Source organism: Gorilla gorilla, chromosome 23, assembly GCF_029281585.2.
Source record: "Gorilla gorilla gorilla isolate KB3781 chromosome 23, NHGRI_mGorGor1-v2.1_pri, whole genome shotgun sequence".
NCBI classification, from domain to species: Eukaryota; Metazoa; Chordata; class Mammalia; order Primates; family Hominidae; genus Gorilla; species Gorilla gorilla.
The window spans coordinates 43,511,070-43,652,648 of NC_086018.1; the positions used below are offsets into that span (position 1 = coordinate 43,511,070).

Sequence of the window (141,579 nt, forward strand, 5' to 3'; positions counted from 1 at the left end):
CCGGGTGAGCCCAGCACACGTTGGGATTTTGGTTGGTTGTTGGCCTGGCCCGACTGTCCCTGTCTCTGAGGGCAGAGTCGGGTCCCATCCCGGGACACGCCTGGGGGCAGCCACCGACCTGCAGCCTCCCGGCCGAGGGTGCGGGGTGGGCGGTAAGGCCTGCCCCAGTCCCCCCCAGCAGCCGGGCCTCAGACTGCAGGCCCGGGTACCCGCTCCTCCGCGCGGAGTCGGGCGGGGATAACCTTTGATCCTGAGCCCTCCCCTCGAGAGGGGGTGGGGGAGGAGGGGATCGGGTTTCACGGAGTGTTGGGGGATAGGACCGGGGGCATCCGGCCCGAAGGCGCCCCCTCTGTGCCCCCTCCGGGGAAGTCTGGGATCCAGGCCCTCGCCCCCAGCCGTGGGCGCGCGCCCCTCGCAGCCGGGGTCCGGGGAGGGAGGGTCCCGGCAGGGGGCGCCGGGGAGGGAGGACCAGGAGACCCGCGGCCCCGCCTCCGCCGCGCCCTCCTCCCGGGCGGGATAATTGAACGGCGCGGCCCTGGCCCAGCGTTGGCTGCCGAGGCTCGGCCGGAGCGTGGAGCCCGCGCCGCTGCCCCAGGACCGCGCCCGCGCCTTTGTCCGCCGCCGCCCACCGCCCGTCGCCCGCCGCCCATGGAGCGCGCCGCGCCGTCGCGCCGGGTCCCGCTTCCGCTGCTGCTGCTCGGCGGCCTTGCGCTGCTGGCGGCCGGAGGTAGGGGCGTCCCGGGTCCGCCGCCCCAGCTTAGGGTCCCGACCCCCTCGGCCTCGCGCTCCCTGCGAGTTTCGGAACCACGGGGACTCGGAGTCCGTGCGTTGCCCTGCGCGGCGCCCCCGGACTGTCACCGCCGAGGCCCCGGAGACGCCCCCCTCCCCCACGGCCCACTCCGGTCCTCAACTCCTCCCAGGCCTGGGGACTTGTTTCAAAACCGGATTCCCCCACCCCTCAAACACAGCGTCCTACCCCAGTCCTAGCAAATCCAGCCGGCTCCGGGGGCCGCATCCCGGGCCCTGAGGGTTCAGGGGCGCTGGCTGGGCTGGGGGACGCTGGCTGGGGGTTACCGAGCCCAGGGCGCCTTGCACTTGACGCTGGAAGCGCCCTCGGCTATCTTTCCTCACCGCTTCCCGCCTCCACCCCCAGGTAGGGGCTGTTGTACCCAGCTTGCGGATGTGAAACTTGAGCCTGGAGGGTGGGAAGCAGTCTTTTCCCCAGGAGACACTAGCGGTCCTGGGATAGGGGCTGGAGAGGAAGAAATGAGAAAGCCAGGGAGCAGCCTGGAGGTTTTTGGGGCGTAGCTGGGAGGATGGAGGGGATGTGGACCTGGCCACCTCCTCCCTGCCTCCCTCCCGGGACAGAGAGCCCAAGGCAGTGGTTCTGCCGGCCTCGGTGCTCAGCGGGGACTGGGGACTGGTCACTTCCACCAATGGCAAGGGGGATGGAGTTTTCCAATAGCAGATCTGATCGATGGCCCAGACCTTAGGCCCCAACTCTGGGACTGACAGCTCCGGGACAGTGCCCACCCAGCCTGCGCTTTTCTCCCCCCCTAACCCTCAAGGCCTGGTCCCTGGGGGGACTACCACGAGGTCCTCTGATCAGAGCAGCTGCTGGGCGGCAGAGCTATGACCTGTGACCTCTCTGCTGACCCGTGGCTTCTCAGAGCCAATAGCCAGGCCCGGCACTCCTGGCGTCTTTGTTTCTCCAGTGGCCCAGGTTCAGGGGAGTGCCCTAGGCCACCCTCAGAATCCGAGTCTTAATCCCTGGTTTAGTTGAGTTCCTTTTAACCTCTGGTGACCGCCTTTGTTAGTCAAAAGGTCACTTGTCCCAACTAATGCTCACTGGGGGATTCCAGGAAGGGGGCTGGAGGGGGAGGGGAGGCTGGGAGCTGAGCTCTACAGAGCTTTCTTGACTGGCTCGCTGCAGCAGAGCCCTGTGGAGCTCTGATTGTTCAGGCGGTGCTGGGCACGGCCTGGGCACCTCCTGGGGTTGGAGACGGTGTGGGGAGGCGCAGAGCTCAGTGTTGGCACCAGGAGCCTTCGCAGCCCCTGGGGGCTCCCTGGAGGCTCTTTAGAAGAGATGGAGCTTGACGTAAGGGGAGCGCGGGAAGAGGGCATTCCAGCAAGCAGCAGGCGGCCGGGTGGCTGCCAGCTGGAGGGAGAACCCAGAGGGGCCCTGGGTGATGGGTGGGTGGGACATCCGAGACTCCTGTTAGAAAAGGAAGGAGCCTCAGAGGCCCCGACTGTGTCGATGAGGAAGCTGAGGGCCTGAGAGAAGGCGTGGTAAAACTCTCCCTGGCCCGGGAGTCTCTGCGTTCCCTCTCACTGTTCTTTTCTGTCTACGGTTTGCGAACAATTTCTCCCTATGTGTGTGTGACTGAATGAACACCCCAGGACTTGCGGGCCCAGTGTGGCTCACTACTGAGCCACAGAGAAGTTTGTAATTGGAAGGGTTTAAAAAAGCCTCCTAATTGCACACTTCGATAAAAGCAGCTGGATGTCCTGTGGGCCTTTTGTTTCTTTTGGGGAGAAGTCTCTTTGAGTTTCAACAGGTTTAATTTGGTACAGTTTGGGAAGGGGCTTTTGAAGACTGCCTGGCCCCTATCTGCAGCTGTGAGGCCCCCGAAGCCCTGTATGTAAGGCCACAAGTGGCACCGCCCCTGCTCTCAGAGGGCTGTGGGGCCACAGATGGTGAGCCTGTTAGCTGATCTGCAGAAACTCGTTTGGCGACGGCCACTTAAATGGAGAAGGGCGCTGATCTTTCTTGCTAAACGGCCGAGAGGAGCCGCCTGTCTGTCCTGTGTCTGTCCGTCCCGTTGGGCTTTACTGAGAGCTGGGTGGGAGGGAGTGGAGAGGAGGAGGTGTTAGGAAAAGACGATTGTGTTTTCTCCAAGGCTTTCTTGGCCTCTGGCTGCAGCCGGGCAGCGTTTCCGACTGATTAAAAGAAAGTTGGGAGGGAGAACAAAGGCCAGGGAGGACTTGGCTTGAAAACATGTGGTCTGTGCCGCCACTCCTGGAAGTTTCCCAGTCAGGAGGTGGGGGCCAGGGCACTGAATGCATGAAGATGAGACTCTGTGCCATGGGGGTCAGGGCTGGGGCCTCTCCTGCAGCACCCACAGCTCTGGCTCACGCCCCGCTCCTGGCCCTGCTGAGGGCCCCCCAACTCAGGGCTGCATTTGCCACCCTTGTTAGGTGTGTAGGGCAGGAGTAGGGGCACGCGGCTGACTCATCTTCAGGTCCTGGAGGGCTCCACGGGCCTCGTGAGACTAGAAATCAGTTTGCATCAGAAAAAGCCATGAGATGGTTTGGTGGTTTTCTCATTTATAAAATGAAGGGAACAAAAACCTACTTAGGTTGTCTTGAGGATTAAGAGAGAGAACATAGGATAGTGTCTACCATGGCAGCTATATTATTATTATTATTTTAGTTTATTTTTGAGACGGAGTTTCGCTCTTGTCGCCCAGGCTGGAGTGCAATGGCATGATCTCGACTCACTGCAACCTCCGCCTCCTGAGTTGAAGCGATTCTCCTGCTTCAGCCTCCCCAGCAGCTGGGATTGCAGGCGCCCACCACGCCCAGCTAATTTTTGTATTTTTAGTAGAGATGGGGTTTCACCATCTTGGCCAGGCTAGTCTCGAACTCCTGACCTCAGGTGATCCACCTATCTCGGCCTCCCAAAGTGCTGGGATTACAGGTGTGAGCCACCGCGCCGGCTGGCAGCTCTGTTATTAATGTTAGCTATTATTCCTGTTGTCCCCTTCTCTAGGAAGTGTTGGCACCAGGAGCCTTCACAGCCCTTGGGGGCTCCCTGGCGGCTCCTTGGAGGAGATGGGGCTTGATGTGAGGGGAGCGCGGGAAGAGCGCAATTCTGCCAATACCCCAGAATCGTTTTCCCCAAGATGCCTCTGAACATTCTACTACTACTGAATTTCCCAGCCAGGCGCTGAGCAGAAGGCCCCATGGGGCTATAGGACTGGTAGTCGTCAGTGCCAAACCCGTGTCAGGAAAGGTGGTGTTCTTAGCCATTCAGTCATTCATTCACTAAGGGACAGCTCAGTGCCAGACACTGCTCTATAACTTGTGGATGTGGCAGGAAAGGAGAGAGACCCAGTTTTTCCCCCTCATGCAACTAGGAGATCCAGAAAAATGAACTGAGCCCTACTGGCAGAGTCAGGGAAGACTTCCCGGAGGAAGCGGCATGCAAACTGGGAACCTAAGGAGGAAGAGGCAGTGGCTAAGTCTGTGGGTAGGGCTGGGAGGATGGGGGAAAGGGTGTTCCTGGCAGGGGAAATGGCGGGGCCAAATACCTGGAAGGAAGAGAAAACACGAGACTTCCAGGGAAACCCCCTCCTTCTACCCACTTCCAGTTCCTTCCAGTTCCACCCCCTCCTCACTACTGGGGGAGACTGTGCTGTCTAGAGACTTCTCCAGCAGCTTCCCTGACCTGGTGACACTTTAAGCCCGGGCTCTGAGCACTGGGCACCTGGTCAGGGCCGCCTTCCAGGTGAAGTTTATTAGAACAGTTCTAAGAGGGCATGTAGTTATTTTGCCAGCATATTTTATACAACAAGATTTTCCTTTTGCAGAATAGCAAATCATAACAATTTGATGAATGAATCCTTTCGTAGGCCCCATATGGTTCCAGTTTCCTTGTGATGATCTCACATGTGGCCCTATAACTAAACAGGGTGGGAGGGGGGAACCACTGTGTCAACTTCCCTGGGATAGGAGACCCCCTGAGGCTGGAGGGGAGCTCAGGGCAGGCTAAGTCATCTGCCACAAGTCACCCAGCGAGGAGCGGGGCTGGGGCTGGGCCTAGAGCTGGGCTGGGCCCCACCTCCTTTAACCCCACAGTGGTCCTAACTAGAGGCTGGGGTGGGAGGGAGTGAGGCACCAGTCGCCATAGCTTCCTGCAGGTTATTTGCGGGTTACTACACTGTGCGGAGCCAACATGAGAAGGGGGTTAGGAAGCTGTGTGTTGGTCCCAATTCTGAAAGTGTCTGGAGAGATCTTGATGACACCCACAAACTCTCTGCCTCTGTTTCCTTCACTATAAGATGTGAGTGTCCTCTGGGTAATTATTATAGGTGAAATGCTTTACATTTAGTAACGAATGTCATCTTCTCAGCAGCCCTACGAAATAAGTGATCCAGTGTTGTTTTGAACCTATTTTTATTTTTTATTATTATTTTTGAGACGGGGTCTCACTCTGCCGGCCAGGCTGGAGGGCAGTAGTGCGATCTCGGCTCGCTGTAACCTCCACCTCCTGGATTCAAACCATTCTCCTGCCTCAGTCTCCTGAGTAGCTGGGACTACAGGCATGCGCCACCACACGTGGCTAATTTTTGTATTTTTAGTAGAGATGTAGTTTCACCATGTTGGCCAGACTGGTCTTGAACTCCTGACCTCAAGTGATCCACCCGTCTCGGCCTCCCAAAGTGTTGGGATTGCAGGCGTGAGCCACTGCGCCTGGCCCTATTTTTCATTTTGGATCCTGTTACCCACTGGAGTGAAAAGGTCCTGTGAGTTTTGCTGCCTAGGTATGAAGCCTGGCTTCTTGTTTTGGCCTAGAACTCCTCTGTGGACCTGCACAGTGCCATTTCTGAGAGTCACTGATGCGTGTGGTAGGTTGAGGATGGAAATCCAACACCTGTTTACCCAGCATGGTCTCCCCACAGCACGGGGACTCGAGCACCTTCCTGCCCCACCCCTGCCCCAGTTCACCTGTGTTACCTAGCTATACCCTCACCCTAGCCCTGCAAAGGAGGTGCTGTCATTGTCCCCCTCATCAATGAGGGGACATGGAGGCCCAGGGAGTCCAGGTAGCAAGACTGTGGTTGCATAGCTGCTAAGTGACAGCAGCAGGACTTGAGCTTGGGCAGCTTGGCCCTGACGTCATACCCCTCACCAGCACACTGGACAGCCTCACGTATCTTTTTTGTTTTTTTTTTTTTTTTTTTTTTTGAGATGGAGTCTCGCACTGTCACGGGCGTGATCTTGGCTCACTGCAACCTCTGCCTCCCAGGTTCAAGCAATCCTCCTGCCTCAGCCTCCCAAGTAGCTGGGATTACAGGTGCCCGCCACCACGCCTGGCTAATTTTTTGTATTTTTAGTAGAGACGGGGTTTCACTATGTTGGCCAGAGTGGTCTCTAACTCCTGACCTCGTGATCTGCTCACCTTGGCCTCCCAAAGTGCTGGAATTACAGGCGTGAGCCACCGCGCCCAGCCAGCCTCACGCACCTTTAGAAGACTTAAATCTTTAAGTCTAGTTCAGGGGGGATGCCTGTTTCCTTTGGAGTGTGATGGTGGGGTGTGTATGAGCTTTACAGTCAGAGCTGGATCTGAAGCCTGCCTCTGCAGAGGCTGCGTGGCCTCGGGCAACTTGGTGATTCTCTCTTTGCCCCCACTTCATAGAATACCTAGGATCATGTGAGATCATTTGTGCATTCATTCATTCACGGACATTTATTGAATAACTGCTTAGGGCAGGCATGGGGGCAGGAGGCAGAATGAGACAGTGTCTGGCTCAGACTCATGGCACTAAGTACAGAGTTAATTATTTGTGCTAAGTGCTGGGAAGCTCAGGGTACAAAGAGACCATGCAAGAAAGAAAACATATTTGTCCCGTGTGCATGCGAGTGTATGTGCATATGTGTGTGCATTGGCAGTAGTTTGTGAGGACTTCCTGGAGGAAGGGACCTTTGAGCTGGTGTGGCATGAACAAGCTGGCCTGAGGAGAGCAAGCGTCCTGGGACCCTCCAGCCTTTGAAGCTCCAGGTTCCAAATGCCAGGTGCAGAAGATGCATGACAGGTGGCCAGAGGGGTGAGAGGAACACCAGGGGAGATGCATCCTGGAAGCCCAGGAGGCCCTTGGAGCAGGGTGGGATGTTGCAGAAGGATGAGGATGCCCCTCTGTGCACTGGGCTGATGTAGGAAGTTGCTGCCGGGGCCAGAGCTGCCTGGAGGGAACTGTGGGGAGAATGCTTCTCGCCTTCCCAGAGAGGTACCTTCTGCTCCTTCTCTCCTGCTGCCTCCTCCCGGCTGGTTCACCATCCAAGACACCCGTCATGTCCATGACAGATGCTGGGAACAGGCTCAGCAGTGGACACAGTCAGGTCTTGTGTTGGGGATGGGGCCAGGAACCCTAAGAGCAGGCTCCAGTTCGCCCTGCTTCCTCCTGCAGAGGCCAGGTGGTCTTGAAGAGGGGACACGCGTCTGTCCTCATCCTGGAACTGTAAGGGATGCAGGGACATAGGCCAATCTGGCTGGACCCCTGGTGGTTTCCCAGACAACATAGTAAAACTCCGTCTCTACTAAAAATACAAAAAATTAGCCGGGCGTGGTGGTGGGTGCCTGTAATCCCAGCTACTCGGGAGGGGCAGGGTGCAGGTGGGGGTTGGGTGGAGTTGCCCAGTCCTGTTTGGTTGGAACTTTCCATCAGGGTCTCTGTGGTTGACATCTTGTTGCATTTCAGGCTTTTCGGTTCCTTGGTTCTGGACACCACGGAGGCCACTCCAACTCTTTGCTGTAGCTTTAGACAATGCTATGGGGCAGGTGGGGCGGGGGCATGATTCTTTTGTGTGGTGAGTCCGGGAGGCACACAGGATGAAGCCTCAAGCTCCCATTCACTTTTCAAAACTCCTGACGCCCTCAGCTGCCTCTGAGTTTTTGAGCTTGAGCAGAGGAAATCAAGGAAATTGAGGCTGGCTTCAGATCACATGCCTTTACTTCATCCCCAGCTATTCACGGAGCTTTGCCAACTTAAAATATCCTCATTTGCCCGATGAGGATATTAAAATAAAAAACAGACACCCAATCAACCACCATCTCATATCGTCACCACTTCACAGAGGTAGGGGACATTTTAATGCCCCGGATTTTGGAAGGACACAGTCTCACAATAAAAGACAGTATTGTAGATGGAATCGGGCCGGCTTTGTAGAGGTCCCTGGATCCTGCTTTGCTTTCACCCTATTTTGTTGCAACCCAGTGGAAATTTTGCCAGAGCAATGCCCTTACACAGGGTGGGATTTGGGAAGCCTGCTCTTAACTGCAGGCCAAATCCTCCATTCAGTTTATAAATGAAAAAACTGAGGCCCGGACTTGCTCCAGGTGGGAAAACTCTCAACCATGAGATCAGAAGCAGACTCCAGGCCTCCCGGTTCCCAGCCCCCAGTCTCCCCTCTGTGACAGTCTGCTTGATCAGCAACCTGGGAATTAAGATCCTCGTGGCTCACAGGCTGCTGGGAATGGGATCAGGCATTGCCCAAAGCTTCTGCGATGTTTACAGCTAGCAGGCTGACATTCTGGAAGCTTCCACCCAAGGAGTGGTACAGAATCTCTCTGAGCATCTGTAGTCTTAGAAAGAGCACGTGGCCATATCCTTCCCGGGTGTCCAGGGCATGGTCCCCGCAGGCCATGTGACCTGTGTTTCTCTGCATGCCTTGGAACATGGGGCATGCCGCTGATCTACACCATAATCTTTATGGAGGTTTAACTCACCTGGAAAAAATTTAGTTTTAGTAGCTGTCCCAGGCAACAAACGGTATCTGAGGCCTGTGAACTGAGCCAGCTCCATCCATCTGCACCAGTTACTCCGGCAGGCATGCCTCTCTCCTGAAGAGAGGTGGTGGAGGTGGTGGCGTGTTGGCCATCGGGCACCATGTCATCCTGGTGTGGTTCCTTTGAAAAAGAATGTTCTCCCAATCCTGGTGTGATAACTTTTCCTTTTGTTTAATTTTGAAGCTTCTGTTTTTTCCTGTGGTCAGTGTGCTAATGTAAGCACTTTTCCTGGATTATCTCATCAATCTTCCCCCATGTTTTTTTTTTTTTTTTTTTTTTTGAGATACAGTTTCGCTCTTGTTGCCCAGGCTAGAGTGCAATGGCATGATCTCAGCTCACTGCAACCTCTGCCTCCTGGGTTCAAGTGATTCTCCTGCCTCAGCCTCCCGAGTAGCTGGGATTACAGGCATACGTCACCATGCCTGGTTAATTTTGTATTTTTAGTAGAGACGGGGTTTCTCCATGTTGCTCAGGCTGGTCTCAAACTCCCAACCTCAGGTGATCCACCTGCCTCGGCCTCTCAAAGTGCCGGGATTACAGGCATGAGCCACCATGCCTGGCTTTTTTTTTTTTTTTTTTTTTTAGACAGTCTCACTCTGTCACCCAGGATGGAGTACAGTGGCGCGATCTTGGCTCACTGCAACCTCTGCCTCCCAGGTTCAAGTGATTCTCACCTCAGCCTCCTGAGTAGCTGGGATTTCAGGTGCCCGCTGCCATGCCCAGCTAATTTTCGTATTTTTAGTGGAGACTGGGTTTTACCATGTTGGCCAGGCTGGTCTCGAACTCCTGGCCTGAAGTGATGTCTGCCCACTTCAGCCTCCCAAAGTGCTGGGATTACACACATGAGCCACTGCTCCCGGCCTCTTCCCCCATTTTTACAGATGAAGGAAGTGAGCCTCCGTGAGTCTTAGGGAGGGAGCTGGATTCAAGGCTGAGCAGTTTTAACCTGCAGCGTTGCCTTCCCTGGGAACATTCGAGTTGAAGGTGAACGAGATTTTGCGAGAGTGTGCTCTTGGTTTATGTCTAATATTATGCTTTGGATCTGACTCACATGATCAGATGCAGGGGTCAGATTGAGACTGGTTGATTGAAACTCCTCCGAAACAACAGGAAATGGTCTGGGAGAGAAGATTCCAGGTCCCCTGAGGCCCTGCTTCTCTCTTGATCCCCCACAGCCCAGTGTCGAGTTACCAGCGAGTGCCTGTTCTACTTGGGTGGGTGTCCAGTGTGGGACTGGTCAGAGGTAATTTTTGGATCTCAGAGCTGCTCACAGCTGTTGGTGGTCTGGGATGGAAGAAGCAGGCGTGGCTTCGGTTGGCCCACATTACCCTCCTGACTCACAGTGTTCCAGGGCTGCTCAGCTGCCCTAGGGTTTGTGTACAAATGGCCTTGATTTGACACCCTTCTGAAGGTGGGGGGCCTGACTGATCAGGCAGTTGGTTGGATGCTGTCGACCCCTGCAGAACTCTTGGTACCCATGAGGCGTGAAGTTGGCGTGGGGGATCTATTAGCCCCAGTCCCCTTTTTGCCCCCACCCCAGCCTGGCCGAGAGTCCTGGGCAGGCACTGAGAAGGCACCACATGGGGTAGGACTTGATGAGCAGGTGGATAGGAGAGTGAGGTGGGAGGTGCCTCTGTGGGCCTCAGATGGTCCCCAGCCTGTGTGATGGGGCAGCAAAGCTCGGGACACCCGGTGTTTGGATATCCACAGGTGACCTGATCCCCAGGCAAATGAGCAGCTGCAAGTCCCTGCAGGGATGCGGGAGGCACAGCCAGGGTGGGGCTGGACCCCAGGCCCTTCCCCACCCCCATCGCCCTACCCTCACAGGACACACAGGGGAGCTGTGATCCTCAGGGTGTTCTTTTGTTTTTAGTTTTTTTGTTTGTTTTGAGACAGGGTCTCCCCCTGTACCCCAGGCTGGAGTGTAGTGGTGCATTCGTGGCCCACTGCAACCTTGAACTCCTAGGCTCAAGCGATCCTCCCACCTCTGCCTTCTAAAGTGCTGGGATCATAGGCTTGAGCCACCATGCCTGGCCTTTTTTTTGTTGTTGTTCTTTTAAAGTTGTTAAGTCATCTTTATTTTGGTTGCAAAGTTGCAATGTATTTTTTACTGAACATTTTAAGTCTCATTGGAAGTTTCATAGCTTGCCATGTAAACCATTGCATACACTGTCAAACTGCTGTACAGAACATTCTGAAATACAATCTACTAAATTAATTCGCTTGACACTGTTCAGATTACTGCATGAAAACAACATTGATTGAAGAAGGCAAGTAAGTCAACGGGCAAAACATCGATTGCTTTCCTAATGTAGGATGTTATAAGATGACCAACAAACACTAAATTGTTTTGCTTAAAAGATGTACTTTTTATTGTGGTAAAATATGCGTCACATGGGATCTGCCATTTTAACCATTTCCTTTTTTTTTTTTTTTTGAGATGTAGTCTCACTCTGTCGCCCAGGCTGGAGTGCAGTGGCATAATCCCTGCTCACTACAACCTTTACCTCCCAGGTTCTAGTGATCCTCCTGCCTCTCAGCCTCCTGAGTAGCTGGGATTGCAAGCTCACCCCACCAAACCCGGCTAATTGTAGCTGGGATTACAGGCATGAGCCGCTGCGCCCGGCCCATTTTAACCATTTCTAAGTGTACGGTCCAATGGTATTAAATACAGTCACATTATTGTACAATCATCACCACCCTCCATCTCCAGAACTTTTCATATTCCCAAACTGTTAAATACTAACTCCCCGTCCTCTCCCCCCCAGCCTGTGGCACCCACCCATCCTTTTACTTCCTGTCTCTGACAAATTCCCTACAAATTTAACTCCTCTAGGGACCTCATAGGTACTCTTGTCCTGAGTCACCATACGTGCCTTACTGGCCTTTCTTTTCATAACCAGAGTAAAGCTTGTTTATTTTATTTTGAGACGGAGTCTTGCTCTGTCGCCCAGGCTGGAGTGCAGTGGCGTGATCTTGGCTCACTGCAACCTCTGCCTCCCAGGTTCAAGCGATTCTTCTGCCTCAGCCTCCTGAGTAGCTGGGATTACAGGCGTGCACCACATGCCTGGCTAATTTTTGTATTTTTAGTAGAGACGGGGTTTTACCATGTTGGTCAGGCTGGTCTCGAACTCCTGACCTCATGATCCACCCACCTTGACCTGCTGGGATTACAGGCATGAGCCACCGCACCTGGCCAAGCTTGTTTATTTAAAAGGGGACAGAGACAACTTTTTTTCGTTTCTAATCGGAATGTGTCTTGGAAAGGATATGTCTGAGGGGTGGGAGCGGAGTTGGTTTTGTGCTTCAGGGAACCTGTTCCTGCCCTGTCCCAAGGTAAGCTTGTAAAGAGGTCGGTGCCCTTGTTTTGGAACCCAAGTTAATGACACACCTTTTCTTGTGTGGGCTACACACATGTTTAACCTGCTGCAGATAGTACTTTTGTTGGCATCTGGAGCCATGATGCCAGGCCCCTCTTCTCCCTGAAGCTCAGTTTTCCTCTAATGGGTGGGAGGTAAGCAGTGCTGAGTCCACTAGGAAGATCGAGGCACATCTCCAAGGCTAAGAAACTGGCAGTTCTGTAGCCTCAGCCACTCCCCCACCCCTAGCTCATCCCTGGCTTTTGCCGAAATTCTAACCAGCCCTGTATTTTGTGTGGATGGGCTCCAGCCCCTCGGGATTTTCCTGGGGGTCACTGCCTCCACCCCCTGGGACGATGGAGGAGGAGGAGGCTTGTTTGTGGGGGCAGAGGATCTTGCCCCAGCAGCCTTTGCATGTCAAGAGTGGTCTTGCAGATCGGGCCCCTTGCCCTGGCTCTGTTTAACTGGTGCTTACTGAGCCGTGACGTTTGTGCTGGGCATGGGCAGGTGCGACATGGACAGTGAGAGGAGGAAGACACCATCCCTGGCCCCGAAGGAGGTTTTAATTCAGGAGGAGCAAGAAAGAACAGTGTTGGAGGCTGCCAGGACTGAGCCTGATGCCAGAACTCAGGGCCCAGGAGCCGTGGGTGAGAGCAGTGGGCAGGAGGGCGTGGGGGCCTCCAGTGTCCACTGAGCCCTGTGAGGAGCTGGTCACACAGTGGTTTGCTGTGGGTGCAGCATAGGCTGGGTGGGAGCAGGGACACCTTAACATGTATGTTCATGTCACTGGTGACTTGACGCTTTTCAGCTTCCTCTGTTCTTAATTCCATTTGGAGCCCAGGCAGGATGATAGCAGAATGAATGGAAGGGGTTGAGGAGTGAGAGCCGGTGAATGAGAGGGGCCTTGTCTGTAGGCCTTTGTGGGTCAGGGCCCGGCAATTGATTGGTGAGTGTTACAGTGAGGATGATCGTCCACTTCTTGGGTCCCCTCCCCATGCCTCTGCCTCGTTGCCATCCAGCCTGGCCATGGTCCCTGCTCGGCTCTTTGTGGACTCCCTGATGGGGCTGTGCAGGAGCTCTCCCTTGGCTAATGACGGGGTGAGCTCAGCTCCCCTCGGGCACAGCCCCCAGACAGCCCTGCTTTGCAGAGTTCAGCTCTGGGGCTGCTCAGAACATGGGAGCTGCCTTTTGAGTTTCCGGAAGACCAAAGGACTTCACATTTGATTGTCCTGCTGAGAGTGAGGTTCACAGTACCCAGACTCCCCAGCAGGAAGCATTTCCAAACCGTTTCTGCAGCTCTGGGTGCAAAATTCCCAGGGCTACGGGAGCCTGCCCTTCCCTGTGTTTTCCTTTCTCAGAGTCCGAAGGAGGCTCTGGGGCCACAGCTCACCTGCGGGGGATTCTGCACACCAGCACCCGGCTGTGTCTCCCCCATTTCTTATGAGCAGCGATAAGTCAATCCCCTTCGAAGGTTTAATCCTCCAGCCACTGTTTAGAGAGAACTTTCTGTGTGCTTGGAACTTTATAAAGTGCATCCCTCTTCTCAGCAACCCTGGGAAGACAGTGCAAGCCCCGTTTTCCCACTGGGGAAGCTGTGATTCAGAGAGGCGATGCTGCCTGCCCAGGGTTAGAGAGCAAGAAAGTGCTGGAGCTGGGATTGGAACCAAAAGCTGTTTGGCTCCAAAGCTTACACTGTTTCTACTCAACTCTGTAGCTGCCACATGCTGGCATGGATGCCGGGGGTATACAAGGACAGGAGACAGAGCCTGCCCTCAAGACATTTGTGGCTATGAGGGTAAGGCAGGCAGGCAGGGCTCTGGAGGATGGGGAGACATGCGCCAGGCACGGGGTGATATGGGAGCAGAGGGGCACCCGAGCTATGCAGGGTGGGCAGGCAGGCGGCCAGGAGAGGGTGACAGGACATGGGAGGTGGGCTAGGACAGGAGACGGGCTGCGGAAGACACGAGGGTGAAACTGCAGGTGGGGGCTGAGTGGGCCTGGCCAGAGAAGGGGTGAAGGGAGTCTGGGGACAGACATGGGAACTGGGGTTGGCTGCAGAAGGGGTGAAGGGGGTATGGGGACAGATGGGAACTGGGCTTGGCTGCACAGGGGAGAGCAGCCTCGCTGTCAGGCCACATGGCTGGATCACATCGTGTTCATCCAGGAGTGCACCACGGCCTGTCTCGTCTGTAACAGATAAGGTCCTTGGATTAGTGAGTGCTTTTGCTTTTCTTAATGAGTTAGAGCAAGAATGAATGAATGAGTGAATGGGAACATTCAAGGTTATCCCCATGATAACATGGTTGTCACTCCTGATGACTTTTCCTCTGGTGCTGGGAGGCAACTCCAGACAACTTGACATTAGCTCTGCCTCCTGGTGAATCTCACGTTCACCGAACAGCATCGTTGGAGAGGGGACACCTGAGGTGGGAGAGGGGCTGAGTGGTCAGGCTGCTGGAAACTGTTGGGCTTTGCTGAGGCACGAACCTTCACCCTTACCCACGCCACTGCAGGACTCCTCCTGCCAGCCTCGGGGAGCCGGGTGAGAGTCAGAAGGGTGGGTCTACCTTGCACTGCAGAAAGCAGCTCTGAGTTTCCTGGAAGCCCTGGGGAAAAGGGAAAGCCCAGAAGTTGTCACTGGGGGACATGGTTCTAGGTGAGACCCCCCTCCTCCTGGCCTTGTGGAATGGCCTGGCTGAGCCCTAGCTCATTCGTGCACTGACGTTATCCATTCTGGAATGTTTCTGCAAGTTTCTCCTCCTCCCCTGCTGAGAACGGGATGGAGCATCTGAAGGCCGCATAGTCTAGAAGTGCTTACAGTGGCTGATGACCGATAGGGTGGTTTAGCAAGGTGCTGCCTCACCCAGCAGACAGCAGCCGCCCTCTGGGCCACCCCGAGGGCCCAGCCTGGAAGAAGAATGCATTCAGGCAGAGCACCCACAGTGGTGTGTGTGGAAACGCTGCCAAGCCCAGTGGGATTTACCCTCTAGGGGCTGGAAAGCCATTAGGAAGGAAAAGTGGTGCTTCTTAAAGCCCAGTTTTGTAACATCCTGCCGAGAGGTGACCTTCTGCCCAGCAGCTGGGGCTGTCGTGCTAATGCTTTCTGGCATTTGAGTCCTTTAGAATGAGGGCCAAGTATGTGGGCACCTGGCACCCGGCCGCTCCTCCCTCAGGGCACAATGGGGTCTTCTCCCTTCCGTGAGCTGAGGGGCTGGGAGGGTGCCCACTGGGGCTGTAGCCTGGGCTGGGGCATGGGGCACAAGGGCCTGTGTGCCCAGCTCATTTGGGCTGTGGCCTGGCTCTGAGGGTGTGGGCCGGCTGCTTGGAGTGTGATCCTTTCATCTGCCCTTTTTGCGAGTGGGAGATAAGATGGCCAGGCTGCGGTTACTCCTGAACCTGTGCTTTCTGCTTTGCCAGTCCTATCCTCACCAGACTTCTCACAGGTCCCCGTTTCTGTGGAAGAGGGGATCTTGTGGTAAGTCAAGGGCAGAAACCATCACCAGCCTCGGTTTCCTCAATCTGTAGCTTGAGGCTTGTGTCCCCCCTCCTGCCCCTTTGCTCCCAAGATTAAAGGAGAAAACACGGATGTGGGTCACAGAAGCTGGTCTAGAAATGGTGGTTTTTAGGCTGGGTGCGGTGGCTCACGCCTGTAATCCCAGCACTTTGGGAGGCCATGGCTGGCCAATCACGCAAGTTCAGGAGTTGCAGACCAGCCTGGCCAACATGGTGAAACCCCATCTCTACTAAAAATACAAAAAACTAGCCGGGCGTGGTGGTGGGCACCTGTAATCCCAGCTACTCAGGAGGCTGAGGCAGGAGAATCACTCGAACCTGGGAGGTGGAGGTTGCAGTGAGCTCAGATGGCGCCATTGCACTCCAGCCTGGGCGACAGAGACTCTGTCTCAAAAAAAAAAAAAAAAAAAAAAAAAAAAAGAAAATTTTTTTTTCCTTCTTACTTGACTCAGCTCGTTGCATTTTGAACCCCCTCCCTGTTTGCAGTCTCTCCTCTGGAAAGAGTCATGTCGGCTGTTCCCTGACCTGCTGGGCTGGGCTGGCCGGCAGCGTGGCCGTGCCTCTGTCATCAGGGACTGTCTCTCTTGCCTACTGGACTGTGAAGGCAGAGACCCTGTCTGGACAGGGACCGCATCAGCATCTCCAGCATGTGGCTGTAGCAGGGATCCATGTGTGCTTGGATCTCAGGGGCTGAGCCGCAGCCCTGTCCAAGTTGGATTCAGATGGGGGAGGATTCAGGTCTTTCTTCTAGGAAGGAGTGGGGTGTGGACTCGCAGCTGGGGTCTGGTGGGGTTTTCAGTACTGGTTTGCAGAGTGACTAAGGGATGTGCCCCCAGCCTGATGCTGTCGTCAAGATAGAAGGACGTGCGTGTCCTGGTGGTGCATCTGGGAGGGCCCTCCGCCCGCTGAGTGGGGAGCCACCTCTCAGCTTGTTCTCTTCCCTGCACAGTGGACGCGGATGCCCTCCTGGAGGCCTGCTGTGCGGACGGACACCGGATGGCCACTCATCAGAAGGACTGCTCGCTGCCATATGCTACGGAATCCAAAGAATGCAGGTACGTTTGCCAGTGGCCACTGTTTCACTGGAACAATGTTCCTTTAGAGAAAAGTGGGGGAGGAAGGGACAGTGTGTGCCAGACCTCTCGGGAGAGGCTGGACACCCAGGCCCGGATCCATCCAGGCTGCGGGTGCTGCAGTGGGTGACTCCTGCCTCCCTCCTGGCACCGGCCTGGCACCGGGCCTTGGCTCACCCTTCCTGTGCCACTCTGTGATTGTCGGGGTATGTGTCTCTTTCACTGGGCTGGGAACAAGAAGATCTGGGCTTGCAGCTGCTCTGCCACAGCTGGGCAGCTGTGGGCAAGTCAGTTTTCTCTTTTAAAAAAGGGGGGACAGTTGTGGGGGAGCAAAGGAGATGATGTGACTAAAGAGCTTTGCGAGTGGAAACACGGACCACCTACAGACCCCAAAAATGCCAATGAGCCGGCCCAGAGTGAAGCGTTTCACCAGCCGGTTTTTCAGCTTCTGCAGTAGCCAACATCTGGATCGACCGTTTTTATTCTTCTCTCCCTACATTGACTCCAGCTCTCTGAAAATTCTGAGACCGTGTAAGCTTAGAATAAATAATGAGAAGCCGAGCGCGGTGGCTCACGCCTGTAATCCCAGCACTTTGGGAGGCCGAGGTGGGTGGATCACCTGAGATCAGGAGTTTGAGACCAGCCTGGCCAACACGGTGAAACCCCGTCTCTACTAAAAATACAAAAGAAATTAGCTGGGCGTGGTGGCACGCGCCTGTAATCCCAGCTACTTGGGAGGCTGAGGCCAGAGAATCGCTTGAACCTGGGAAGCGGAGGCTGCAGTCAGCTGAGATCGCGCCACTGCATTTCAGTCTGGGCAACAACAGCGAAACTCTAACTCAAAAAAAAAAAAGGAATAAATGATGAGATTAGGTCATGCTGATCATCATCATAAAAATAGTAGTGAAAACCCCAGAAAGCCCATGTGGAGCACCTACTTTCTGTGTACCGTCTGCACAGACAGCAGCCAGCCTGGCCCCAGGAAGGACAAGGGCTGGGGAGGTGGACCAACTGGTTGAGTTTCTGGCTGGGTGACCTGAGCCAGCTCAAAGGCACCATGATACCTCCTTTTTGGGGTTGTTATAATGATCAGAGATCACCCGGGCGCGGTGGCTCACCCGTGTAATCCCAGCACTTTGGGAGACCAAGGCGGGTGGATCACCTGATGTCAGGAGTTCCAGACCAGCCTGACCAACGTGGTGAAACCCCATCTCTACTAAAAATATAAAAATTAGCTGGTTGTGGTGGCGGGCGTCTGTAATCCCAGCTACTCGGGAGGCTGAGACAGGAGAATCGCTTGAACCCGGGAAGCAGAGGTTGCAGTGAGCTGAGACCGTTCATTGTACTCCAGCCTAGGTGACAGAGTGAGACTCCGTGCCCCCACCATCAAAAGAAAAAAATCAGAGATCACCTATGAAATCAGCACCACAAAGCCAGACTGTGGCAACGTATCGGTTTTCTAGGACTGCCAGAGCAGTGTATAAGGGGCAGGGTGGCTCAACCACCGGTTCCTCATAGTTCCGGAGGCCAGAAGTCTGAGACCGAGGTGTCAGCAGGGTGGGCTCCTTCTGAGGCTCCTCTCCTGGGCCTGTAGATGCCCTCTTCTCCCTGTGTCCTCACACGGCCCTCCCTCTGTATGTGTCTGTGTCCTGCTCACCGCTTCCTCGAAGGACACCAGTCCTTTGGATTACAGCCTGCCCTAACAACCTCATTGAACTGTGTCACCCATTTAAAGTGACTGTCTCCAAATAGAGTACCATTCTGAGATACTGGGGGTTAGGACTTCACCAGATAGATTTTGGGAAGACACAATTTAGCCCATAATAGGGAGCCACTACTATTAATACTTACTGAAATAAAAGTGAGGCATCAGCCCGTGTAACCCCTCAATGTGCAGGCAGAGGAACTGAGGCCGCAGATTCAGCAGCACTCTGGGCCTTGCTTGTGAATGGGGATTTTAGTCACTATTAAATGTATGACTGACTTCTACTCACTAATGTCTTTGATACATTTTGGAGTTATCTTTTTTCTTTATTTTTTGAAACTGAGTCTTGCTCTGTTGCCCAGGCTGGAGTGCAGTATGTTGATCTTGGCTCACTGCAACCTCCGCCTCCTAGATTCAAGCGATTCTCCTGCCTCAGCCTCTCGAGTACCTGAGATTACAGGCACGCACTACCACACCAGGCTAATTTCTGTATTTTTAGTAGAGACAGAGTTTCACCGTGTTGGCCAGGCTGATCTCGAACTCCTGACCTCAGGTGATCCTCCTGCCTTGGCCTCCTAAAGTGCTGGGATTATGGGCATGAGCCACTGTGCCCGGCCAATTTTGGGTTTATCTTTAATCTCCATTGAGTCCCAGAGGACAAACAGATTGCCTTCTTAGAAATTTCAGACATACATTAGATTTCCTGGAATGTAAGAAATACCATCAGAATGGCTGAGAGGGCATTCCTTCTCTCTTTAAGTGCGGGTGCAAGTCCACACTCCTGGGTATCGTGAGTTTCCATATGACAGTGTCCCTGAAACATGTGGCTCAATGCCCAGGACACCACTCCAGGGTCACCAGATGCAAGTGACTGGCCCATTGTGTCACTTGGGCCCCAGGAGGCCCATTGACTCATCCCAGTGGACACACAGGCCAGGGGCCACATACCTGTCCTAGGCTGCCTCTCAAGTGAGCTACTGAGCTGCCCGGCTCTGCCTGCGTCACTGCCCTGTGGCCCCAGGTGCTGTCCGCTGCCCTCCAGCCCTTCCTGTGTGCTTCCCCTTTACCCTGTTCTCATTGGGGTCCAAACCCCACGCAGCCTGTGCCAATCAGAGGCCAAGCCTGGGCTCCAGGTCACAGTGAGACGGAGCCCACATAAGGGTTCAGGAGGCAGTCACTGATGCGGCTGTGGGGGTCCTCGGGTGAGCAGGACCCCGCCCCAGCCTCCCCAACCTGGGGAGGTCAGAGCTCCTGTCTGGTTGAGGCAAGGGCTGTGGATGCGGGGTGTGGCCAGCAGTGCAGTGATACTAATGAGGGGATTTTCTAATGAGTTTTGTACAGATTTTCATTTTTAATGAAGGCAGGGAAGGGATAGGGCAGATCAGAAATCAAATCTTATTTACAAGAATCCTCTTAATAGTGATATTTAAAAGATGCAAAAAACAGGGATCACTGACCACCTGGTTTGTCTGTTGTGTTAGCCGGCTCTTTTTTTTTTTCTTTTTGAGATGGAGTCTGGCCCTGTCGCCCAGGCTGGAGTGCAATGGCGCAGTCTCAGCTTGCTGCAACCTCCGCTTCCTGGGTTCAAGCGATTCTCCTGCCTCAGCCTCCTGAGTAGCTAGGAGTACAGGTGCCTGTCACCATGCCTGGCTAATTTTGGTATTTTTAGTACAGACGGGAGTTTCACCATGTTGGCCAGGCTGGTCTCGAACTCCTGGCTTCAAGTGATCAGACGCCTCAGCCTCCCAACGTGCTGAGATTACAGGCATGGGCCACTGCACCCAGCCAAATTCTCTTCTTTTGAAGTGGCTTTCTGTGAGGCTCACCAGCTGAAGTAAAATCAGTTTTTGTTCATTCAACAAATCTTTATTGGTTCTTGATGCTCAGGAAGAGGCAGGATGAAAGCCATGAGCAGGCAGGCAAGCCCAGGCCAGCCCTCCTGGCAGCAGTCGAGGGTGTGAGGCCCTGAGGGTCCATAGGGCCCAAAGGAGGGGGTGTCAGCTCCCTGAGTGGGTGAGAGGCTCAGAGAGGACTGCAGGGAGAGGCCGACCCCTCCGCAACCATGGGCTGTAGCCAAGCAGGGGTTAAGCAGCCTGCAGCTTCAACAAGGACGTGTTTGGGGTGGTCAGAAGATGGCAGCTTTGATGTTTTCCCATCATGAATCATCTTGACTCTAGGTCTCCACCAAGGCCTGACATTCCTTGGGATCCAGATCTAAATCCACCTAAAACCTTGGATTAGATTAAACCCACATGTCCTTCAGCGTCTTTTGGAGGAATTTGGACACATCCAGTGAAACCTAAAGCAAGTCCCAAGCTGACATTTTCCAGCCCAGCATTTCTCTAACCCCTTCTTTATTTTGCAAATCTCACTGAGGGCCTGCTAGGTGCCAGGCTCCGTTCTGGTGAGTGGGGATCAATCGGTGAACGAAATATGCAAGTCCCCTGGCCTCGTGGAGGTGGCATTCTACAGGGGATGCAGAACGCAAAGAAAGTAATAAGTCCGTCTGATGGTTTGTAGGAAGGCAGGATGTGCTGTGGGGGAAACAGGGAGGCATAGGGGCTTCTGCTCATGGTGGGTTTATAATTTTGGAGCCGTGGGGTTGGCCTCACTGTGCCAGGACCTGAATGGGGCGTGGGCAGTATGGAAAGTGGGAAGAGCATCCCAGGCCGAGGGAACAGCCAGCGCAAGAGCCCAGAGGAGAGGGTGTGTACAGCAAGGCGGCCAGGGTGGCTGGAGTGGAGCCAGCAATGGCCAGTCCCAGGGAGGAAGCACCAGATACAAGGGTAACCAGGTGGCTGAGGGGGCCGTGAGATAGAGGCTGGGGTGTTGGGGGTGAGCCTGAGGCAGCTGGACACCCTGAGGTGCCTGGGACACTTGATTGCTTCCACCTTTTGGATGTTGTAAATAATATTGCTGTGAGGCTGGGCGCAGTGGCTCACGCCTATAATCCCACCACTTTGGGAGGCTGAGGCGGGCAGATCACTTGAGGTCAGGCGTTTGAGACCATCCTGGCCAACATGGCAAGATCTCATCTCTCCTAAAAATATAAAAAATTAGCTGGGCATGGTGGCAGGTGCCTGTAATCCCAGCTACTCGTGAGGCTGAGGCAGGAGAATCACTTGAACCCAGGAAGCGGAGGTTGCAATGAGCCCAGATGGCAACATTGCACTCCAGCCTGGGCGACAGAGCAAGACTCCATCTCAGAAACAAAACAAAACAAAACAAAAAACAACAACAAACTGCTGTGAACATGGGTGTGCAAGTATCTGTTTGAAACCGTGCTTCAGTTCTTTGGATATTTACCCAGAAGTGGAATTGCTGGGTCCTATGATTATTCTATTTTTAATTTTGTGAGGAACTGTGCTCCACGGCAGCTGCACCCTTTTCCATTCCCACCAGCAATGCACACGGGTTCCAGCATCTCCACATCCTCACCAACACTTGTGATTTTCTGGCTAGCCAATAGTTTTTGAATGGATGCACGCATGTCTGGTGGCTCACTCTGGCAGTTTAGTGAAACGCCTGTTATTTGCAAATCCACCGAAAGCATGAGTGAAATGTGTGCTAGCTCAGCTCGGTAATTCCATCCTGGAGCCTGAAGGCAGTTTTGAGACACATGGGCAGCCGGGTCCAGACCTCCAGTCCCCCAGGGAAGGTTGGGGGAAGGTGCCCTGGCAGCTGCCATTTTTGTGCAGAAGTGGCCTGGCTGGCAGTGCAGGGAAGCTGGAGAGGCCCCCACCCTCTCTCCTGGAGGCACGGGTTGGGTGGCTCTTCCTGCCCTTGCTGGCTTTGGCTGGAGCTGGGGTTATTTTGGGTCTGGTCGGGGGCCACCCGTGACACACTCCTCTCCTGCTCATTGCCTTTGGAGCCCGCCCACGCCAGCCCCTAGCTGTCACAGCCTCATGGTTGTGTTGGAGGAGCTGATTTTGGCAGGTCGAGGACCTCTCCCCAGAGCCCCGGCAGGGCTGGGAGGCGTGGGCTCTGCAGCTAGGTGCCACTGCAGCCACCATCCCTCCCTCTGAGGCCTTGGGCAGGCTACCCAACAGGACTCTCAGAAGCTGTTTGCTCTGAGCCTGGAAGATGGAACGAGCACTGAGAAGAGCTCGACCTGATAAAGGGGTGGAAGGTTGGGCCCAGAGTCAGCCCCCCGCCGCTTTTTGGTTTTCAAATCAGCAGGAACATTGTGCGGGTGAAGCCTAGTGCTCAGAGGAGTGACGCGGCCACTCTGGTGACAAAACTGGGCCTCCTGACTCTGACTCCAGACACCATACTACATTCTGTCTTTCTTTTTTTTAAAAAAGAGGCCGGGCACGGTAGCTCACGCCTGTAATCCCAGCACTTCGGGAGGCTGAGGCGGGGGGATCACCTGAGCTCAGGAGTTCCAGACCAGCCTGGCCAACACAGTGAAACCCCGTCTCTACAAAAATACAAAAGTTAGCCAGGTGTGGTGGCGCATGCCTGTAGTCCCAGCTACTGGGGAGGCTGAGGCAGGAGAATCGCTTGAACCCGAGACGCAGAGGCTGCAGTGAGCTGAGATCACACTACTGCACTCCAGCCTGACTCCATCTCAAAGAAAGAAAGAAAGAGAGAAAGAAAGAGAAACAGAGAGAAAGAGAAAGAAAGAAAGAGGAAGAGAAGGAAAGAGAGAGAGAAAGGGAGAAAGAGAGAGAGAGAGAAAGAGAAAGAGAGAAAGAAAGAAAGAAAGAGGGTCTTACCATGTTGCCCAGACTGGTCTCGAATTCCTGGGCTCAACTGGTCTTCCCACCTCATCCTCTCAATGTGCTGGCATTACAGGTGTGAACCACTGTGCCCAGCCAAGCCTTTCTAACTAAATGCTAATTGAGCTCCTTCTGTATACCACTGGGGCACTGTGTGTTTGTCTCTCTGTGTCTGTGGGAGCAGGGAAGGGGAGGCTCAAAGGCGAAAGCACCCCCACCCCCGAGGATCTCGTGTCCTGGGCCCCCTGCACACAGAGCCTTGGCCCAGCCCACCCCTCACCCACAGGATGGTGCAGGAGCAGTGCTGCCACAGCCAGCTGGAGGAGCTGCACTGTGCCACGGGCATCAGCCTGGCCAACGAGCAGAACCACTGTGCCACGCCCCACGGTGACAACACCAGCCTGGAGGCCACATTTGTGAAGGTGAGAGCCAAAGACCATGTGGGGTCACTGCCCGTCCCCACTAGTCGGCAGACCCAGGCCCTCCCAGCCAAGCGGCACTGTCTGTCAGCGCTCCCTGCCTCTGGCCACCTTTCTTTGTGAGCAGCTGGGGGTTCCTGGGCCAGGAAGGAGGTGGAAAACCCCACTGTTTCTCCCCCTCCACTGTAGCCGTAAACCCCGGAGGACACCTGGGGCCGAGTCTCCCACGAGGCCAGGGGGTGAAGTGAGCTGGCCTTGCCCTGAGAACCGCCTGTCTCCAGGCATTGGGCAGATGCAGAAGTCAAAGCAGGGCTCCTCCTGGGCTCCAGAATCTTCTTCTCAATTCAGGGTCGGCACCCTCACCCTACCCAGGAGGCTCTCAGGCTTCTCTACCCACAGACTCGTCAGGGTCCAGAGGTAAAAATGGGCCCTCACTAAGACCTCTGATAAGATCTGACCTCTATAACGACCCTAAAAGAGGAAACTGAGGTTCAGAGAGGCCCACCCTCCAAAATGGCCTCTCTGCAGTCCTGTCAGGGACCCAGACGGGATCCTGCCCTGAAGGTAAGCTGTGAATAAATGGCATAGTCCTCTTCCCTGAGTGCTCCTAGGACCCTACGTGCTAGCAGGTCACTCAGGACCGCTATGGCCGTGGAAGGGCTGTGTCTTTGCAAGAGGTGGAAAGGTGCCTGACAGCATTGCCTACAGGCAGTAAACCCAAGGTGTCCAGGCCATCCCTCCCTTACCACCCAGCCAGCAAGGAAAACAAGCCCGGCCAGGAGGAACTTGGGCCTGGAGGAGCTCGGGTTTGGAAGCTGGGCTTCTGTTGGAGGTGCCAGATGACGAAAATGCATTCCCTGGAAGAAGCTTCCCGTTCCTAGTTAGGAAGGTGACGGAATAATTTTAAGAAGCAAGAATCTGAATGAAGTCTGGATTCCAGGAGAGGGTGTGGGAGCTCCTTTGTGGGGATTCTCCACATAGATTGGGCTGTGGAGGGACTCCGTGTGGAGGAGTTGGGGGTCCCGAGTCCCCTGCCCACCTTGGCCTGTGTGGGCTTTCACAGGGCAGGGCTCTGGCCCAGGAGAGAGCTGGGTGGGGTGATGGTGGGGATGCCTGGGAACCAGGACTTTGGGCGTTTCATGACTGCCCCCGCGCCCTCCCACCCAACACCCAATGCAGGGCTGGGCCTTGCAGATGCCGTCGGTCCGGCACACAGCTGTGCCCATGTCCCCAGACTTGAGAGGTGTGGAAAAAGCACAGAACATTCTAGCAGGAGTGGGAACAGATCGCTTTGGCAGATGAGCGACTTGTGTTTCCGGGAAGGATTACTCACACCCCAAAAGATGGATGAGGTGACTGATGCTCCCTGCACTTTCTGGCAGCGGAGGGCGTAGAATAAGCAGCCTGGAAGACCCATCAGTGCCACATAACTGAGGCAAAGCCACACCTCCTGGCTCCTGCTGGGGACTGTTTAGAAAGTTCTGTGCTCCTCTTAGGATAACCACTTAATAAAGACTGAAGCAGGGCTTTTCGTGTGTCAGGGCAAATGTTGCTTCTGGGACTCAGGTGTGAGGCCACAGGGACTTGGAAGTAACTATTGGGACCTGGGCCCAGGTGGCAGACAGCCACCCTGTCCTTTGACCTTGCTTGATGACTCGTCTTGAAGTTCCTGTGCTTTCAAGTGCACGGTGCAGTTCCTGCTGCCCGAACCCCTCTAACTCAAAAACGGAGAGGCAGCATGCATGTGTGTCATTTTTCCGGGCATGGTAGAGAAATCTCAGACCATGCAAAAGGAACAGAACTTTGGAGCTGGTGCATGATGCTATAAGAAGCTCCCTCTTCCTGGAGGTGTGCGAGCAGAGCCGGGTGGTCGCTGGGCGGGGCAGGGATGTTGAGGGGTGCAATTGCATGTTGGGGTGGGGAGGGGAGGTGGATGCCAGGCCCTTTAAGCTTCCTTTCAAAACTGGGACCTAGATGATTTGGAGTAGGGGGATGGCCTTGCTTTGCTATTTGTTGCTGACATTTAGAAGTGGTATCTAAGCCAGATTTGAGTCATCACTCTACAGGTTGTGTGGACAGGGGGCTCAGAGAGGCATCCCCTGAGGCCTCTCGTGGACCCCGCTGGGCTGTCTGCCCGCTCCTCCATCTGGGATCTCCACCTGTGTTTGCAGAGGTGCTGCCATTGCTGTCTGCTGGGGAGGGCGGCCCAGGCCCAGGGCCAGAGCTGCGAGTACAGCCTCATGGTCGGCTACCAGTGTGGACAGGTCTTCCGGGCATGCTGTGTCAAGAGCCAGGAGACTGGAGATTTGGATGTCGGGGGCCTCCAAGAAACGGGTAACTTTCCCCCTTCCTTCCCTAATGGGCAGTGTATTAAGGTTCTCCGGGATGTGTATATAGAGCGAGAGTGGAGAGAGAGAGATTTTAAGGACTTGGCTCATGTGATCGTGGGGGCTGGCAAGTCCAAAATCTGCAGGGCAGGCCTTCAGGCTGGAGCCCCAGGGAAGGAGGGGCATTGCAGCTGGAGTTCAAAGGCAGTGTGCTGGCAGAACGCCTCCTTCCCCGGGGAGGCCAGTCTTTTTTCTCTGAAGGCCTTCTGCTGATTGAGTGAGGCCCACCCACGGTATGAAGATGATCTGCTTTTCTCAGCATCAGCAGACTTACATGTTAATCTCTTTTTTTTTTTTTGAGACAGAGTCTCGCTCTGTCACCCAGGCTGGAGTGCAGTGCAGTGGTGTGATCTTGGCTCACGGCAACCTCCGCCTCCCAGGTTCAAGTGATTCTTGTGCCTCAGCCTCCCAAGTAGCTGGGATTACAGGTGTGCACTACCACACCTGGCTAATTTTTGTATTTTTAGTAGGGGTGGGGTTTCACCATGTTGGCCAGGCTGATCTGGAACTCCTGACCTCAGGTAATCCACCTGCCTCGGCCTCCCAAAGTGCTAGGATTACAGGTGTGAGCCATTGTGCCTGGCCAATATTAATCTCTAAAATATAGCTTCACAGCAACATCCAGGCTAGTGTTTGACTAAATATTTGAGTACCATACCCCAGCCAAATTGACACTTAAAATGAACCATTACAGGTAACATGTGCATCCGTGTCACCATTGCCTTAACTCAGCACGGACTGACTCCGGTTGTCGGAGCCATTCATGTTTGTGACCTTATCTGAAAGCCGCTGTCCTGGAGTGACACTGAGTGCTTGGAGTCTGGGATCGGACAAATCTGTGCTCCCATCCGGGTCCTAATGTGTACCTTGGTCCCCTCATCTGGGAAGTGGGGATAGTTGCAGTCCTACTTCATCAGGTGCTGGGAGGATGGAGTGTGAGATTGGGTATCAAGGGTTGGGTAGAGCACCTGGCCCCATAATTGTCTGCCCTCACCATCTCCCCTTGTCCCTTCAGCTGCCCGGGGCAGCATGGGTGGCTGGCCTTGCTCTCACTTCTTGGGTGAGGTCTGATGCTCAAGATCGCACGGCGACACGTGGAGGAGGGAGACGCTGGCCTTCCACCTCCTGGCCAGTGCCCTCTCCATCTGGAGCTGATGGTGTATGGGCGAGCAGCTGGGGGCCATCGCTGGCTAATAGCTGGCTATGCTCTGTCAAATCATAGACACTTACTCAGCAAAGGGGCATGTGACCCCAAGAGCAGCTTCAAGAGCGCTCTCAGCTGTGTGCCCCCCATTTCTGTGTCTTCGCCCTGCATTTCTGTGTGGTTCAGTTACAGGGTTCAGGAGACTTCATGGCTGTCCAGTAGCCTCTTACACTTAGGCCATGGTTTCTTGTGCTGTAACAGAATTAACCTGGAAGAAGGCAGGACTCCGCCTGGGCCAAGCTTGCTGTGTAGTTTTCGGCCTGTTCCCTCCTTTCTCTGAGCTTTGTCCCCACTCCCTTAAAAAATAAAAGAGGCGTGAGCTGGGCACGGTGGCTCATGCCTGTAATCCCAGCACTTTGGGAGGCCGAGGCAGGTGGATCACCTGAGGTCAGGAGTTCGAGACTAGCCTGGCCAACATGGGGAAACCCTGTCTCTACTAAAAATACAAAAATTAGCTGGGTGTGGTGGCGGGCGCCTGTAATCCCAGCTACTTGGGAGGCTGAGGCAGGGAGAGTCGCCTGAACCCGGGAGGCGGAGGTTGCAGTGAGCCGAGATGGCGCCATTGCATTCCAGCCTGGATGACAGAATGAGACTCAGTCTCAAAGAAAATAATAAAATAAATAAAGAGGTGGGGAGGTGCCGGAAGGGGCGAAAGGGAAGAACCCTCAGACCTGTAGTCTCTAAGTCAAGCTGATGGCTGTAGGGTCCTGGGTGACACGGAACCTTTCACTTCTTGTTCTTAGGTTTTCAAGTCCAGGCTGTAGGGTCCCTGGTTACAGAGGACCCGGGTCACCCGGGACTCATCTTTCACTTATTGTTCTTAGTTTTTCAAGTCCAGGGCCCCATGGATGCCACTGAGATGATTTCAGATGTTACAGTCATCAAGAGGGATTGGGGCCACATTCTGCCTCATTCCTTGGCTTTTGAAATCAGAGATGACATTTTCACTTTAAACAAACCCAAACCATTCCTGCTGGTGGAGGATTTCTCCTGCGTCTCGGGGGTGGATTTTCACTGATTTATGTCTGCAGCGTGAGCAGTCTCTGGGCTTTTCTGCAGCTCCAGATGTTAGATGTTTTATCTCTCCGTCTTTTATCTGCTTCAGTCCTTGCCCCAGACTATCCTCGCATGTTCCCTTCTCTGGGAGGGCTTCCTGTCTTCACAGCCGCACCTTCCTCCCACTGCTACCAGTGCCGTGGACCCACTGTGTGCTTCCTGGGGGCCATGCAGAAGGTCCCCAGACCAGTGCTGGCCTGCGACAAATAAGTACAGAAATGGAGAGTAACCCTTTTCAAACACATAATAGCATTTGATAGAATCAATCAGGAGACTCAAGTTTTTACTGCGTGCATCGCTTTAGACTTGGAGGGCATGTGTTGGTTGTTAGCAAGGCTGTGACTGCATTTGCTGAGATGGTCAAGTAATTTGGACTATGGGAACATCACCCAGCATGAAGTCAATGATTACAGGCCTTTGTGTCTGTGGTCTTTCTGTTATAATTGATCCTTTTTTTTTGAAACGGAGTCTCGCTCTTGTTGCCCAGGCTGGAGTGCAATGGTGTGATCTTGACTCACTGCAACCTCCGACTCCTGAGTTCAAGCGATTCTTCTGCCTCAACCTCCTGAGTACCTGAGATTACAGGCGCATGCCACTACACCCGGCTAATTTTTGTATTTTCAGTAGAGACAGCATTTCACCGTGTTGGCCAGGATGGTCTTGAACTCCTGACCTCAGGTGATCCGCCCGCCTCGGCCTCCCAAAGTGCTGGGATTACAGGTGCCCGCCACCACGCCTGGCCTATAATTGATCTCTGATCAATTCTATCTTAAAGAGGATAATTCTATCTTAAAGAGGATAAAGTTAATACTTAGCTGTTTATATAAGATGTTCAAATGGGCATTACTGCCTGATAGTGACAAGAAGAGAGAATGTTGGGAGTTTCTTTTAAGATAAGATGGGTGTTTGGATAAATGTCTTACTTGGTCTTTTTCCCCCTTAGATAAGATCATTGAGGTTGAGGAGGAACAAGAGGACCCATATCTGAATGACCGCTGCCGAGGTGAGACTCGGGCGTTTCCCATCAGTCGGTATTTAAACAAACCCCAAGGGGCCAGCAAGGTGGCTCAGGCCTGTAATCCTAGTACTTTGGGAAGCCAAGGCAGGAGGATTCCTTGAGCCCAGGCGGTTGTGGCTGCAGTGAGCTATGACTGCACCTTTGCACTCTAGCCTGGGCGACAGAGCTGGACCCCGTCTCAAAAACAAAAAAACAAACAAACAAAAAACAAAACCAAGGAATCTCGGTGCTGATCTCACTGGAAGTTGGAATCCAGGTTTTGCTTTGGTTTACCCTGCAAAGTACCCTTTGGCTGGGAGCCAGCCATGAGCCACTTCTGCCCTGAGGAGTCCTGGACTCCCAGCTCCTCCTTCCCTTCCCCCTTCCAGATCTAGGGCTGGCTGGGGAGGGGAAGGGTGGGCTTACGAAGGAGGGGCCCTGGTGAGGGCTGGTGTGGAAAGCCTGCACATTACCGAGCCCCCAGGCCTTGTGAAGGTGACAGAGGCCTCCCTTAGGCTCTCAGGGGAGAGGAGGGGGCTCAGTGTTCCCTGCCTTTGTGCCCCTGGAGTCCCAGCCACGGTTCTGTCACCATTGGTGATATTCATTTGCCTCACAGGGAGATGTCTGCACATTTAACTAAGGGCCTCGCAGGTTTGTTTTTCATATGATAAAACTGTTTTTCTTTCATGGAACATTCTGGCATGTCTAGACCTGCAGATCTGCCTCACAAGCTCTTTCAGTGGTTCGCCCTGTGGTTAGGGTGTTAATTAGGGGCCAGTTTAATCCCCAAATGATGTAGTCAGTGTACAGTGACAGTTGGTCCAGGGGCGCGGTCCAGGGGCCTGGTGGAGGGAGGAAGGGAGTGACCTAGAGCCCCAGCAAGCCTCAGGGCTATGGGAGGAGCTTTCTGGGGAGGGGAGAGCTGGTCTGCAAGGAGGAGGCGGGATTAGCTGGGAAAATAACCCTGAAACGGTCCTCAGGGAGACCTGAAGCCTTGTAAAGGGCACGGACCCACTGTAGCGGGGTACTGGGAGGCAGTGGGCTGGGGAAGGAGGTGGGGTTAGAGGGCCAGAGAGAGGGGCCCGAGAAACAGGCAGGCTGGCAGCAGTTAGAAGTGTATCTCGTAGAATCTTTCCCTGGTTGAGGCTTATCATGATGAGATTTGCACTCTGAGCATCACTCTGGCCGCCCTGTAGGAAGAACAGGTTGTGGGGTGCTTCTGGGCTATGCAGAAAGACCAGGTGGGAGGCTGTGGCCACAGCCAGGTGGGCAGCTGCAGGAACTGAGGCCATGGTAGTGGGCTTGGAGCAGTGGGACAGCTCGAGAGTTCAGTGAGGAGCAGGTACATGAGGCCTAGTTGGGGCCTGGCCTTCCATGTGGAGCCCACACCCCCATGTCTGTGACCGGCAGTGAGCTCTTCTCTGCCTTGCCCCTTCCAGGTCCACCCCAGCCTACAAAGGGCACCCTGCACACCACCTGATTTTCCAGACGGGGAGGTTGGGACCTGAAGCAGCAGCCCCTGGGGGGTGTCCAGAGCCAGAGCTTGGGGGTCTCCCAGGAGGGCAGCAGGTGGGCTCCAGCCAGGTCAGCCTGCCTTCCTGGGTTCATCTGCCCAGAGGGCATTTTCTATGACCCAGCCTGAACGGAGCTAGAAACCAGGTGGTGCCTGGGTGCGTCCATCCCTGGCTCATGCACGCTGTGCTTCCAGGAGGCGGGCCCTGCAAGCAGCAGTGCCGAGACACGGGTGACGAGGTGGTCTGCTCCTGCTTCGTGGGCTACCAGCTGCTGTCTGATGGTGTCTCCTGTGAAGGTAATGTCCCTATCCCAGGTGCCAGCAGGACTGGCAGGTCACTGTGCTTGGGAGCTCTGTGCTGGAGGACTGACCAGGGCCTGCCTTCTACAACCCAGACCCCATTCAGGGGTGGAGAGCAGCCCAGGACTCGCTTTCTCGTGTTCCCGGAGTTTGCAGCGCAGAGGCCCCTGCCGAGACTTCCCTCCAAGACAATATAAGCACTGGGGTTGGGAAAGAGGATGGAGCTGGGGTCTAACCAGGTTCCGGATCCAGGATCTGCTGAGTGGCCTTGGGCACATCCTTCAGCCTCTCCTGGCCCCCGCGTCTGTGAGATGGGGGAGATGGAGAAGATGCTGCCCCCCCATGGGGTTCTTGAGGACCACATAACTACAGTCTCAGAAAAAGCAGTAGATATGAACGTTAGCAGGGGAGAGAAATCACTGCTTTCGACTCCGTGCAGTCCACAGCCCGGATGTGCACATGGTGGGCCTGAGCTCAGTTTGCGAGGGTGCAGGGAAGCACTTCCACCGTGGCTTTGGCACATTCCTTCTGAGGATGTATTAGGATGGGTCGTTCTTGCTGGTCACCCCCGCACCGCCTCGGTCTCTCCTAGATGTCAATGAATGCATCACGGGCAGCCACAGCTGCCGGCTTGGAGAATCCTGCATCAACACAGTGGGCTCTTTCCGCTGCCAGCGGGACAGCAGCTGCGGGACTGGCTATGAGCTCACAGAGGACAATAGCTGCAAAGGTACAGCATGCGCTCCGAGTCTGCAAACCTGGTCTTCCAGGTGTAGATACGGCGTGGTGGGAAGGGCAGCTCTGGGGTCTGGGCTCCCGCAGTCCTGCGCCCTCTGTGGCTGCCTGGGCAACTGCCTGCTCATCTGCAGGAGGGAGGTGGTTATACCCACCAGGGTGTCTGGACGGGTGGGATGGAAGGTGAAAGTGCTTGCCAATAATGTTCAGAACATTGAAAAAGTTGACAGTAGTGCCCCGGTACCAGCTAGTTCTGTTAGGAAAGATTTACGTTCTTATGGTGCAGAGTAAACGATGGCAGATTTGGGTTTCTAAAAAGGCTCAGTGCATGATTATTTAAAATCAAGACCAGGGATGAATTTCAGGTTCTCACATGTACTTTCTACAAAAAAAAAAGCAAAAAACAAAAATCCCACAACTGTTTTTGCACAACAGCTGCCTTCCATCCAAATCCAGGCTTCCTTGAAGTTCAAAGCATATCCCCTTCCACTGCATAAACATGTGGCATTTCTGGCTGCCAGCCTTTCCCCGCCAAGCCTTAGGTGTTATTTGGCAGATGGGGAGGCTCTGATGAGGATCGTTTAGAATACAGTTTTGCAGAGGGTTTCAAGCCTTTCAGAAGGACAAATCCACTTGTGTAAAAATGTCACTCACTGTATCATGAGAGTGACTTCAAAGCATGGCACACCCCTTCTGACATCTGACGGCCACAGAGCAAATTCTGTCCTCCCCACCCCCGCACACCAGCTGGGTGGTTTGGACCCCTAGAGCCCAGTGGCCGAGCCAGCTGAGTATACACATTTGACCATTTGACAGCCATGAACTTCAAGGGAAGGGCAGCCCATCACATCCCATCATGACTGTAACCCTTGTTAATATTTGGATTATTGTGAAGACTTCAGGATGAATATGTTTATAAAGACTGTGTTTGTTGCCACTAAGATAATTGCTTTATGATCTAAACTAAACATACACTTAGCCTGAATGAGTACTAATATATATATACCTGCCAGGAAAATGCCAGGGTGATTTATTATAACAGACAGTTTGCCTCATAAGAGCCTTGGGAAAAAAGTCAGCTTTTTAAGTCTTTAGCAACTGGAGCACGATTTGGCTCAGTGAAGTCTTTTTTGTGTATGATTTCTCTATTAGAATGTTTTGGGTTATAGTCTGAGTAATGCGCATTAGAAAAAAGCTTTCTTGTGATTTTAAAGTGTTGTAAGATGCTTCTGGCAGGACTCTTGCTAACAATTTCCTTTTTTTATGATGTACCAGATATTGACGAGTGTGAGAGTGGTATTCATAACTGCCTCCCCGATTTTATCTGTCAGAATACTCTGGGATCCTTCCGCTGCCGACCCAAGCTACAGTGCAAGAGTGGCTTTATACAAGATGCTCTAGGCAACTGTATTGGTAAGAGGTGTGCTGCCAGGATTAGCGGGCTATTCCAGGAGGGGCCAGCGACCTAGCCTTGGGGCAGGCCTCTAGAATCTGCGGGGCCGCATGGTATACAGAACAGGGGTTGGCAAACTTCTTGTGTAAAGGGCTGGACAGCAAATAGAGCAAATACTTTTAGCCGTTGTGGGCCATATGGTCTCTGTCGTAATAGTCAACTCTGCTGTTATAGTCTAAAGTGGCCAAGGGCCATCTGTAAACAAATGGGTGTGGCTGTGTTCCAATAAAACTTTATTTACAAAAATAGGCAGCAGGCTGGATTTGGCCCAAGGGCCACAGTTTGCTGATCTGGGTTTAGATTAAAGAGCTTGGGTTTTGGCGTTAGAGTGACCCAAGAAAATTACTTCTGAGCTTTAATTTTTTCCTCTATAAAATAGGAGTAATCATAATACCTGGCTTATAGACTTGAGGCCAGGATTAGGCGAGTACTTGCGAAGTACTGGTACACAGGAAGCACTCGGTGAGTGGTGATTCCCTGCCACAGGCATTTAGCCTATTAAAAAATTATTTTAAAAAGTACTTGGCTGGGCACAGTGGGTCACGCCTGTAATCCTAGCACTTTGGGAGGCCAAGGCAGGAGGATTGCTTGAGCCCAGGTGTTTGAGGCCAGCCTGGGCAATATAGCGAGACCCCATCACTACAAAAAATTAGCTGGGTGTAGTGGCGCATGCCTACAGTCCCAGCTACTTGGGAGGCTGAGGTGGGAGGATCCCTTGAGCAGGGAGGTCGAGGCTGCAGTGAGCTGTGATCGTGCTACTGCACTCCAGTCTGGGCAACAGAGCAAGACCCTGTCTCAAAAATAAAATAAAATATAAAAATAAAAAATAGTCTGTGTTAGTATTTGAATTCATAGAGACAGAAAGTAGAATGGAAGGTGCCAGGGGCTGGGCAGGGTGGGGGATGGGGAGTGAGTGTTTCCTGGGTGCAGAGTTTCAGTTTGAGAAGATGAAAAAGTTCTGGAGATGGATGGGGGTGATGGTGGCACAACAGTGTGAATGCAGTAATGCCCCTGAACCGTCTACTTAACATGGTTACGATGGCAGATTTTATGTTACATAAAATTTGTAGTTCACATGTAGTTCACCACAATAAGAAAAGAAACTCTGGCCAGGCACGGCGGCTTACACTTGTAATCCCAGCACTTTGGGAGGCCGAGGAGGGTGGATCACCTGAGGTCAGGAGTTTGAGACCAGCCTGACCAATATAGTGAAACCCCGTCTCTACTAAAAATACAAAAATTAGCTGGGCGTAATGATGGGCGCCTGTAATCCCAGCTGCTTAGGAGGCTGAGGCAGCAGAATCGCTTGAGCCTGGGAGGCAGAGGTTGCAGTGAGCTGAGATCACGCCGCTGTACTCCAGCCTGGGTGACAGAGTGAGACTCCATCTCAAAAAAGAAAAAAAAAAAGAAATTGCTGATATCAGAGAAATACTAATATGAAAAGAGAGAATCCCATGTGAACTTAGTATGAATTTAGGAGGCCTGGGCAAGACTGCTCATGCCAGAGGAGCTGTGTGGGGTGCGGCCGGGGATCTGGCCGGCCTGGGTTACTGGTTCTGGAAAGACAGGAGGTGAGTCCTGCTTTCCCCTGCCGTTGTCAGGTTAACTGCCTGGCTAGGCCACTGCAGTCAGCGCTTAAGTCCTGATCCACCGGCTCTCCCTCGGCCTCTGCTTGGCAGACGCTCCTGGGTCCTGCCTTCGAGGTCAGAGAGACTTTTTAGGAGAAGAGGTGAGGAATCCCAGCTACAGATCACACTAGTCAGAACCTCCCCACCTGGGGTGGCCCCATCACCTCTCCCCTGCTGTGAGCGAGGGAGTATACATTTCCATCTTGCTTCGATTTCAACTTTTCCTTAGCGAAATCTGTATTGATCATTTATTTGAAATAGTGGTTTGGAGAGAGAGCTCTTCCCCCACTGCATTTTTTTTAACCACCGAGATATTTAAAGACAAGTGGATATGGCTGGGCACAGTGACTCACGCCTGTAATTCTGGTACTTTGGGAGGCCAAGGCGGGTGGATCACTTGAGGTCAGGAGTTCGAGACCAGCCTGACCAATATGGTGAAACCCCGTCTCTACTAAAAATACAAAAATTAGCCGGGTGTGGTGGTGAGCACCTTGTAATCCCAGCTACTCAGGATACTGAGGCAGGAGAATCGCTTGAACCCAGGAGGCGGAGGTTGTAGTGAGCCAAGATCGTGCCACTGCACTCCAGCCTGGACAACAGAGCAAGACTCTGTGTCAAAAAAAAAAAAAAGATAAAAAGACAAGTGGAACAGTGAGCCCTTAGGACAGGGGCCTCGTCTGAAACCCGCCCCAGCCTTCTTCTGTTACAGCTTCCCTGTCATCCCCCGGGGGAGACTTCTGAGCTGGGGGGCTGTGGCTCGGCTGCCAGTTGGCCCCTCGCCAGTCCCTTGCCAGCAGGGAGGGGTGGTTGTCGCTCAGCGCAGGGGGTGGTGAGCAGGGAAGCCATGGACTCTCTGGGGCCAGTGGGGAGGATAGTCCTGCTCAGACTTGCAGCCTGCTCAAAGGGGGGTCCGGAGGAGGCTGGCGTCGACTGAGGACGGAAACCCTGACTCATGGCAAAATCAGCCCCGATTTCCACAAAGAGGCAGCGTTTGCAAGTCTCAACCTAGCCCTGACTTCCCTCTCTACAGGGTGCAGCACTGTGTATGGGCTGAGGCTCGGGAGCCGTCCCCTCACTGTCCTTCCAGGACTGGCAAGCAGGCTGTGGGCTGAAGGCCAGCCTGGCGGCACTGAGCTGTTCCGTGCCATCTCCCTGGGTCCTCAGTGACAGCATCGAAAGCCAAATGTTCAGCTCCCTCAGGGTCCCCTTAGCTTGGGATACTGGGATGAGGATGGGGTTCCCCTTTTCATGTGCTCTCAATCCTTGCAATCAAGCTCAGGAATTATTGTTTTAAAAGATCTCTATTTATTTCAAAAATTATGTATGTCTTGATTTATAAATCAGCAAACAAAACCTAAGTGTAGGAAGTAAACGCTCCTCCCCTGGCCAATCCTGCCCGCCTCTTGGCAGGGTCCATGAGCCCTTCTGGGCTCTGCTCCCTTGAGACTTTTTGTTTTTTTATGAAAATGGGATCAGACTGTTCTGCCACTTGCTTTTTCCCCCCACTTGACAGGGTATTTAGAAATCATTTCATGTCAGCACCTTTATGTTATCTTTTTAAAAACGACTGCATCAGCAGAAATACGTCTTTCTAAGGAGAAAATACATCAAGATAGAAGGTAGTTTCAGGCCGTCTGGGAGAGGGCTGAAAAGGTTCTATGTCAGGTCCTGGTCCCCCAGCATGCACCCTGGGTCCTCTGCTCCCACACCTCTGCCCATGGTACCCGCTCCCTCACCCAGGAACAGCATGGTCCGTGGTGGGAAGCGTTGATTCCCTTGTGTAGCCAGAATCCATCTTCCTGGAGCTCCTAGAACCATCCTGGGGACCCAAGAGCCCATCCGAGCCTCCTGCCTGTAGCAGAAGAGCTCTTCCTGCAGAGCTAGCACAAGGGATGGGTCAGGGTCCCAGAAAGTGGAGGTCTCTGCCCCTATCATGCATGGAGAATTTTCTAGAACCTTAAGGTTGGGTCACCGAGGGCTTTGAGACCAGCATGGCTTTGTCGGGTTTTCTTTGCTCTTTTTCTTCAAATTCCCTCCTCCTGCTGCTGTATTCCTTTCTCCTTCTCCTCCTCCTCTTCCCCTTCCCCCTCCCATCCTCCCCCTCCCATCCTCCCCCTCCCATCCTCCCCCTCCCTCCTCCTCTTCCCCCTCCCCTCCCACTTCCCTCCTCCCCCTCCTTCCCTTCCCCTTCTCTCCCTCCCCACTCCCCCTTTCCCTCCTTCTTTTCTTCTTCTTCTTTTTTTTTTTTTTTTTTGAGACAGTCTCACTCTGTCACCCAGGCTGGAGTGCAGTGGTGCAATCTTGGCTCACTGCAACCTCCACCCTGCTGGGTTCAAGCAGTTCTCCTGTCTCAGCCTCCCAAGTAGCTGGGATTACAGGTGCCCACAATCATGCCTGGCTAATTTTTGTATTTTCAGTAGAGATGGGGTTTTGCCGTGTTGGCCAGGTTGGTCTCGAGCTCTTGACCTCAGGTGATCCACCCCTCGGCTTCCCAAAGTGCTGAGATTGCAGGCGTGAGCCACCACGCCCAGCCTCTTCCTTTCTTCTTGAGTGGGGAGGAAGGAATGGGCCAGGGCTTCCCACGTGCCCTGGCTGACCTTGCCTGGGGATGTCGGCAGGTCCTGGGGCAGGAAGGGGTTCCATTGAATCTAGGAAGCACTGGGTGAAGCCAAGTGAACGGGGACCTTGGTAGCTTGGGCTTTTCCCATGTGAATCCCTGAGAGGGAGAGATTGGGTGCCATGTTCCCAAACTCACCCGATGCTTTACATTGATTTGCTGTCTGTTTATTCATTCCCATTCATTCATTCATTGATAGCCAGGTCTTACCCCTGTGGAGTGCACGATGTTCTGAGGGACACTGTTGTTCTGTGGAACAGAGTTTGGGGAATCTAGTCTGAGTGAGGAGCCTGCAGCGCCAGGGGGAAGGCAGCCGCCACTCTGCTAAACACTGCATTTATTCGTGTTACAGGGCAGGGGCCACCCAGCTGTTTCTCTAAAGGGCTAGATGGTAAATAACAACTTCAGTCTCTGTGGCAACCACTCAACTCTGCCTTTTGCAGTGTAAAAGCACCCCTGAGCAATGCATAACAGAGTGGGCCTGGTTGCACGCTAATAAAACTTTATTTACAAAAGGAGGTATAAGCCGGGTTTGAACCAAGGGCCGTCATTTGCTGGCCACTGATTTAAGGGAGCTGGAAAGCAGGAGACCCTGGTTCTAGACCTAGGCTCTGGTTGGCCCCTGACTTCAGCCATGAGCCCAGAGTCATTCAGTCTCTGGACCTTGGTTTCCTGTTTATAAAGTGCAGGCAGTTAATGATAGTGATACTGGCCTCACCTCACTTGCAGGCTGGCTGTGGTGCTCGAGAGCGGTCATGGATGTAAAAGCTTTTGTGAACTGTAAATTGCTGCACGGTCAGCGCAAAGGGCTGACTCATTTGACTGAGGAGGGTGGACTTGGCTGGCAGGGAGAGGGGTACAGCTGTCCTCCTTTCTGGCTTATGCTCAGGGGTCTTCCACCATCACTCCCTCTCTTTGTTCCCCCACACCAGATGCTTTGTAATTGTCTGAGCAAGGTTCTCCAAGGTGATGTTTAGATGCTTAGGTCGTTTTCCACTCCCTCTATCAGGCAGTGCAATTTGTGTATTCTTCCTCCGAATTTGAGCAGAAGGAGGGTATCCCTGTGTAGCATGGCCCTTCTGGACCATTCATGGGTTCACACTTGCTCATTGTATGTCATCAAAGGTAAATGCCCCACGGTCCGCATGTCAGAGGTGTGTCCACTCAAGGAAGGAGACTGCCGTGCAGTGAGCTCAGGGAGCCGTGGCACCTCCCGGGTGGGCCTGGCTCAGCATAGGCCCTGTGAAGCCCGGTCATCGGAGGGGCCTAGAGCCTCGCTGGGAGTCAGAGTTGCTGGCACCACGTGGACAGTCACCTGTCTCCTTAACACCGTGCCCAGTGTGTGGAGTAGATGAATGCAGGAGAAGCCAGGCAGGCAGGTCCCAATTTGGCACAGCGAACGATGGAGGTGCTGGAGATTTAGGGACAGGAAGAAGGGCCAGAGAGGTGTTTGAGGCGGTATGCAGTGATAAAATTTGGGAGCCAGCTGGGAGGCGGCTGTGTGGTCCAGAGTGAGGGGGTTGAGCCCCTCCATTTGTGGTTTTGCAAAGAGGTGGGAAGGGGAGTTTCTTTGGATATCCAGTTTTTGGGTTCTGGGACACCCTCCAGGTTTAACCACATGGTCTCTGTCTTTTCCCGCTGTAGATATCAATGAGTGTTTGAGTATCAGTGCCCCGTGCCCTATCGGGCATACATGCATCAACACGGAGGGCTCCTACACATGCCAGAAGAACGTGCCCAACTGTGGCCGTGGCTACCATCTCAATGAGGAGGGAACGCGCTGTGTTGGTTGGTATTAAGAAAACAAATCTGAAATCCACTTTCCTGTCTGCTTCCAGCACGCACCCTGCCTTCTCTGGAAGCAGAAAGTTGATCCCCAAAGCAAAGCCATTTCTATCAGCCCATCCATCCCATTGTCAATTCCCAAGCATGGGGCTTCATTGTCTTGCCTGGACTGGTGCGGTAGAGCACCAGCCCGTCTACTGCCTCAGCCTTGTCAGGCTTGTCCTGAGCCCAAAGCTCTCGCACCCCACCCTGTTTACAGCTCCATCAGCTCCCCGTTGGTGACAAAGGACGGATGCCTCTGCTTACAGTCCAGTCCCCCAGAGCTGGCCCAACTCCACAAACCTTGTAATTCAGGCAATGTGGGTCTGCCACTCCCCACACAAGCACTGTCCTTTCCTCTCTGTGTGGGTGTTTGCTCTCACGTCATTCCCTCTGCCCACCTGCTCCTACGTTCCTTTGGATCCAGGGCACCCAGCCTGCCTAGATCCCGCCAGGGAAGGAGCCTTCCTCGCATAACCCCCAGGACACTTCTTCAGTGTCTCCCTGGGTTCCTGGGCACTTCCTACCTTAATGAGAGTCATTGCTGGCCTGCCAGCCAGGTAGGGCTGCCTCTGGGTCAGCTATCTTCCCAGTCCAGGGCCTGGCACTCAGTAGGTGCTCTGTGAAGTCGTGTTGAAATGGAATGCCCGTTTCCATGTGTTCCTTTCTTGCTTTCCTTTCTGGTCATCTTGGGGGGAAAAAACCCAAACTAAAGGTTTTCATCATGGCTTTCTTTCTCCTTTGCAAGATGTGGACGAGTGCGCACCACCTGCTGAGCCCTGTGGGAAGGGACATCGCTGCGTGAACTCTCCCGGCAGTTTCCGCTGCGAATGCAAGACGGGTTACTATTTCGACGGCATCAGCAGGATGTGTGTGGGTGCGTGGGGGGCTCCGCAGGCCTCGGGGGAACCCAGCCACGTGGCACTAGGGACACATTCTGTGGCACCTCGAGGGATGTGGTCTGATCCTCATCTCAGATAATCCCAAGTGCAGGCAGACCCCGAGAGAAGATCCTGAGTCAGGAGACCCCATTCTAGCCCCAGCTCTGCTGCTGCCCAGCCAGGCGGCCACTGGCACCGCCCCCCTGTGTGTGAGCCTGCTCCCCATCTGTGGAAAGGGGTTCTGCTTGACCCAGGACCTCCAAGTGCTGATGAGCCAGGTCTACACATGTGGGCAGCATCAGCGATTTCCTGGAGATTCACCACTGAGCTGTAGATCCCCAGGAGCTAGAGATATGTGCCTTTAGCCCAGGGCAGCGAGGGGAAAAGTTGACCAGGAGTGGGGTCAGGTCCTGTCCAGCCAGTGCCTGCTGTCACCAAACCTAGGTGCTCAGGGAAGCCTGGCAGCTGCCACCCACTCCCCCAAAGTGGGCACTTTGCTAGATCCTGGCAGACCCTCCTTGTGGGCCCTGGGGAGAGGACTGGCAGGAGGGCACAAGTTCAGATGTGCTGCTGCAGAAGGAGCACGAGCCTCACCCACCAGGCAGGCACACCGCAGCAGTCCCGGCTCTCCCACTGACTTCCCGCATGCTCGGGACAAGTCACTTTGCATTCCTTGTCTGAGAAATGAGGCTGGAGGCCAGGCGCGATGGCTCACACCTGTAATCCCAGCACTTTGGGAGGCTAAGGCAGGTGAGTCACTTGAGGTCAGGAGTTTGAGACCAGCCTGGCCAACATGACGAAACCGCGTCTCTACAAAAAATACAAAAATTAGCCAGGCGTGGTGGCACATGCCTGTAATCCCTGTTACTTGGGAGGCTGAGGCAGGAGAATCACTTGAACTGGGAGGCGGAGGTTGCAGTGAGCTGAGATCGTGCCACTGCACTCCAGCCTAGGAGACAGAGCGAGACTCCATCTCAAAGATGAAGAAAAAAAAAGAAATGAGGCTGGAGGAGGTGGAGGACAAAGGACATGAGCTGGCCTTACTAGGAGGGTGGAGTGTGGCGCCACTGTGTTGGACATTGCCCTGAGTCGGCCCACCCCTCACTTTCAGATGTCAACGAGTGCCAGCGCTACCCCGGGCGCCTGTGTGGCCACAAGTGCGAGAACACGCTGGGCTCCTACCTCTGCAGCTGTTCCGTGGGCTTCCGGCTCTCTGTGGACGGCAGGTCATGTGAAGGTGAGGCTGGGGCCCCGTCCACTCACTTCCCCCAGGTCACCTTCCTCCTGGGGAAGCCACCCTTCTGCAGACCTGTTTGCAGCAGATCCGCGATCGTTTCCCTGTTAAATGACATGTTAGCAGGGGAAGTGCCTGTAAAATATTGTTCATCAGAGAGGACTGCCCGCCTGCCCACCCGATTTCTCCTGATGACATCCACCCTCCGAGGCCGTGTCGGGGTTCATAGGCTGCGGCAGAGGCCATGTGGGATGTGGCTAGGATTATGGGGCTTGGAGCATGAGACCCATGAGTCACAGGGCCTTGGTTATGCCCGACCTCTCCCTGCCTCCGTGTCCTCCCCGGGGAGAGGGGTTGATGTGTGAAACAGCAGCGAAAACTGGACACTTGTTCTGCACAAAGACGGTGTGTGGGTTTTAATCAGATGCTGCCTAGGGCAGACAGGCCTCTGTGTCCATTGATCTCAAGTCACCCAAACAAAAGGAGGGAGGCTTTGTAAAGACGAGCTGTGAGAGGAAGTACTGAGGCCCTTAGGGCGTGGGTCACTGTGCACCTGCCCCTAACTTCTTTTTTTTTTTTTGAGACGGAGTCTCGCTCTGTCACCCAGGTTGGAGTGCAATGCTACGATCTCGGCTCACTGCAACCTCTGCCTCCCGGGTTCAAGCGATTCCCCTGCCTCAGCCTCCAGAATAGCTGGGATTACAGGTGCACACCACCACGCCCGGCTAATTTTTGTATTTTTAGTAGAGATGAGGTTTCACCATGTTGGCCAGGCTGGTCTTGAACTCCTGACCTCAGATGATCCGCCCACCTCGGCCTCCCAAACTGCTGGCATTACAGGCGTGAGCCACCGCGCCCGGCCTGCCTCTAACTTCGTATTGGAGTTAGGCTTTCCCCTCCCACAGAGACAGGGAGAAGCACCCTGGCCTTCCAGATGACGACATTCCCCAGGCATGTCTCCAGCCCTTGAGAAAGACACTCATTGGTTGCACATCTCAAAGGGACAGAGAAACCATTTACATTTGCAAGTTTTTCTAAAGTAGATGCTTCTAAGGAAAATGGAGGTCAGCACCTGTAGTCAGGTTTGGGCTGGAACCAAGAGAAAATTCTTTTGGCAGCATTGATCTTTCTCAGGCAGGCATGCCAAGGGGGCTGGGTCTGCATCCTGGGTACGTGGTCTTGGGCCAATGGCAGCCACGCTGAAGTTGGGTCAGGTCTCTTGGTATGTGGGGGTTGGACAGAGTTGTTCCCGCCAACAGTCTTGTGGTTCTCAGATAACACCAACCTCCTGGGCTGATGGGAAGGTCACATGAACTGCATGTCAGCCCAGGGCGTGGCACATACTAGGTGCTTGGCAGATGTCGTGTCTTGTATACGCATTAAGTTCTGAGCTGAGCAGACACTGAGAGCTTTGGATGGCCCTCCACAATCGTCCACACTGCCCGTGACACCCTGTTTGGTGCAGTGCACTGGCTCACAGGACGGCTTCTGCAGCCTGACTCAAACATGGCAGGTCCTAACATTTTGCCATGAGAATTTTCCTTCCTGATGAGATGGTCGCAGGGGTTGGATATGCCACGGTGAGCTGTGGTGTGCATAACTCTCAAATCGGAGGACGGACGGTGTGAGGGGGTCCTGGGATTAGTTCACAAGAACGCGTATGGACAAGGAACAAGATGCACGAGTTGAGTCTCTCAGGCTTGTGTTCAAACCTGACTTCTGCCATTTCCATGGCCTTGAAGAAGTAACTCAGTCTTTCTTGGGCCATGGTGTCCTCATCTGTAAAACGGGCATAGTAGGACCAACCCCATAGGGGGTTGTGAGGATGAAACGAGATTAAGCATGTGAAGAGCTTATCACAGGGCCGAGCACAGGATGAAGAGCTGGCGATGTGGAGGCTGCTGGCTTTATTATTATTTAGTAGAAGTAGTGGGATTCTTGGCTTGTGCTTCCTCTAGTCATTCATAAATTACTGAAAAGTCGGCATTCATATCCACATTAGTGGACAATATTGTGGATATAGAACCAGAGCCTGGCCAGCCTTGCTATGTGACCTTACTAACCATTTGTTAAGCACCTGCCCCGGGTGTGTAGCAAGAACTCGGTCCTGCACTGGGGAGTGTCTCTAGCGGGGGATGAGAGACCACACTGGACAGGTGGAGGCCAGGCCTGGTGTGTGGGGGCCACAGAGATGAAACATGGGGTGGAAGGCTATTGGATGTTCTGTGACAGTCACATAGTATAGATTTAAGGCTTTTCCAGCCACAATCTCTGTTGCAACCGCTGAACTCTGCTGTGGTGGCAGAGAAGTGGCCAGAGGACCATGGTAAAAGAATGAGTGTGGCAGGGCGCAGTGGCTCACACCTGTAATCCCAGCACTTTGGGAGGCTGAGGCAGGTGGATCACTTGAGGTCAGGAGTTCAAGACCAGTATGGCCAACATCGTGAAACCCTGTGTCTACTAAAAATACAAAAATTAGCCGGGCATGGTGGTGCACACCTGTAATCCCCCAGCTACTCAGGAGGCTGAGGCAGGAGAACTGCTTGAATTCATACCCACATTTAGTGGACAATAGCCTCCCGGAGGTGGAGATTGCAGTGAGCTGAGATTGAGCTACTTGTACTCCAGCCTGGGCGACAGACAAAGACTTTGTCTCAAAAAAAAAAAAAAGACTGAATGTGGCTGTATTCTTTATTTTATTGTTATTATTATTTTGAGACGGAGTCTCGCTCTGTCGCCCAGGCTGGAGTGCAGTGGTTTGATCTTTGCTCACTGCAACCTCTGCCTCCTTGTTCAAGCAATTCTTCTGCTTCAGCCTCCTGAGAAGTTGTGACTACAGGTGCGTGCCACCATGCCCGGCTAATTCTTGTATTTTTAGTAGAGATGGGTTTCATCATGCTGGCCAGGCTGGTCTCAAACCCCTGACCTCGTGATCCGCCCACCTAGGCCTCCCAAAGTGCTGGGATTACAGGCATGAGCCACCATGCCTGTCCTGGCTGTGTTCTAATAAATATTTATAAAAACAAGTGTTGGGACGAATTTGGCCCATAGACTATGATTTGCTGACCTCTGCTCTAGGTAAAGGGGACAGTTGAGCAGTAGTTCAGAGTTGCTGAGTGGCCCAGTGAGTTCTGTGCATTGGAGTATGAGGAGTACTGGCGTATGGGCTGGGTGGTCGAGGCCTTCCTTGTGTGCCGTCATCTGTGTAGGATGCCATCTTGGAGGTGAAGTGGAGAGCACAGGATCAGATTTCCATTTGAGAACTAGAATGGACTCTGGCAGCCAGGTCGGGGCAGACTTCCAGGGGCCAAAGCTGGAGGCTATCTCTGTCGTCCTGGCAGGAGAAGTTGTGGTCGAAGCAGGCAGGAGCAGGGATGGAGGGTCCGGAGCCATCAGCAATGACGCCTCTCCCTCGGCCACGCCCCCCGGGACCTCTGCCTCTCCGAGTGTGTTAACCTGAGGGAGGTGGAGAGGAGGTTTTCTGTTCACTGACCCTGAGGGCTGCTGTGGAGGCAGGGACGTATGATGCTCTGAGCGGTGACCCTCGCTTTGTATTTCAGACATCAATGAGTGCAGCAGCAGCCCCTGTAGCCAGGAGTGTGCCAACGTCTACGGCTCCTACCAGTGTTACTGCCGGCGAGGCTACCAGCTCAGCGATGTGGATGGAGTCACCTGTGAAGGTGCAGACGCCCCTGCTTGCTGAGGGGGAAAGCACCCCCTGGCCTTGCCATGACACAGCAGCATGGCCTCTGACTTTCAAAATCCACAGGGAAGAGCCTGCTGGGATTTCTTCACCTGGCAAACCTTCCATGTCCACCCTTGGAGGCGAGCGGATGGTTTGCTGTTTTCCCTTCAACTGAGGTTTTTTTTTTTTTTTTTTGATACAGGGTCTCTCTCTGTTGCCCAGGCTGGAGTGATACGGTGCAATCACTGCTCACTGCAGCCTCAGCTTCCCAGGCTCAAGTGATCCTCCCACCTCAGCCTCCCAAGTAGTTGGGACCATAGGTGTATACCACCATGCCTGGCTAATTTTTTATTTTTAAAAAATTAGAGACGGGGCCTTGCTATGTTGCCCAGGCTGGTCTCGAACTCCTTGGCTCAAGTGATCCTCTTGCTTCAGCCTCCCAAATTGCTGGGATTACAGGCATGAGCCACCGTGCCTGGCCCCCAACTGAAATTCTAATATACTTTTCCCATCCTTAAGCGTGAGGGTGGGAAGGCAGCAAACCACTCCTGACTTGTTCTTTAATAAATGTGCACGGCGGTAATTGCAACATGCACTGGGACCTTGGGCCGCATATCTCGGGGCTTGGTGGTGGTGCATGGCTGAGAGGTAAGGAGGGGGCTCGGGGACCACCTATTATATCCCTGACTCAGAGCTCTAACTCTTCATCTGCAACATGATGATTAACTTCAGCCTCACCAGATCATTGGAGGATTAAACTAGATGACAGCAATTACAGGCAATTAAGGGCAATTACGATGATTACCGTTTTCATGTAAGGTGTGTGTGTATTTTGTTTGCTTGTTTGTTTTTGAGACAGAGACAGCTCTGTCACCCAGGTTGGAGGGCAGTGGTACAAACACGGCTCACTGCAGCCTCCATCTCCTGGGATCAAGCAATTCTCCCACCTCTGCCTCCTTGAGTAGCTGGGCCCACAGGCATGCACCAGTATGCCTGGCTAACTTTTTTGATTTTTTTGTAGAGACAGGGTCTCACTTTGTTGCCGAGGCTGGTCTCGAACTCCTGGGCTCAAGTAATCCTCCTGCCTCAGCCTCCCATGCCTGGGATTCCAGGCATGAGCCAGTGCACCCAGCTGAGGTGTGTTTCTTATTATTGAACTGTGGTCCATATTTCCCCCTGCCCGCCACATGCATACTTCACACCATGAACTTGCTGTGTGACCCTAGGCTAGTCCCATCGCCTCTCTGAGCACGATGGTCTCTAAGGCTTCCTGTGTTCAGCTTGTCCTGTGCTGCTGCCCTCCCGGGCCCCAGTGCAGCCCCCAGGGCGATGTAGCATGGCCAGCAGCCATGGCCAGGTGCCAGGACACTGAGGCTGAGGTGGGCTTTGCCGTTGCAGACATCGACGAGTGCGCCCTGCCCACCGGGGGCCACATCTGCTCCTACCGCTGCATCAACATCCCTGGAAGCTTCCAGTGCAGCTGCCCCTCGTCTGGCTACAGGCTGGCCCCCAACGGCCGCAACTGCCAAGGTGAGCAGGAGGGATGCCCTGGGGTCCCTCACGCTCTGCCTGGGGCCCTGCAATGTCGTGGGGCTGAGGCTGAGCTCGGGGGCTGTGCTTCTCCAACCCAAGGGCCACAGCACAGATGGAATGCATTCAGGAAAAGGAGGCCCACCCCATCCAAGGGGTGTCCTGGGGTCTGCAGCACCCTGGTCTCCTACACCCAGGCCCCAGCACACTTGTCCTCTGGATTGTCTGAGCCTGTGGCAGCTGCATCCGGCAGGAACACTTCAGCCCTCCTCCCCTCCCCTCAGCAGCCCCGAAAAGGCTGGAACAGAGGCCTTTAGGAAGATGCCCGCCAGGGAGGAAGCAGTCCAGGCCAGGGGATGGCATGGCCTGGTGTGGGATGGCCCAGGGATACTCATGGCTATGGGTCAGCTCCAGCATGGGCTAAGTAATGGTGGCCAATGGCATTGGTTCTGCATTCAGCCCCCATTTCTACGAACGCTTTAGGGGGCAGTGTGTGTCCCCCAGAGCCATCCGATAACCATCCATTCAATCACTGACAGCGGGTGCTGAGTAGATGTTTGTGAGCGCGTGATCCTCAGTGTACACACTGGGCCCAGAAGCTGAGTCATGGAGGTGGGGCTGTCCAGCCAGTTCCTCGGGAGCCCCACACAGGACTGTGGATCCTGGGGCTCTGGAAGCCCCCTGGGTCCCACAGATGTAGCTTCTGGTCATGAGGAAGGTGACTTTGATGAAAGGCAGGCAGGAGCTGCGGTGTTTCCTGGGAGGCCCCCTCCGCTTGCCCCGGGCTCTGGATGGAAGGCTGGTTGTGTCTGCATTTCTGACGGAGCAAATGACTTTTCTCCTGGCCAGGCTCCCTCACCACAGCCTGGGGTCCCGCCCAGACTCAGCATAAACACATTCCTGAGCCGGGCCTTTGAGGCTGGGGAGTGTTGTTTTTGCCACCGATGCTCAGGCATTTGGCACCTCTTAATGGATGTCTCCCAGGGTTGGTGACAGCCCCTGAGCCCCACTGTTTGGCTGCTCCAGAGTCTGTGGGAGTTGGGCTGCTCCCCCATCTCCAGGGGCCTCTCAGTGTGGTGCCCCAGGCCCCATCCCAGGAGTCCCAGACCTGGTGGTTCCAGTCCACCCTGAACAGCCACCAACCCCAACACACAGGCAAGACGTATGATCCCTCGAAGGCTGTTTTTCTCATTGTTGTGTGGAGCTAGCAGCTCCTGCCCTTTTCTTCTAAGAGGTTGAGTCACACCTAGGGTAAGGGTGCTGAGCCTCGGGAGCCACAGAGAGGCTCTGGTTAGTTAGTGTATGGACTCTGATGCCAGCCTGCCCGGGTTCAAAGCTCAGCTCTGACATTTATAAAATGTGTGACCTCAGGCAGGTCTCTTAAGCTCTGTGAGCTCCTCATAAAATGAGGATCATAACAGTATCTGCCTCATTGAGCTCTTAGGAGGATTCAGTGACTTATCCTTGCGAGGCACTCCCAGGACCTATCATGTAGTGTTTACTTTTACCATCGTCACGCTCCCTCCAGGGATTGCGAATGATAAGTTAACACTCTATAAATGTAAATACCCTATAAATGTAAGAACTGGCACAGGACGCTGCTCTGAAGATCAGCCAGTGGAGGGCAGGGATGGCCTGATCGCCACCCCTAACCCTAGTTGATGGGAGGCCTGGGCTCCTCCGTCTCCAGATGGGGATGGCTCCTGCAGCCTCTGCCTTCACTGTGCTGCTGTGGGGTCTCTTGCAGACATTGATGAGTGTGTGACTGGCATCCACAACTGCTCCATCAATGAGACCTGCTTCAACATCCAGGGTGGCTTCCGCTGCCTGGCCTTCGAGTGCCCTGAGAACTACCGCCGCTCCGCAGCCACGTAAGTCCCTTGGACCATGCCATCGTCGTCTGTCTGTGTTGGCCTTCCTGGTGACCCAGTTCCCGGGTGGGTGGGTTATCAGGCTGTGACCTCGGTGTCCTCCCATGAGGGACTCAGGGCACTCAAAGATCACCTGATCCCTGGCCCTCAAGCCCCTAAATGCTAGTCACACTGGTCTCAGAAAGTCAAGGGAGTAACTGCAAATGAGTCTGGGGTCTATAGTCATGTTTTCAGGCCAAGGCTGTGCACAGAACCAGGCAGAAACCACAGCCCTCTTTTTTCCTAGGGTGGAGGCCTTGGGCAAGCTCTCTGGGCCTCAGTTTCCTCATCTGTAACATGCAGATGTCAGAACGTGCCCTGACTTAGATGCATAGGTAGCAATGTCTCCATGTCAGCCCAAAGCCAGGGAGCCGATGTGACTTGTTGGACGTTGTTGTTAGGTGCCCACCTGAAAGCCAGAATTCGCCCAGCCTGGTGACTGTGTGAGAACAGCATCAAAGATTCTAGATCCTAAACGTGCGGCTGCGTGCCCCTATGTCTTTGTAAGCTCACTCACTCCTAAGCCATCACGGCGCCCACTTGAGACCACGGTTCCCACTTCCTATCCCCCTTGCCCCTAATTGTATTCAGAAAGTCTCATTTAGTGCCACAGTCAGTTGCTTCAGGAGAAGCTCCATGCTGGGACCGATCTCAGGACTGTGGACTTGTGACCTCTCCCAGCACTCTGAGCGCACGATGCAGGCAGCCAGCTGTTTCCGAGGCCTTGGCCCCTTGACCTTCAGCCTGCCTTGGGCTCTTGGCCAGCTGCCTCCGCAACCTGAGGGTCAGTGGTAGTGTCCACCGCTTGACCCTAGGGGCAGCCGCCCTGGCTTGTGGCATAGCAAGGCTTCTGGGTCCCCGAGCAGCCCCGTTGTCCCTGGCAGCCCTCCATATTCTTCCTGGCTTTGGGATTCTCATTGGCTGGCCCAGCCATTTCCCTGTTTCCCAGCACGGATTTCTATCTGCTTGAAAACCCAACATCTTGTTTCCTTCCTGAGCTTGGGTTAGGAAAAAGCTGCCCCAAAACTGGGTTTGCAAGTCTGTAGCATCCCGAAGAGCTCATGGTTATGCAACAGCCTGGCAGGCAGTGACAGTGCTTCTCTGAGCCATTAAGAAAGTTCCATGGCCTTGGCTGCAGGCTGTGCAGCCGTCTGTCATTGTAAGTTCACTCTCTCCCCAGCCTTTGTCAGCGCCTGGGCTTGAGGATTCCAGGAGGCTGGCTGTGGTTGTGACCTCGATTTCTAACTTGCACACAGTCGTGAAACCGCCTTTCGAAGAGGGGGAGGCTGCCCTGCACAGGGGCCCTGGCGCCTCCTAAGCCTGAGGGTGGGCAGGTTGGCCATGTGTGCTGAGGTCATGGCTGAAATCAGTAGAACCCAGCTCCACCCCTCATGTTGGCTGTGGAAGCCTCTGCCACCCCTCAGTGCTGGAGAAAGTCATTTCTTCCTGGACCTACTGTGTGCAGGCACCTGGGTTGACAGCCCACAGAGGGCTTTGTCCCCGCACTGGCTCCGCCTTCGGCGTGTGTGCTAAAGGGGAGGAGGGGCCCCCACCTGGCTGGGCGTGAGGGTGGGCAGTGGGCTGTCTGGAGTGGGCCATGCCTGCATGAAGGTGGAAGGGGGAGCGAATTAGGCAGAAGCGGCGGGAGTATGGACACATGTGCGGTGAAATGGGGAGTTCAGCCTGAAACCTGGGCCCTGTGTGCTGTGCAGTAAGGGATTGAGCTGCTGGGCGCCTGGCTTGTTCCAGCCCTTGGACTCCCGGGACTGATAGTGAGGAGGGGCCACCCTCTCTCAGCACTGCTAACCCCTCAGACTGGAGTTTTGTATTTTACAGCCCCTTTTCCTGCTCATCAAAAATCCAAGCTGCTTAACACGTTTTTTCATCTTAGCTTCAGAAAGCAATTTTTAAAATCCAAAAGAGCCATATTTAGGAGGGACCCATGGCCAGCGCTTCTGTGGTTAACAACTCAGCAAGAGCGCCTCCTTCGGGAGCCTTGACAGACAGGACTGCAGAGTCTGCTGCTGTGGCTTTCTCTCTCTCTCCACTCACACGGCTTCCATCTGGGGAACGTCCCGGCAGCCGAGGGCTGGTAACTGGAGCATGACCCAGGAAGCTGGGCCGCAAACCACAGGGCTCGGCCTTGTGGACAGGACCAGGCTGTTACAGTCCTGCCCACACAATTCCCTTCTGCCCGCAGGAGGAAGTGTGCAAAGCTGTCCCACAGCCTTTCATGGGGCCGGACACATCCTCTTTATCCCCTCAGTGGGGCCGGCGCCTGATGACCTGTGATCTAGAAAGCTGGAGCAAAGCCGGGTGGCCTTGGTTGCCGCTTCCCGGGGATGGGACACGAGTGAACAGCTGTGGGCCTGAGGGTGTAACACAGTGGACGGTGGCAGAGATAGAGCCGTCGATGGCCCCCCTGCCTTGGCCAGTTCCTGGAACTTGTCTCCCGGACGACGAGCATGTGAAAGTCAGGAAAATGCCGGCAGGGATATCCACAAGCACCTGGGGTGGCCAGAACTGCTGTGCTTCCCAGGAGAAGGAGGGGGCCTAGAGGGCCTTTTTTCTCTGGTGTGTGGTGGCTTAGGATCATTTCCATAGAGCTTGAGGTGTTAGGGTCAAATGTGTTGAACTGGCAAGTTGGAGCACATTGTGCTCTAACGCATGACATGGCCCAGGATGTGTGGCCTGCTGAGGGGACATGTCTGGAAACCAGGGCCTGCGTGGCAGGGGGGGACGGGGCGGGCTCGCCTATGCCCTGCTCTGTAATAGATTCAGTGATGACAACCCGTCCCTGACCTAGACACACTGGCTAAAAGGGATTTTTGGGCCGTTCCCAGTCTGACAGGCAGTTTGCCAGACAGTTATGTTTCTGGCGTTTTAAAAAGTTTGAGTAGAGCGAAGTAGGATCATTGAAGCCAGGACTTACGAGGAAAATCAAGGACATGTTTATTTTTGTGCATTAGTCATTTGCAAAGCACATAGCGGGTGCCCCAGGCCCTGCTCTTTGTCCAGAAGGAGCCAGCCCAGAAACTCCTAGTGTAGAGAAGGTTTTGGGGTGCTCTGAGGAATGACTGTTTGGGGTCGGAGGGGGAGCCTCCAGGGGAGGAGTGACCAGTCGCTGTGTGTGATGACGGCGGGAGCTGCACCAGAACACCACGCACACCTCTCATTGCTTTCCTCCAGCGTGCTGGGTGAACGCTTCCCTCTGGCAAAACAAATTCCATCCCTGGTTAGTACCCGCCATGCTGAGAGAAGCGGGAAGCCGAAATCCCACCAGGGCGACTCTAGCGCCACCTGCTGACCAGCCCCATCCAGGCTGGTCCTGAAGTTGCTGGTGTGTGTGCGCGTGCGCGTGCTTGTGTGTGTGCATACATTGTGTGTGTAAAAGCTTTGAAGTAAGACAGGCCGACTTTGAAAGCCAAGCTTGCCCCTTACTACACACCACGGAGCCATCAGCAAGTTCTGCGTCCTCAATGGGCGTCTGTCTTCCAGCCAGTAGAGCGGGAGGACGATGAGAGACAGTGGAGGGAGCCAGTGGAAGGAAAGCCTGCTGCTTGCAGCCTGCTCCCTGCACCCGGAAGCGCAGTTCACCTGCACCCGGAAGCGCAGCTCATGGGTCCCATGCTCCTCCCCCAGTTCACGGACGCTTTGGTCGCAGCTCCTCAGAGGCCCCCCTGGAGGAGAGCTCTCAGATCGCCTGGAGCACTCCCGTTTGGCCTGGACCTGGGCGTCTCTGGGGCAGGCCACCACCAGCAGCACCCGTGCCCACCTTCTTTCCTGCCTCTGTTTTGGGCCCCTCCCAGGCAGGACTCCCCCGTTCAGTGCCCCTGACTCCCAGGCCAGTCCTTTCTAAGAGCTTGGAATGATCACTAGCCCAGTAAATGCAAGGCCTCCTGTCAGTCCCGACAAACCTGGAAAGAGGAGGTAAAAGGAGACCCCAGTCTCAATAAATGCCTCAAGCAAGTCCAAGTAACCCAGCATGAGACATGGAAACTTAAAAAGCCAAAAGGGAGATGTGATAGAAGGCCAGGACGAGAGGATGCTCCTGACCTCAGAATCCAGACACAGCCCAGATGGCAGGGCTTCCTGGAGCACCTGGGCCAGGTCCTCTGGGGCTCCGCACCTGGGCCCTGCTTCCTCAGGCAGCCACCTTCAGAGTATGATGGGCCAGGAGTTCAGTACACAGGAGACGACCCCTGTCCCATCTTGTGACAAGAAATTAGGACTTGTTACAATCCTGTAGGGGAAGATAATACCGATCTCCATCCTGTCACAGGAAGTTAGAATCTGTAACAGGAAGTTGGAATCTGTGCTCATCCTATACAGGAAGTTAGGACCCGTCTCCATCTCCACCACAGGAAGTTAGGACCCGTCCCCGTCTCCACCGCAGGAAGTTAGGACCCGTCCCGTCTCCACCGCAGGAAGTTAGGACCCGTCCCTGTCTCCACCGCAGGAGGTTAGGACCCGTCCCCGTCTCCACCCCAGGAGGTTGGGACCTGTCCGTGTCTCCACCGCAGGAGGATGGGACCCGTCTCTGTCTCCACCACAAGAAGTTAGGACCTGTGTGAGGGTTCTCTAGAGGGACAGAACTAATGGAATATACATATATATATATAATGGAATATATATATATATATATAATGGAATATATATATATTCCATTATATATATAAAGGGGAGTTTATTAAGGATTAACTCACATGATCACAAGGCCCCACAATAGGCCATCTCCAGGCTGAGGAACAAGGAGAGCAGTCTGAGTCCCAAAAATGAAGAAAAAATGAGTCCAATGTTTGAGGGCAGGAAGCATCCAGCACGGGAGAAAGATGTAGGCTGGGAGGCTAGGCCAGTCTCTCTTTTCACGTTTTTCTGCCTGCTTATGCTGTAGCTGTGCTGGCAGCTGATTAGTTGGTGCCCACCCGGATTAAGGATGGATCTGCCTTTCCCAGCCCACTGACTCAAATGTGAATCTTTTTTGGCAACACCCTCACAGACACACCCAGGATCAATACTTTGTATCCTTCAATCCAATCAAGTTGACACTCAGTATTAACCATCACAAGTCCACCCCTTGTCAACTTGAACCCATGCACATCTCCTGAGATCATACATAATCTTCAAATAAAGACAATAATAAGATCATAATTACACCTAACATAACTATACTTCATACAACCAGAAACTCACCAATCCCCAACCCAAATACTATTATATAAAGTTAACGATACTTAAATGCTGATGTGAATTCAATAAATCTTATGTCACTTGATAAAAGAGAAAGGAAATAAAATGAAGTCATTTTTGTTAGTACAAGTGCATACATGCACAAACATTTTTGATTGTTTTTTGTTTGTTTGTTTTTTAAGACAGAGTCTCCCTCTGTTGCCTAGGCTGAAGTGTGGTGGTGGGATTTTGTCTCACTGCAACCTCCACGTCCCGAGTTCAAGTGATTCTCCTGCCTCAGCCTCCTGAGTAGCTGAGATTACAGGTGTGCACCACCACACCCAGCTAATTTTTCTATTTTAAGTAGAGATGGGGTTTCACCAGGTTGGTCAGGCTGGTCTTGAGCTCCTGACCTCAAGTGATCCTCCCGCCTCAGCCTCCCAAAATGCTGGGATTACAGTCGTGAGCCACAGCACCTGGCCATGTTTTTAAAAGAAGGAGGAAATACTCATGACAATTACAGCCCTCGTTTCTGCAACTGGTCACATGGCTCGTAGCTGGTATTGATGACTGCCTTCTTCTACTACCCATTTTGTATTCCCTTTGCCTTCAGCAAGCACCTTGGCAGATCTTGTTTTTTTTTTTCCTGGTGGAGTGACCCAAACCTTCATTCCTGAAGGGTCTGGGTCATTTGTAGTCCTGCCTGGATTGGGCTGTTGTAGTTTCCCATTGACCTTAATCACAGGGCATGGTAATACTAAGAGATGCCCTAATGGATCTCCTGTATTCCATGCGTACTCTAACTTATCTTCATTGTGGAGTAGTAGACTGATTTCATCTTGATAGTCTGGGTCAGCCACCCCAGCCAACACTGTAACTCCCTTCTTGGCCTGTTGACTTAAAGGTAGGAGGAGCTTCAAGTGTCCAGGTGGCAATCTTAATTTCCAGTTTAATGGAATCCTTGTTGTGTCTCCTGGTGGCAGCGTTCCTCCCTCTGGAACTAAGACCTCTAGGCCAGCAGAACGTAATGTTGCAGGAACAGGAAGCAAAAATTTTGCTAGTGGATCACTAGGGGTGATGGTGAGTGGTGCCACTTCCATTTCCACCCTTGGATTCCTGGACCCGTGAATCCTGGCTATGGGAGAAACAGTGCCATAATATTGGACCCTGATTCAGAGCATACATGGCCTTCTGTAGAACTTTGTCCCAGCCCTGCAAAGTACTGTCTCCTAGTTGGCATTGTAATTGTGACTTCAAAAGGCCATTCCACTATCCTATCAATCTACCTGCTTCACGACGATGGGGAACATGGTAAAACCAGTGAATTCCATGAGCATGAGCCCACTGCCACACCTCTTTAGCCGTAAAGTGAGTACTTTGGTCAGAGGCAATGCTGTGTGGAATACCATGAGGGTGGATAAGTCATTCCATGAACCCACGGATGGTAGTCTTGGCAGAAGCATTGTGTGCAGGATAGGCAAACCGATATCCAGAGTAAGTGTTTATTCTGGTGAGGACAAACCTCTGCCCTTTCCATGATGGAAGAGGTCCAGTATAATCAACCTGTCACCAGGTAGCTGGCCAATCACCCCAAGGAATGGTGCCACATCGAGGGCTCGATGTTGGTCTCTGCTACTGGCAGATTGGGTACTCAGCAGTGGCCATATCCAGGTCAGCCTTGGTGAGTGGAAGTCCATGTTGCTGAGCCCATGTGTAACCTCCATCCCTGCCACCACGGCCACTTTGTTCATGGGCCCATTGGGCAATGACAGGGGTGGCTGGGGAAAGAGGCCGAGTGGTGTCCACAGAATGAATCATCCTATCCACTTGATTATTAAAATCCTCCTCTGCTGAGCACTTTTATGTGATATGGTGAGCACGCTCATGTGATACAAATATCTTCACAGTTTTTGACCACTCAGAGAGGTCTATCCACATGCCTCTTCCCCAAATTTCATTGTCATCAATTTTCCAATCATGCTTCTTCCAAGTCCCTGACCATCCAGCCAAACCATTGGCCACAGGCCATGAATCAGTATATAATCGCACATCTGGTCATTTCTCCTTCCATGTAAAGTGCACAACCAGGTGCATTGCTTGAAGTTCTGCCCACTGGGAAGATTTCCCTTTGCCACTGTCCTTCAGGGATGTCCTAGAAAGGGGCAGTAGTGCTGCAGCTGTCCACTTTCGGGTGGTGCCTGCATATTGTGCAGAATGATCTGTGAACCAGGCCCTAGTCTTCTCTTCCTCTGTCAGATGATCGTAGGGAACTCTGCATGAGGCCATCGGTGCAGGCTGGAGAAGAGAAGGCAAGTTGGCAGGAGTGGAGACCACGGGCATTTGAGCCACTTCCTCATGTAACTTAACTTGTGCCTTCAGGACCTGCTCAAGCCCGATCACGTATATACCACTTCCATTTGATGATGGAATGCTGCTGAGCATGACCAACTTTATGGCTAGATGGGTCAGAAAGCACCCAGTTCATGATAGGCAGTTCAGGTCATATGGTGACTTGATGACCCAGAGTCAAACATTCAGTTTCCACCAAAGCCCAGTAACAGGCCAAGAGCTGTCTCTCAAAAAGGAGAGTAGTTATCTGCAGAAGATGGCAGGGCCTTGCTCCGAAAGCCTAGAGACCACCACTGTGATTCACCTATGGGGGCCTGCCAAAGGCTGCAGCCAGCATCCTTATCTGCCACTGACACCTCAAGCAACATTGGATCTGCTGGGTCATATGGCCCAAGTGGCAGAGCAGCTTGCACAACAGCCTGGACCTGTCATAGAGCTTTCTCCTGTTCTGGACCCCACTCAAAACTGGCAGCCTTTCAGGTCACTCGATAAATGTGCTGGAGTAACACACTCAAATGAGGAATGTGTTGCCTCCAAAATCCAATAGGCCCACTAGGCGTTGTGTCTCTTTCTTGGTTGTAGGTGGGGCCAAATGCAGGCAACTTATCCTTCACCTTGGAATATCTTGACAGGCCCCAAACCACCGGACCCCTAGAAATTCTACTGAGGTAGAAGGTCCCTGAATTTTATCATCGGATTTATTTTCCATCCTCTGGCATGCAAATGTCTCACTAATAAGTCCAGTGTGTTTGCTACTTCTCACTCACTGGATCCAATCAGCATAATGTCACCAATTTAATGGACCAGCGTGATATCTTGCAGAAGCGAAATGCGATCAAGTTCTCTCCGAATAAGATTATGACATGAATAAGATTATGACACAAAGCCGGAGAGTTGATACACCCCTGAGGTATGACAATGAAGGTATATTGCTGGCCTTGCCAGCTGAAGACAAATTGCTTCTGGTGGGCCTTGGAACAGGAATGGAGAAAAAGGCATTTGCCAAGTCAGTGGCTGCATACCAGGTACCAAGAGATATGGTAATTTGCTCAAGCAATGAAACCACATCTGGTACAGCAGCTGCAAATTGGAGTCACCACTTGGTTAAACTTACGATAATCCGCTGCCGTTCACCAAGATCCATCTGTCTTCTGCACGGGCCAAATGGGAGAGTTGAACGGGGATGTGGTGGGAATCACCACCCCGAGTCTCAGGTTTTTGATGGTGACACTAATCTCCGCAATCCCTCCGGGAATACGATATTGTTTTTGATTTACTGTTTTTCTAGGTAGAGGCAGCTCTCATGACTTCCATTTGGCCTTTCCAACCATAAAAGCCCTCACCCTACCAGTCAGGGAGCCAGTGTGGGGGTTCTGCCAGCTGCTAAGTATGTCTCTGCCAATTCTACATTCTGGCACTGGGAAAATGACCACAGGATGAGTCCGGGGACCCACTGGACCCTGTAAGTCAGACCTGAGCTAAAACTCCGTTAATTACCTGACCTCCTTAAGCCCCTATTTAACTGGAGGGCCACAATGACGTTTTGGGTCCCCTGGAATCAACCTCAGCTCAGAACCAGTGTCCAGTAGTCCCCAAAATGTCTGATCATTTCCCTTTCCCCAATGCAGTTACTCTGGTAAAAGGCCAGAGGTCTCTTTGGGGAAAGATGGGAGAAAGATTCACTGCATAAATTGTCGGTAATGTAGTGGGGTCCTTCCTCAAGAGGACCCGCCTCCCCTTCATTCAAGGGGTTCTGGATCTGTAAACTGGTTCAAGTCTGGAAATTGATTGAGGGGCCGTGATTCTCTTTTTTTGTAATTCAAATTAGTCTTTTGTCCACTTGATCTAGAAGTTTTCGGCTTATACAAATCAAGTAGGAATGCAGTAGGCTTCCTATCAATTTCACTTCTAGGAACACTGTGATTAATTAGCCAATGCCAGAGCTCTACACGAGACAGACTATTCTGATTGCTGCTTTGCCTCCGCTGTCCATTACAGAAGCTACACCCACCTTGCCTTTGATGGTTGAGTGCTATCACTTGGCCACTGCCACCTCAGGATCCAATTATTTCCATTGTATTTAAATTTTGTAGTTGAGTGACTGTGGTTCCCACTGTTAGATCTGACATACCAAGACGAGCAATTACAGGGCTCTTCAAAGATGCAGGTGCTGCCCTCACAAATCTGTTTCGAAAGACATTGGTCAAGGGTATATCTTCTGAATCCTCCCAACTTGGTTGAGTAGGTCTAAAGTGACTAATCCACTCCACCATCCCAATCTCCCTAAGTCTTTGGATTCCTTCCTCTACATTAAACCAAGGAAGACCAAGCATTTCCAGCTTGCTCACAGTGGGCCATCTCTTCATCCGTATTTCAGCTAAACCAGCAAATAAACTATTAGAACCTTTTTTAACTCCCCAAGTTGCAACATTAAATGCAGAGTCCCTGCTTAGTGGGCCCAAATCTGTAAATTCAGCCTAATCCAACGCTATGTGCCTTCCACCATTCTCCAACACCCTTAATATCCATTCTCATGCCCGTTCTCCAGATTTGTTTCTATAAATTAGAAAACTCAAGCAGTTCTTTTCGAGTGTAGCTCACTTCCTCATGGGTCACACTCTCAACCTCATCTCTAGGGGCCCGCCAGGACTTTAGTCTAGTTATAGGTCTAGAGGCAAACAGGGGTGTTAGGGGTGGCTCCTGAGGAGAATCAACGTTATCTTGCCTGGCAACTGCCTCACAGGAGGCCATCACTGTTGCCTCAGGCAGCGTGGGGTTTATCTCCTTAGACAAAGGTGGAAAGGCTGATGGTTCGGGGAGGGGATGTTGCCACTACTGGGGATGGGGAAGCTGTTAAGCTGTTTCTTCTGGCAAAAAAGATTCATCAGAGTTTATAAACTCAGTGTCCCCAGCTTCATCAGGCTTCTCCCACATGTCCCCATTCCAAGTTGCAGGGTCCCTTTCTTTTTCAATCAATGCCCTCACTTTAACAGCAGACACCTGGTGAGGCTGTGCATGCATCTTTCATTGCAGGTCAGCCACTCGCATGATAAGAGCTTGTGTCTGTTTTTCCACAATTTCAGCTCTTCCTCTACAGGAGATAAGACTCTCACTCAGGGCAATCTTAGCAGATTTGAGGCTCAGTATCTGCTTCTGAAGCTGGGAGATGGAATCCCTGAGTTCATCATTTTCTTTCATCACTTTGTCCACTAAACTTAGGAGCAACCAACCAGCTTCATTATGTTCCTTGGTTCTCCACATATGATCAAAGATATTATGTATAGAGTCACTAAACTTGCCTCATGAGTGATGAATCAGGAGTTTCAAATGTGTTTATTTTTCATAACTCTCTAAACAGTTCATGCCAAGGACTATCAGTGTTCTCCATACTATTAGAAGTGGAGTCCTTAGCATTTTTGGATCTAATCGTTAACCAGCCAACCCCAGAAACCCCAAAACCAATGAAAGAACTCTATCTTTAATATTCTCTTCCTCTAGAACCACTCCTGGTACCAAAATCTGTAGTAGTTAGGGTTCTCTAGAGGGACAGAACTAATGGAATACATATGTGTAATGGGGAGTTTATTAAGCATTAACTCACACGATCACAAGGCCCCACAATAGGCCATCTGAAGGCTGAGGAGCAAGGAGAGCCAGTCCGAGTCCCAAAACTGAAGAACTTGGAGTCCGATGTTCAAGGGCAGGAAGCATCCAGCACAGGAGAAAGATGTAGGCTGGGAGGCTAGGCCAGTCTCTCTTATCACATTTTTCTGCCTGCTTATACTCTAGCCGTGCTGGCAGCTGATTAGATTGTGCCCACCCAGATTAAGGGTGGGTCTGCCTTTCCCAGCCCACTGACTCAAATGTGACTCTCTTTTGGCAACACCCTCACAGACACACCCAGGATCAATACTTTGTGTCCTTCAATCCAATCAAGTTGACACTATTAACCATCACAGGACCCATCCCTGTCTTCACCACAGGAAGTTAGGACCCGTCCCCGTCTCCACTGCAGGAAGTTAGGACCCATCCCTGTCTCCACCCAGGAAGTTAGGACCTGTCTCTGTTTCTATCACAGGAAGTTGGGATCTGTCCCCATTTCCATTCCAAGCCCTGAACTGGCCCTGTGGACCCAGATGGGTTACTGAGCCTGGAACACAAGGGCTTAGTGACAGGGAACTGGGAACTGACCTCAACGGCTGAGTAGAGATATGGCTCCCTCACTCACTCTGTGACCTTGGGAAGTGGGAAGGCCACATTCTCTCTGAGCCTCAGTGTCCTCATGTGAAAAATATCACCGAAGCCACTGTCATGGGGTGGTGGCAGTGATCACACTAGAGAGTGCGTGGTGAGGAATAGCTGAGCACTTGGTAAACGGCAGCAGCTCTGATTGCTAGTGGCAGAGATAGTCATTTCATGGGTCACCTCCGAGACACAACCAAGAGCCCTGCGTAGCCCTGGCCACTGTCTGGGCAAGGGCCTGGGAAGGGCAGGGTGTGCCTCTGGAGTGCCCCTGGGGTGGGGCTCTGCCAGTGAGCAGGGGACGCACCTCACTCCGGGCACAGCCTTTGGCCCCTGGCCACCCAGCGCCCGAGATGGTGTTGGAAGAGGCTAGTGCCTGAATCAGCAGCCTGGAGGTCCACAGCGCCTCCCGCAGGTGAGTGGGGTGTGCCCTTCGTGTTGGCTGAATCGGCCAGAGGGGCGGCGGGAGGCCTCGCCTGCCAGCCCCGCATCCCCGCGCTCTGCCGTTTCTCCGCTTGCTGGACCGGCCCTAACCCTCTTGTCTCTCTGCCCACTTTTCTTGCAGCCGCTGTGAGCGCTTGCCTTGCCATGAGAATCGGGAGTGCTCCAAGCTGCCTCTGAGAATAACCTACTACCACCTCTCTTTCCCCACCAACATCCAAGCGCCCGCGGTGGTTTTCCGCATGGGCCCCTCCAGTGCTGTCCCCGGGGACAGCATGCAGCTGGCCATCACCGGCGGCAATGAGGAGGGCTTTTTCACCACCCGGAAGGTGAGCCCCCACAGTGGGGTGGTGGCCCTCACCAAGCCTGTCCCCGAGCCCAGGGACTTGCTCCTGACCGTCAAGATGGATCTCTATCGCCACGGCACCGTCAGCTCCTTTGTGGCCAAGCTTTTCATCTTTGTGTCTGCAGAGCTCTGAGCACTCGCTTTGCGTCGCGGGGTCTCCCTCCTGTTGCTTTCCTAACCCTGCCCTCCGGGGCGTTAATAAAGTCTTAGCAAGCGTCCCACACAGTGAGCCTCGCGTGCCTTGGTTTTATTTGGCATGGTTGGGAGTCTGTGCCGCTTGTTACCTGGGGGTGAGCTGGGCACTGGCCACCGCCTGGTACCCCCGAGAGCTGACTGAGGAGCGCTCCCCACTAGAGGGTGTGTGCTCGGGGGTCCCTGTTCACAGAGCCCACTGTCTGTGCCGACAGGGAGGCCAGGCTGGGTACATCATTTCACATGTGTTAACTTGTCTTCATTTGTGTTGAACCCAAAGAATAAAGGTGGTGGTGGAGAAGGGCCCTCAGATTGCTGAGCACAGTCCCCTCTCATTTTACAGATGTGGAAACTGAGGCCCAGAGAGAAGGGGAAGGGTTGACCAGGGTCGCCTGGCCTGCTGTGGCCATGCCAGGTCAAGGAAGTGGGTCTGCTGGCCCCTGCCTGGTTCTTTGCTGTATCCCCGGAGGTGAGCATTTCACTGAGACAAGAAAGCTCTCTCCTGAGATTCAAGCCTCCTCTTCTGTTTGTCTTGATCAGAAGCCCAAATCTGTGGTGCAGAAACACGGGATGCGGTTGCGGCTCCTAGGATGCAGCTCTTGTCTCAGTGAAGTCGTTTTGCCCCCACTGAGGATCCTGGCCCTGTGCCAGGGGGAGGCAAAGGACCACACAATACATGTGATACTCACGGGATCCTTCATAGGCCTTACACCAGTCCTGCCAGGCAGGTGGTCATCCTCATAAAGACTCAGAGAGGGCAAGTGATTTGCCCAAGATCACACAGCTGGTATCCGAGCCCTGGTTTACTGACTCCACAGATCTGGCTGTTGCGTTCTGCCAGAATACCTCCACTGAGGGCCTTAACCCCCTGCCTCCCTCCATCTCCTCCACCATGGTCCAGCCAAGCCAGTCATCTCTCCCCCTCTGCTGCTCCCAGCGTCCATTCACCTCCCCTACAGCTCATTCTTTGCTTAGCAGCTGGAATGATCTTTTAGCCTCTGCCTAAAACCGTTCCTGGCTTCCTTACCATTTGGGTTAAGGCCTCCAGATCCTCAAGATGTCTGAAGGCCATGCCTAATTTAGTCCTTGCATGCAGTTTCCAGCCTGGCCTCAACTTGTTCTATCCTTGCCCACTTCCCTTGAGGCACGCTGCAAGCTCTGCTGCCTTGGGCCCCTGGTACGTGCTTTGCACCCTTGGCCTGAATGTTGCTTAAACTCCAGCTCATGTGCCTTCCTCAGAGAGGCCTTCCCTGCCACCCCTGGCTTCTGTTTTCTCTGTCCGTCCTTCTCATGACCCCTTTCCTTCATGGTGCTTGTAACAGGCTGCGGTTCCTGTTGACTCGCGTTTCACATTTGTCTTCCGCACCTTCCAGAAGGCTCTGTGAAGGCAGGGACCAGGTCTATCTCATTCAGTGTGGTGTTCCCAGCTCCTTGCAAGACATCTCGCATGCAGAAGGTGCTCTGTCAATGTCTGTTCAGGGAACAGATGACTCTGCCAGCCCTGGCTTATGTCACTAGCATTTCTGTGGCTGTGACACTGTGCTGACACTGTTTCCAGGCAGAAATCCAAGAAGGGAAGGCAGAACACCCCAGCAGGATCAAGTAAAGAGGACTGCAGGGTTCTTCCATGGAAGCAGGGGTTGGGGTATACCCACCTTGATGCCTAGTGAGGAAGATGGACCTGGACAGTCAGCCCCACACCTTGCGCTGAGCAGCTGTGATTGTGCCATGGGAGCATGAGCCCTTTTCCCCACGGCCCTTGCCACTGTCTCCTGGCCCTCTCTCTGATCATGCCAGGTTTGCACCAGCCTTGAGTCTCCCATGTTCTAGTACATTCTCCAAGATGCAGCCCAGGAGCCTCTCTGAAGGACCAGTCTGGTTACGATGGTCTGAGCTTCCTTAGAACCTTCCATGGTTGTCTTTTCCCAGCAGATGAAGCATAGCCTCCTTGGAATGGCATGGAAGGCCTGGCCTGATCTGGCCTCTGCCCACCCTTTGAGCTGCACCTGCCCCACCCCAGCTCATCCATGTGCTTGTGCCCTGGCCCCACGGGGAGGCTTGCCCTTCCCTGAATCTGCCTTCTTGTGGCTTTAGCATGTGCCATGCTGTCCCCCTGCAGACTGCCATTCTCCTTGCAGACTTGGCCCAGAAGTCACCTCCTCAGTGCAGTTAGCCTGAGCTCCCCTGGCCCCAGGCGCCTCCATCAGAGCATTTACCCCATTGTGTTGTGGCTGTTTCTTAACGTCCCCCCTAGCCAGGCTCTTTGAAGGCAGGGATTGTGTCTGGTTAATTTCTGTATTCTCTGCAACTTTGCGATGTTTGGCTTGCAGAAGGAGCTCAGTAAACATCTGAATAAACATGCGGGTTGATGGATGGATGGACAGACCGATGGATGGATGGATGGATGGATGGATAGCATTTTTAAGGCTTAGTTCAAATATCGTCTCCTCAGCCAGGTGTGGTGGCTCACGCCTGTAATCCCAGCACTTTGGGAGGCCGAGGCAGGCAGATCACCTGAGGTCGGGAGTTTGAGACCAGCCTGGCCAACATGGAGAAATCCTGTCTCTACTAAAAATACAAAAATTAGCTGGGTATGGTGGCAGGCACCTGTAATCCCAGCTACCCAGGAGGCTGAGGCAGGAGAGTCGCTTGAGCCCAGGAGGCAGAGATTGCAGTGAGCTGAGATCGGACTATTGCACACCAGCCTGGGCAACAAGAGTGAGACTCTGTCTCAAAAAAATAAGTAAAAATTGTCTCCTCTGTTTAGCCAGCAAGCCACAGCAGGGGTTCTTGTCCTATTCAGGCCTCCATTTGTCAGGGGTGGGATTACTCAGGCTGGAAGGAACACCTGTGCCTTCATGTGCATAGGAATGTGAAGAGGTGGGGGAAACCTCTCAGGGGCTTTGGAGGCTACCCAGTGATCTTCCACAGCTTGCCAGAAGCTCCTCTGCAACATTCCCACCAAGGGACTCTCCTTTGCTTGTGGAACTCCCTGCCTCCTGAGGGGTCCCATTGCATTTTGGGATCCCACCGACGTTTGCGTGTGTGCCTGAGTGCACCGTGGGAGTGACAGCTGAGTGACCTGAGTGCTCACCCCTGTCCCGCAGCTCCTTTGGGCTCCTTAGCCATGTTCCCAGCTCATGCTGCTGACAGAGGACACCATGCAGGAAAAGCAAAATAAGAGCAGGAGGTTGAATTTCCTTCTTGCCGTTTACTAGTTCTGTGACCCTGGATACATCGTCAGCCTTTCAGAGCCTCAAGGCCCACCTCATGGTTGATTTTTGAAGATGGCCTGAGATAGTCCAGCAGGCAGCGCCTGATACAGAGTAGGCACTCCATCGGTGTGAGCGTGGGTTTCTTCATTCATTGGAAGGTAACTGGGTGTTCGTGTGGCTCTTCATTGAAACGGGGATGAAGATTCAGACAGTTTGGAGGGATCCAAGGTCATATGTGGAGCTGACATCACTTTTGATTCAGAACCTGTGCTTTCCTGGTTGTGTCACTAGTAAATCAAGCTCCCAAGGAGAAAAGACAGTAATAAGGGTGATTTTTATTGTAATGATAATAATAACAACTCCAACAGCTAACACATAGAGTGCTGACCATGAGACAGGCTCTGTTCCAAGCATGTAATTCGTTTACTCCTCACAGCAGCCTAGGGAAGCAAGCAGTGTTAATATCCCCATTCCACAGTGAGGACAGGGAGGCACAGAAAGGTGAAGGAACTTGCCCAAAGTTCCACAGCTGGTTTCCAGTGGCACTGGGATTCAGACGCAGGCAGCCTGGGCTGGGATCTGTGCTCTGATCCCCTGTCCTCCACTGCAGCAAATACTGGGGAGAGGCAGCATCCCTGGGATGAATGAGACTGTTGCTCCAGCCCCATCTCACAGAGCCTGCTCTGCCATTCCCAAACTCAAAACAGGATATCTTATTAGCTAAAGGAGGAGGCAGTGTGGTAAGGAGGAAAGGGCTATGAGGCTGGAATGAAATAAGATATGCAAAATGGGCCAGGTGCGGTGGCTCATGCCTGTAATCCCAGCACTTTGGGAGGCCAAGGCAGGCAGACCACTGAAGGTCAGGAGTTCAAGACCAGCCTGGCCAACATGATGAAACCCCGTCTTTACCAAAAATACAACAATTAGCTGGTCGTGGTGGTACACACCTGTAATCTCAGCTACTCAGGAGGCTGAGGCAGGAGAACTGCTTGAACCTGGAATACAGAGATTCCAGTGAGCCAAGATTGTGCCACCACACTCCAGCCTGGGTGATAGAGTGAGACTTTGTCTCAGAAAAAAGATGTGCAAAACGTGTAGCATAGAGACTGGAAAGGCAGATGCATTATTTCTGAAGCTCTCTGGATCCCAACCAAAAAACACCCAGACAACTAGATAGGAAAATAAAACTCCATGGAAAACATTTACAAACGAAACAAGGTATGGTTGTCTGCAGTTCAGGCCCACCTGCATGACTTTGGCATCTGTGCAGGAAAAAACAGTGGCAGAACCCCAAAATAATCAACAGGTATCCCCAGAAAGTATACTAGGTGCTTTGGGGGAACAGCAGCTGAAACTGGGAGGCGTTTTGCTCACTCCAGGGGCCAGAGTTTGCACACAGCCAGTGGGAGGGAGGAAGGGGCTGGCGCAGGCTTGCTCTTGGGAGCTTTTGAAACTTAGCCACCACAGCTCTCCCTAGGTCAGAGTCTCACACGAGGGAGAGACTGCTGGAAATGGAACAGAAATTGTGTAGGAAAGAGACCATAGAGACTGTGGGAAGAGAAGGTCCGGGTAAATGTGGAAGAATGTCAGGAGGTGAGCTCTGCAAAGTCAGGAAGATAACTGTGAATGATACTCTTTCTCAAATTCCAGGAAAACTAGTTTCCTTTAAGGATGATCAACCCAAAAGCATCAAGGTCAAATTCCATGGATGAGTTTCTCTAACAAAGTACCATAGACTGGGTGGCTTAAAATAATAGAAATGTATTATTTCATGGCTCTGGAGGCCAGAAGTCCAAAATCAAGGTGTCAGCAGGGCTGCACTTCCTCCGAAACCTCTAGGGGAATGCCTCTTCTGTAGGGGAATGCTCCTTCTGTAGAGCGTGCTCCTTCTGTAGGGGAGTGCTCCTTCTATAGGGGAGTGCTCCTTCTGTAGGGGGGTGCTCCTTCTGTAGAGTGTGCTCCTGTAGGGGAATGCCTCTTCTGTAGGGGAGTGCTCCTTCTGTAGAGCGTGCTCCTTCTGTAGGGGAGTGCTCCTTCTATAGGGGAGTGCTCCTTCTGTAGGGGGGTGCTCCTTCTGTAGAGTGTGCTCCTGTAGGGGAATGCCTCTTCTGTAGGGGAGTGCTCCTTCTGTAGAGCGTGCTCCTTCTGTAGGGGAGTGCTCCTTCTATAGGGGAGTGCTCCTTCTGTAGGGGGGTGCCCCTTCTGTAGAGCGTGCTCCTTCTGTAGGGGAGTGCTCCTTCTATAGGGGAGTGCTCCTTCTGTAGGGGGGTGCCCCTTCTGTAGAGCGTGCTCCTGTAGGGGAATGCCTCTTCTGTAGGGGAGTGCTCCTTCTATAGGGGAGTGCTCCTTCTGTAGGGGGGTGCTCCTTCTGTAGAGCGTGCTCCTTCTGTAGGGGAATGCCTCTTCTGTAGGGGAGTGCTTCTTCTGTAGGGGAATGCTCTTTCTGTAGGGGAATGCTCCTTCTGTAGGGGAGTGCTCCTTCTGTAGTGGAGTGCTCCTTCTGTAAGGCGTGCTCCTTCTGTAGGGGAATGCTCCTAATGTAGGGGAGTGCTCCTTCTGTAGTGGAGTGCCTCTTCTGTAAGGGAATGCTCCTTCTGTAGGGGAGTGCTCCTTCTGTAGGGGAATGCCTCTTCTGTAGGGGAATGCTCCTTCTGTAGGGGAGTGCTCCTTCTGTAGGGGAATGCTCCTTCTGTAGGGTGTGCTCCTTCTGTAGGGGAGTGCTCCTTCTGTAGGGGAATGCCTCTTCTGTAGGGGAATGCTCCTTCTGTAGGGGAATGCTCCTAATGTAGGGGAGTGCTCCTTCTGTAGGGGAATGCCTCTTCTGTAGGGGAATGCTCCTTCTGTAGGGGAGTGCTCCTTCTGTAGGGGAATGCTCCTTCTGTAGGGCGTGCTCCTTCTGTAGGGGAGTGCTCCTTCTGTAGGGGAATGCCTCTTCTGTAGGGGAATGCTCCTTCTGTAGGGGAATGCTCCTAATGTAGGGGAGTGCTCCTTCTGTAGGGGAGTGCTCCTAATGTAGGGGAGTGCTCCTTCTGTAGGGGAGTGCTCCTTCTGTAGGGGAATGCTCCTAATGTAGGGGAGTGCTCCTTCTGTAGGGCATGCTCCTTCTGTAGGGCATGCTCCTTCTGTAGGGGAGTGCTCCTTCTGTAGGGGAATGCTCCTTCTGTAAGGGAATGCCTCTTCTGTAGGAGAATGCTCCTTCTGTAGGGCATGCTCCTTCTGTAGGGGAATGCCTCTTCTGTAGGGGAATGCTCCTTCTGTAGGGGAGTGCTCCTTCTGTAGGGCATGCTCCTTCTGTAGGGCATGCTCCTTCTGTAGGGGAGTGCTCCTTCTGTAGGGGAATGCTCCTTCTGTAAGGGAATGCCTCTTCTGTGGGAGAATGCTCCTTCTGTAGGAGCATGACTTGTCCCAGCTCCTGGTGGTTTGTTGGTGATCATTGGTGTTCCTTGGCTCACAGCTACATCGCTGCAATCTCTGCCTTTGTCATCACATGATCTTGTGTGTCTGTCGTCACATAGCCCTCTTCTTATAAGGATAACAGTCATCTTGGATCAGGGCCCACCCTACTCCAGTGTGACCTCATCTTAACTAATTATATCTGCAGTGACCGTAGTTTCCAATAACGTCACATTCTGAGGTGCTGGGGATGGAACTTTGCCATCTTTCTTGGAAGGATGTAATGCAAACCATGACACCCATACAAAGTGTTAGGGGCTGAATTGTGTCCCCCCCCCCCAAATTCATATGTTGAATTCCTAATCCCTAATACTTCTAAAGTCCCTATCTCCAAATGCAGTCACATTCAACGAGGTAATTAAGGTAAAAGTGAGATCATATGAATGGGCCCTAATCCAATACAAGAGGAGTTCTTATAAGAAGAGATTAGGGGCCAGGTGTGGTGGCTCACGCCTGTAATCCCAGCACTTTGGGAGGCCAAGGTGGGCAGATCACAAGGTCAAGAGTTCGAGACCAGCCTGGTCCACATGGTGAAACCACACGTCTACTAAGAATACAAAAATTAGCCGGGTGTGGTGTCATGTGCCTGTAATCTCAGCTACTTGGGAGGCTGAGGCAGGAGAATCGCTTGAATCCAGGAGGCGGAGGTTGCAGTGAGCCGAGATCATGCCACTGTACTCCAGCCTGGGCGACAGGGCAAGACTCTGTCTCAAAAAAAAAGAAGAAGAAGAGATTAGGAAACAGACATGCACAGAGGGAAGACCATGTGAGGAGGACACAGGGAGAAGTCAGACTTCTACAAGCCAAAGAGAGAGGCCTCAGAAAGAACCAAACCTGCCAACACCTTGATCTTGGACTTTCAGCCTCCAGAACCATGAGACAATCCATTTCTGTTGGTTAGGCCACCCAGTCTGTTGTATAGCAAACAAATGCACAGCTATTATAAGCAAAAAAGAGAATAAGAGACAGAATGATATCCCTCTGGGTAATGAAAGCACACCAGAAAGACGTGCCCAGACTAAATGAAAATTCTAGTATTCTATCTTGAAAGAAACCAAAAGTGTTAAGAAAATAAAAACATAGAAGAAAAATGGGGCCGGGTGCCCTGTAATCCCAGCATTTTGGGAGGCTGAGGCAGGTGGATCACCTGAGGTCAGGAGTTCGAGACCACCCTGGCCAACATGGTGAAACCCCATCTCTACTAAAAATACAAAAATTAGCCAGGCATGGTGGCAGGTGCCTGTAATCCCAGCTACTCAGGAGGCTGAGGCAGGAGAATCACTTGAACCAGGGAGGCAGAAGTTGCAGTGAGCCAAGATTGTGCCATTGCCCTCTGGCCTGGGTGACAGAGCGAGACTCTGTCTCAAAAGAAAAAAAAAAAAAAAAGAAAAAGAAAAAAAGAAAGAAAGGAAGGAAAATAGAAAAATCGAGTCAGAATTAGAAGAAAACTGAGAAATGAAGTAATAGACCAAAGAAACAAAAAGTTAAAAATTTCAGATGTAAATACTAAACTAGATGGAACACAAAAGTGAATACACAGATAAATAGAAGTTGAAAAGAACAACAAGTTTTAAAAATCAAGAAAGAAATAACAAGAGATGAAAGGCTTGAAGAAAAAGTGACAAATATTCAAAATCTGTAAGAAGATCTGACATTTAGATAATAGGACTCCCTGCAGAAGAAGCCGAATACATGGGGGAAAGTACTATACATGATCTCAAGAAAACTTCCCATAAATTAAAAAAGAGATTTGAAATTCCACATTGAAATAACACATAGCGTACCTGAGAATATCAACAAGAACAACCAACACCAAGACACATAACACATTCTTGTGAAATTATTGTACTTTAAAGAAAAGGAGGAAGGCCGGGTGTGGTGGCTCATACCTGTAATCACAGCACTTTAGGGGCCAAGGTGGCGGATCACAAGGTCAGGATTTCAAGATCAGCTTGACCAACATGGTGAAACCCTGTATCTACTAAAAATACAAAAAATTAGCATGGTGGTGCACGTCTGTAATCTCAGCTGCTCAGGAGGCTGAGGCAGGAGAATCGCTTAAACTTGGGAGGTGGAGGTTGCAGGGAGGCGAGATCATGCCACTGCATTCCAGCCTGGGCAACAAGAGTCTCAAAAAAAAAAAAAAAAAAAGAAAAGGAGGGAAAAATAAACTGTGAACATTTAAACAAAAACAGTAAGTGATTTATAAAGGAAAAAAATGTTCTCATCAGACTCTTTGACAGCAACACTTTATGCTAAAAGAAAATAAATAACATATTAAGGACACTCAAGAAAAGTTAAGCCCAGAATTTTATACCTAGCAAAACTGACTTTCATGTACAAAAAGCACAAACTATTATGACCATGCAAGCATTAAACATTCAGTTACTTCTAAAACTACAACTAAATGAGTGTTATAAGGAAAAGAGTATAGTATGAATTACTGGATAGCTCAGACAATGTAGACATAGCACATTTATTTTTAAACTCTGAGCCGAATAGGGAGAGCATATCAAAAATTATTTTCAGTAATTATGTTAGTCATGGTAACTTTAGAATTGTTATCCTGAGGCTACTGTGTAGGTAATGTGGGATAATGATGGGATAATGCATGTCCTTGAGGACCAGGATTCTGATATGGAAGAAAGAATATGCCTTTGTAATACAGAAGAGATTAATTAAAAAACCATATGGTCCTTCTTTTGAATTGGATATCAGTATGAACTCTTGGTGTATATTAGTTTTTAAATGTTCACTGAAGAGGCCTACAAACAATGACCAACCCCCTAGCACTGAGCCTCTCTAGTATCCAGACTGGTCTTGATATCAGCCATTTCTCACTAAAAAACAAAAACAGGCCAGGCGCGGTGGCTCACACCTGTAATCCCAGCACTATGGGAGGCCAAGGCAGGCAGATCACAATGTCAGGAGTTCGAGACTAGCCTGACCAACATGATGAAACCCCATCTCTACTAAAAATACAAAAATTAGCTGGTCGTGGTGGTGCCCGCCTGTAATCCCAGCTACTCAGGAGGCTGAGGCAGGAGAATCACTTGAACCCGGGAGGTGGAGGTTGCAGTGAGCCGATATCGCACCACAGCACTCCAGCCTGGGTGACAGAGCGAGACTCATCTCAAAAAATATATAAAAATAAAAATAAATGAAAAACAAAAACAGAAATACAAATCCAGGATTTCTTGGAGAAATGGTTGATTCCAGGTCTTGGGCAGTAAAAGTGTAAAATGAGGCTGGATCATCTTGTCACATCAGATAGCAAGAAAGCTGTGAAAGACGACAAGGGCTGGGCCAAAAGGACCCAGGAGCCAACTTCATTTTCCCTCTGGCAAGAGATGGGAAAATTTGAGTTTCAACAAAGGATAAAAATCGCAGAGGATCAAACCTCATCGGAGTGGCTTCAATCATGGGTTCATACTGATTTTTTTTTCCCCAAAAATCCTTTGGAGGATGATAGAACACTAGTTAGCTTATTATCCTGAAAATTAGAAAATTCAAGGAAAGAACCAAGTATTGATCTGCTATTTCCTGGTAATTAAATCACAAGAGCACATGAAGGGAAGCATCTGTTTACAGGAGTAGTCCAGCTAATAAATGGAAATGAAGTGGTAGAACCAGATTATCGGCATTTTGCAATCCTTGATGAATCAGTGGGCATAGGCCTTGAGCATCAGTAGATGCTGTCCTCACAGAGACAGCCAGTCACTGTGTGGCTCTCACTGAAGACACACTACCACCTACCATCTTGCCAAAGGGACCGGGCCTGCATGGGATCAGGCCTCTGGATCCGGCTGCCAATGTCCAAGAAATCCAGTGGACAGAGGACCACGCTGAACTGCACCGTGAGGATGCAATCAGCAAAGTCCAGCCTGTAGGAAACACAACAGCTCAAATTCTTCAGGTTCTTTAATAGATAAGCTGTATGGAAAATAAAGGAGGCCGGGCACGTTGGCTCACACCTGTAATCCCAACACTTTGGGAGGCCAAGGTGGGTGGGTCACCTGAGGTCAGGAGTTCAAGACCAGCCCGACCAACGTGGTGAAGCCCCATCTCTACTAAATACAAAAAATTAGCCAGGCATGATGGTGCGTGCCTGTAATCCCAGCTACTTGGGAGGCTGAGGCAGGAGAATTGCTTGAACCCAGGAGGCGGAGGTTGCAGTGAGCTGAGATTGCGCCATTGTACTCCAGCCTGGGTGACGAGCAAAACTCCGTCTCAAATAAATAAATAAATAGAAAAGAAAATAAAGGAACAGAGAAGAAACCTGTAGCTTAAAATGGACTTAAAAGGCAGAGCAAAAACTTGTTGATGGACAAGTCTGAATGATTGTGTCTAGAGACGCACACTGATGTGAGAAAACTATAAAGAAACCCAAGTAGGCCGGGTGCGGTGGCTCAGGCCTGTAATCCCAGCACTTTGGGAGGCCGAGGTGGGCGGATCACAAGGTCAGAAGTTCAAGACCAGCCTGACCAACATGGTAAAACCCTGTCTCTACTAAAAAAAAAATACAAAAAAATTAGCCGGGCATGGTGGCACGTGCCTGTAGTCCCAGCTACTCAGGATGCTGAGGCAGGAGAATCGCTTGAACCTGGGAGGCGGAGGTTGCAGTGAGCTGAGACTGTGCCACTGCACTCCAGTCTGGGCGACAGAGCGAGACTCTGTCTCAAAAAAAAAAAAAAAAACACCCAAGTAGAGGACTGCCGTGGGACTCAGGCTAGGGGTCACTGTTGGGTTGCAGGAGGGGTTGAGTTCTGTCTGGCAGTTGCGGGGCCTTTGGTGGCTGGCCAAGTTCTCTTTCTTGACCTGGGTGGTGATTATAAAGGCGTTTGCCTTATAATAACTCGTTAAACTATAGTTTCATTTTGTGTAATTTTTGTCCGTGTTTTATTTTATGATCAAGAGGTTGTAAAAATCTGTCTAGCACAGTACCTGGAAGCCAGACCTCTGAGAGACTGTAGCCTCTTCTCCTGCCTCCCCATCACCTGGTGATGTGGAATTGACTGTCCTGTGCCGGGCACCGAGCTTGGCGCTTTCTACCTGCTCCTTCGTTTATTACCCTGCTGCCCAGCCTCACTGTGGGCTCTGAGAAGGCGGGACCATGTGTCCCTTGTTCACTTTGCTGTCCCTAGCAGCTGGCGCCTGGCACTCAAAACATATTTGTTGGGCAAGTGAACCTGTGACTCTATTTTGCCATTGTAGCTATTGATGCTCAATTCGTGCAGTTGACAAATTTCCAAGCTGTGCTTATCCGCCAGGGCACATGGAAGCTGGAGGGTGTTGCTGGCATTTAGGTCCCGGTCCAGTTTGCAGGAAGGGCCATGAAGCCTCCCCACAGAGCAGCCAGGCTGCAGAGACCATTGTCGTTCTCTGATGGAGCTGTCTCTGGGACAGATGCCCCTGCCCTGGCCACCTACTCTTCCTCCCTAGACCTCGGCCCCTGTGGGAGCTGCTGTCCCAGCTTCCCCGTCAGCCTCGTGTGCTGTGGTTCCCCTCAGGCTCCAGCAGGAGAAGACAGACACGGTCCGCTGCATCAAGTCCTGCCGCCCCAACGATGTCACATGCGTGTTCGACCCCGTGCACACCATCTCCCACACCGTCATCTCGCTGCCTACCTTCCGCGAGTTCACCCGCCCTGAAGGTGAGTGGAATGGGTGTGGGGGTCCCAGGGCCCCCTAGGGCCTCCCTCGGCTTCAGCTGAGGGCTTGGCCTACAGGAGTCGCTCCTTGTAAGATGTGGCCCGGGCTTTGAATTGCAGAACTTTCTTTTTTTTTTTGAGACTGAGTCTCGCTCTGTCGCCCAGGCTGGAGTGCAGTGGCGCGATCTCGGCTCACTGCAAGCTCCGCCTCCCGGGTTCACGCCATTCTCCTGCCTAAGCCTTAGGAGTAGCTGGGACTACAGGCGCCCGCCACCACGCCTGGCTAATCTTTTTGTATTTTTAGTAGAGACGGGGTTTCACCGTGTTCACCAGGATGGTCTCAATCTCCTGACCTCATGATCCACCTGCCTCAGCCTCCCAAAGTGCTGGGATTACAGGCATGAGCCACCGCGCCCAGCAACTTGAAATACAGAACTTTCTTTGTGTCTGTGTCCCCCCCCACACCCACCTGGCACAGCAGCATTTGGCCCATTCTCAGCTTTCCGTTCAGGTGGTCTTTTCTTATGGGTAACGGTTGTTCTGCAGAGAGCCATTAAGCGCTGATTCTGTGACCAGCACTGGAGAATCAGGGAGGGCCTCCAGGAGGAAGTGATGGCCAGGTTGGGTCCTGAGTGGTGAGGTATTTGAGTGAAAGGGGGAGAAGGGGAGAGGAGGGTGCCCAGTGGAGCAGGGCACGGCCAGAAGGGTCTGGAGGTATGGGGGGGGCGGTGTGGGCGTTTGAGAAACTGAGCCAAGGTTTTCTGCTGGAGCGGTAGAGGCTTGGCAAGAGGTAGGCTGGAAGGATAAACAGGAGGCTAAAACTGGAGTTGGGCCTTCAACCCCCAGGCTTTGGGGGAACCATCGGAAGGTTGCAGTGGAGGAGGTTTGCATATAGAAACATCATCCTGTTGATCCAGGGCCAGGTGAACTGGAGGGGCCAGACGGGGAGCAGGAAGCTCAGGTGTAACCCACTCAGTGCTCCCACACCCCAGCCTGGCTCTCTAGGAAGCTCCTGGCATGCAGTGTAGTCATGTTGTGTAACCTGCCATCACTGCACCGTTTCTCTGGAGCAGGGCCTGGGCTGCGTGCTCCCAAGCCTGGCAGAGGGCTATGGATGGAGCATTGTCCTGTTCACCTCGCTTCCTGGCTGTGCTGTCTGTGTGCCCGGTCCCCAACCACCCCCGCCCTCTAGGGAGTCCCTATCCCTGGCCTGCGGAGAAGCATGCCATGATGAGTTCATTCAGCAGCCGTGGACGGAGCCCCTCTGTGTCAGGCTCTAGGGACATGGTGATAAGAAGGGGTCCTCCCACCCTCTCAGGGGAGGCATGCAACGGAGCCAGCCGCGAGGACACCAGTGTTTACACCATGACACAACCATGCGGGGGGGTGGGGGTGGGGGGAGGAGAGGCTTCCCCAGCACGTGGTTGCCCAAGGAGCCGTCCCCAGTCCCAGTCCCCCTAGGCTTGCTCCTCCCGAAAAGGAATAGTGCTGAATCGTCACAGGGTGGCACAGACTTGGGTCAGAGAAAATAACTAACTGGTATTTGCCTTTTGCAAAATGATGGGGTTTCACCAAACCACATACAAATCCTTCCCAAATCCCCAGTGGCTGGTTTTGTGGCCTCTCCGGCCAGCCCCGATCTGAGTGTTGGTTATCGCAGGGAGCCGAGTGCCGTTGGGACACCTGTTAGCATCTTGGGCCCAGGAAATCCACACCCTGACCTTAAGTGCTGAAATGACTTTTAGTGGGTCTCCGCCGGCTTCCTTCCTCACCTTACAGGTGAGGAAACTGAGGCCCACAGAGAGGACTCCCCCAAGACAGCCCAGAGCTGGGGCTGCCCTGCTTCACTGTCTGATCTGGGAGATGGACACACCCCCCAGAGAACCCAGGCCACCGCTCAGGGTGGCCCCCCTGACCTGCGGCACTATAGATGGGAGAGGAGCCCACCCCTCTGGCCTTTCTGCTCTCTCCCTCTGTCCCCTCACTCTGGTCCCCACCTTCATGAATATGCACAGTGACTGATGACTTCTCACCAGCCCTTCCTCTGATTAGCTCTGTGTCCCTGAGGAAGATCCAAAATCTCTCCTGACTTCAGTTTCCCCTGCTATAAAACAGGGATGGGCTATGATATAGGAAGGTCCAGACCCCTCCACCCTCCCCACACAGGGGATCTCTGGCTTCACTGATGTTGTCTCATGAAAGGGCCCTGGGTTAGGTCTTCATTCCCCAAGGGTGAGTTCGTGGGGACGAGGCTGGGACTGGGGCTGGGGCCAGGCTGTGCTGAGCCCTTCTCCATGCTGTGCCTCTGCAGAGATCATCTTCCTCCGGGCCATCACGCCACCGCATCCTGCCAGCCAGGCTAACATCATCTTCGACATCACGGAAGGGAACCTGCGGGACTCTTTTGACATCATCAAACGTTACATGGACGGCATGACCGTGGGTGAGTGGCTGGGAATATCAGCTCTATGCAGGCACCCCTCCCCCTCCCCCCCCCAAACCCTCTCTGGCCCAGCCCAACTCCCATCTGAGTCCCCTCCCCAAATCCAAGCCCACCCAACCTTCAGGGCCCAGCGCCGAGGCCACCACAGCTCCCAATCGGTCTCGGCCGGAGGAACAGCCAGAGTGGGGGATCCTGCCTGGGGTCCGACCCTAGCTGTGCCACCCACTCTCTGGGTGACCCCTCTGGGTCTCGGTCTCCCTGCCTATAACATGGGTGGGTTCCAGAGAGCGCTGCGCCTCACAACCATGAATTTCAAATGATACCACCCAAGTAAAGTGCTTGTCCTGGGGGCTGGCACAGTCCCGCGGTCGGTGGGAGCTAAGGGGATTGTTATTCTTGGGGTGCAATGGGAGGGATAGCAAAGTAGGAATCAGAGGGCCTGAGCTCTGGTCTCTCAGCCTTGGAACTAGCTGGATTCGCCATGTGGCCTTGAGCAGTAGTCGTCCCCTCCCCACGCATCAGTTGGTAAGAGGACCAAGACCACTCTGTGTGCACAGCCCATCTGAATGGGGAGCTCACTGCTCTTTCTCCCTGGAGATCCGGTGTTTGGGGAGCGTGAAGGGAGGCTGGGGCATGAGGGGACTGTGGAAGTCCTGTTGGTGGGTGCAGGCTGGGGAAGATGTTTACAGGCGGGGGCAGGGCCCTCCCTGGCTAGGAACGGGCTTTAATGACAACCTACTCGTGTGAAAAAATATCCAGGCCCACTCCATTCCGCACGCTTGTTTCTGTCATTCACAGCCCCTCTCCTGAACTGTCACATTTTAAAAGATTTACAGTCATGGGAAATGAAAACGGTGGCATCTGCCATTTTGGACTCGGATTTATACTCTGAACACTTTCAAAGCAGCTGAGCAACGGACGGACAGTCCCTGACCTCCCCTGGGCCTCAGTTTCCCCATTGTGAACTGGGAGGAGTGGGCTTCCTAGTCCGTTAGGCGCTGGATTCCGGGAGGTCCTAACCAGAACCCACGAGCGTGCAGTGCGCACAGAGCAGAGCGTTTTGGAGCCTGGCCTCCAGGTGGCGCTGTTGGACCTTGGAAGCTCAGTCTTTGCGCCTCAAACCCGACGGTTGTTAAAACTGGCAGCTGGAGAAAGGGAATCGTTATTCCCGTCTTGCCAAAGAGCCATTTATAGCACCTTTACAAGCTTTTAAATGGGTTTGCATGTTGTAAACATGACTGAGTCACTGGGGGGCTCCCCACCCCAGCCTCCTCCTGCGCTAGCTGGCAGCAGGAATAATTAGTTAATTACAATTAATGGTGCATTAGCCCTCGCGTGATTCCAAGGGGAAGGCACATGGTTTGGTTGTCGGCAGTTGTGAAACTTGCTGCTTGCCCTTGAGTCACTCCCCACTCTGGGCCTCAGTTTCCCCCATTGTGAAATGAGAGTTTAGATGAAGACAGCCTTGAGGGTCCTTCAGGCCCCTGTGCAGGAGGGCAGGCAGGGAGGGGGTTGGGTCAGGGCTTTGTCCTGTCCTACTGGGTGGGTGGGGTATGCACCCTGACACTGGCCCACAGCCGCCCCCCGCCCCGAAGGGGCCAGCCCTGTGCTTGATGCTGGGCCTGCAGGTGTGGCTGGGACATGGCCCTCCGGTGATTTCTAGATCTTAGAACATGGGAGTTTGGAATCCTAGGACCTTCTAGTTCACTCACTCATTCTTTCCGTTTCTGAACCCTTCTTGAGCCCCTACCTGTGCCTGACCCTGGGCTGAGCCTTGCAGATACAGAGATGGATAAATGCCACGTAGCCCCTGAGGACTTTGCATCTCAGCAGCAGGGAGAAGCCACCCCGTATCAGATCATCAAAATATGATGCCGAAATAGGCATGCACAGAGACGGGCCTTGATGGCCTGTGGAGGCTGTCTCAGGGGAAGTCTCCCGGCAGGTTTTACGTCTTTAGTTCCCACCTACATCCTTCCTGGGGTGACCCAAGCCAAGAGGTTGGGCAGCTGCTGGGCCTAGAACCAGCACCCACGAGCGCCTTTCTCTGGCTGCATCTGCTCCAGACAGAACCAACCTGGGAGTGTCTGTTTCTCAGCTTCCCATCCACTGGGGCAGAAAATCCTGGCATGTCAGAGCCTGGAGGCTCCTAGAGACCATCCCTTCCTTCTTCCGTAGGAGGGGAAACCGAGGCCCGGAAGGGCGAGGGGGCTTGCCAGTCTTCTCACAGTGAATCAGGGACACAGTGGGCAATGGAACGGAGTCCCAGGGTATGAGAGATGATCACAGGTGCCGTCCCGGCAGCGGGCTTCTGGGAATGGAACGTGGATGAGGCCACAAGGACCCAGCGGCTTCCCCCGGCACAGTTGGTCACGGGTGCCCTGGTCTTTGGAATTCTGGGCTGGGGCTACGTGGGGGAGGGCCCCAGCCCGGCCCTTGGAATTGTCGTGCCTGTCGCCCTGTGTGCTGGGGAGGCCCCTGCCTCTTCCACGCCTCGGTCTGTGTGCAGGATGCCCCACCTGGCTGGGCTCCTGGAGTTGACCTGGTGCCCATGTCATCTCAGGTGGAGGACTGAGACCAGGGAGGCAAGCCCTGCGTGTTGGGACCTAGGCTGCATTGCTGGCTGGCTCCTGTCTCTGTCCCCACTGCGCTGATCTTATTTCTCTGTCTGAGATCTCTTCCTTGGGCTCCCATATCCCTACTTCCTTCTTCCTCCTCTTCTGCCCAGAATAACTTCCATACATCCTGGGAGCTTCCTGGTCCCTAGGGGCAGCCATCCCGGCACACGGCTCCTGGCCTGTCCACCTGGTAATAGATGGTTCCACCGTTGGACTCGAGCCCAGCCTGAAGCAGCCCTGAAAACGTGGGGTTGAACCCTCGCCGGCTCCTTACCGTTGCTGGGCACCTTCACCCCCGCATTCCCCAGTCCTCACAGACACTGCCAGCGACGAAATGATTGTCTCCCTTGGGCAAAGGAGGGAGCTGAGTTAAATGACCGCCTGAGACTGTGCAACTGAAAAACCGCAGGGCCTGGGATGTTTTCAGACTTGTTTTTAGCAGTGCAGTTCTGATTTCAAGCAGGGACTTAGGCAGAAACCCTTCATGGTGGTGGAGAGGAAGAAAGCGGCTTCCAGGGCTGCTGCTCCTGGGGGGGAGCGTGGGAGGCTCTTGAGCCTCCTGGGCAGCCCCGTGCAGCTCTGTGCTGCCTGCAGCACACGGCAGGGAACGCCGCCTACTCACGGTGCTTGCTGAACACCTGTCTGCTCTAGGCCATGCCCTGTGTGGACACTGGGCACCGGATCAGGAGGGCTTCCTGGAGGAGGTGAGGCCTGAGTTGAGTGTCCTTTCATGTGAGGGAGTGACACTTAGTGAGCACCTGTGATGACCAGGAGCCAGGGTTTCATCATCGCCAGGACCCTGTGACACGGTGGGATTATCTCCTCTAACAAAGGAGAGAGCGAGAGCCAGAGAGGGCCAGAGATTTGCCCGAGGCCACTCAGAGCTGGGGCCAGAGCGGGCCTGGAGCCCGGTCTTCCCCAAACACCACACCCGCCCAGAGCCGGAGCCCAGGGTTGACTGCTGCTGTGGTGGGCTAAGTTGCCGTGAGTTTGGATGTCCCAGAAAAACAATCAGCGCACAGGCCCCGGGGCTCGCCGTGTTCAGTCCTCCCAGAGTAACAGAAGAAGAGGGAGAAATGCCCCGAGTCCACTAAGAACCCGCAAGGGCCGGGTCTTCCTCTCATGTAGCCTTGAAAGACCCGTTCTGAGCGGGGATCGAGGAGCCCGCAGCAGGGCCTGTGCCGTTGTCTTTGTAAAGCCCCCTTGCATTCCTCTTTAACCGGCTGTCAAAGAAAAATGAAGAATGCGTTTTCGCCCTGTGCAAAAATGCTCCATTAATGCCCGAGGGATTCGCAGGCCACTACAAAGCTTTCCTTATCTGGCTCTGGATTCATTCTCAGCTCTGCAGCCTGTAATCCGGGGTGCTCTGGGAAGAGATCTTTCAGGTAGTATCTCCTGAGTGATGACTAATGGGGGAGCCCTGGCTGCAGCAGGGGCGGGCTGTGTATCATCAGCGTGCGGATGAGAGAGGCAGAAAGGCAACTCGAGGCCACCCGGGCTCCCCGGGCCCCTGGGCTGTGGCTGCTGTCTGAGCCTCAGACTTCCCCTCCAGCCTCCAGATCACCACTTCCTTTTAACTCTCAGGCCAGCCACATCTGTGTCTGTCTGGCTCACTCCACTCAGCCTCAAGACCCAGCATGTGTGTGACCACTTCCAAGAAGCCTCCCCTGACTGCTCCAGCGTCATGGCTGTGTGATAGGAGGGCCTGGCCTGCAAAAACGCCCTCCCTATTTCTCCAGGGAGGGAAATCTGTGTGCTATGAGGCTTGGTTGTGGCCACATTTCTGTTAAAACCCTGCCAATGCCAACAGGAGCTACAGAGCCTGCAGGTGAAGTAATTCTTTGGCCTACGGACGAATTTTGCATGTGGACCTCCTGACCCTTGGGCCTCCTGGGTTGCAGGGAGCTGCGGAGTTGTCTTTGTAGTTTTTTGCAGGCCAGCCCCTCCTGTCACACGGACATGACCATGGGGCAGTCAGGGGAGGCTTCTTGGAAGAGGTCACACACATTCTGGGTCTTGAGGCTGAGGGGTGAGCCAGACAAGTGGGACACCCAAACTCACAGCCATGTCTGTGGCTGGCCCATGAACAGCGCGACGAGAGGCAGGGAGCCAGGAAGGGAGGGCACAGCCTGCGGTTTGGGGCTGCTGGAGCATCCAGGGTGCAGGGAGGGTCGAGGGGAGGCCGAAAGGGGCTACAGGGCCAGGCCTTGGTGGATGCTGTCCTGGGGACCACGGGAGCCACGGGAGGTCTGTGCTGCCCATGGAGCTTCCAGATCCTGCTGCTTTATTTAACCCACTGGGCCTCCTGCAGCTTGAGGTTGCGGTTGAGGTTGTACCCACTCAGCAGGTAAGAAGACTGAGGGTGGAGGAGCCAAGTCCCCAGGATCTCCCAGGCAGGAAGTGTTCGAGGATAGGGCTTAGACCTGAACTGCCCAGATCCGGGACTCCCCATCCCCATGGCCTATGTTAAGCCCTGATTATTTTTTCTGGTCTATACTAGCTGGTATCTACACTGGCTGGCATCTGTCAGCAGTGGTTGAGTCTGAGTCCCAGCCGTAGAGGATAAGTAGTGAAGCACCTCCTTTCACACAGTCACAGTGCTCCCGGCCATGGGATCTTGGGTCCTGGGCCAGCCCTTGATGAGGAAAGACCTCCCTGTATGTCCAGGCAGTCAAAAGATGAGGTTCAGATGTCACCATGCTGCGGAATGGCGAGGTCCTGAAGGGTCTCTCTCCGGCTCTTTACCTGCCGAGGGCCCACTCATCCTTGGTCACACAGGCGACCCATCATGCTGCTCCCTGGGACCCCCAGACCTGCCTCCTTTCCAGGACCCCTCCCAGCCTCAATGATTCCCCAGTGACAGCCACAGCCGCACCCGGTGCAGATAGATGCTGGGGCTGGCTGCAATTTAGGGAGGATCTTTCTAGGCTGGGGCAGGAGCTTCACGGCTGGGAATGGGCTTTAATGACAACCTACGCGTCTTAGAAGACATTCAGACCTACTCCACTCTGCACAGTTGTTTCTGGGCAAGCCCTCTGATATGATTTAGTGCATGTGTGGCTGGGTGTGGAATGTGTGTGTGTGTGTGTGTGTGGGTGTGTGTGAGTGGTGAGTGCGTATGCACAGGGTTTGATCTCTGAGATGTTTTATACTCTCTGGCTTGGAGAAAGGACAGTCCTGTAGTATCAAGACCAGACCTTGTGTCCCCAGCCCAAGGCTGCCCTGGGCCCAGGGATAGTATTTGGAGACTTTGCTGGCAGTTTTGCGTTGGAATCACCTGGTGCCTCCCTGTACGTCCACCCATCCTGTGCCCAGAGCCCCTTCGCAAGCACTGTATGCTGTTAGATCCTCGAGCAGCCTTGTGGGACAGCCACCCTGGGGCTGGTATCACCATTTATGTAAGAAAAAAAGGAAGTGCTGGCCCAGGGTCCCACAGCCAGCGAGTTGGAGCTGCACTGCCCAAGCAGGTCCTTTAGTCAGCTCTCTGTTGTCCCCCAAGCCCCTCAGCCCCCCAGGCAGCTCTAAGGGCTCAGCTGCTGCAGGATTCCTTAGAGAAGCTGAAGGGTTTCGGTCCTCAGCTCCTGGCAGGGGCAAGGCTGGCCAAGCAGCATGGCAGCGATGAAGTCCACATGATCGAAGGGTGGATGCCCACCTTAGACAGCTGCTCACCTTAGACATGGTCACCTATATTACATTTAGGAAGGAAACGCCCTAATTGGAGAGTCTGCATCTCATTAATGGAATCAGATGAAACAACGTATGTGAAAGCTCCCAGCAGTGCCTGGCACACAGTGGGTGCACAGGATGTAAATACTGATGGAAACCTAAATGTTCTGTAAATATCAGTTCTTCCTAATTTGGCCTTGCCATCTCTCTTGAGAGTGGCTATACCTTCTAGCCCTGATCAGGAAGGAAGCTGATCAGGTGAGACGCAGAGAAGACAGCACAATCAACACAGGAAGTAACAGAAGCAGCTTGTTACTCACAGGTCCTAGAGAGGTGGGGAGCACCCCTTGCAGGGCCAATGGGAAGGGGAAGCGCCTGCAGCATGAGAGAGAGAGAATGAGAGAGAGGGACAGAGAGAGACCTGTGGGACCAAAGCCTTTACTGGGGTCCAGGGTGTTATCCAGGCAGGTTTCCCATGAGGAATTCTAATTGGGGGGCTTGGAGCAGGCAGGAGTTCCCTGAGGTCATGCGGTGGCGGATGGCAGTCTCTGCTGCATAGGCCTGCACTGTCGATGTAGGTGTGAGGGTCTTTGGGTTGTATCCAGCTGTCCCATAAGGCAGGGGCCCCCAGGAGGTGGTGGTATAAGGCAGTCCTCTGGGTCAACCACCTTGAGGAACTGGGAGGAGGTGGAGAACTGGAACCCGCAGCAAGGGTGACTGAGCCCTGCTCTGGTGTGAGAGTGAAACACACATTCAGAATGCGTGCCGAGGCAACATAGGATGAGAAGCCGGCACAACACCCAGGCTTTTCCATGAAAGTGAACTTGACAGCCGCTTTCCCACATTGTCTATGCTGAGTCGTGGGAGCCTCTGAGTTTTGCCAGCGTGTCAACACGCTCCTGCAGCACTCACACCCCCCCTTAAAGGGAACTACCACAGTTTATGTTTTGAAATCGCATTTTAAATTCCATCTGTGGGTGTATAAGGATTGTTACCCAATTTCAAGTTTACCGTTTGAAAAATAGCAATGGCGTGAGTGGCCCCTTTTAGGCAAAGTGTGATTGGGTCTGTGTGGCCGCGGCAAACTGCTCTGGGCTTGCGGCTTTGTTCCCTGTTTCCAGCTGTGTGACTTTAGGCAAGTTTCATAACCTGTCTGAGCCTCAGCTTTCTTCTCAGTAAAATTGCCATAATAATATTCGCCCTGCAGGGTAATAGGGACTGAGGTTTGTGCCTATTTTAACATAAGAGTGGTCTAGTCTGGAGGATAAATGAGCCGCTGGGAGGAAGAAGTTTGGAAAAGGAGGGCTGGTGGGAGCCCGGAGCCTTCTTAGGGGACAACAGGGCAGATCAAGGATGATGGGACAGGGCCAGGACCGTCCAGCCCAAAGTGGCTCCAACTGCCCAGGACCTACTTAATAGGCAGATCTCGCGGCCTGGGCTGGTGAGGCTGGCCTGGCCGGAAGCAAGTCAGCAAGCAGGCCTCCCGAGTCCTGTCATCCTTGAATTATCTTATTCATTCAACAAGAACATCCTGGGGTACTGTTCTATGCCCTGCACTGGGTACTGCAGAACAAATCTACATCCAAGCTACACATCCTGCTTTTAAGAAGCTCCCCACCAGTATCCATAGCATCCTGCCAGAGTTCCCACAGCTGAAAGTGCTTGCGGTTTAGGGGTTGGTGTCATCCCAGTTCATGTCTGAGAGAGAGAGAGAAGTGGTGTGTGGCAGGGCTGCTATGTACAGTTGGATGTGTTGTGCACTGCAAAATCTAGGCAGCACCATCCACCGGTGAGTCTATTTGCAGTACACAACCTGCTCAACTGTATGCAGCAGCCCCGGTACAAGGGCCTGTGAATGGAGATATCTACCTAGCTGTACCTCTCCCCCTGGCCAGGCAAGGCCTCAGTCAAGGCTTGAGACCATCCATTGTCCCAGCCAGCAGGGCCCAGATCACCTCGTTAAAATTATTACCTCTTAAGGGGTTAAATGTGCGCCGCTGACCGCGTCCTGCAGCCCATGTGGAGAGTTTAGCCTGGGATCAGTACACATTACAAATGAGATTCAGAAATTCCACCTAAAAACAACAGCGCAGCCGTCTCTGCCCGGTGATGAGTGATTGCCCTGTCCTGGCTTTCACGGCAAATCCCAGGGATGACGCGCTTTCTCTTTTCTGGGAGACACAGCCCTGTCACCCCGGGGGCCACACCCTGGCCGGCAGCCAAGTTCTTTCCCAGGGTGCTGGGCCCGGCCTCCTCTGGGCTGGGATCAGCTGCGGCCTGACTCCATCTTGAGCTGGGGGTGTCACCGAGGGTTCCAGGAGGTGGAGGGCATGGGGACGAGGGTCTCTCAGAGACTGGGAGATGGAAGGAGAACACACACCTTTTCTGCTCCCTATGTCGTGACCCCATGGGGCAGAGATGGGCTCTGAGGTATCAGGCCCTGTGCCCTGTGTGACGGCGCGTAGCCCCCCGAAACAGCTGCTGTTATCCCTCCTTGAGGTTATCAGCCCCCAATTCCCCAGATACCAAAACTCTCAGAAGTCACCCCTGTCACAAAGCTGGTGACCCTCCCTGCAGCAGCTCCTGGGCTCAGGCCAGACCCCTCAGAGGGCTTGGTAGCATTTAATGCGGTACAGTCTCTGCTTTTGAGCCTACTTCAGTGAGACACACAGGGGGCCCCAGGGACCAGTCCCGGAAACCTCCCTGCTCAGTGGGTGGCCCTTGGACAGCCTGGGCTGGACCTGCAGTAACGTGGACAGCATTCATTCAGAGCTCAAGGCCTCAGCCCCAGGAGACGCCCTGTCCATGTGAGTGCCGCACTCCACACCTGAGATCGGTTTTCCAGCCCAGGACCTGGCTAGGGAGGGTCGGCGGGGTACAGCCCGCTCAGCACCCCCTGCCATGGCCGCCTCTGCAGGAGGAGACAGCATGGTGGGAAGAGGGGACTGTCTTGCCCTGCTGAACCCCCAGGGGTCGGCTACACCCCTCTCTACAGGCCTTTTTGGTGTAGCGCAGGTGAGACGATGCAGCCAGAGAGGTTGGGAGATTACACAGCTCCACATCTGCGGTGTCACCGTGGACGGGACCGCCATGGTCCCAGCGGGAGGGTGGAAGGAAGCCAAACTTGAGACGTCTGCCTTGCACAAAGGCAGTGGTGCTCGTCAAGGTTTGGGCTGGAAGACTTAGCACCTGGCGGGCATCTGAAAATTTCCATCTCCCGTGCCTGCTTGGTCCCCACGGACACATGCCTGAGCCATCAGGGACTGCGAATCACAGGGGTGGGAAGACAGGGACGCACACTGAGCAGGTGAAAGGTGGTGGGGGGTAAGCAGGTGTTTCGGAAGGAGTAGAGGAGGGCCCGGAATGGGGCCATGTGGGAAAGGGTCGCATCCATTCACCCTGGAGTCAGCCTGAGGGCCCAGGCAGGATGGGGTCCTAGTGATGCCTGTTGGTGGGTGACATCAGGCCATCCACAGCACCGGGAGCCAGCAGAAAGGGCTGGGCCAGGCCATGTGGACAGGGTCTATGGACAGTACAGGGACAGAGGTCCCTATTCTGGGACCTTGACGTGCTGCCGTTCTCGTGAGCTTCTGGGGGACTCCTGCGAGGCATGTGGGCTGCTTCTCAGACCTGCGGGTACCCCGCCTCCCAGATGTTGTCAATGGGACGTGAGGTTCACGAGCACATCACGAGCCTCTCCCCTCGTAATGTGCGTGCGCGTCATGGCAAAATGTGCCTGGCCACTGGTTCCTGGTGCTGGAAGGCACGGACCCCTCCCCACACCCACAGCCGGACTTGCTGTGACTGCAGTGTCTGTGTTCTAAGCCCCACTTTTCACATCCATCCCCGCTGCCCGGCCAGAGAGACGTCCTCAGCCCAGAGCCCCACTTTTCACATCCATCCCCACTGCCCGGCCAGAGACACGTCCTCAGCCCAGAGCCCCACTTTTCACATCCATCCCCGCTGCCCGGCCAGAGACACGTCCTCAGCCCAGAGCCCCACTTTTCACATCCATCCCCGCTGCCCGGCCAGAGACACGTCCTCAGCCCAGAGCCCCACTTTTCACATCCATCCCCGCTGCCTGGCCAGAGACACGTCCTCAGCCCAGAGCTTCCTATCTCCCTCGCCTGCTCCTACCCTCCAGAATAAAATGTGTATGAGGTAGGGAATCTGTGCTTGTCTGCCAGTTGTGGTCACTGCTGTATCTCTTAAGAGTGGGGCTTACCCCTGGGGGCCCAGCGCTCAGGGATGCCTGGGCTCCAGGCTGGAGAGAAGCACCCAGATCTACCAACTGGCCTTCCGGCTCTGCAGAGCCGCTTGCATCTTACTCCTTCCTCTTCCCTCTGCTCTGCTTCAGCCACTCCAGCCCATGCCTCAGACCCCAAATATTCCATGGCCTCTCTCCTCTCCCGGACTGTAGCCGTGACATTCACTTCCTTCTCCTTTTGGTGAACTCCTATTCATCCCTCAAAGCCAATGTCAGCTGTCACCACCTCTTGGATGCCCTCCACACGCTCCACATGCAGAGCGTGCAGCTCCTTCTTTTGTGCTCCAGTGGCCCCAGATGAGCCCCTTTTGCAACTCTCCTCATACTCATTCTCCCAACGAGTAATGTGTGTATCCCTGGGGGCAGGTCCTGCTCTGAGGAATGCAGCAGTGACTAAGGCAGACATGAACGCCTCTCTCATACACTTTTTATCCCAGAGGGTAGGAGCACACGAGAAACAAACATAATATATACACGGTCAGATGGTAGTGAGGGCTGTGCAGAGCAGGGGAGGGGAGTGGGGAGGAGGGGGGAAGCATGGCGGTACAGCTTTAAATCTGGTGGTCAGTGACATTTGTCAAAGACTCAGGAGCTGAGGAAGTGACCCACACAGAGATCTGGAGGAAGAGGGCTCCAGGCAGAGGGAATGGCAGAGTGCCGGAGTGGCCATGCCTGGGGAACTCCTTCTGGAAAGTCTGTCATGAACCAGAGCAGAGAAATGCTTGTGCTGGGGGGAGGGGTGTCGTGAAAAGGGAAACACCAGGAGTTGTGGCGTTGGGAGTTTCTTCGCTTGACTTTCAATTCCACCAAACAATTCCTAGACGGAAGAGCCTCCAGGGGTTTATTCGTGCAAGGCTACCCTCTGTCACCCTGTTTGTCCTTGCTTCTTATACACACACAGAACAGATGCACCCACTGGGGTCACCCCAACACAGCCCCCAGCAGTTGCCCATAACTGGCCACAGGATCCCACACACCTGCTGACTTCCAGAGTCACCAAAGGGTTAAAAGGGGCTGGGAACAGCCTCTTAGTCTCCAGAGCCTCCTGCAGGAATGATTTGTGACCCTCTTAGGCTGCTGGTCTGCACCTTCTGAAAAGCCTTTAATATCACCGGGCACATTCATAAATTATTCTTTTTTAAAAATGAAATGTTTTAGCCAAACAGCAGTAGAGGCATGTTGTGCAAAATTAGCAAAAAAAAAAAAAAAAAAAAAAAAGGAATGACGGTGATATGAATCTTTTGGCGGCCTCTCCTGACCGTCTTTAAATCTGTGAAAGGATCTCAGTGCCTGCCATTACCCGGCCAGCACTGGGAGGATGTCAGGTGCTTCCAGGCGGACTCTGCTAGGAATATTCCATCTGTGGCCAAGGCTATCACAGTCCTCAAATTAACAGCAAACCCTGTGTGGCCCTTGTGGTGTGCCAGGCACTCTTCTGGGCATATATATGTATTTTTTATATATAAAAATATATTTTTTATATATAAAAATATATTTTTTATATATAACTTGCTCCTCATAGCAACCCATTTTCCAGATGAGGAAACTGAGGCACACAGGAGCTTCCAGGCTCAGGTGACATGAATTAAGAATGCACACATCATGCTGGGACTCTGTGGGGTTCCTGCTGTCATGACTTCCCCCAGTGACCTTGGGGAGGGCAGAGTTCTACTCTTAGAGGCCTGACCCGGTCCTGAAATCTCAGTTGTCACTTCTGCATCCTGACAACATGGAGCACGGTCCATAGCGTAGGTGTATCGTAAATGTTCAGTCCATGGCAGCGCAGACAGTCATCTGCAGATTCGCGAGCCTCTGGGATGACGGCCTGGAAAAGGGACATTGAGGACGTGGCCTGGCTCCAGCCTAGGGGGGCTCTGTGCCGTGGCCCTGCAGCAGGGGGCCCCTTTTTGCCCTGAATTGGCTCATTCATGGCGCCTCTCAGGAGTAAAGGAGAAGAAAGTGATGGTTCTCCACCAGCTTCACCTGTCCCCTCCTGCTGAACTCCAGCAGCGGCTCCCATGGCTCCAGGAGACAGAAGGGGCATGACTGGCCTGCCCCTCTCATCAGCCTCTCCCCTAGCCCTCCCTCCTTTACTCTCATCTGCTCAGGAAAACTGAGAGCACCAAGCTGCCTCATGTCTCCACCCTCCCCGCAGAGCACCCTCCCCGCAGAGCACCCTCCCACCACCCTTTTCCTGCTGGGCACCTCGTTCTTCAAAGTCAGTTCAAGGTTAACCCCTTGGGGAAGCTTCCATGACACCAGTTCCCGGTTTGGGGTGTGTATTTCTCTGAAGCTCTCCCAAAGGAGCTTTGCTTACCTTTATCGGCCTCTGCTGCCCCAATCCCCTGTGCCTGCTGTCCCAGTGGCTGACAGCCCCATGAAGAGCCAGACCAGGGCCGGGTGATGTTGGTAACCCCAGCACCCAGCACTGCAGCCACCCACAGCAAGCGCTCTGTGCTTGTCAGATAGAGAAGAGAGGGCTCTGCTCTGACCTGCAGGCCTGGGGCTCAGGACCCCCTCTCTGCACTCAAGGGCTGCCCACCAGGCCAGCCTCTCCCCCCCCATCCCTCCAGACCTTCATTGGATCTGTAGAAGGAGGCAGAGTAGCCTTCACTCCGGAAGGCAGAGGGCAGGACTTGGCCCCTCTGGTGTGCCCAGGTCTTTGAGTGAAGTTGGCAAGACTTGAACTTGTCCTGCCCTTCGTGGCCCCCTCACCTTGGGGGATTGCAAGTGGTTCAGTGTGGCTGGGGCAGTGTGCTGAGAGCTGGCCTGGATGGGGCCATGGGCCTCAGCAAGATGCGTCTCACCTGCTGTGAGCCCGGGTGGGGGTAGGGTGAGAAGAGCCCCCTGCAGAGCCACAGTGGGCCCCCACGGTTGGATTTACCTCCTGGCTCTGAGCACAGTGGGAAGGGGCATGGGAGGGGTGAAAAGGAAGGTGGTACACGTGTTCAGGTAGATGCGATGAGGCCGGAACTGAGGCCAGGTGGGGTTGTGGGGAGAGAAGGGAGGAGAGTCTGGAGACCTTTAAGAATAGAATCCATTGGCCTCAGTGATGGTTTAACCTGAGGGATGGGAGTAAGGGGCCTGTCGAGGGCGACTCCAAGTTCCTGGCTTCGGGGTACCTGCCTGGAGAGTGAGGGGTAGGAGAGGAAGGGAAGTGGGTTTAAGGGAGGAGGGTGGGTCAGTGTTTGGCGTGCTTGGATTTGAATTGTCCATCTGGGAGGGGCGTCTGGAGAGATTGGAGTGGACTCCGAGTTTGGGTCTGGGGCCCAGGAGGACCCCACCCAGCAGGTAGGTGGGTGGAGGCTGAGGTCGGCTCAGGAGACACACGGAGGGAGGGGACATGATTTCTTATCCCTCTAGTCTCAGTCACAAGTTCACTTCTCCTAAAAGCAGGTGCCTCAGACAGCAGATCCTTCCAGAACTCTCCCAGACCTTGTCTTCCTTTGGCAAGGCCACAGGGCTTGGTGGAAGGGGCAGTGGCCCAGGGTCTGGGCTCCAGTTCTGGTTTACTGCTTGCTGGCCGTGTGATTGTCAGCAACTCACGTGACCACACAGAGCCAAATTTTCTCCCCGGTGAGCCCCCGCTGCCTGCGTTTGCGATGAGAGGAGAGACAGTCGATGTGAGTGAGCTCTGTGATGACGGAGCACTGCAGAAATGTTAGTTCCCTCGCCACAGGTGAAGGCTGAAGGGCTTTAGTCGAAAGCTGACATTTCCCTTCATATTTTTCCCCAAGGGGAAAGGTGCACCCTGGGAGCTGTCTCTTTCATTCAGCTACCTTCAGCTGTCCCCTCCAAACTGTCTGATTTAGCTCACGGGAGACCTGCGGAAGGAGCACATTTATAACCATCAAGAAATACGGATGATGAGTTTTGCTGAGACATGTTGACTGACACTTGGTATTTTAAATATGCAGCCCAGACACCTGTCCCCCTTGCTTCCCGGCTTTTATGGCGTTTCTCAGCCAAGCAGAGAAGACCAGGTTTCGGGAGCTCAGTCCCTTCGACACCACCAGCTTCTGATGCGATTCTCTGTAATTGCTTTCTGCTGTTTTTGCCGTGTGTTTGTGAGTCAGCTAAGGGCAGTACAGTCGGGAAGTGTCCTGTACGTCATTTTGCAGACAGGAGGAAGGAGATGCAGTGGGATGGGAAGATCTGGGCTCTGAGGTCAGTCCCAGCTGGACGGAAACCTGCGGCCCTGTTAGCTCCGTGATGTGGAAGGTGCTACTAGTAGCGCCTCATTTTTCTCCTCAGGAAAAGGAGGGCGACCGTGTCTCATCCCTAACTGTGATGGGGGCTGAATGCGGCTGTGGGCACATAGGGTCTCTCTGTCTCCACCCATGTCTCCTGCTGTGTGGCCTCTTTCCAGCCCATCCACACTCTAGTTGGTGGCTTTGTGAGTGCTGACAGTACTTCCATGTGCTTTTTTGTTTTTTCTTTTTTGAGGCAGAGTCTCGCTCAGTCACCCAGGCTGGAGTGTGGCGGCGTGATCTCGGCTCACTGCAACCTCTGCCTCCCATGTTCAGGTGATTCTCCCTGCCTTAGCCTCCCGAGTAGCTGGGATTATAGGCGCCTGCCATCATGCCCAGCTAATTTTTGTATTTTTAGTAGAGACAGGGTTTCGACATGTTGGCCAGGCTGGTCTCGAACTCCTGACCTCAGATGATCCACCCACCTTGGCCTCCCAAAGTGCTGGGATGACAGGCGTGAGTCACCACGCCCGGCCGCACATATTCTCAATGTTTCCTCTTTGCCATTGGTCTGTGCTGCTCATCCTCGCCTGCAGGAACTGTGGAGCCTCTTGGGGTGAATTTACTGAGGCCTGGTGATTGTTTGCTTCTTCCCAGTTGCCTGTGGTGCTTGTGATGGGCAAGCCTGCTTGGGTCTCCTCTGAGCTCCTGGCCTCTCTGTTTCAGCACCTTGTCCACACAGCCCTACACTTCCCTTCCTTTCTGCTCATGGCTGGCCCCACGTGGTGGCCACAGTTAATTTCCACTGGTATGAGATATTGTGCAGTCTCTTGATTCATCATCGTGTTTGCTGAAATGCTCTTTGACAGCCCTGCACACTCTGTTACACATTGTCAGCTAGAATCACAAGCCTCACGTTGGAGGCTGCACTTTAGAAGGGAAGATGACGCACCCAAGGTCACACAGCTGGTCAATGCAGAGCCACCTAGGAACTCGAGGCTGTAACTCTAGGTCTGTTTATAAACCAGTGTCTAGAGTCAGAGACATGAGACTCAGGCAGAGAGACTCCCCCCAACCCCCCGCCACTGACTTTCATCATTTCAAACAATAGAGAAACAATCAAGTGCAACATCAAATAGCAGGAGCTGAAAGATGGCTTCGAGATGGGGCCAAGAATGTGGACCACAGAGCCCAAGAGGGAGCGAAGGTCTCCCCACTGGACCCGAGCACTTCGTGTTCAGGATCCTGGATCCCCAGCACATCAGCTGCAACTTACAGAGCAGAGCCAAGACATGAAAGTGAAGCGCCCGAGGGGACCTACATTTTTCAACAGGGAGAAAAAAAGTGCTTAATTATATCTTTAAGAGGCACAGACACGCCAAGGGATACCAGCAGCGTCTGAGACCTGAAGCAGAAATGCCAGGGATGAGGATTTGGAAGATTAACACAATTGAAGTCAGCACTGTGGCCTTTTTTTTCTTTCTGGGGCTTCGGAAAGGTAGGAGGCAAACACCCTGGCAGGTAAGACAGACAAGCCAGGCGTGATGGAAATGCACCTCTTTGTCCTGCCTTTTACTGCTGGGGTGGTCCTTCCAAATGAAACTGCTCTCGCCCGGAGCCTTCGGTGGCTCCCCTTTCCTTCAGGACAAAGTGTTGTCTTCGTTCCTAGATTGTGAGGCTTCAGGGACTGATTTTCCTTCTTCCTTCTCTCCTTCCTTCACTCTCTTTTCTTCTTCTTCTGCCTTCATCTTACAATGTGATCACGGCAGAAGGCCTGCCATGGGCCTGCCAGGGCCTGGGTTGGGGATGGTGGGGCAGAAATGAGCTGACACTGTCCCTGAACAAGGAGGCCGACTGTGAGCATCCCCTGCAATGAGCAGGTGCAGTGTTGCAGTGGAAAGAGACCAGGTGCCAGGTGACATAGGGGGTCCAGGGAAGACTTCTGTGAAGACTTCTATGAAGCAGTCCAGCTGGTCCCAGTGTCTGGCACATGAGACATGGGAAATCAGAGTCTGTAGGATCAAGTGGATGGATGGAACCAGGCCCCTGGTGGCAGCTCTCTCACGTGTGCGATGCTGCATGTGGGCAGCGAGTGTTCCTTGCTACTTCTTCCTCCTTCCCTTGCCTCCCTGTGTTAGAGAAGTTGGTGGTGGTTCTGAAAGAACAGTGGTGTAGAACTGGTGATGGGGAGGCAGCCAGGAAATGACCCAGCTCCTTGGTTCTCTGAGACTGACAAAATGAGGTCCTGGGGCAGTCCCCACCAGATGAGGCACATGGCTCAGCCTCATCTGCCTGCCTCTCCCCAAGATTGACACCGTTCCCAGAACCGGCCTGAACCTTCATATTTTTGGGCTTTGCACTTGTCCTTCCTGCTTCCCTGGCTCCTATTTATTCTTCAAAACCCAATTTAAAGCTTCCTGTTTAGAGCTCCTCTGTGCAGAGTAGCCTCTGATGGATGGGTGGGTGGATTCATGGGTGGGTGTGTGGGTGGATGGACAGATGGGTTGATTGGTGGGTGAATGGATGGATGGTTGGATCCATGGGTAGGTGAGTGGATGGATTGGTGGATAGATGGATGGATGGATGGATGGATGGATGGACGGATGGATGGATGGATAGATGGGTGGGTGAGTGGATAGATGGATGGATGGATGGATGAGCGGATGGTTGGGTTGATGGGTGGGTGAATGGATGGATGGTTGGATCCATGGGTAGGTGAGTTGATGGATTGGTGAGTGGGTGGGTGGATGGATGGATGGATGGATAGATGGATTGGTGAGTGGATGGATGGGTTGATGGGTGGTTAGGAAGCTATGAAGAAAAGTGGTATCAGAATCTTGATTCTGCAGGCATTTATTTGGCATCTATTATGTGCCAGGAACTGAGGACTAGCTGAACTGTTTAGGTCCTCTTTCATGAAGTCCTCCCTAGCCACTGGCCTGGGTTCAGTCCAGGTGAGGGCAAGGAGGTGGAAGTCATGCTTGAACTAGCCTGGAGATGGAGGAAACCTGTTCCCCAAACCAGAGCCCAGGAAAATGTGGCTAGGCTGGAGGAGTGTGGGCAGGTCCGCTGACAGGGCATGGCCTGGGAAAGGGGGTCCTGGGTTGAGTGGGGTTGTGCACAGACTGGGAGATGCAGTGTGGACTTCAGGTCAGAGGGGAGGGATAGAGAAGAGGATTTGGAAGGTCAGGAAGGGGTGCACATTCCTTGAGCGCCTGCTGTGTGCAGCCGTACAGTCTGTTGTTCGACCCTCGCAGCATCCCTACTTGTTCTACCTTAATAACTTTTCTTGTTAAATGCAAAGAACCTGAGAAAATCCAGGCCCCGAATCTGACCATCAGTGATTCAGCCTAGCGCCTCCCTTCCCCTTCACAGCACCCTTTTCCCTAGTGTGGTCCTTTACTTCCTTTTGAGTTGCTTGTCTCACCACGCAGCTGTTTACAATCAGCTTGGAGCTCCGGTCTTCAGCCATTGTAGAGACCAAACCTCGTGAAGTACTCTGGTGCAATGTATTTAGGGACAATCATTTTCTATATGTTCAGGGCTTTCCTCTCTCATAAATCAGTCCAAGAGAAATACTTAACACCTGCTGTATGTTTCTAAGAATTCAGCCACGCTTTGGCTGCGAGTCAGATCACTTTACATATTAGAATGCTTTTTGATAGCCAGTGGTCATTTCTCAGTGGAAGGAAAAAGGATGACATCGAGTTTTATTTGTTTCTGATTTTGAAGGTTGCTGGGTTTTTTTTGTTTTGTTTTTGGTTTTGTTTTTTGAGATGGAGTCTTGCTCTGTCGCCCAGGCTGGAGTGCAATGGCGCGATCTCGGCTCACTGCAACCTCCGCCTCCTGGATTCAAGTGATTCTCCTGCCTCAGCCTCCTGAGTAGCTGGGACTGCAGGCGTGTCCCCACCACGCCCGGCTAATTTTTTTGTATTTTTAGTAGAGACAGGGTTTCACCGTGTTAGCCAGGATGGTCTTGATCTCCTGACCTTGTGATCCGCCCGCCTCAGCCTCCCAAAGTGCCGGGATCACAGGCGTGAGCCACTACACCCGGCCAAAGGTTGCTGTTTTTAATCCCTGTTCATAGAAGAGGAAATTGAGACTCAGGAAGGTCAAATAACCCATCTGGGGGGCCTACCACGGAGCCAGGTCAGTTCGTATCCTGCAGGTCTCCAAGGGCCTACTTAGAACGTCTGTGGCAGGTCCCTGCCCCACATGGAGCGCACTGCATGAGCACTTTCTTCTTTCTTTCTCTGTCCCCAGACTGACCCCCGAGGACAGACCGTCAGTTTCTCTCCATTCTTATTTAGCCAGTGCCAGGCACGCGTAGCATGTGCAGACCCTCTGTGCATCGGAATTGTTGATAATATTAATGGTCCCACATGCACCAGGAGTGTGTATTTAAACATAGACATTTAAGATAAATATATACATATATCAACATAAGAATATGATAATTATTATATACATATATCAACATAAGAATATAATTATTATATACATATATCAACATAAGAATATGATAATTATACACATATATCAACATAATAATATGATAATTATATATTTATCATGTTTATATTTTATATATAAATTTTAGAGTAAATGTAAGCATTTTATATGAATAAATATGGATATTATTTATATATAATTATATTTACATATAAATACACTTATGTGTAAATATAATTATATAATAATTATATAAATTTATATGTAAATTTATAAAATACACTTTAGACTATTTAAAATACATTTATATAAATTTGACATACTTTATAAGATATATTTTTAATACTATACTAATGTTTTATATATATAATAGTTATATATCATATATGAAACTATATAATATACAGAAATATAATAATAACAGAAATAGATCTCTTTTTTTTTGAGACAGGATCTTGCTCTGTCACCCAGGCTAGAATGCAGTGGCACAGTCTTGGCTCATTGCAACCTTGACCTTCCCGGGCTCAAACAATCCTGCCACCTCAGCCTCCTGAGTAGCTGGGACTACAAGCACACACTACCATGCCTGGCTAATTTTTGTATTTTTTATAGAGACGGGGTTTTGCCACGTTGCCCAGGCTGGTCTCGAACTCATGGGCTTGTGATCTGCCCGCCTAAGCCTCCCAAAGTGCTGGGATTACAAGCGTGAGCCACTGCACCCAGCTGAAACAAAGACATACCTGACTGTTGCTTGTGGAGGTGCCTGCCATTCCTCCCTACAGTGATTCACAGGCTCACCCAGCCTCTCCTCCTTCTCCTTCAAGCCCCAAACCTCTGAATGCCAGGAAGGGTGGTAAGAAGCGTCTCTGCGCCTAGTACCAGTAAAGTTGGCAGGTCACTGTGGCCAGCGGGGGCACCATTGTTGGCCTCGGGCCTGGGGAGAGAAAAATATGACATACAGCGGGCCCATGAGGGTGTGTTTGGGTTCAGCCCTGTGAGCCCACACTCACCCTGGTGGGCAGACCCAGCCCAGGGAGGGGCAGGCAGGAGTGACCCGGTCATCAGGGCCTGCTGGCAAGCCCAGGGTGGTGACAGGCCCATGTCTTTTGCCGGGAGCTGAAGATGTTCATGGGCTTTCAAGCAGGACAAAGCTTCAATGTCATCACCAGGTAGCAGGCAGAGCAAGGGTGCTGACAGCCTACAGAAGCCTGTGCTTATCTCTCCATCGGAGCTAAAGCCCATGTTTGCTTAGGGAACAGCCTGAAATTCCACCCCAGCTGCTGGGCCTTTCACTTTTGAAACATAAGCCCAGAGAGCGAAAGGGGGGAACGTTGTGCCCAGATTCTCTTTCTGAGCATGAACTTGATGTTCCTGACCAGGAACCAGCCACTCGTACTGAAGGCCTTCCTGACCCCTCAGTTCTTCCCTGAGCCTTTGCTGTGTCCTGGGCACCAAGAGCTGGAGATAGGCTGTCCCCGTGCACGTTTCCTAAGCCTGCAGAGGAACTGTTCACAGAATCCAGCCTGGAATCAGCCGTTTGTGGCAAACAGTCAGTAGCTATTTCTCAACGTGTGGTTGTGAAGCTGCAGGCTCCATATTCGCTCTTCACAGAGCATCCAAGCAGGTGTCTCAGTGCCAGCTCACACCATTCACACCGCTCACACCAGCTCTGGAGAGCTGCTTGTACACATCTCTCCACAAGTCCACTTTCAGTGATGCCACGTGGTACCGGAAATTGGCCATAGAAATTGGCCGATGGTACGACCAGAGAGCCACCTGTTAGATAGTTACCCCACATCCCCACCCTCAACACCACCTTAGACAAATCCTACTGTCAGAACATGTGGAACGGAGAAGGGACCTTGGCGGTTCATTCATAAATGTCAGCACCCATAGGTCTGTGCCTGTTTGGCCGCAGACACTGGGGAGCAGCCTGCAGCCTTGGCTTGTGCAGCTTCCTCTGCAGGAGGGGTGCCTCCTCCAAGACACCTGTCCTGACTCCCCAGCCCTCCCCACCTCCATTCTCGCCCCTGCTGGACAATGCATACCCTTCATCAGAGCATGGTGCATACCTTTCATCCTAGATCTCCCACCAGCTTTGAAACCAGCATCCTGTTCATGATGTCTGGAACCCTGGGAACTGTCCCAGCGCCTGTTGAGCACATGTGTACATGCGAAGGGGATCTGCTGAGTGCTCTGCTCTGGTGGGAAGGCCGCTCTGCACAGCTGGAGCTGATGCCTTGGCAGATGCTGGGTATCTGGATCGTGCAGTGCAGGAGCACAGGGGCATGGCACTGTTTGTTGTTGGGGAACCTAGGCCTCGAAAGGGCCTCAGCCTCTCCACAGTGCAGTGAGGACTGTCCCATATTCTCACCACGTACAGAGTATGGGAGAGTGTCTGTGAGGCTTTGGGTGCCCTGCAGAGGGAAGGCAGTGCCAGCTGGGCCTGGTCGGGGGCCATGGAGATGGCGGGCCCAGGCTGGGGAGGACTTGTGGCACCCACTCCCTTACCCGCCAACCCTGATCCCCTGGAATCTGCAGAATGCCTGGGGTTGCTCCTCTTCTACCCTGCCGTGGCTGAGCTTTGTCTGTGCCCTGTCCTCTGGCCACAGTCTTTGCCTGATCCCTACCCTGGTACAGGCAGAGCTCCCTGCAACCCCCAGCTGTTTCCCCAGAACTGACACCAGTCTCCCTGCACCACCCATCCTCCTTTTGACTGCCCTGCGGATGCCACTGCTGCTCTGATCCTCTGTCACTCCAGCCACCTCTTGCTTCCCTGTTATCACAAACACTGAACAGTGAGCTCAGGTGTCACCCTCCACAGAGGCATGCACGGCAAGGGGTCCGGAGGCATGCCCCATGGAGAACTGGGGGTGCTCTGCTTGCAGGAGGATCCAGGGCCCACTACAATCCTCAGATGTTCTGGGGGAGAGGATATGCCTGCTTCATTTCTTCTCAGGGGTCAGAACTGGGCACAGGGGGTTGGAAGGAGGGAGAAAGATGTCTATCAGGTACCCACTGCATGCCAGGCCCTCTTCTAGGCTCCCTTAAAACCTTTCAGGTAGGCCGGTCGCAGTGGCTCATGCCTGTAATCCCAGCACTTTGGGAGGCCAAAGCGGGTGGATCACCTGAGGTCAGGAGTTTGAGACTAGCCTGATCAACATGGAGAAACCCCGTCTCTACTAAACATATAAAATGAGCCAGGCATGGTGGCACATGCCTGTAATCCCAGCTACTCGGGAGGCTGAGGCAGGAGAATGGCTTGAACCCGGGAGGTGGAGGTTGCAATGAGCCGAGATCACGCCATTGCACTCCAGCCTGGGCAACAAGAGTGAAACTCCGTCGCAAAACCAAAAAACAAACAAAAAAGAAACACCTGTCAGGTAAATGGTGGTAGAGCAGAAAACCTGGGCTCAGAAGCTGGCACTGATCCCAGAGCCATCCAGTTTCAAAGCCCACACCCACGACTTTCCTCCAGGTTGGGCAGTGCATGATGGAAAGGCTGTCCCAGCAAGTAGGGAGTTCACTTTCACCAGTCCCTGGAGGCAGGAGCAGAGCCTGAGCTGACCACTTGGAAGGGGACGTTATTCAGGGGACTCGAGCATCTGGCGTAGGATGGGACTTCATGAGGTCTACGCCTCCTTCTAGCTCTGAAACTCCTCGAGGGAAACCATTTCCCAGATTCGCTGCAGTCCCTTCTAACTTCCGGCACACCTTCTGCTCTCTCCACAGGTGTCGTGCGCCAGGTGCGGCCCATCGTGGGCCCATTTCATGCCGTCCTGAAGCTGGAGATGAACTATGTGGTCGGGGGCGTGGTCTCCCACCGAAATGTTGTCAACGTCCACATCTTCGTCTCTGAGTACTGGTTCTGAGGGCTGGTCTGCCGCACAGCCGCAGGCGCACCCCTAGGCCAAATCATTGCTGCCAGTGACTGTGGCCTGTACTTGTTTATACCCTCAGAATTTTTTAATGTTAGGTATTTGTAGCATTAGGCCAACATGTATTAAGCTGAGCCAGATGAATAAGTCCATCTGATGTACTTTTGGTGTTTAAAAAAATGAGTCCAATTGCTCAACTGTTTGGTTGAAAACCTTGCTCATTTTTTAATGCGAAGGCTAAGTATCACCCCCTTTCTCTGCCTCTGGGCTGGGCCTTGCTAAGGGCCAAGGAAAGAAAGACATTTTTTAGGGGGCAGCCAGTCCAAATGCCAAAAGAAGACCAGTTCTTGCCCTGATTGTATGAAATTTGACATTTTGGTCCTTTTTTTTTTTTTTTTTTGGCCGATCAGATTTTCTATGTTCTAAGGACATGGCTGCTGTAGAATAGCACAGACGTGGATGATAAATTATCCCCAGAAGCAGCATGACAGAATGCCTCGGGGAGCACTTGGAAGGGAAATTGCAGTTCTGTTGAAATAGAGGAAAATCCCTTGGTAAAGACAGCCTGTTAGGCTCGTGTGGGCCTCCAGTATGTTCACCAGGGGAATGGCTGGGATTTCTCGGCGCTCTGCATCATCCATCTTTTCTTATAGGTGGGAAAATAAACAACTTTGTGATCCTCCTGATGGCCTGTGCATGAGAGTCTTTCAAGAAGAGGGCTCTCTGCCAGCTCAGGAGTCTTCCGCCAGCTAAGGGACTGGAAATCTCCCCCCGCCGTCCCTGTGCCTCACCCCGCCCAAGGTTGTCTCAATGCTCCTCCTGCCCCTCAAGGTTCTGGGGCGGGGCCCAGCTTGTATATTGGAAAAGCTTCCTACACACGTCGTTTTCAATGCCATGCCCACCCTCTGAGAAGTGCGGCTCGGGTTTGTTCCCTGCCCCATGTCCGGTGCTGCTAGGAAAGCCCAGGGCTCTGGCTTGTGTGTGACTTGCTTCCAATAGCATCCCTCGTGGCATCCTGATCCTCTCTAGAAATCCCTGGGGGGAAATAATGACCCTTCTGCAGCCATGAGTCCCTGCCAGACACAGGCCTGGGCCAGGCATTTGACATGAGGTGCTTCGCTCATTCCTCCTTGGTGGCCCAGTGCGGTGGGTATGATCACACACAATCTTGAGATGGACAAACTGGGCTCAGAGAGAGGAACTCGGCTGCCAAAATTCACACATTTGAGAGACAAAGAGGGAATTCAAATTCCATTTATCTGAATTTAGGCCCTCTCTAAACCCTGTGTCAGCAATAGATATGGACAGACTGAATTTGTTGGGGGACTGACACCCCAATTGGCATCAGTGGCGGGGCCAGGGGCTCCCTGTGCCCCAGGGCCCACTCCGGCCTCCAGGGACTCAGCATCCAGGCTCTGTTTCCACACACGCCTCTCCTCCAAATCCTTCCCTAGGTTGATCCCATCCTCTCAGGTATGGACCCCATTTGTGGCTCAGAACCCCTCTCATCCTATGCCTCATTTCGCAGCCTGGACCCTAGCACTGGGTGAGATCTCAGCCCCACACTCAAGCCAACACCACTCCAACTCTCAAGAACATGGTCTCTGCCACCTTTAGGAAGACCTTTCCAAGGTCACTTATTTGGGTCACTGGTTCATCAAAGCCAAGCCTGGGCCAGCCAAGTACAAGGCCTGCTGGAGCCTTGGCCGCTGTAGCTGGTGGGAAAGAAGAGGCCAGGTGTGGGGCTGGATGGTCCAAGGAGCCACATCCGGGGACAAAACAAGTGCAGGGAACATCCATGCAGCTCTTGATGCCAGGGAGTTAGGGAATTGGGGTCCTGGCAGGGAAGCAGGGCTGGGAGCTGGCTGCAAGAATGAAAGGAAGCCTCAGGGCAAGGGGCAGGAAATAGAAAGGTACATGTAGGGGGAATGCTGCCGCCCACTTGCAGCCTGGGGGCAAATCCGCCAGAGCCAGGCCGTTCTGGGCTCAGCAAAGCTGGTTTCTGGGAGCCTTCTTCAGTAGGGTGGGGTGGGAAGACCGAGGTGCAGGCTGCTTTGGGAAAAGAGTTTCCCATACTCCTAACGGGAGTTAGGGCAGGCCAGGCGCAGTGCCTCACGCCTGTAATTCCAGAACTTTGGCAGGCCAAGGCGGGTAAATCGCTTGAGGTCAGGAGTTCCAGACCAGCCTGGCCAACATGGTGAAACCTCGTCTCTATTAAAAATACAAAAATTAGCTGGGCATGGTGGCGGGCGCCTGTATTCCCAGCTATTCGAGACGCTGAGGCAGGAGAATCACATGAACCCAGGAGGTGGAGGTTGCACTGAGCTGAGATCCACTCCAGCCGGGGCAGAGGAATGAGACTGTGTCTCAAAAAAAAAAAAAAAAAAAAAAAAAAAAGGCAGCCGCCATGGGAAGGGTGAATGCAGAGCCAAGCCCCCTGCTGCTGATTAGCTTTTGAATGAGCACATGATCCAAGCTGTCCAATCAGAGTCCTGCCTCAGAGAGCGTGTCCGTCTGGAGCAGAAGAGGGCAGGAGGGGCCCGCAAGTGAGCGGTGAGGGCGCCAGGTTGAGGAGCCCAGGGGAAGAGAGGGAGTCCTGACCCTATCTGATTCAGAATCAGGGAGGCAAAGGCAGACCTCTCTCGGCAGGGCTAGCAGGGCGAGTCACTGCCATCGTCCGAGCTTCAGTTTCCACATCTGCAAAGTGGAGATTCCCAGATGGCAGTGAGGAGCGCTGGAGAGCATGAGTGCAAGAGGGCTTTGTGCATTGCAAAGTGCTGCATTCGTGTGTGACGGCTTATTATCATTAACCGTTAAAAGCAACGATGACGGTGATGACGATAATGGTTGCCACTGTCAATCGAACCACATGAATGCGCTCTGGAAGCTTGGCATCTTTTCAATCCGGCATTTCCTTTTCTTAATCATCCTGGAGAGACTTGGTAGACAGTTGTGTAAATTACCCACCAGCTTAACTCTTAATATTTCATATCATGCTATGGGTTGGGCACCTGATGGACCCATAAGTATCTCATTATACTTGCAAAGTAATTACTGTCAGAGCCTCGCATCAGCGGCATTAAGGGACCAGCTAATGGGAGCTGGAGGTGCCTCTGAGTTCCTCCGCAACAGTGATTCCTTCTTAATTGTAGCCTTAGAACAAGATAACTGAGGGAAATTGCTAAAGGCAAAGCAGTTTATAAGCAGCACGAGACAGCAAAACACACAGAGACACCAAGTTGAATCCTTCTTGTTGATCTGGTAGAAGAAACTTGGAGGGAAGGTTCCAGAAGGTCTCATAGAGTGGTATTCGACCAGAAAGCTGCCTGTTTTTTTTTTTTTTTATTCCTAAGGGACATCTATTCTACTGTACAGAGGAAGTCTGTGGCATGTGTCAGAAGTGCCTGGGCTGCCCAGGGTCCTAGCAGGACCCGTTTTAACATGCAGGTGGGCGTTGAGTGGAGGGTGCCAGGGCCCACCCAGCCAACCCAGCCAAGCCAGCCAACTAGAATTCGAGGAGGTAAGCCAGCTTTTCCAAAGTTCTCAAGTTTGTCCAGGTGAAAAAACACCTGGAAATCAAGGGGTTTTTTTCCTAATATTGTAACATGAAAATTTTCAAATATACAGCTGAGTTGAAGGAATTTTACAGTGAATACCAGGGCACCTTCCACCTAGATTCTGCCACTGACATTTTATGAGATTGAGTTGCATTTTGAAGAAATGACAATATGATGAATTAATAAATACAGATAAGAAACTGACAGTTTCTTGTAGGCTTGCGCTCAAATCCAGCCACTTACTAGCTGTGTGGCCTTGGGCACATTGCTTAATGTCTCAGAGCCTTGGTTTTCTCTACAATGAAATGAAAATAAGAACACATACTTCACAGGAGTGATTGTTAGGATGAAAGGGGGTGATTATGTAAAACAGTGCAAGAACTGCTGCACAGGAGGCCCTCCATAAATAGTACTGTCATGACACACACACCCGAAAGGATAGTCTTTATTCAGTTAGATGCCACATTTTATTAAAGTCTTGTGTGGACAAGAAGTGAAACCTCAGAGGAATTTATGAAGAATAATTGGAGGCACTTTCGTGTGACTTGGCTTCATCCAGACCGGATGACTTCTGGGTGCCAGCAGCAGTTCCCCATTTCCATTCACGTTTCCCCACATCGTTCGTGCCAAAGAGATGGGTGCCAAGAGGCCATCCGTCTTCATCCTGGACATAGAATGAGACGGGAACTCACTCTTGAAGGACTTTTGAAGTCTCAGAGAAGAAACGGAGCCACCGTAGGCCTTTTGAAATACGGCCTGTGAGAAGCACGGTGACAGTCACCATTACTACCAATAATCACATTACTCTTTGTGGGAAAAAAGACCTACTATGTGCCAGGAAGGCTTCGGTAATCATCTCCAACACACACACATTCTCTCACACACACTCACATGTGCACATGTGCGCACACACACACACTCCGCAGCACCTCTGCCATGCCCAGCTCAGGGCCATCTTCTCCCACAAGGATGCCGGTCTCATCTCCTGAAATGAGGTTGCAGTGAGCCGAGATTGAGCCACTGCACTCCAGCCTGGGTGACAGAGCGAGACTCCATATAACCTCTGCCTCCTGGGTTCAAGAAATTCTTGTGCCTCAGCCTCCCAAGTAGCTGGGATTACAAGCACGTACCACCACACCCAGCTAATATTTTTTGTATTTTTTAGTAGAGACGGGGTTTCGTCATGTTGGCCAGGCTGGTCTCGAACTCCCAACCTCAGGTGATCTGCCTGCCTCGGCCTCCCAAAGTGCTGGGATTACAGGCATAAGCCACCGCGCCCGGCCTGATCTCAGTCTTTAAGAGAGCAGCAGCTCATCCGTGGCCACTGCTTCCCAGGGACTTACCAGAAGGGAGGTGCAGGGCACAGGGAAATAACCCACCTCTATCTGACGGCTTCAATGGTATTGAACGTCCTCAGTGGCAGCACGCAGCACAGAAGCTGAGGTGTGGCTGCATTCCATTTGGAGAATTCCACTGTGATTCATGGTGTCAGCCGCAAGTTCAAGGTGTCACAATTTAATTATTAAACATCATGAGGCATTAGGAGGCTTGGGCACGCACTGATAAGTGATCCATTTCTAACACAGCTGGTTTATTACTGTTTGTGGCAGCTCCTGCACGAATTGGTGTCCATTAACTAAGCAATGGTATTATAATTACACATTTAAATTATGTATGGGAAGGGTGTCAGTGGTAGAAGTCAGACTGCAGTGATTACTTTGACTCATCAGACCTCCTGGATGTAGTCTCTCTGCAGATAGCTGTAACTCTGGCTTGTTTTCTGCTCATTTTCTGCAGACATGTAGAATCCACTGCTAGGGTCCACTGAGCTGTCTTCTGGGTGGTTTTTGGTGCTGCAGGAGATAAACACATGTGTCTTCCTGGTTGGACCCAGTTGATGCACTAACCTAATTCTGTCCTTTGCCTGCCCTGATCTCCATAGCCTGCTTCTTCCTGGAAATTTGCTTCTTCTTCTTCTTCTTTTTTTTTTTTTTTTTTTTTTTTTTGAGACAGGATCTCACTCTGTCGCCCAGGCTGGAGTGCAGTGGCGTGATCTCAGCTCACTGCAATCTCTGCCTCCCGGAGGTTAAAACCATGCTCTCTGCCTCAGCCTCCTGTGTAGTGTGGATTACAGGCACCCCCCACCATACCTAGCTAATTTTTGTATTTTTAGTAGAGATGCGTTTTCACCATGTTGGCCAGGCTGGTCTCGAACTCCTGACCTCAGGTGATCCACCCGCCTCGTCCTCCCAAAGTGCTGGGGCTACAGGTGTGAGCCACCGCGCCCGGCCGGAAATGTGCTTCTTTAGAGGAAGGCACTGTTGATCCTACCTCCTTGATCTGGTTTCTAAGACCTTATACAAACTGGGCCTGTTAGTCTTTGCTCCCTGATACTATCTGATACCATCTGGTCTCATTCCTTCCTTCCCATCTTGTTCATTCATTGGTTCACTCATTCATTCACTCACTTCACACCCTCCCTCTGGTGAATCAGTTCCCCTCTGTCCTCCCCACTCTGTCCAGTCCTCCCCTAGGCTGCCAGGTTACGTTTCCAAAACTCCGATCTGATGGAGGCCCTCTTGGTCTCAGATTCTCCAAGGGCTGCCTTCAAGGGCTCCTGCACCAACCTCGTGGCTGTGTGACATAATAAGAAACATTCACTTCTATTTGGTCTCTTTCCGGGTTCCTGACACAAAGCTCCTAATCCCTTGTCTTTGGTTTAATGAGGTGACTCTCAGTGGCTCCTGGGTGGGGTTGGGGGCTGAGCACCAGAAAGACCCAGATTCGACGAGCAGCCTGGAGCTTTTGGCTCCACCCCCACCCTCCAGGAAAGGGAGAGGGGCTGGAGATTGAGCTAGTAATTCATCACGCGTAAGTGACGAAGCCTCGGTAAAAATCCCTGAACTACAGGATCCAGAGAGCTTCTGGGCTGGTGGACACATCCGCATGCTGGGAGGGTGGCGCCCCCAACTCCATGGGGACAGAAGCTCCTGTGCCCGGGCCCCACCAGAGCTCGCCCTGTGTGCCTCTTCGTCTGCCTGTTCATCTGTATCATCAATAATGTCCTTTACAAGGACATTATTGTCCTTGTAATAATGAATGAGGAAGGAATTATTCCATTCAGGAAGGAATGAGACCAGATGGTATCAGATAGTATCAAGGAGCAAAGACTAATGGGCCCAGTTTGTATAAGGTCTTAGAAACCTACACATGTAACCAAAGTGTTTCCCTGAGTTCTGTGAGCCATTTTAGCCAATTACCAAACCCGAGGAGGGCGTTCTAGGGACCCCTGATGTGTAGCCAAGTCAGACGGAAGTGTGGGTAACCTGAGCGCCCAATCTTTGCAACTGACATCTGAAGTAGGGACGGTCTTGCAGGACGGAGCCCATACCCTCTGGGGCCTGTGCTAACTCTGGGTGGCCAGCGTCAGAATTGAACTGAAGTGTAGGACGCCCAGATGGTGTCTGCAGAGAGCTGGCCGGGCGTGGTGGCTCACGCCTGTAATCCCAGCACTTTGGGAAACCGAGGCGGGCGGATCACCTGAGGTCAGGAGTTGGAGACCAACCTGGCCAACATGGTGAAACCACATCTCTACTAAAAAAAATACAAAAATTAGCCAGGTGAGATGGTGGGTGCCTGTGATCCCAGCTACTCAGGAGGCTGAGGCCGGAGAATCGCTTGAACCTGAGAGGTGGAGTTTGCAGTGAGCCAAGATCGCGCCACTGCGCTCCAGCCTGGGCAACAGAACGAGACTCTGTCTCAAAAAAAAAAAAAAAAAAAAGCAGGACAGACAGGGGTGGGAAGTTGGGGAGGGGGCTCTGGGAGGGGGAAGATGTGGGTGCCCCATGTGGAGCTAAGAATGCAGGAGAGGCAGGGGGCACAAGGTCACAGAACTAGGCTGAGGAAGAAGAGGTTGCCTGGAGGGCGGGACCCAGAAGCTATTGAAATGTCGCAGCAGAAATGGCCATTGAACGCCCCTTCTAAGGTCCTCGGTGGGAAACAGTCAAGTCCTAACATCCTACATGGGGAAAGCTACGCAGTTAGCAGAGCCAAATATGACAGCAACATGAGCCAGCCACTTTGAACCTGACGTTTTATCGTCACGTGAGACTGTAGCTCTCTGAGTCCCACACCCTGGCCACCTTGTCCTGGTTCCTGCACCTTTGAGGGTGAGTTATTCAAGTCAGCCGGTGGAGTAGACAGTGCTCCTGATCATTCCTAAAAGGCAACAGCCTTTTCTGCATTTCTTGCAGGAAAAGTCGGACAGATCTGAGAAGAAATCTCCAGATTCCCCAGAAAGCACTCTCTTGAACATCCTTTCCTGTGCATACACAGCAGGTGTTTAATTCTTGCTCTAGGGAGCAGAGCCCGTCCCAGTGTGAAGAGTGGCTTTGCACACAAGAAACTATTTCTCCGTTGTCTCCCTAGATTAGAGAGGCCCCCAGTTGAAACTGCTTCCCCTGAGCCTTCGGTATTAGAAACTGGCAAAACCCCTCCAGAAGCATCGCCCTGGAAACTTGAGCACCTCAACCCCCAAACTCAGATCCCAGCAGAGAAAGCCTTTGGCATCCCAGGACCGAATGCTAATGGCGTTGAGGTCAGGGTGAATCCACTCTGGCCTGTGGTGATGGTGACTTGCTGTTGAGAACCTTAGCGTTTTGAGTGAACAAGAAGAAATCTATTCCAGCATGATTATTCCAGTTGGGATTTAGGAGGACTGGGCATTCTCCACATTCCAGTCTTCTTCAGTTCCATGGGCTTAAGAGGGGGCTTATTTTTTTCTTTCTGTGCCACAAAAACTTGGCAGCGATGACTAACCTAGGGTAACATGAGAAAGCTTACTAGGTCGGTCTGTGGCTTTCTTGCTAGCTTTCCTATTTGTCATACGACAGTGAGACCAATGCCAGCTCATCATGGCACAGAGAGCTTTGGGTGATCTTTGCAGCTGGATGTGAGGCCCAGCTTGGTGGGCTAATGCCCTGGAGAATGGGTACCTTGGGTGTTCAGTGAGAGGCACGGTAGGAGTGGGGTAGGGGTAAGAGGACAGAGGCATGCGGAGCTCAGAGGTAGAAGCACAGCCTGTTTCTAACAGACATTAAAAAGAAAGGACACTTCTGGCCGGGCGCTGTGGCTCACTCCTGTAATCCCAGCATTTTGGGAGGCCGAGGCGGGCGGATAACCTGAGGTCAGGAGTTCGAGACCAGCCTGGCCAACATGGTGAAACCTCACCTCCACTAAAAATACAAGAATTAGCCAGGCGTGGTGGCACGTGCCTGTAGTCCCAACTACTCAGGAGGCTGAGGCAGGAGAATCGCTTGAACCTGGAAGGCAGAGGTTGTAGTTAGCCGAGATCACGCTACTGCACTCCAGCCTGGGTGACAGAGTGAGACCCCATCTCAAAAAAAAAAAAAAAAGAAAGAAAGAAAAAGAAAGGACATTTCCAACTGGACAAGGATGACCTTCGTTAGAGAAACAGCAGCAACTTGGCCTTCACCAGCCCTAAACAACACTGCCAGGTTGAGATCATTACTACCATTTTGCAGAGGACAAATGTGAGCCTCAGAAACGAAGAAACTCCCCCCAGAGCAGGACACGGCCAAGCTGTTTCTTACCCTCAGGCCTCCTATGCTCTTTCCATGACAAGCAGAAAGAAGAGGCTACCTTTGGTTTAAGGTCTCGATAAACTTTGACACTGTGGAACAAATCCTTCCTCCTTGCAAACAACATTCAGTTCAACTTGGTGAATCTCTATTGAACATTTATTATGTGCAAATGCCTGTATGCATGAAATAAAATTAAAAAATAAAATATGCATGAAATTAAAACAACACATAACAATAACCAGGCATGGACACAAGGCCTAGGAAGGGCTTGGCATGAACATACTAAATCAATTTAGCCGAGGAGACCATTCCCAATATTCTGGAGGGGGCAAGTCTGATATTAACTCCCCGGGGAAAAGAGACCTTTCCTCGCTTACTCCTGGTAGGACCAAACCCAATATCTAGCACTTTTTACCAACTCTTTCAAGATCCTCCCAAAGAGTTTTTTCATCTGTATCAGTTCTCTCATCTGAAAAGTGAGCCTAATAATTACTACCTTGCAGGAGTTTGGGGAGTATGAAGCAAGATGGTGACTACAAAACGTGGGCACAGTGCCTGGTCCGGAAGAGGAGCTCAGAAAATATCTGTTCCAGTTCTTCTCTTCCTTTCCCAGGCACGTGCCTTTGTGAGTTCTCAGTAAATGTCACCTCACTCTCCTTTTTTAAAAAAATAAAAATTTTTTGGCATGTCTCCTATAACCCAGGTACAGGGCTAGGCCCAGAGATACAGTGATGAGTGAGACACAGTGATGATTACGGGACTTACCAGCAGGATAACGTGAAGGCTGGCACGGGGTCTTTCAGGCCCAGTAAAAGCAAGTTTCTTTCATTGTTTATTGCAAATTTACTGAACTACGTTTTGTTTTCATCATTTGTATTTTCTTAATTTTCTCTCAATGCACCAAACTGTTTAAGACAAAGCTCGTTTCAATTTCATAAGAGAAATGAATTCTAGAAGCAGGGTCCAATGAAGTTGGCCATAATTTAACTTCACTAACTTGAATAAAAGCAACCTATGCTTTTAGTATACAAATAATTTTGTAAAAGGTAAAGAGTATCATAATAGAAATCACCCTACACAATAGCCAAAAGGCGGAAGCAACCCAAATGTTCACCAATGGACAAACGGATAAACGAAATGTGACCTATGGCCAGGTGCAGTGGCTCATGTCTGTAATCCCAGCATTGTGGGAGGCCAAGGATGGCAGATTTTTTGAGCCCAGGGGTTTGAGGCCAGCCTGGGCAACATGGCAAAATCCTATATCAACCAAAAAAGAAAAAAAAATTAGCTGAATGTGGTGGTGCATGCCTATAGTCCCAGCTACTCAGAAGGCTGAGATGGGAGGACCACTTGAGCCTGGGGGGTGGGAGGTTGCAGTGAGCTGAGATCATGCAGCTGCACTCCAGCCTGGGCAACAGAGCAAGACCCTATTTCAAAAAAACACAAAACCAGGCCCAGCGTGGTGGCTCTCGCCTGTAATCCCGGTACTTTGGGAGGCCGAGGCAGGCAGATCACTTGAGGTCAGGAGTTCAAGACCAGCCTGGGCAACATGGTGAATCCCCATCTCTACTAAAAATATAAAAATTAGCCAGGTGTGGTGGTATGCACCTGTAATTCCAGCTACTTGGGAGGCTGAGGCAGGAGAATCACTTGAATCCCGGGAGGCAGAGGCTGCAGTGAGCCGAGATCACGCCATTGCACTCCAGCCTGGGTGACAGAGTGAGACTCCGTTTCAAAAAAAGAAAAACAAACAAACAAACCCAAAATGTGGTCTGTTCATACAATGGAATATCATTCAGCCCTAAAAAGGAAGGAAATTCGGACACGGACCACAAGATGGATAAATCTTGAGGACATTGTGCTCAGTGAAATAAGAGTCTCAGTCACAGAAGGACGAATACTGTATGATTCCACTCAGATGAGGAATCTAGAGGAGTCAAATTCGTAGAGACAGGAAGCATTCATAGAATGGTGGGTGCCAGGGCCTGGGGCGAGGGGGATAGAGAGCTGGTATTTAATGGGGACTTAGGGAAACTGAGAAAAGTTCTGGAGGTGAATGGTGGTGAAGGCTGTACCACGATATGAATGAACTTAGTGCTGCTGAATTACCCGCTCCAAGATGATTAAAATGGTCAATTTTATCTTACGTATATTTTACCACTTTGAAAAATGTTTAATAAACAAAAATAAATTTTAATAAAAGGCTGAATGAGGTGGCTTATGCCTGTAATCCCAGCACTTTAGGAGGCCGAGGCAGGAGGATCACCTGAAGTCAGGAGTTCGAGACCAGCCTTGCCAACATGGTGAAACCCAGTCTCCACTGAAACAAAAATTAGCTGGGCGTGGTGGCGGGCGCCTGTAGTCCCAGCTACTCAGGAGGCTGAGGCAGGAGAATCGCTTGAACCCAGGAGGCGGGGGTTGCAGTGAGCCGAGATCACGCCACTGCACACCAGCCTGGGCAACAGAACAAGACTCTGTCTCAAAAAAAAAAAAAAAAAAAAAGAAAAAAGAAATCACCTGAAAATGAACATTGTAAAACTTCTGTCTTACGGAGAGTTGCCCTAGGCCGATTTCTGCAATTTCTTTTTCTCAGTAGAGGGCTCCTGTCGCAGCTTCCAGGTTTTCATCTACCTCCCTTCCTACTGAAGTGAATTGCGCTCCAGGCTTCTCCCAGGAGGCACCCAGAGTGCAAATGCTGCCCGGCTACCAGCTGCAGCCGACACAAGCCTGCTGTAATTTGATGAGCGAGCAAACCCCTGTCCCAGAGCAGGAGTTGAGATCATTCGTGCAACAACAGGACACAGCCTATTGCTAGCAACTCCTCGTGACCGGCCCCCGCCCTAGCAGCGGCTAGCCCGCAGGCCTCGGTGGAAAGAAATACCGTAAATGTAGCAGCGACTGTCATCGCTGTTTTATTTTCTCTTTGGCCTCTGGGTATTCACACCGCTTCCCCATTATTAGTCATATTATATCATCAGCCACAATTGTGCTTGTCAACCACTCTGGGAGGGAGCTACCATTAGAATACAGGGGCATGGAAGAAAGAAAAAAGAAGCAATCCTTCTCTGGGGAAGGAGGAAAACAGGAAGGGTGGCTGCTGCATGATGATGCGCCCGCCGCGTAGCTGTGGCTGGTGACAGATGAGGCAAAGTGGGAGACTTCATCTGGTCAGGACCCCATGGGGACTTGCTGTTGTTTTTCCCGGTCTCAGGGGCCCTCAGAGCCAGAAACAGCACAGTTGTGGACAGAGGTGGACAGAGGCCAGGCCCGCCCGTTGGCTGGTGCCTGACTCGGTGGGTCTGTGGGCTACTTCCTGAGCGGGAGGTGACTGTAGCCAGCCTGATGCAGGGCAGAGACACCGTTTCCGTGGCAACCGGCTCTAACAACAGTGATGCACATTTCTGGCCAAAGCGCGGTGGTGGGAAGAACTCGGACCGGGGAGCCAGAATGGCCTGGATCGGAGTCCAGTTCTGCTACTGACAAGCTGCGTGGTGGGGGCGAGCTGTTGAGCCTTTCTGAGACAGATATGGTGGCAGCACCGGTGGAAGCGCCTAGCATGGTACCCGACACCTAGTAAGGGCTCAGTGATGCTTGGTCACCGTCCACCATCCTCCTCCCCTTCAGCCTATGGTGAAAAATAGTCCTGTCTGTTTTGGTAACAAAACTCCAGACACCATCCTGTCCATTCGGACCAGTTCTACACTTCCCTCCATTCATGGAGAAAGGAGCCTCGAAGGGACAATGATCACCGTCTCCTTCTGAGAACTGTGCTGGCTGGGATCCTGCAGACACCGAAGGGCCAGTTTCTAAGGACGTGGCCTGGGTGTTCTGTCCATCTAGTCTCTGCTGGATGGCAGGCCGTGACCCCAAAATCAGCAGTGATGCTAACGAAGCGAGTGAAGCAGTATGGAGATGGCCAGTGATCACAATCCAAGATAACTAAAGGCAAATCTGTGACAAGTAAACTCAGTGACATGTATGTGCTTGCCGCAGTGTTCAGTACGCAGTTAGCACATAGCCGATGCCAGTCGCCTGGCTTAACCTCTCCTTTTCTTTTGGAATATGAACAATCCACTTCATGCATAACAACTGTCAAGCACGGCCGTGCGCGGTGGCTCACGCATGTAATCCCAGCACTTTGGGAGGCCGAGGCGGGCGGATCACTTAAGGTTAGGAGTTTGAGACCAGCCTGGCCAACATGGCGAAACCCTGTCTCTACTAAAAATACAAAAATTAGTCCGGTGTGGTGGCGGGTGCCTCTAATCCCAACTACTTGGGAGGCTGAGGCAGGAGAATTGCTTGAAACTGGAAGGCTGAGATTGCAGTGAGCCAAGATCACGCCACTACACTCCAGCCTGGGCAAAAGAGTGAAACTCCGTCTCAGAAAAAAAAAAAAAAACAAACTGTCAAGCATGAGGCAAGGTGAGGCCAGTGGCTGGCAGAACCAGCAGTACAGGGGCAAATAGTCCTCTTTGGCCTTGGTTTACTGCTTGCTTAGAGACTGAAGGGAAGAGCAGCTGCAGGCGCCAGCTCCTCATGGCCCTTGTGCAGGGCAATGGCACAGACGCCAGGGTATTCCACTGCGCAGGAGCCCATTGAGACTGCAGCTAAGAGGTTTCAGTTCCTCTGGCTATACCCCAAGGGGTGGGGGGACCAGGCAGAAAGTCTCATACCTCCTCTGAATCTGGGAGAAACCAGACATCCAGAGTCTCATGACAACCTCCTTGGTAGAGAGGGAAGCCAATGAGAAACAGTCTTGTCGCAGCTCCTCACAAGCCCCCCAAGTTCTCATGGTCCAGGAGGACCCCAAGACACCCAGCCAAGATTCAGGCCAGCTGTGTTTCAAACCCAGCCCATGTGATCTGGGTTGCACACACGCAGAGGTCAGGACAGAGCTGTTCTCCCACAAGAGTGCATGCAGGAAGCTAAGAAGACACTTGTTCAACCTCATGGAAAGTTTTTTGTTTGTTTTTGCTACGAAATTTCTTTAAAAGGTGATTTCTATACTTGGGTCTTAGCTTTAGTGTTTTTGCTGAGACAGCATCTTTTTTTTTTGTTTTTTGAGACGGAGTCTCGCTCTGTCACCCAGGCTGGAGTGGAGTGGCACGATCTCAGCTCACTGCAACCTCTGCTTCCCGGGTTCAAGTGATTCTTCTACTTCAGCCTTCCAAGTAGCTGGTATTACAGGCACGTGCCACCATGCCTGACTAATTTTTGTGTTATTAGTAGAGACAAGGTTTTGCCATGTTGGCCAGGCTGGTCTTGAACTCCTGACCTCAAGTGATCCACCCGCCTTGGCCTCCCAAAGTGCTGAGATTACAGGTGTCAGCCACCACACTGGGCCTGAGACAGCATCTTGCTCTTTCATCCAGGCTGGAGTGCAGTAGCAATGATGCAGGGCAGGTGAGCCCCCAAATTGGGGCTTAGCCCAGGAAGGGTTTTGATTTTATCCAGGAAAGAGTTCGAGGGTGAGCCGGTGGTGTTAGACAGCAGCTTTGATTGAAGTGGCAGTACACAGCAGCAGCAGAGGTTCTGCCCCTTGCAGAGCAGGGCTACCCCATCGGCAGTGTGCCCAGAGCAGCAGTCAGAGGCAGGTCTGCACTCACATTATACCCACTTTTAATTATATGTACATTGAGGGGTGGTTCACACAGAAATTTGTAGGATAAGGGTGTCAACTTCTGGGTTGTCTGGTCGTTGCCATGGAAAGGGGCAGTAACTTCTGGGTGTTGCCACGGCAATGGTAAACTAACATGGCACACAGGTGAGTGTGTCTTATGGAAAGCTCCTTCTGCCATCCCCTCTCCTTGTTAGTCCTCAATTAGTCACATGTCTAAGCCCCACCTTCAGAGTTGAGTCCCACCTTCTACTTCAGCGGGAGCATGGCTCACTGCAGCCTTAACTTCCCAGGCTCAAACCATCCTCCCACCTCAGCCTCCTGAGTAGCTAGGACTACGGGCGTGCACCACCACGACGGCCTAATTTAAAAAAAATTTTTTGTAGAGATGGATTTCAGCATATTGCCAAGGCTGGTCTTTTTTTCTTTTCCTTTTTTTTTTTTTTTTTTGAGACAGTCTTGCTCTGTTGCCAGGATGGAGTGCGGTGGCACAATCTCAGCTCGCTGCAACCTCTGACTCCCTGGTTCAAGCGATTCTCCTGCCTCAGCCTCCTGAGTAGCTGGGATTGCAGGCATGTGCCACCACACCCAGCTAATTTTTTTATTTTTAGTAGAGACAGGGTTTCACCATGTTAGCCAGAATGGTCTCGATCTCCTGACCTCGTGATCCGCCTGCCTTGGCCTCCCAAAGTGCTGGGATTACAGGCGTGAGCCACTACGCCCGGCCCATTTTTTTAAAAGGAGGTTTAACATACATACAGTGAAGCGCATACATCTTTTACGTGTATAGCTTAAGGAATGTTTATACTTGTATAGACCTATGTACTCACCTCCCAGATATTGGACATTTCCAGCATCCAAAAGAGTCTCCCATGCCTTTCCCTGCCAGTGCACAGCCCTCTAGAGGCATCCTGACTCCTGTCACCCTTTTGCTTCCTCTTGAACTTCCCATAAATGGAATTACGTAGTGTGTGTTCTTCAGTATCTGGCTTCTTTTGTTCAATATTATGTGTGTGAGATTCCTCCATGGTATTAGGTATAGGAGGAGTCCATTGATTTTTATTGTGGTGTAGAATTCCCTTGCAGGGATAAACCACAAGTTATTTACACAGAGCTGCTATGGGTTTCTTTGTCCATGTCTTTTGGTGAATACCCCCTCCCCCCAGTTTCTGTTGGGTATATATTCAGGAGCGGAATTGCAGTGTAGGCCAAAAAGTCTACCAATTTACAACACTCTATGAGAATTTTCTTTACATCCTCACCAACACTGGTGGTGTCATTTTCATTTTAGCCATTCTAGTTGGCTATATGACTGAGTACTTTTTTAGCCTTTTTGAGCAGTATCTCATTGTGGTTTTAAGTTCCTTTTGTTAAAAGATATGGGCCGGGCACAGTGGCACTCCAGCCTGGGCAAAGGAGTGATACTCTGTCTCAAAAAAATACAATACAATACAATACAATAAAAAATATGGCTAATGATATTCAGCTCCATTTATCATACTTTCTGGTCATTTGATATCATCTTTCATGAGGTGCCTGTTTAAGTCTTTTGCCCATTTTTAATCAGTCTGTTTTTTCTTACTGATTTGTAAAGTTTCTTTATATTCTGGATAGGAATCCTTTATTGAATATACAGAACGTAAACATTTCCTCCCAGTCTGCAGCTTGCATTTTCATGCACTCATTGGTTTCTCTTGATAAACAGAAGTTCTTAATTTTGTTTTTATTTTTATGTATTTATTTATTTTTTGAGACAGAGTTTTGCTCTTGTTGCCCAGGCTGGAGTGCAGTGGCATGATCTTGTCTCACTGCAATCTCCGCCTCCCAGATTCAAGTGATTCTCCTGCCTCAGCCTCCTGAGTAGCTGGGATTATAGGCGCCTGCCACCATGCCCAGCTAATTTTTGTATTTTTAGTAGAGATGAGGTTTCACTATGTTGGCCAGGCTGGTCTCGAACTCCTGACCTCAGGTGATCCACCCACCTCAGCCTTCCAAACTGTTGGGATTACAGGCATGAGCCACTGTGCCCAGCCAGAAGTTCTTAATTTTGATCAAGTCTAATGTGTCAATCTTAATCATTAATCTTTGGGTTAACGATTTGTGTGTCCTGTTTAATAAATCTTTGCCTATCTCAATATCATGAAGATATTATATTTTTTTCTAGAAGCTTTATTATTTTACCTTTTACATTAATATAGGTCATCTTGAATTAAAATTTGTGCATAATTTGAGGTAGGGACCAAGATTCATTTTTTCCCACATGGATATCCAATTTGGCATCGTTTTTTGACAAGACCATCCTTTTCTCTACTAACTTGCTCAGGTAACTTTATCGTTAATTACGTAGCCATCTATGTGTGAGTCTGTTTCTGAACCCTCGATTCTATCTTATGGCCTATATGTCCATTTTCATACAAATATCACACTGTTTAATTACCTTTGCTTAATTAGGGTTGCTTTATAGTAGGTCTTGATATCTAGCAGAATAAGCCTTCCAACTTTGTTCTTCAAAATTTTTCTGTCTATTCTAGGTTCTTTGAGATTCTGTATAAATCTGTTTGTCAGTATCCATTACAAAAACACCACCGGGATTGTGACTGAGATGACGTTTGTTGTATTTTCCTCTAATTTGCTTATGAGGCGGCTCCCAGTTTATAGAGTGGCTGTGAACTCTAGCCCTGCCCTGACGGAGCTTGAGGGCAGGTGGCTGTGGGTGTCACAGTGCATCTCTCAGGGATACTTCTTTATCCTGACGGACGGTCTGATGCCTCAGTGTCTGACTGTGATCAGGTGTCCCTCTCACAGGAAACTCGTTTACCCTGGCAGACGCCCTTTGGCTCTTGTCTGACCTGTGTCCAGTTTATTCCCACCAAGACCGTCACTCCCTAGGAGAGCCCTGGCCCAGAGAGAGTTAGGTCTGGGTGCGTTGGTCAGGTGGGCCACGGGGGAGACAGCACAACAGAACACATGAAATAACAGAAGCGGTTTATCACTCCCAGATCCACAGAGAAAGTCCCCCACCACCCCCGCAAGGAACTGCGGGAAGTCTGGAGATGGCAGGGAGCTCAACCAGCAGGTGGTGGGGGGTGGAGAGGGAGAGAGAGAGAGACCTGCAGGACTAAAGCCTTCATTGGAATCCAGGTCGTTATCCAAGCAGGTTTTCCACAGGGTGTTCTACCTGGGAGATCTGGGGATGCATGAGGGCCAAAGGTCACCCTGTGACTGAGAAAGGGTCACGGCTGCATAGACCAGCACAGTCCCTGAGAGGGTGGGGGTCTTTAAGGCAAGTCAAGTGGGTTGTATCCAACTGTCCCTGGGGAAGGGAGTCCCCGGGAGGCGATAGTGTAAGGCAGACAATCTGGATTGACCATCTTGAAGAAATGGGAGGAGGTGAAGAACAGGAAATGATGTCAAGGATGACTAAGCCCTGTTTCTGGTATGAGAAAGCTAAACCTATATTCAGAATGAATGCTGAGACTGGGTGCAATGGCTCACACCTGTAATCCAATCCCAGCACTTTGGGAGGCCGAGGCAGGCGGATCGCTTGAGCCCAGGAGTTCAAGATCAGCCTGGGCAACATGGCAAAACTCCATCTCTACAAAAGATACAAAAATGAGCCAGGCGTGGTGGAGCGCATGTAGTCCTAGCTACCTAGGAGGCTGAGGCCGGAGGATCGCCTGAGCCCAGGAGGTTGAAACTGTGGTGATCGTGCCAATGCAGCTGGGGGACAGAGTGAGACCCTGTCTCAAAAAAAAAAAAAAAAAGAATGCTGAGGCCATTTACTATAATATTGAATCTATAGATGGATTTAGGAGATTGACATAACAACAACATTGAGACTTCCAATCCATAAATGTAGTCTATCTCTCCATTTATCTAGGTATTTTTTGAGACAGATTTTTGCTCTGTTGCACAGGCTGCAGTGCAGTGGCATGATCTTGGCTCACTGCAACCTCTACCTCCCAGGCTCAAGCGATTCTTCTGCTTCAGCCCCCTGGGACTACAGGCACCCACCACCACGCCCAGCTAATTTTTGTATTTTTAGTAGAGACAGGATTTTACCATATTGGCCAGGCTGGTCTCAAACTCCTGACCTCATGATCCGCCCACCTTGGCTTTGAAAGTGCTGGGATTACAGGCATGAGCCACCATGCCCGGCTTTTTTATTTTATTTTATTTTATTTTATTTTTTTTAGAGACAGAGTCTTACTCTGTTGCCCAGGATGGAGTACAGGGGTGTGATCACAGCTCACTGTAATTTCAAACTCCTGAGCTTGGGCAATCATCCCAACTTAGCCTCCTGAGTAGCTATGAGTATAGCTATGTACCACAATGTTTGGCTAGTTTTTTAGCTTTTTGTAGATTTGGACTCTCTCTATGTTGCCCAGGCTGGTCTCAAACTCCTGGCCTCAAGTGATCCTCCCACCTTGGCCTCTTAAAGCACTAGGATTACAGGTATGAGCCACTGCTCCTGACCCTGTCTAGGTCTTCTTTAATCTCTCTTAGAAATGTTTTGTGGTTTTTAGTGGAGGTCTTACATGTCTTTCAAAATATTTATTCCTAGCTATTTATATTTTCTTGCTACTGTAAGTTGTCTTTGTTTTCTAGTTGTTTGTTGCTAGTATATAGAAATAAACTTAACTTTGTATGTTGACATTTTATCTAGTGGCCTTGCTAAATTTATTAATTCTAATAGTTTGTAGATTTTTTTGGATTTCCTATTTATACAGTTTTGTCATCAGAAAGCAAAAAACAGTTTTACCTTTCCAATCTTCATGCCTTTTTCTTTTTCTTGCCTTATTGCACGGGCCAGGACCTCCAGTACCAGGTTGAGCCAAAGTGGTGATCATGGCTGACAAGAAGAAAGTGCTCAATAGTTGCATTTATGTTAACAGTAGGGTTTTAAAAAATATATAGTCCTTATCAGATTAAAGAAGTTCCTTTAAAAATGTATTCTTAATTGTTGGAGAGTTTTTATCATGAATAAGTGTTGAATTTTATCAAATGTTTTTCTGCATCAAAGGGCATGATTGTGTGATATTTCTCCTTTATTCTGTTATTATGGAAAGTTACATTGATTGATTTTTTTTCAAATGTTAAATCCACTTTGTAGTTCTGGAATAAGTTCTACTTGGTCTTGAGGTATCATCTTTTTAATATATCTCTGGATTTGATTTACTAACATTTTACTTAGAATTTTTCATCTATATTCATGACAGATATAAGTCTGTGTATTAGTCCATTCTAACACTGCTATAAAGACACTACCTGAGACTGGGTAATTTATAAAGGAAAGAGGTTTAATTGACTTACAGTTCAGCATGGCTGAGGAGGCTTCAGGAAACTTACAATCATGGCAGAAGACAAAGGAGAAGCATGTACCTTCTTTACAAGGCGGCAGGAGAGAGAGCGAAGGGGGAAGTGCCAGACACTCATCAAACAACCAGATCTCATGAGAACTCGCTTACTATCACGAGAACTGCATGGGGGAAAACCCCCTCATTATCCAATCACCTCCCACCAGGTCCCTTCCTTGACACATGGAGAATACAATTTGGATTACAATTCGGATTACAATTCGAGATGAGATTTGGATGGGGACACAGCCAAACCATATCAGTCTGTAAATATCTCTTATGTAAGATTTGTGCCTAGCTGTAATACCAGAATTTTTCTGGCCTCATAAAATGAGTTGGGGGGGGGGGTGTTCTTTTTTTATTTCCTGTGTTCTGTTTCTGAGTTTGCATAAGATCAGTATTATTTCTTAAATGTTTGGAAAATTACCAGTGAAACCACCTGAGTCTGGAGTTTTCTTTGTGAGAAGGGTTTAAATTACAGATTTAATTGTTTTTAACAGTAGATGATTCTTTGGATTTTCTACTTAATCTTGTATCAGTTTTGCTAAATTGTAGGGGATTTTTGTTTGTTTGTTTGTTTGTTTGTTTTGAGACGGAACTTTGCTCTTGTCGCCCAGGCTGGAGTGCAATGGCACGATCTTGGCTCACGGCAACCTCCAACCTCCTCCTCCCGGTTTCAAACAATTCTCTTGCCTCAGCTTCCTGGGTAGCTGGGATTACAGGCATGCGCCATCACACCTGGCTAATTTTGTATTTTTAGTAGAGACGGGGTTTCTCCATGTTGGTCAGGCTGGTCTCTAACTCCCGACTTCAGGTGATCCACCCGTCTCGGCCTCTCAAAGTGCTGGAATTACAGGCTTGAGCCATCATGCCCAGCTGCTAAATTGTAGTTTTTAAAGAATGTGTCCATTTCATCTAGGTTTTCACTTTTATTGGCACAAAATTGTTTGTAATATCCTCTTGTTACATTTACAGTATCATTAGCCTCTACCACAGTGATGGCCTCGTTTTATATCTGATATTAGAATTTTAAAAATGTGAGTTTTTCCTATTTTTTCCCCCTCTTGGTCATTATTGATGGAATTGTCTATTTTATTATATTTTATTTTTGAGACCAAAGTCTTGCTCTGTCACCCAGGCTGCCGTGCAGTTGTGTCGATAGCGGCTGCTGCCATCATGCCACCTGCAGCAGGGAGGCACGCCTGGGGCTGCACACTCCATGGAGCTAGTGGGAGCCCTGCCCCTTCTGAGTTGGGGCGGAAGCTCCCCAGGTGCCTCTGCAGCCACCCTCCCGGGTGCAGGACCTGGATGTCTCTGCAGCCTACACCCTCGAGGGCCCAGGAGAGGCCCTCACCCATCCCTGCTGGCTCCAGAATGTCTGCTCTCACCGTCTGGCCTCTCTCTGCTCCAGTACCCACTCTGATCTTGGAATGGGGTTGGGGCCAAGCCTTGGGGCTATGAATGGCAGTGGGAGGCAGACAGATTACTGGGTAGAAGCAGGTGGGTCCCCAGTAAGGCCCCACCCTCAGGCTGAGGAGAGCCCGAAGGCTGGAGGCCAGGCTGTCAGTCCCACAGACCAGAATGGGGACTTGGGTGCCTCTTCTGGGCCCATCCATGGCCATCCATTGACCAATCGGCATGAACTTCCTCCCCTCTGAAGTCCATAAAAGCCCTGGGCTCAGCCAGAACAGGGTAGAGGATGGTCAGAGGACGAAGAGGGCAGAGAGACAACACGTTGGCCAGCTGCAGAGAAGAGCTACCCTTTGGAGATGATGGAACAACCAGTTCCAGAGAGGAACTACCCTCTCTGCTGAGAGCTACAGAGATGGCCTGCTGGCAGAGAGGAGCCAGCCTTTCCAGGGCCTCCTCTCTGCTGAGAGCTGCAGACATCAGGATGACCAGTTGCAGAGAGGAGTACCCTCTCCAGGGCCTCCTCTCTGCTGCGAATGGAACACTCAATGACCTGCCTACAGAGAGGAGCTACCCACTGTGGGCCTGAGCTGTTGTAACACCCAGTAAAGCTCATCTTTATCTTATTCATCCTTCATTTGTCTGTGTACCTCATTCTTTCTGGATGCAGGACAAGAGCTCAGGCAAAGGTGCCATGACCACAGAGGTTTCCGGCCAGAAAATTAACACCCCAAAGGTCCCATAACAGTGTGATCACGGCTCACTGCAGCCTCAACCTCCTGGGCTCAAGTTATCCTCCCATCTAAGCCTCCCAAGTAGCTGGGAATACAGGCATCCACCACCATGCCCAGCTATTTTTTTTAAAATTTTTTGTAGAGTTGGAGTCTCATTATGTTGCCCAGGCTGATGTCAAACTCCTTGGGTCAAGTGATCCTCCTATCTTGGCCTCCCAGAGTGTTGGGATTACAGGCATGAGCCACTGCACCTGAGCCTGTCCATTTTACTAATCTTTTATTAATCTTTTCAAACACCTACCTGGGTTTTATTTTCTCTATTGCTCCCAATTAATTCATTAATTTCTACTCCTGTCTTGATTACATTCTTCCTTTCACTTTCTTTCTTTCTTTTTTTATTATGCTCTAAGTTCTAGGGTACATGTGCACAATGTACCTATGTACATGTATACATAGGTGTACATGTATACATAGGTATACATGTGCCATGTTGGTTTGCTGCAACCATCAACTCATCATTTATATTAGGTATTTCTCCTAATGCTCTCCCCCACCAGCCCCCCACCCCCTGACAGGCCCCGGTGTTTGATGTTCCCCGCCCTGTGTCCAGGTGATCTCATTGTTCAATTCCCACCTATGAGTGAGAACATGCAGTGTTTGGTTTTCAGTCCTTGTGATAGTTTGCTGAGAATGATGGTTTCCAGCTTCATCCATGTCCCTGCAAAGGACATGAACTCATCCTTTTTTATGGCTGCATAGTATTCCATGGTGTATATGTGCCACATTTTCTTAATCCAGTCTATCATTGATGAACATTAGGGTTGGTTCCAAGTCTTTGTTACCTTTCACTTTCTTTAGGCTTAATTTACTCGGTTTTGGGTTTCTGTTTTTTTAGTTTTAGGAGACAGAAACTTAGCTCATTGATTTTTCATCCTTCTTATTTCCTAATACATGCATTTTAAGCTAAAAATCTCCACTTAAGCACTTTTTTAGCCACTTCCCACAAGTTTCAATGTTTATTTTCATCATCACTCAGTTCAAAGTATTTCCTAATTTCCACTGTGATTTCTTCTCTGACCCACAGGTTATTGAGAAGTATGTTGCTTAATTTCCAAACACTTGGGGATTCTCCAATTATCTTTCTATTATTAATTTCTTGTTTAATTGCACTGTGGTCAGAGAACACACTCTTATGTGATTTCAGCCCTTTGAAATCTGTTGAGACTTGCTCTAGGGCCCAGCATATGGTCTATTTTGGTAAATGTTCCGGTTCCATTGTTCCTCTCCCGCCCTGGCACCATTGATAGACGTTTTAGCATTGACTCCTCTATTTTTACCTTACGTAGCTAACATTTTTGTATATTCACCCAATATTTCCCGTTTTCTGTTTTTCATTCCTTCCTGCATTTTGATGCTTCCACTGGGGTCCCTTTCCTTCAGCCCAAAGAACTTGCTGTGGGGTTTCTTGGAGGTGGAGCTGCCGGTGATGAATTTTCTTAGCTTTTGTTTGGAGATATTTCTGTTTATGCTTCATTTCTGAAGACTATCTCCTCCAAAAGGTTGGCCAGTTTGTTTGGCTTTTCTCTTTCAGCAGTTTAAAGATGTCACTCTATCATCTTCTGGATTCCAAAAATGTGCAATGTTTCACCAATTTGCATGTCACTCTTGGGGGCCGTGCCGCCTTCCATGTGTCATTCCAATTTTAGGATACATGCTGCCCAAACAAGCATATAGCATCATTTGTAAAACATTTACACATGTCCTTAAAAATACCTTTCTTTCCAGTTTCTCTGTTCGGTCCCTCCCCTCGATGAGGAGCAGAAGGGAGAGGCCACACACCCTCTGCTTGTTTTCTTGGTGTGGGTTTCCAAAAGGTCCTAAAAAAATAATACCCTCTTCCCTCACCCAGGTTCTGAGCAAGCTGAGAAGCACTGTGGGGTGAGGCAGGTGCAGCTCTGCCCCTTTCATCGTGGACCCAGGGGCCCCAAGTTGAGAGTGGGAGTGGCATCTGGAACAAGGACAGCAGCTCCCATTTAATGAGAGCCTGCCCTGTGCCCGACACCACAATGGGCACATCCATTGTCCACTCCACCTTTTCTCACTCCACCCAGAGCCCCATCCTCTGAGGCAAGTGCTGCCAGCTCCACTGGACAGGCAGGGGACCGAAGTTCTAAGAATTAAGCAACATTCTCATAGCAGCAAGGTCAGGATTCAAATCCAAGTCAGTCTCAATTGAGCAAGGTTTTTTTTGTTTTTGTTTTTGTTTTGTTTTGTTTTGGGACAGAGTCTTACTCTCTCCCCTAGGCTGGAGCACAGTGGTGTGATCTTGGTTCACTGCAACCTCCGCCTCCCAGGTTCAAGCAATTCTCCTGCTTCAGCCCCACCGGGTAGCTGGGATTGCAGGCACACACCATCATGCCCAGCTAATTTTTGTATTGCTAGTAGAGACGGGGTTTCACCATGTTGGCCAGGCTGGTCTCAAACTCCTGACCTTCTGATCCACTCGCCTCAGACTCCCAAAGCGCTAGGATTACAAGCGTGAGCCACTGCGCCCAGCCTCGAGCAAAGTTTAAAAAGTGGAATGGGTTTCCGGTTCCCAAGGTAGGCTCCCCACATGGCAGCTTTATTAAACGGAGTAGATTTTATCTTTATGTATATGAAATAATAGCATCAAGCCACTCTCTCCCTTGCTCACAATATTTTAGCTAAGTTGGCCCCTTTTCCATTTCTAAGACACTGCAAACTCTTTCCCACATTGGAGTCCTCTATGCTGTTCCTTCGGCTGAGATGCTTGTCCTTGCCCTCTTCACCGGCCAGGTCCCGCTCCTGCAGGTCTCAGTGTAAACGCTCCTGTTAAAGTTGTCCATCTTGACCCCTCCCCAATTTAAATCAGGTCCTCTTGATAACCTTTTATCATTCCTGCTCATTTGTTTTCTTTCTAGAACTTACCATACTTTATTTATTATTTTTCAAGATGGAGTTTTGCTCTTTTTGCCCAGGCTGGAGAGCAATGACCTGCCCTCACCTCACCAAAACCTCTGCCTCTCGGGTTCGAGTGATTCTCCTGCCGCAGGCTCCCGAGTAGCTGAGATTACAGGAGCCTGCCACCATGCCTGGCTAATTTTTTTGTATTTTTAGTAGAGACAGGGTTTCACCATGTTGGCCAGGCTGGTCTCGAACTCCTGACCTCAGGTGATCCAACTGCCTCAGCCTCCCAAAATGCTGAGATTACAGGCGTGAGCCACCGCGCCAGGCCTATGCTTTGTAATCATATAACGTGTCTTGTTATTTTTGTAACCTGTGTTGCCTCCTTTACGAAGGCACAGGCACATCTGTTTAGTTCCTGGCCACGTGGGCACCTGGCACTGAGTACTTACTTGTCCGTGCTGATTGATGTCCTCCCCCAGCCCCCATCTTCTTTTCAGAAGTTTCCTCTTTCTGCTCCGAGAGGGGCTAAGCCAGCCGTGGCTCCTTTCCATCCCCATTCCAGTGGAGACGAGCCGGGGAAGTTTCGGGGAGCTGCGCGGGTGAGCAGAGCTGGAGACCTGGCATGGCTGTACTGGCTGGGTCACTGCAGGGTGACTGGTGGCTCGGCTTGATAACACGTTTACCTGAGTCATCTTTGGCAAAGGTTACCAGGCTCCAGGATGGAACATGCATGGGGGAAATGCCTCTTCTGTGACACACCCACCTCGCTCCAAAGTGAGACGAGGGAGGGAGGGCGAGGCTGCCAGGTAATGAAGTCTAGAGGTTACTAGAGTTGAGGGATTGATGTGTTGGGTATGGGCTGGGTCTCATTTCCAAGAAGCTCAGGACAAAACCCTGTTCATGTTAGAGGGCTTTGGCCAAATTCTGTCCTGTGGTGTTTGGGTGAAGTCCTGTCTTCACAACTGGTTTTAGTTCCCTCAGAGTAAGAATTATTTGTATTTTATTGATTGATTGATTTATATTATTTATTTATTTATTCATTTGAGATGGAGTCTCACTCTGTCTCCCAGGCTGGAGTACAGTGGTGCGATCTCTGCTCACTGCGAACTCCACCTCCTGGGTTCAACTGATTCTCCTAGCTCAGCCTCCCAAGTAGCTGAGATCACAGGCATGTGCCACCACATCCAGCTAATTTTTGTATTTTTAGTAGAGACAGGGTTTTGCCGTGTTGGCCAGGCTGGTCTCAAACACCTGACCTCAGGTGATCTGCCCGCCTTGGCCTCCCAAAGTGCTGGGATTACAGGCGTGAGCCACCACGCCCGGCCTGTTTTTTAAAATTTCTATTTGACAAATGAGGAAATGGAGGCCCAGGCCTCACTGCACTAAGAAGAGGGCTCTGGATCCTGACCCAGGTCTGGGCGAAGCTCAGGCCTCTTGACTTAGGGTGGAGTTATAAACAGGGGAAAAAACAAGCGAAACAAAAAAAAAAGCATAATCACTAATGGCATTGAAAACAATTACTTAAGACTTTGAAGCCAGGTGCGGTGGCTTACGCCTGTAATCTCAGCACTTTGGGAGGCCGAGGCAGGCGGATCATGAGGTCAGGAGATCGAGACCATCCTGGCTAACACATTGAAACCCTGTCTCTACTAAAAACACACAAAAAATTAGCTGGCGTGGTGGCACATGCCTGTAGTCCCAGCTACTTGGGAGGCTGAAGCAGGAGGATCACTTGAACCCAGGAGGTGGAGGTTACAGTGAGCCGAGATTGTGCCACTGCACTCCAGCCTGGGCGACAGAGCAAGAGTCCATCTCAAAAAAAAAAAAAAAAAAAAAGATTTTGAAATGTAAAGCTGTAAAATCCTGTACCCTTCTCTACAGCCCCAGGCTTGCTGACAGGCAGAGGTCAAGGCCACGTCTGTGCTGTGTTTTTCCACTGCTGTGGGCTCCCCTGCCACGGCTCACTTATCTGCAGCTCATGGGCCACGTGGATTTCAACGCAGGGGGGTGGCACTGGTCTTTGCTTATGCTGGGTGGGTGTCACTCTGGGATTCCTTTCCTGGGACTGCATAAAACAAACAAACCCCCAAACCTCTAATGAAATGGGGTATAACAAATCAATGAAGGTTCTGCAGAGAGGTGGATGATCGTGTCTGTAAAATATTTCCAGAAACCCTGGCAGTTCCTGATGCACGTGATGGGAACACTGCCTCGGTGGGTGACCGTCCCTTTGCCGCCTCACCAGAATGAACCTCCGAGTGCCCCAGGAGCCACTCGAGGACGATGAGAAGGTAAACTGACTCACTTCAGCAAAACAGATTTGTGGCAGTAATTACAGTTTATGGCAGGAGATACACACTTAGTAAAAATAAATACAAATAGCATGACTCATGCGGTGGCAGCCTTCACTCTGGGGCTGGCTTTTGTTTGTTTGTTTGTTTGTTTGTTTTTTGACAGACTCTTTCTCTGTCGCCCAGACTGGTCTTGGCTCACTGCAACCTCCACCTCCCCGGTTCAAGTGATTCTCCTCCTGCCTCAGCCTCTTCAGTAGCTGGGATTACAGGCATGCACCACCACGCCCGGCTAATTTTTGTATTTTTAGTAGAGTTGGGGTTTCACCATGTTGGTCAGGCTGGTCTTGAACTCCTGACCTCGTGATCCACCTGCCTCAGCCTCCCAAAGTGCTGGGATTACAGGCATGAGCCACCATGCCAGGCCTTTTCTTTTTTCTTTTTTTTTTCTTTTGTGATGCTAGTATAGCTGTTAGAGGCACATTGAATAAAATTCACCACATCTCTTTAGGGAGAGGCAGCATGTGTCCTTTGCAAATAGCTCCAAGCCGGTAACCTATCAAAGCACGGAGGAGATAAACCTGAGCTCAGGCAGCCACTGGCTTGATAGCCACGTGGGTTTGGACAGGTCACTTTAACTCTCTGAGTCTATTTCCTGATAGATAAAGTGGAACTAATAATGCCTGCCTCACACCATGGTTATTATGTGAATTAGAGAAACCACGTGACAGTCCCCAGCCTGGCACGGGGTAGGGGCTTTGAAAATGCAAGCTGGGGCTGGGCGCGCTGGCTCACACCTGTAATCCCAGCACTTTAGGAGGCCGAGGCAGGTGGATCACTTGAGGTCAGGAGTTCGAGACCAGCCTTGCCAACATGGTGAAACCCCGTCTCTGCCAAAAATACAAAAATTAGCTGGGCGTGGTGGCGCACGCTTGGAGGCTGAGGCAGGAGAATCACTTGAACCCAGGAGGTGGAGGTTGCAGTGAGCCAAGATCATGCCACTGCACTCCAGCCTGGACGACAGAGCAAGACTGTAAAAAAAAACAAAGAAAGGAAGGAAGGGAGGTAGGAAATGCAAGCCAGCTATCTCTGTGTGCAATCACAACCATTGCTATAATTTACTGTGCTCTCTCCATTTTAACTATTGGTGTGGGTCTGCACCATAATTTCTACTGAGAACCTCCTAGATTCTGGGCAAGAGGCAAGCAAATGACATCTTAGGGAGGTTAAGGGACTTGACCAAGGTCACAAAGCTGGTAAGAAGCTGAGCTGGAATGAAAAGAGTTTATTTTTCTTTCTTTTTCTCCCTTGCTTCCTCCCTTGCTCTGTCCTTTCCTCACTCCCTCCCTTCCCTCTTCCCTCCCTTCCTTCCTTGTTTAAATACCCCTCCCAAAGTGTTCATGAGGTCAGCTTTTTGAAGGGCCACCTTTCAAGGTAGCAGCTGTCAAGTAAACCATTATTGTAAGGGCTGTCCTCTCTGCCCGCCCCCTGCTGTCCCCGCCACCTCCTGCCATCACCCCCTCTCTCCCCAGAAGTCAGGGGCCATGCAGATATTCTGGGGAAGCCCCCGAGGCCACTGTCAGGCAGCCTACACTAGCTCGGCTAGCCAGGAAATGTGACCTCACAGCAGCAGTCCCCTCGTGAATTACCTCCTTCCCCGTCCATGCACTGTTAATCTCACCGCCTATCCACACCACCTCTGAAGGGTCTGCGGGGAAAATTGAGCCATGTGGGCTACTTAGTAGCTACAGGGAGAAGCGTGGCCCTGAGCAGCTGGAGGATTATGTATGGGCTTGTTTACTTTGCTTTGTCCTTGCCCTTGCTCGCTGGTTGTCCCCATTAAGCTGTGAACTAGGCGGTAGGATGTGAACGTGGTGAGGGCCTCACATCCCTCCATCGGCTCATCCAGCAGCGTGTGTCAGCAGCCAAGCAAGGGCTGTCAGGAGCCATAGTTTAATAGATACACCTGAGGTTCCCATTTTAAAAATGTTTTCGGCTGGGTGCAGTGGCTCACGCCTGTCATCCTAGCACTTTGGGAGGCCGAGGCAGGCAGAGCAGTCGAGGTCAGGAGATAGAAACCAGCCTGGCCAACATGGTGAAACCCTGTCTCTACTAAGAATACAAAAAAATTAGCCAGGCATGGTGGCGGGAGCCTGTAATCCCAGCTACTTGGGAGGCTGACGCAGGAGAATTGCTTGAACCCGGGAGGCGGAGGTTGCACTGAGCTGAGATCATGCCATTGTGCTCCAGCCTGGGCGACACAGCAAGACTCCATCTCAAAAATAAATAAATTGATTAATTACATTAAATAAAAATGTTTTCAAGAGAGGAAGCAGGGGGATGAAGCGGGAGAACGTGCTGGCGGTCGCCAGGGAAATGGTGCTGGCGGCTGGAAGAAGAGAGGCAAGGGGGAGAGGTGAGCTGAGCCACCACCCAAGGCAGGTGCAATCAACAAAGCGGGCCATCCAACAAGTGCGGATTGTGAGTATCAGGACCCGAGACCCCCATGTGGGCCGGGTGGAGTGCCAGACAGGTGACTACTATAACCACGACTGGGAATTAAGAGAGGCGCACACATCATCTCTTTCAGTGTCACAAGAACCCCAGAGGTGGCCCAGCTGAGGGGGGCAGTATTGATAAGAATGGGGTTCGGCTGGGTGCGGTAGCTCACGCCTGTAATCCCAGCACTTTGGGAGGCCGAGGCAGGTGGATCAGTTGAGGTCAGGAGTTAGAAACCAGCCTGACCAACATGGAGAAACCCCGTCTCTACTAAAAATACAAAAAATCAGCCAGGCATGGTGGTGCATGCCTGTAATCCCAGCTACTCAGGAGGCTGAGGCAGGAGAATCGCTTGAACCTGGGAGGTGGAATTTGCGGTGAGCCAAGATCATGCCATTGCACTCCAGCCTAGGCAACAAGAGTGAAACTCTGTCTCAAGAAAAAAAAAAAGAGAGAGAGAATGGGGTTCACTGCGTCAGAGGAGGGATGCACAAGCCTGAGTCGGCCAGGAGAATCCAAGTGAGTCTGGGGGTTGCAAAGATCACCAGGACCCCGAGAGAAGCCGACAAAATGAGCAGAGGAAACTGCAGATTGTTTACCCTCTGGGGGTGCCGAGGGATGCTGTGGTCTCCCAGACAGCCAAGGAGGGAGGGAGCCCGCCCTGCTCTCAGTTGCCCTGGCAACGCAGCCAGCCTTGGTTCAGGGAATTAGAATGAAAAAGCTGCATGCAAATGAGGTAAATTGCAATTAGGGGGGAAGAGCAAACACTTGGCCTGTCCTTGAGGCCGCACTGGGGAGGCGTCCAGGAGGTATTTGTGCAGCAAAGAATGAGGCCGCGAAAAGAAGAACTCACATTGCATAAAAGCCTACACCAGGCCCAGGGTGCCCAGGGGTCCCTTGGGTCCTGGTGGATTCCCGCTTAATGTTGGGTGGTGGTGGTCAGATGTCTGGTGAACGTCAGGAGTCCCACGGCTGCCCCTGACCAGTATAATGCCTGCTGCAGAGACCAGAGGGAGCAGGATCAGCTGTCAGCACTACCAGAATTATCTCCTTCTTACAGATGAGAAAGCAGGGCCTTGGAAAGAGTGCACAACTCACCCAAGCTCACACAGCTGGTGATAAATTCAAAAGTCAGATTCCAGACCCCTCAACCATTCACTCACTAAGAACCCCAGGGGACTGGGCATCTGCCCTCACACCAAAAACAAACAATTCTCTAAAGATGAACCCCCCATATTCTGACAAGTATTCTGCTACCCACCTCGTTGCTCCAAACTGAAACCCACCAATGCAGCCCTGCCCACCTGTATCGTTAATGACTTTATAAAACATGAGGGAGGGCCAGGGACCATGACGCACGCCTGTAAACCCAGCACTTTGGGAGGCTAAGGCAGGAGGATCAATGGAGAACAGCCTGGGCAACACAGCGAGACCCCATCTCTATAAATAAATAAAGTAAACATAAAATAAAATGTGAGGGACAACCAAGGAGCATTGGACTTTGAGGAATGCCTCTGACATTCAAGGTGAAAGTAAAGAGCTGGGCGCAGCGGCTCACACCTGCAATCCCAGCACTTTCGGAGGCTGAGGTGGGGAGATTGCTTGAGCCCTAGAGTTCAAGATCAGCCTGGGCAACATGGTGAAACCCTGTCTCTTCAAAAAATAAAAAAATTAGCCGGACATCGTGGCATGTGCCAGTAGTCTCAGCTGCTTGGGAGGCTGAGGTAGGAGGATCACTTGAGCCTGGGAGGTCGAGGCTGTGGTGAGCTGTGATTGTACCACCGCACTCCAGCCTGGGCAAAAGAGTGAGACCCACACACAAAAAACAGAATAAACAAACAGAAAAAAAATCCCTAAAGTAACAGAGAATTAAGGAAATGCGTGAGAACTTCAAAAACAACCACCACAAAGACCTCTAATCAGGATCCTTAGAAAGACTGGAGAAGATGCTGTATTCGTAAACCAAGAACTGACTACTCTGAGAAAGGAACGTTCTGAAAACAGGAGAGAGATCCTGTCTCCAGTGATCGGCAGAGCAAGAAATAAAGGAATATGTATATTGCCAAAAGAGAAGGAAGCACAACAAGAGGACAAGAAAAGGTGTGGGGAGACGGAAACTCCCAGCAGAGGAAGGCGCAGGAGCCGGGATTTCTGGGCAGTGCCTGCGGTCCCTGGTGACTGAGTGGCCAGTCCTGCAGCAGCGGCTCACCTGCCCCACCCCCACGCCACCCCTGCCGGAGGAGTGCCCAATCTGTCCTTTCCCCATGGGTCAAGAGGCAAGTTGTCTACTGTTCCTCTGGCTAACCCTACCTTGAAAGTGATTCCTTATCCCCCAGAGCAGGCAATGGAAAAAGAGAAGCATTGTGCTCTGGTCCGAAGCCTGCATTCCCTTCTGTGGGGGCGGGGGAGACAGGGTTGAGGGGGTGCCAGTGTTTATTTTCCTAACCGACAGATAGCCGGGGATTATGACCTAACTTCAAACCACCCAAGCAAGAATGTGCTTCTATTGTTTTGTCTTCAGAAGCCACCTTAGTGTGTAGTGCAGGGTCGACCCTGGAAAATAGAAGTCATGGAAACTAAGACGTGATGAGGGACTGGGCTGATAAATAGCTCGGAGCCGGGCAGGAGCCAGCTAATCACTGCTGCAGAGAAGCAACAGCTCTGATTCCCCTAGGTTAACCCAAGCTGGAGGAATGCTGACAGTATGATCTGCCTGGCCTGGGACGGGGATACCAGGTCACTGGGATGAAGACAGGCAGGGCTGGGCAGTCAAAATCCTACAACACAGATAGCCCCCAAGTGCAGAGAACTCTAGAGGCCACGCCTGCAGATACAAACAGGATGGAGCCACACTGGCGGACCAAGATGCTGTCCTGTGACCCTGAGACCCTGAAGCCGGAAGGATTGTCTTAGATTCCCAAAGGGCAGCTGCTTCTCAAAGGGTTACTACTGTCATCCGCCCTTGGTCAAGGGCATCCTTGGTGAGGGTGGGAATTTGAAGAAGCAGTCACATTTTGTGTATTTGTGTTTGCATTTCTCATCCTTATGTCACAGAGCATCCACTGAGCTGAAAGTGAAAAAGCAATCGTGTATGCTTTGAAGTCACAGAGACTTGGGTAAAATTCCTGCTTCTGCCACATACTGGCTGTGTGATCCGGGATCAATCCCTGAGGCTTGCTGAGCTCCAGTTTCCTTGTCTGCAAATGGGAGAAGTTACTTTTTTTGTTTTTTGTTTTTTTTTAGACAGAATCTCGCTCTGTCGCCCAGGCTGGAGTGGAATGGTGCTATCTCCGCTCACTGCAACCTCCGCCTCCCGGGTTCAAGCCTCCTGAGTCGCTGGGACTACAGTCGCGTGCCACTATGCCCAGCTAATTTTTGTATGTTTAGTGGAGATGGGGTTTTGTCATGTTGTCCAGGCTGGTCTCGAACTCCTGACCTCAGGTGATCTACCCACCTCAGCCTCCCAAAGTGCTGGGATTATAGGCGTGAGCCACCACACCTGGCCGGGAAGTAATTTTTACACTGAGGTGAGGCTCAAGCAAGTCTCCCCTCCTCAAGGGAAGGCTCTGTTCTTGATGGGTCCCTGTTCTTATACCCTTAATGCCTAAAGGAAGCACTCCTTCAAGACACAACTTAATCTTCCTAAAGGCCAACACCCTTGTGTGGTGGGTATCATGGGCGATGCCACTTCTGGGTGCTTTAAAGGCAGCAGCTCGTTCGATACTGACACAGCCCTCTCAGCTAGGATTTCTTTGCATCATCTCCTTTTGCTGATGGGGAAACTGAGGCTCAGAGAGGTTGTGTAACGGAGCCAAGATCACATGTCAGCAGCAGCAGCCATGTTCAGACTCCCTTCCCTTCCCCTCTGTGCTCTAGGGCCTCAGAATATGTTTTTGTTTGTTTGTTTGTTTGAGACAGGGTCTCGCTCTGTCACCCAAGCTGGAGTGCCGTGGTGCAATCTTGGCTCATTGCAGCCTCCAAGTCCTAGACTCAAGTGATCCTCTACCTCAGCCTCCTGAGCAGCTGGGACTACAGATGCACACCACCATACCTGCCTAATTTTTGTATTTTTTTTTGTAGAGACAGGGTCCTGCTAGATTGCACAGGCTGGTCTCTAACTTCTGGCCTCAAGTGATATTCCCACCTTGGCATCCCAAAGTACTGGGAAGAATATTTTTGAAAATGAATCTTCTGCTGGGTGTTGTGGCTCACGCCTGTAATCCCAGCACTTTGGGAGGCTGAGGCAGGAGGATCACTTGAGGCCAGGAGTTAGAGGCCAGCCTGGCCAACATGGTGAAACCCCATCTCTACTAAAAATACAAAAGTTAGCCGGGTGTCGTGGCTCACGCCTGTAGTCCCAGCTACTTGGGAGGCTGAGGCAGGAGAATTGCTTGAGCCTGGGAGGCGGAGGTTGAGGTGAACAGAGATCATGCCATTGCACTCCAGCCTGGACAACAAGAGCAAAACTCCATTCCAAAAAAAAAAAAAAAAAAAATGAAGTCCACTTAAAGTATTAGTAACTGGATTATTAAGAAAAAAAAAGAGAAGGAAAGAAAGAGAGAAAGCCACAGGTAAATAAACAACTTTGGAACTCATCCTGGGGGATGGGGGCTCAGCAAAGATCTCCAAGCCAGGCTCCCATTATGCTCACAAGAAAACACTGTAGTTAGGTCTCCAGTAGGTACTGATTGCAATGCAAACAATTACAAGCTGTAAATGGCCTCTGCTCAGGGAAGAGGTCCAGGGATCCCCCCATGCATGCATGCATGCATCACTAGGAGCTATGTGGAAATGTTTCAGATCCCTTCTCTACATGAACTTAACCCAGTCAGATGAACAGCAGCAAGGCCAGGAGCATTCCATTTACTGAGTGAGTTTAAGGTTTTGGGTTGTTTTTTCTTTGAGACAAGGTCTGGCTCTGTCACCCAGGCTGGAGTGCAGTGGCACAATCTCGGCTCACTGCAACCTCCACCTCCCAGACTCAAGTGATCCTCCCACCTCAGCCTCTTGAGTAGCCACGACTACAGGCGCGCATCACCATGCCTGGCTAATTTTTGTATATTTTGTACAGATGGGATTTTGCCATGTTTCCCAGGCTGGCCTCAAACTCCTGAGCTCAAGTGATCCACCCGCCTTGGCCTCCCAAAGTGCTGGGATTACAGGTGTGAGCCACCACACCCGGCTCGATTCTTCTTTTATAAGCCCTTCAGAATAGGATCAAACCAATCCAGCCATCGGAGTCTTTCAAAGATGACACAGATGTGAGGTGAGTTTCGCAGAATCACAGCCTTGGTTTAGAAGCTGAGGCTGTGGTTGACTCCAGGAGCTTCTAAGGCCTTATTTATTTGTTTAGTGGCTGGAAGGTCAGATGGGGATGGGGAGAACCCTGGGTGATGTTTTCTGGAGAGGTGGACAACTGTATTTCAGTCCCGCCCACCTCTAGCCAGCTATTATTCCCTGCTCATTTGCCAGGAACCTAGCTGCAGATAGGCTGTCCTGCTGGGGGAACAGTTTTACCGGAAAGAAAGTGCCCGTCACATTTTTTACTGGAAAAGTTGAGAGGGTGGGAGGCAAGACTGGCTGGTTTCAGGTTCCCGTCCATGCACTCAAGGCAAGCTGGGCTCACAAAAGCACCGCTCCCTCAAAACCCAGGGCAGGTTTTAGACCAACAACAGCCGAGTTTGGTTAAAAACGGTGGAAAATATTGGTGCTTTCTCATGGTTTTGGCCCCTGATCGACTTGATGCCACTCCAGAGGTTCTAGCATTCCCAGCCTACAACTGCAGATTCTCAGTTTCTTTCAGAAAACAAGACGCCTCTCAACCAGCAAAATGGGTCATTTTCAATCTCGGTTTCCTTCTTGCCATTGTGTAAGTCCAATCTTGTTAAACCTACGAAGAGTGAGGGTCAGAGCCGTGTACCCCTAATTATATTCCCAACACTTACAACCAGCCGGCTGATGTGTAGTTAAGAAGCACAATCTTCATTGGCTTTTACAATTATCAGGAGAGGAGCAGATGGAAGTCACGGGGCAGGGCAGTTTTCTGAGTCTGGTGAATTTTGCTGATATGAGAAGGAAAGTGATAGTTTTAGATCAGAAATTTGCCATAGAACAATGTCTTCTCTCCTGACCTCTGCACCTGCCAAGGCCCTGCTCAACCTCTGTCTTCTGTGTCTGGAGAAAGCCTTTCCAACCCCTTTCAGGATGAATGAACCCCCTCTTCTGTGCTCTCATCTCTTTTCTAGATCCCCAACTCATTGCTGCCTGAATAGCTCCATCCCACTAGACCAGAGACTTCCCGAGGCCAAGAGCTGTCCTACCCGCCCAGGACACCCTCATTTGCTTGAATGAATAAGCAAACGGCTCCTTCCTCCAGCTGTCCCAGCCACTAAGTTTCACCTTGACCATGACTGGTGCTTCTCAGACCCAAACAAAGTAGCTACTGCAGGAAAGGGAACCCCTATAAAAATGAAAAGATGTTCATTAACATGGGGGAACACCTGTTTGACCTCCCAGTTTTCTGCTTGTTGGAAAATATTCTAATTTTTCCTCAGCAAGTAGATTTCCCTTCCTACGCCTTCAATTTCTTTTCTTTTCTTTCTTTTTTTTTTTTTTTGGAGACAGGGTCTCACTCTGTCGCCCAGGCTGGAGTGCAGTGGCGCAATCTCGGCTCACTACAACCTCCGCCTCCCGGGTTCAAGCGATTCTCCTGCCTCAGTCTCCTAAGTAGCTGGGATTACAGGCACGCGCCACCACGCCCAGATAATTTTTGTATTTTTAGTAGATATGGGGTTTCTCCATGTCCGCCAGGCTGATCTCAGGTGATCTGCTGGCCTCAGCCTCCCAAAATGCTGGGGTTACAGGTGTGAGCCACCTCGCCCAGCCCGATTTCTTTTATAATCTGTCCCCAAAAAGGAAACTTACAAAATCCTCTTTAAAGAATATTCTCCACAGCAGTGGCAGACGAAAGAAAATGTTATTGAGTTGGGCGTGCCTTAATCGACATTCACTCTACTCTTAGCCATCTATATTTGTCTGTCTGATCAATTCCCTTGTAAGTATTTGTACTAAGGAAATTTGACTTGCTGCCATTTGAGGTATTGTGGATAAGTGGGCTTTTTAGTTGGCAAATCCAGAACTTTCCATCGTCATCAACCCACACTTTGTGAGCTCCTATTAAGGAGTAATCTCCTTGCTCTACTACGGTCTTGTACATGAGCAAGGAGATTACTAAAGTTTTTAAAGTCAGCTAAGAAAATAAATCAACATTTTTGTTTGTCAGTAAGAGGTTGATGGCATATATATTTACTGTATATATATGTGTGTGTGCACATACACATATGTACATAAATGACACACATGGTGAAAGCAGTGTTATTTGGTTAAGACTAAAGGCATTGTTGGGAAGGGAGGTGGGGAATTAGATGTTGATACAGTAGGTGTTTCAAATGTCGGATTTCAATGGTAATGGGAAGGAAAAGAAAGAAGAAAAATGGCTCCTTTAGAATATATCAATTCATCATTTCCCATTTGCAAACATTGAAAAAAAAATGAGAGAAGCTGAATGTCTTTCCTTGAGAGCTGCCTTTTAGCTCCCAGAGAGATGGAGTTTGGCTGATGTCAGGGTTACTAAAGAAACGATGTATGCTTATGAATAGCAAAGCAAATAGACATATAAAACGCAAGTAAATCATTAATTGATTAATATTATTATTGATGGGATCTGGAGAGACTTACATATTCCTTCTTTATTCCAAGCTCTCAAAAGTTTTCTTTCATCGCAAAGCAAACACTCAGAAGGCCACTTTATGGATAATTATTCCCTCTTTGCTTCACACTCTAGAGACGAGGAAGGGCTCACTCTTGGATTTTAATGGATCAAAGAAAATGGTAAGCCAGGCAAGAGAAGTGTGCTTCATGTTTTCTGTCTTTTTTTAAAACTGATGGCTGTGGTTTTTGAAGAGAATGGAAAATGCATTAGGGATAGTTTGACTTACACACAAAGCACCTTTTGGTTTGACAAACAGATTTGAGTAGAGGCTGAACCACATCTTCTGACCCATGATTATGTCTGTTTCAGTGGTGCCTTTCTCAGTGGCTGGATTCCATGGCGGACGGGTAGGGCCAGGAGGAGGTGCTGAGTGGTGCCAGGTGCAGGGTGGCGCAGTGTGGGGACGGCAAAAGGTGAGGGAAGCCAGTATGCGCTGATGGAAAGCAGAGGGGGACGCCAGCCCAGTGGCCACGTGAGGCCGACGCACCCCCGGGAGGCCACGGTTGCAACACGAGGGTGTGTCCCAGCTTCCTATTAGTGAGTCAGCATTTCCTCCTCTGGCGCCCAACAGCCCTGGGGTCGCTGTGGAGGTTAGGGAGAGGTGAACCGTCCCGTCTGGATGATCCTTGTTTGCCTCTGGCCCTCCTTGTCAATCCAGACCACGACCGAGAAACCTTCCCTTCACATTGCGTCCTCCTCCCCTTGGCACTGCAAGTGCCCAACCTGAAATGTGTCCATGATCACTGCTACCCAGGAAGTGTGCAGTTGGAGACCAGCCCTCTCCCGAGGCCACACCTGGGGTAGCAGAGAGGGCAGACGGAGAACATGCCCTGTGCAGAGACCTCTTGGAGTTGCACCTGCCTTGCTGTGTGACCTCAGCCAGCCACTTAACCTTTCTGTGCCCTGGCCACCAATCCCCTCAAAGGGCTGCTGAGGGCATGCCTTTGCATGCACCGCTCCTATTCTCACAGTGAGGGAAGCAAGGGCCAGGGAGACAGCGTCTTGGTTGGCAACAGGTCCAGCTTCTGGCCCCAGCTCTAGATACTGTGGGTGCCCTCAGAGCCTCCACAGGACTTTCAGTGAGAGGGGTGCCTCATCCAGCCCACCCCTACATGTAGGCCAAGGGGATAAACTATCTCACATCCCCCACGTGGCGGCCACTTTCCTCCACGGAGCTTGCTCAGGGAGGGACTCAGTGCCTGTTTGTTGATTGGATAAAGTCGGTCTGCGCAGGGAGGTGCTGTGGTGCTGGAAGGTGAGAAAAACCACAGCCTGAGAGCTGTGAGCCCCAGGGGCCTGGAGCAGGAGGCAGGAGCAGAGGAGAGGGCAGTTAATTCTGTCGGGGGTCGAGGGACAGGAACCCAGGAAAGCTTCCTGGAGGTGGCTTTTGAGGTGGGTCTTGAAGAATGCACAGAAGCTTGGCAGAGGCTCAGAAAGTCAAGAGGGCAAAGCCATGGAAGTGTGGGGAGGCAGAGGGTGCCAGGGGTGCCGGCTGTCCCAGGACAGCAGCCAGGAAGGGGGTCTCTACTCCTTTCTCCTCCTCCTGGTGGACGATCTCAGACCCTGTAGGTCCCAGGAGGGGAGGGAGAAGCTTGATTCTCTGAGCCTGAGGTCTCTGAGGGCAGACCCTGTCCTACCCTCCTCACACCCTAGGAGCAGGTGCCAGTCTGGGAAGCTCTGAGGGCTTTTCCTTTTCAGAATGGGTGGGGGTGGCTATGTCTCAGCCTTCACAGTTGGTCAGTGACACAGACTCTAGGCCTGTGGTCCCTGGTCAGGAAGTTATGCTGGGGACAGGTAGGGGCCTGCCTTCAGGTGCTGGTTGGCCTTGGTGGAGAGTAGGGAGTGCTAAGGGCTGGGAGGACTCCCCTGGGTCCCAGAGGGAAGGGCTATGGAGGTGCTTGACTTTCCCACCTCATTGTGGTAACTCCTGGTCTGAGATACATGCACCTAACTACCCCTTTGAAGGGACAGGGCTGGCAACTTGCAGGCCTCAGAATGAGGGCACACAGTAGCCCTAGGGTCAGCTGGGCCCTTTGTCTTTGTGGCAGCTACACTCAGCCTGAAGGGCAGCCAAGCATTCACATCTGCCAAGAACCTGGGACTGAATCCTGGAACACAGTCTACACGTCTCCCATCCCAGGTCTAAAATGGGAAGGTGGACAGGGGAGGAAGCCGAGAGAGGGTCACCCCCGCCCTCCCCTTCCACCCTGGAAGAGGCAAAGGGGTGCTCCCTTACCCACGTTTTGTTGATTGGACAGTCGAATTCAGAGAGGTTGCCCGATGGACCAGAAGAAACACAGCCAGGAAGAAGCCATGGTAGCCCAGACCAGGAGCCCCTGAGGCCCGTGCTCCTCCCTCAGGCATGTGGGGCTCAGTCCAGTCCCGCGCCCTCCTCTCCAGGGAGCAGCCAGGCTGGGTTCACAGTGCTCTTGCTCCAGTCCACAGTCTCTGCTGGGTTTGGGCGGGTGCAATGCGCAGTGGCCTGGAATCCCAGCTCCCAAATCCCATGAGCTTTGCCATGGCTCAAGCTTCTGGGCCCATCTGGAAACGATGCTGCCGGCCTTACGGGGTGCCTGTGGGGTTCATGGGCCGGCGTTTGAAGAGGCAGTGGTGGTAGGGGACCGGAGAGCAGGGCTGGGGCTGGTTCCTGTGGGACGGTCACCCCCAAAGGAAAGGTGTGGAAGGCACAGGTGGACTCTCATGGGGCTCTCAAATCACCCGAGATGAAGGTTCAGTGCAGTCCCCAGGCCCGGACCCCAGAGATCCTGACTGGGAGGTCTGGCGTGGGGCCCCAAAAGGTGTAATTTTCCCCAACACTGCAGGTGTGGGGTCCGAAGCAGGTGGTCCGTGCACGGCACTCAAGGCCTTGGTCCAGCGTCAGTGCGGGGTTCATGCAGCAGCCACATGGGCTGACTGCTGCTGGCCCTGAGAAGACAGGGCAGGATGAGGCTGGGCATCCCCCTGGGCTTGGGACACAGAGGGAACACACGGATGTAGGGTGTGAGCCTACAGTGCATCCTCTGCTCCCCAAAGTGTGCCACCATTCAACATAAAGCCCCTTGCATTTGCTGTCCATGCAGCCTTCAGTGAACCTGTCTATGGGCACACTCTCAGAATCAACAAATTATGGGGCTCGAAATCAAAATCCGCCTCTTCCCCCTATACCAGAAAGGCTTGTCTGTGCCCAAATGTTGAGGGAAATGGATCTGCCTTGACCCTTTCCTTTGGCGTGATCTCAGCTCACTGCAACCTCTGCCTCCAGGTTCAAGTGATTCTCTTGCCTCAGCCTCCTGAGGAGCTGGGACTACAGGTGTGCACCACCACAACCAGCTAATTTTTGTATTTTTAGTAGAGATGGGATTTCGTCTTGTTGGCCAGGCTGGTCTCGAACTCCTGGCCTCATGTGATCCACATGCCTCCGTCTCCCAAAGTGCTGGGATTACAGGCATGAGCTACCGCGCCTGGCCACCCTCTCCTTTCAATGAAATGCTTTTACCTTGGTTTACAGACTCAGATGAGATACTTCCCATCTGTTCATAAAGGGAACAGATTCTGACTTGTGTTCTAATCTTGAGTACCAAAAACTCCTCTAGAAGGGAGCTCTGCATTTTCAGAGGCTCACCCACATGCCCATGTAGGGTCTGAGAAAGGTCCTGCATGGGTGAGTGATTTAGGGACAGGCGGTAAACTGAGGAAGTGACACAAAGCCTCCTGCACAGAGATCCCACATTCTACCTGGTATTACTCCCATTCTCTGCACTGCTGACAGCTCTCAAACAGATTCTTTCCACGAGGAATTAGCCCGCACACAACATGAATGGGCTCGTTTTATATCAGAAGGCTGAATTTTAACTGACAAATTGGACAGGTTCCCTAAGGCAAGGGTTGCTAAGCTTTGTCATTCTCGCTAAAAATGTGATTTATAATATATTTCTATTTGCTAGACACTCCTTTTCCCAGGAATGAAGACCCAGCACAGAAACAGGAGGTCTGCTCAGTATCTTGACCCCATATAAAAATATGCTCCTCAAAAGTTTTCATTAGCATATAAACAGATATGCATCAATCAATCTGCAGCATGGCCACGTCAGCTTTATTTCATGATGTTTTAATGATATTTTAAGCAGCCAAACTCTTAGAATTTAGGACAGGGCGAGAGTAACCCACAATTTACTTTAGAATTTTATGTTTTAAAGGAAAGATCTGAGGGTCTGATGAAAGGAGTTGTATTTCCTCGGATCTTTTCTTCCAGTTTATAAAATAAAACCCATTTTTGTTGCTTCTTAAGTACGCTGGTATTTACAAATGCAGAATATGTCAGATATTAGAGATCAACCCACACCTTCAGCCAAGTTTCCTCAGAGATCCTTTGTAAAAAAAAAAAACCACACACACAAAAAGTGGGTGAAACCGTCTGACTTCTTAGAAGTCTGAGTTAAAAGTTGCAAACTCATTTTGCCCAAGATAACCAGAAATGCTCTAAGCTAAGTGGGCAGAAACAGATTTGATCTCTGTATCTGATTGCTGGCAGAAGTCAAGCAGCCAATTTTTCAACAATGTCTCCATATCATGAAACTTCCTAAAAATCTTCAAGGGAGTAACCTGAGCTTGTGAAAAATGATCCCGAATGTCAATAGGACAAAGTTTCCCTTCCAAGATATAATTAGGGGAGCTTGGAGCAGGCCTTTCATATTTGAGTTGACAAGCATCTTTTTTCCTTTGTTCAGTCTGTTCTGGAGGGCTTTAGGAGGGCTTCGCCATTTCTTTGTTAAGAGGGATGGTTGAAACAAAATTTGTACAAGAGGAATCATTTAAAATTGAATCCATCCAATAGGAATGTTTGTTTTACCCAACGTTTTTCTGTGTGAGAATAATACCAGTTTTTCTAGGTAATATATGTCTTTTATTTAATCACATGCATATTTAAG

The 141,579-nt window shown here is 51.8% G+C and overlaps 1 protein-coding gene and 1 long non-coding RNA gene across 3 annotated transcripts; one reads left to right on the top strand and one right to left on the bottom strand.

Moving 5' to 3' along the window:
- The first annotated feature begins 327 nt into the window (after positions 1–327).
- On the top strand, positions 328–99,570 carry FBLN1 (fibulin 1). 2 transcript variants are annotated; one of them, XM_031005326.3, is made up of 17 exons: positions 459–727; positions 16,391–16,496; positions 23,227–23,362; positions 25,531–25,693; positions 28,950–29,009; positions 30,712–30,813; positions 31,409–31,546; positions 32,827–32,964; positions 38,894–39,037; positions 39,822–39,950; positions 41,066–41,191; positions 44,749–44,868; positions 46,272–46,403; positions 48,151–48,274; positions 73,231–73,373; positions 75,682–75,813; positions 98,739–99,570. In XM_031005326.3, the coding sequence occupies exons 1-17, from the start codon at positions 649–651 to the stop codon at positions 98,876–98,878; spliced, it is 2,112 nt and encodes a 703-aa protein (XP_030861186.1). In that variant the 5' UTR covers positions 459–648; the 3' UTR covers positions 98,879–99,570. The 2 variants fall into 2 exon arrangements, with proteins under 2 accessions (XP_004063688.2, XP_030861186.1); XM_004063640.5 differs by lacking the exons at positions 73,231–73,373; positions 75,682–75,813; positions 98,739–99,570 and adding an exon at positions 60,639–61,089 and having other exon boundaries at positions 328–727.
- A 3,315-nt stretch (positions 99,571–102,885) lies between these two features.
- On the bottom strand, positions 102,886–103,966 carry LOC101140294 (uncharacterized). Its single transcript, XR_010133134.1, has 2 exons — positions 103,821–103,966; positions 102,886–103,105 (listed from the first exon to the last, which is right to left on the bottom strand). It is a non-coding gene; the product is annotated as an uncharacterized lncRNA (long non-coding RNA).
- Between the last annotated feature and the right edge of the window lie 37,613 nt (positions 103,967–141,579).

Coding starts and splice junctions, on each gene's coding strand:
- FBLN1 (XM_031005326.3), top strand. CDS start 649: ATGGAGCGCGCCGCGCCGTCGCGCCGGGTCCCGCTTCCGCTGCTGCTG. Junction 16,497..23,226: donor ACGGAATCCAAAGAATGCAG/GTACGTTTGCCA, acceptor CCTCACCCACAG/GATGGTGCAGGAGCAGTGCT. Junction 31,547..32,826: donor AGAGGACAATAGCTGCAAAG/GTACAGCATGCG, acceptor ATGATGTACCAG/ATATTGACGAGTGTGAGAGT.